The following is a 129473-nucleotide window of genomic DNA, read 5'->3' as shown; positions in this document are numbered from 1 at the left end:
CAAGCTCCAGAGTGATAGAACATAGCTTACCCCTTTTGTTTTTCCTGTTGGTCGTCCAAATGTCGTAATAAGCACACATTTCACAATAAAACTGCAGCGAGTTGCTCCCCAGCCACAGCGCATTGCTCCCTGACCATAGCTAGTTGCTGCCTGTTCACAGCACGTTGCTCTCCGACCACAGCGAACTGAGCCTAGCGGCGTTTAGTAAACACGGTCGGTAAAAAAAAAAGTTGGTGGTTTGCAGGTCGGGTCAGATTCAGGTGGTTGATTAATGCATATTTGCGTGAGTTGGGCGGTTTGGATTGGCTCTCACTGGCCAGCGGCCGCAGCGCAGCAGAAGCCTCTGTGTGTGTGTGTGTGTGTTTGTGTGTGAGCGAGCGAACGTATGGGGGGCTGACTGGCTGGGAATGAGAGATGCTTTGCTGAAACACGGTGCAAAGCACAACGTTAGAGATCTTTTATGTAATTACGAGAAGTGTAAGCGAGGAAAAAGATATCACCTGCAATAGTCTCACGCCAGTGTGAGCACCAGAATGTTGACTGCAGCTCATTTAATGGCCACAGATGGCACTAATGAGAAGGAATTTCTGATCCCTACAAATAGAACCTTTAAATCCCAAGGTAACATTTTGTCATATTGTTAGTTCCACCAAAAGTCCAAACCCCCCCCGAAATATTCTGTTTATTATCACATAAGACAATGAATAGCAGAAAATCCTCACAACTGAGAGGCTGGAACGAGGTAATGTTTGGCATTTTTCCTTAAAAAATGGCAATGAACCATTTAGTTAGTTATCTAAATGATTAATTTTCTGTTGATCATCTAATCAACTAAGCTTTTCAGCTTTTTGACTTCACCCAACTCAACGCCCTGAACGCTTTTAATAGAGATCAGTTTTAGAATAGAATATGAAATATTTTACCCTGCATGCACAACTGGAAAAGACATTTGACATTGATTTCAAAGTGAAAAGCCCTTTTGGAACTGGGTTATTTTGACATGAAAGACAGAGGTATTCAAGGCATTGCCAACAAGACGTGATTTTAATCAAAAATCAGCCCAATCATGTTCTGCAATCTGCCCAAACTCACATTTTCTTCAATAATAGCCATCCAGTTTGAACTGGCAGCACTATATTGTAATAGTCTATCACACAGTTTTGGTGCTGAACACGTGCTGTTCCCCCATCATTAGGAGTGCGGAGCAGATGTACTGTATCCTGCCTCAGTACGCAGCACCAGCAGCATATGAAGAATAATACAGCCGACGACGAGCCTCCAGTATCTAAATCCAGTTTATCTCAATAGCTGGGAGCATTGTTGACAAGCTGGCTGTTATCTACATATTTAAGGTAACATTTTATACTGACCTGACCATGTAAAAACTATTGATATTATATGTTTTATTGAGGGTGTTTAGCATAATTACCTGAAAATGTCTTATTGGGTTGGTTCCTCCTTATCTTCACTGCATCTTAACTGGATATTTTGTATACTCTTATTGCATCTTAACTGGATTACTCTCTAATTGCACATTAAGTAGATATTATGTTCACTCATTTGTAGTGTGACAGTTGTATTAGTCTGTGTTTGTATTTATTGTTGTAACAATGTTTATGATTCTCTCTTGGCTCACTTGTAATCTGAATGAGACTTTTTACTTAGTTAAATAAAGGAAGAATGCAAAGTCTCCTCTCTTATCCACGAGTTTGCTCTTGGTCTATTCAGTCACTTAGAAATTACATCACTGATAAAACTAATTAGGTTAAGTATGTTATTAAATCACATGGGCAAAAATTTAATGTTACTAACAGTCTATGATGTGATTTAATAGTGTATTGTTGATACTCTTTTATATTAAAAATGCTTTATCAAACTCTTTATTAAGTATTTTGTTTCTGGCATTTGTCATACAAGCAGAGGTGATGCTGAACGCCAGTGCATGAAATAAAGTAGAAATGTAACCTAGACAGTTAGTGGTTCTATCTGTAGAGGACAAGAATGTCAGAGGTCCACCTGACATGTACAAAGGTGAAGCAAAGCCACCAGCCAGTGACGCAACAGTGATGCAGTGTGCATTTGATTGTGATCGAAGCACGATTGTGATGGAAAGACCGCTACACACAGCAAGTACACACAAACAGAAATGCATGCAGACGCACACATTCACACACCCTGCTGACACCTCAGTGTGGCCACATTCTCACCTCAAATATTTCCATTCACTTGACTGTCAGGCCAGTGTTTCCACCAGCGGATGTTTTTTGAGGCCACTGTTTCTTTGAAAAGACACAGAGGGCCTAAACCAGGTAGGAGAAACCTACTTCAGCTATTTTAGACTAGGTCTTTTGTCAGATACCTAAAAATCGACAGCTTTCAAGCTGCAAGACTGCCTCTTCTTTGTTCTAAGCCAGTTTTCTGTTTGATCATAACATAAGGGCCACATTTTTATCTTATTTCATTCAGCATCTTTAGAAATCCTTATATAAATCAAGACCATATTGTTTATATATATGATACAGCTAATGATTATTGAAATATCTGCATCAGCATTAAGCCAGTAAGAATTCTGTATTGTTCTAACCGGCTAGAACAATGCAGGTTCCTCTTTCCTTATGTGAAAGTAAGACAATGAATCTATACACACAAAGTAAACACACACACACACACACACTCCAACAGGAAGAAGGAAGAGTGTGGGTGTTTGGGAGCAGCTGCATGGAGGAGCATCAGACCCAGCTTCCTCCTGGTGCAGCCAGCACCATCTCTCCTCCCTTCTCTTTTTTTTCACTCATTCCATCTACTTATTACCTTCATGACAATTTCTTCTTCTCTTCCTTTTATGTTTCTCTCTCTCTAACATAGACAGAAACATATTCAGTCAAAAATAGACCATCTTTGTCATAGCTTTTATCAGGCTCTTATCCGTTGGCAGAAATGATCTGCTTGTAGCAAGCATTGTGAAAACACGGTTGGTGCTTGTTGCAATGCAAACTGTGTGTGCATGTTGCTGTCCTCTTTTGTCAGAATGGTGACACATCAGCACATTACCACCTGAAAGCCCAACTGTTTCACAACACTTTCCTGTGCTGTGTTCTAATCGAGGGCTTTTTGGTAGCGTTCAAACTTGACTCCACTCTCACACCTGTGCGAGGTGAGGCTTGGATGACTCAAGGCACAGATGGACAGAGCAGATAAAGCTAGAAAATGAGCATAAGAGAGAGAGAGAGAGAGAGAGAGAGAGAGAGAGAGAGAGAGAGAGAGAGAGAGAGAGAGAGAGAGAGAGAGAGAGAGAGAGAGATGTTTTGGAAATTTAACTGTGACATATGCTCAATGCTGATTGCAGATGTTTCAGCTGTGATAGGTAAATCTTTGATTGTTGCGCAATCAACTTGGTAGTGGTTTGATTATATAAAAAAAATCATTCAAAACAGGATATACTGCATATGTCATTGAGTACGTTGATGCAAGATATTTTCACTCTGAATCAAGGCCGGTGGAATCTTCCTCTAACACAAGCCTACACAGGTGCAGGTACCAGAGCATCTTTGTGTTTCACTCTTTCGCTTTCCTTTCCAGTTTTCTGTTCTTACTCCTTAATTCTATCACCCAGTCCCATTCCAACCAGTACTCCACTGATTTTCTTCTCTCTTCCAGCCTACATACCTCCCCTCCATCCTCAGCCCCTCTTTCTGTCAGCAACACACCCCCGGTAAGTGGTTACTGTGATGAAGACACTCAGCAGTTATTTCTGTGTTTCCTGTGTATCATGTGGTGGTAGCTTGAGCTAGCTAGCATGGCTGACAACACACAGGCTCCCAGGTGCAGTGTGACAGTGTGGGCTGCCAGCCAGAAAGCCAGTGGGCCAGTTAGCAAGCCAACTAGGCCCTGCAGCACGTGCTGCCCTCCACCCCCACCCTTAACCCATCGCTATTCCCAGTGGAAAGGAGGAACAGGCTTGTGACATTTTCAGTATGGGAAAGAACACACGTCTGTGTATGTGTGAGCGTGTGCAAGCTTGCCTATATCATTTTTATTTTTTATGAAGGTATTGCTGCACCAAAGTAAACCGTTTGAGGAAATGTCTAAAAGTTTAAATGAGTCATTAACTTGTTCATGACTGAGTCATGGATGGGAGATTCTTTGGTTATGTGCAAATCTACTGCATCTGGGAATCAGCTTGTCTTTCTCCCACAGAATTCAGGGGTCATGATGCGCTGACGGCAAAGACCTCCAGTGAAACCAGCATGCAGGGGCACCAGGGTTCGCCCTCTCTCCCCCAGCTCACCCCCAGGCCGCAGATGCATCGACCCAGACAAGGCTGCACTTCTCTGGGCAGCACAGAGAGACTGCTGTGCTCCGGTTCCTGGAGCCCTGATGCTCTGATTGAGACCCTGCGCCCATGCAGGAACCAGAGGGAGGGGAAGGGAGAGCAAGGGAGGGGATGCAAACACATCTGGCATCTGCAAAACCCTGCACACAACTCCCACATATCATGAGAGCAATGTACAGACCATATAGAAAAGCGAGCTCTGTTTTCCCCTCTGCTATGACACATGCGGAGGATGATACACACACACACACACACACATCTAATTGTGTTCCTGTTACCTCTAAAATCTAGAAAAGTAATTATGTGAGGAGCAGGGCACGAAGGCACAAAAATCTCCAGCTGGCAGGACAGTAGGACAGCAACACCAGAATACACCACTCTCTGCTTTTGTTCTATTTATATAGCTCACCAAACAATGGTGTTGGTTGGTGTCTAAAAAACAAATTACTTAGCTGCCTATGGTAGCATCTACAAAGGAAATGGTATAAAACAATGCTACATTCAATGATGTATACATACATGGTACTGTATATAAATAAGGGAAGACCTATTGAAGCTGTTGAGGGGAAGATAAATGAAAAGCTGTGAGAGGAGGACACAATAGAGAGCATATCAGAGTGCAAGAAATTTGTGTGGGTGCACGTCTCTGCAAGGTGTCTTTTTGGTATGTTTGTTTCTTTGCGTGGGCGCTACCTTTTGCATTAGGCGGCAGTACAGGACGAAGTTTGAGGTAGTGGGTTGGGACGTAGTTTTATGTGTATGTCTGTGCGTGCGTGTGTGTGTGTACACGTGTGGGTAAGGGTGCAGAGTACTTTCTGATAAACAACCAGCACCTATCTCTGTTTCGGCTCGCTTTTAGAAAGTACCGCACGTTTTCATAAACCTGCTCTTCCGTCAAAATGACTGGGCAATGATTTTTCTTTATGAGCTTTAAACATTGGAGAATTTGACCAGGAGGAAAGGATGCTTGCAAGAGTATAATAGGATAAGATATCAAATGCATATACATGGTTGGTGTTACTTTAGTGTGCGCTACCTCCTCTCTTCAGGGTGACCGAGTATAGGCCAATGAGAGGCATAGCAGCAAGCTGGAGCAGTATGCTCTTAGTGGACAGCTGTGGGGCCATTAAAGGCCCATCTGCAGACAATAGGCTCTGTCTGAAGGGCACACACAGCCTGGTTCCTGTCCTGCTCTGCCTCACTGTGTTTGTGTATGGATGCGTATATGAGAGTACCATGCATTTCCATGCCCCATTTTTATCTCTTACAAAGGAATACACAGAAAACACACATTCGCTCATGCAGCTACCTCTAAAAGTCAGTCATTTTAACATGTCTGCGCTAAACTTGGTAATTTTCCACAGCAAATTTTGATCTTTTCCTACATATAATCACTCATAATTATGCTTTATGATAATGCCTTCTCTGTAATGTGGCAGAAATAAACAGAATCATGCCATGGTTCACTGAGGCAAGTCTTGTTGAAGTCAGACATCATCACAGATGGCGGAAAAACTGATTTCATTGTGTGATTAAAGCTTTCATGGCATCCTCTCTTCAAAAACCGAGGAAATGAAAATCACTTTATTAAAAGGTTATCTTCTCTCACGCACTCGACAAAACACAACAGCATGCAAAAATATAGGCGTGCGTTGGAAAAACAGCTAGCTGGCCCAACCACATACCACTCAGCGCGGTTCGATCAAGCAAGCCACAACTTCACATGCCCCAACACACACACACACGCACGCACGCACACACACTGCTCCTGCATGCAGACACATGCAAAAATATCTGTCCCAATACTAAAATAGGCCCTGAGAGGTTGCACCTGCACCTGTGCCCTGGTCCACACCTACACACAGGTGTCAGGATGTGACACATACACACAGACAGAGAAAGAAAGATAGAAGAGAGGGAGGGGAAAAAACGAGAGCGGGGTGAATCACACAACTGCGGTCGACCAAAAAGCTTTTTCTAGATATCATCTCTGTATTTTGGAGTGTAACCATAAGTGTGATTTTCATTTTTAAATAGACTTTCAGGTTGATGTGTTTAATTATAAAAAGTGATGCACACAATACTTATTCAGTAACTGCTGATTTCTAGATGATATGTAATTATATGATATACAAGAAGACTTTTATTCATAATCATGGGTTTAGGGTGAGTGAAAAGAGGGTTTAAGCAAAGTGTGTATCATACTGCAGACATAAGTGCCTTGAGTGTCTCATTATGCAACTCAGTATGAGTGGTCTCTCAATGTGTATGTGTGTGTCACAGTGACTCATACCCATTTGTGCCTTGACAGTCCCTTTTTTCAAATGAGGAAGAATTAGGGGGCAAATATTCTAAGCAGTGGCTTAAATATGCATGCATGAACACACACAAACACATGCATGGTACACAAACAAAAAGGTTGGAAGAACTTAATTTTATTATTTCCAAAGTTAGATGTTATGAAAATAAAGGCATAGCTCTATCTGTGTTAATATTCATTACTTGATTCAATGAAATCAAGATAGAGGAATAAGATTTCATCAAGTCGGTATTGTGTTTGCCTACTCCTATGCTACTGGTCATATTAAAAAAGCATTTGAAAAAAAAAGAATAATGCTATGTTAATGTTATTATCACAGTAAAGTTTTCACACGGTTTCTCAGTTATGTCACATTAAAAAGAGATGCAATGAAAAGCCCTTTACGTTCTTTGAGAGATGTCGCCACCCTGTGGAAGCTTACTGTTGCTGCAGTCCAACAGACTTTGCAGCCGCTGCACCACAAATTCAATTTGAATTCTATTTTATACCATTTTCCTTATTGTATTTTACTTTTCTTTGTCTTTTTTCAAAAAAACAAACAAAACAAAAACAAAACAAAACTAGTTTTAATGCCTTTTTATGTCTTCTGTAAAGAGCTTTGAATTGCTTTTGTGTTTAAAAGGTGCTATACATAGAAAGTTACTTCATTCCACAAGGATGCCTGAACAAACAATTCCCTGAGACTTAGTAGTAAATTTGTCTGAATTTGAATTTGATTAAATATTCTATTATGTAGGAAATACTGATAGACACAATATGAATTCCTAATTTAAAGACCCCCTCCAAAGATGTATATAAAATACTACTGAATAATACTGTGTCTGATATGGATTTTCCACAAAAAAGTTCAATTATCTTGTTAAAATCCTTAAAATGGCATCAACCCCTTCTGTCTAAATGTCTGAAATATATTTCATTTCATAAGTTCAACTGCTGGATACAAGATGTTTCCTACTTTACTGTCCATTCTCAGTGTTTGTGTATGGGAGGCTTCAAGTTTCCACATCACACTTTTTTAAGATGAATATTTGACCAGGATTGGCTTCCAAACTATTTGTGATGTCACAAATCATGCTCGTAGATTCACCCCTTAAAATTGGATTTTCAATGAGCACAAACTTTCCACTTTCAGCAGAAACAGCCTCCCAGTGTCAAACTCTGCATGTACATCATTCTGTACAGTCAAGCTCAAATATCCAACTGTAAGAACAAGAAGAAAAACATATTTTTCTGTGGAAAGGGACTTTAACAAGGGTATCACATTGTTTTAAAAATAATAAAAAAAAAGGTACATTAATGCCTTAAAGAATCCTCATCCGACATCTTCCTCACAGTTCATCCTTCTCATCTCCAATGGGACAAGAGACACCGGTGCCTTTGAGGCCACAGTAGCCTTTAGGTACCTTCTTCAGGTACTGCTGGTGATAGTCCTCAGCGTAGTAAAATTGCTGCCCCTCCAGAATCTCTGTGGTGATGGGACCATAGCCTTTTTGATCCAGCTCCTAGAGAGAAAATACACACACACACACACACACACACACACACACACAGACACACACACACACACACAGATACAGACACATACAGACAAAAAAACCCCAATTAATTTTTAACAATCATACAGAACACAAAACACCAAAGAACCCCCAATTCCCTGCCCTTCCTGTATAAACCCAATTAGAAAAAAGGGAGAAAAAAAAGAAAAAAAGGGAAAGAGGCCTTCTGGCTAACCAGAAATGATCACATCCCTATGGTGGCATCAGTAATGTGCCAATATACTCTAGGTAAGGCTACCAAATATTCACAAAGGTGTTGTATCCTTTTCTAAGTCTATATGTGATCTTTTCAAGAGGAATACAGCTGTTCATTTCCATCTATCAACGAGGAGAGGGGAATCAGATTTCCATGTCACTGTTAAGCATTCCCTGGCCACACATAAAGCGATTTCCATAAATTTAATTTGGGAATTAGTTGAAGATTTAGTTTGATTTATGGAGTTTCTGTGGGGTGAGGTACAGTTGATGGAGGAAATTATAGTGAACCAGTGTGTACCTGTTATTAATGGTAGCTGACAAACTGCCGTAACATAAATCTGACCAGAGCTGTTCATCAGTTGTATGTTCAGATCTGATTCCATTCTCGCTCTAGATTTGTGCAAACCTGGCTTTGGGCCCTCATCCAGTAGTAAGGAGGCTCAATGACCATGCAACAATGTTTGCCTAGAAATACTCACGCTTCGAACAGTATCAATCAATATGTTTATGTACACTGAATTCCCCAAGTACAAACTGTACTATTGCTACAGCCTCTACAATGATCTCCACATTGATCCTAGGAGTTTTGTTTTATTTAAATTGGACTATTTTTGTCTGTGAATTTGTACGCAGCGAAATGACAATGACAATGAGTTTAAAGCCTCCTATCCTTAAAGGGGAGCTCCACTGATTTTAGACATCAAAGTCTGTTTACAGATCTTGGGAAGCACAACTGCATATGTGAAAAGAGTTATATAGAGCCTTTTGTGGCTCCAGGGACCTGCACATAATCTGAGAAATTTGGTTGTGGCGTTTTGGTTGTGGTTGAGCTTGAGAATTAAAAAAATCTGGGAGTGTACAGTTAGAAAGAAACAAAGAAACCAGACCTCTGAAGCCCTGCTCTCATCTCTGCTTGAGGCTAGTGGTTCAAAGCTACATTAGCTGCTACTAACAAAACACACCCAAGTCTCCAACAAACTGTTTGTTGCATTGTGGGTAATCTAGGCCCCAGTTTTGACAAGGGAGAACCAATATCTTGGGTTCTACTGCATCGATTTTGAGACTTTTTTTTACTGTTCGTCATCTATCCAACAGCGTTATAGGAGTGCAATGCTAAATCGGTGGAGTACTCTTTTAGGTTGAGTCAATGTTCAAGGTTATAATCCCTAAAACAGACTTTTCTGTGAGGAAACTATTCCTAGCTTGCAGCATCTTCATGTGTTCATATCCTGCAGCTTGTTCCCCTCACCACAGGCATGACACACATTCAGCGCTACTTTCTCAGATTGCAGTAACTTCTTCAAAATGAACACGCCTGTTAAATGGCTGTTTTATTCTGCAGTGTATTGGATCTGAACTTTCAATACCTCTCACTAATACAGTAAAGAGTTTCTGCTCCTCGACTAGAAAGCAGGGTTATTGAGTGACAGAAGAAAGGAACATCTATTTCTTTTTGTACTGCAGCTTGCCTCTGTGGCTCTCTCTGTGGGACAAAGCATCAAAGAGTATCCGCTCTCTTTGAGAACTCCTGAAGACACTTTCACACTTACACTTTTCTAAACACCATGAGAGAAGGCTTCAAACACACTAAAAAAGCGCACAAATTCACAAACACACACACACTAAACACCTCTGACAGATATATCAAAGGTATACCTGCTGTGCTGAGTGGTTTTCTCTATCTAATAATACAAGCGCTCAGTCCTCTCTAGATCAGTGCTCTTGAGAGCTGACAAAACAACAAGTTCGAGGCACAGCGGGACTATCTGTGGGCAACAAGTAGCTTGAATGTAGTTCACTACACCTCAGCACAGCACAGCACCGAGGAGCTTTGCTTTGTGGAGGCGTCAATTGGCACGGTTCAACAACCACCATGAAACAGAGGCTGTGTATTCAATCCTGGCTCAACCTGTTCTTATCAGCTCCTGCGATATAGGCTGTTTCTCTGCATGACACTGTCATGGACACCACTGGAGTATTTAAGGAAAGGGGACTTCATTCTTCTTAAGGGGTAAATATATATTTTGAGTATCAAACGATCACCCAATGGAGGCAGGTTTCCAAGGAAGGAAAAAAAGTATGAAAATGTCTATCAAAACTTCTCAAACCACTCTCAATTCACTTCCTTCAAAGTATTTTTTGGGCATATTTTCGCCTTTATTTGATGCAGTCAAGAGTGACAGGAAATGTGGGCAGAAAGAAAAGGGTTATGTCATGCAACCAAGGTCCTCGACCAGGCTCGAATGGAATGTTGCAATAACATCAGCATCATCTTCCATCATTCAACATCATCTGGAACTACTTCTCCACTGTTGAACCGTGTGCACTCTATGTTCCAAAATATGTCTAATACTCAGGCACTGTAGAGTTCATGAACAGGAAAAATGTTCCGAGATGGAGTTTGAGGACAAAAATATACAAATATGGGTGACAAATTACTAGGAAAGATCAACATAAAGTCTTAGTAAGATGTCCATGTGCAGCTATAGAATGCTGGAGGGATGGAAAACCATTCTTCCAACATATTAGCGCTGTCTAACATGTTGGTCCAAAATTTTACCATTCAGCGACCCCTTGTGCCCTGCGTGAAAGTATCTCATCTTCTACACTCATTTAATTATGTTTTTCATTTATTTTGTCACCCATCAGTCCATGTGACTATTTATTAAGAACTTTCCTATTCTTTACATTAGTTTTTTGATTGACAAATGTGCAAGTTCTGTTGTTGATTGACAAATCTTCATGTCAAAAAGAGAGATTTGCTTTTCCACTTTGAAAAAACAACAACCAAAAAAAGCCAAGCCAAAAAAAAGAGAAACAGGCTCCAAGTCTGGCTAAGGATCTTTTGCTCTTGCTGTAACCGAGCTTACTAATGAAAATAAATTATGTTGACCAGGACAGAACAATTCCCCAGCTGTTCTTCTACTAACTTGCGCATTTGTGTGGGAGACAATGAACATAAAAAAAGATCTGTGTATAATCTCTAAAAAAGGAAATAATGTCAGTGAAGGGCAGCATGTTATAGGTAATGTATAGTTTTGTCCACATGGAGGCAGTGTGGTACTTGATGTGTGTATGTGTGTGTGCTGGAGGTGATGCAGTGGAGTCCGTAAATCAAAGCTCTGCACCCCACAGAGAGGCTGAGGCAGCAGCTGACCTCTAAGTCCTCAGTGGCTGCTGCTACAATACGAGGGCTCTAATCTCCCTGGAGGAAGGACCCAGCGTTCACAAACCAAACTACAGCGCAACACAGCCCTCAGTACAGAATATCAGCCTGACAAGCATGGACATATTTACATTTTAAATGCCCTGTCTGACACAGAGGAACCCATTTTTCTCTTCTTACATCCAACAGCACTCTAGTAAACCAGCCGACACAAGCATAGAGCTTTGTACATCATGGCCTAATTAATCAGTCATCACCACCAAACCACAGTAGTAGCGAAGCCTTCGGGGCAGAGGATGCTTCATGTAAGGAGAACACAATGTCCAAGAAAAGGTCTGTTATTCCGAGCAGACATACACCCCCACCCTGACACCCCCGCACCACTCCCGCGCTCTACATCCAGCCCTCTACAGCAGTCACAACACGGCGGCCATTTTAGATCTATAAATCAGAATGCATGGCGTCACGCCACTGTGTATAACCTTATGTGGCTTCACTCTCTCTCTCACTGCAGCAGCAGCGGCAGAGGAATGGAGGGAAGAAATAAAGAGAGAAGGACGTGGAGGGTAAAAACAGCAAAAATGGAGGAGGGAAAATTCGAGAGAGAAAGCGCAAACTAGATGTTCTCAAGTTGAGCATTTTCATGCTGTTCATGATGTTCAGATGATGGCTACATGGAGGGAGAGAATGTGTGTGTGCAAGTAGGCTATACATTTGTGTATGTGTGTGTGTGTGTATGTGTGTGAGGAGTGAAACAGAAATACAGAACATTTTAGGAACAGATCAGTGTATGTGTGCGTATTTACATGGGGACGTAAATCTGTCACATTACAGGGACTCACCTTCAATTTGGAAACAAAAAGCTTGCATCCACAACGTAGAAAATTAATATTTGGGGTTAAGACTTGTTTTTTGGTTAAGGTTAGGGGGTTAGGTACATACTGGTAGTGGTTAACATTAGGTTAAATTGACAGGGAATTCATTTAAGTCAATGCAATGTCCTCCGAAATGACAAAAACAAGTAATGTGTGTGTGTGTGTGTGTCCAGGGCTGAGCTCACTCAGCCCAGTCAGCCTTTCCTTTCTTCACGCCTGTCGGAAAGACTCCCCTGTCAAAGACATGGCTGAACGGGTGCATTTCTCTCTCTCTCTCTCTCTCTCTCTCTCCATCTCCCTCCATTGCTGATTCTCTCTCTCTCTCTCCCTCTCTCTCCCTCTCTCTCTCTCCCTCTCTCTCCCATGTGAGCACAGACCACAGCTTCGTGCTACCAAGTCCTCCCTGCTCTCCAGCCAAGCGAGAGAGCCCCTCTCGCCATCACCATCGCCAGAGAGTCGGCCCCGGGACACAAATAGGACGTGACATCCCGAGAGAGGGTGGAGGTGGAGGAGGAAGAGGAGGAGGAGGAGGAAAATGTACTCTCTTCTCTTATCCTACCCCACTGTCTTGTCTCTCTCTGTCGTTTTCCCTCAGAAGGCCTACGGCTGCGGAGTGGTGGGGAAGAGACGCGCATTGACATAGAGTTTGTGACACCCGATGACTCATGGTGAAGACATTTGAAGAGGGACGTGACCTCAATTCTGTGATTTATGTAATCATCCCTTAGTCCACTCCAGTTACTGGTGTGGTTATTGCTATTTACCATTTCTCGGGCTCCTCATCTCCATCGTTTTATTTGTTTTTCCTGGTGTCATTGTCTCAGTCTTGATCTCAAATTCAAATTTTCATTATTGGCATTAAATACTTCATTGGCAAAGCATATTTTAACAAGTTTACAATGTAAGTGTAGTAGTCCAGTATTGAGATCTTTTACATTTTAAGTAAAAGTAGCAATACCTCAATGAAAAATGCAAGATAAAAATACTAGTAAAGGTTGTGCATTTATAGTTTTATTTTAGTAGTAATAGCAGAAAAGGTCAGCAGAAAAAAAGTACTCATTAGGTAGAAGAATGACCCCTGCCAATGCTGTTCATACTGTTGGGTATAGTTTGGTCTATAATAAATAAAACTGCATTATATTTTATTTTATATTTTCTTATATATAAAACACAACCGACTTGAGTCTGCATACCTGAACATCTTAAACATGTAAATACAATTTTTGAGTTTTGTCGACAGGAAAGCTGCTCCGTGGTACAACTCTGGTAGTAGATAGACTGTGGCTCTGCCTGAAAACACACGAAATAGACTGACATGATACTTATCGACTTGTCCGCGGCACCGCGCTTGCCCTCAATGACCTCGGGGAGAGACACAGAACGGGAGTGATGGAGAGAGGACGAAAGAGAAAGACAGACAGGGAAGGGAAAAAAAAAAAGAGATGCGGAAATGGTGCAGAGACACGCAGGGAAAGATGGAGTGAAGGAAAGGAGGAGAAGAGCATGGGAGATTATCGTGAGGCTGAGGGAATGAAAACAGACTCTAGTGAGATGGTGAAAAAAAAATAACAACATATAAACACAATAGCCTGAAAAAGAGACAGAGAAGATACTGAAAGCTTGTTCTGTGAGGTTCTGGGAAAAGCCGTACATGTAAAACATTCATGTACATCACTGTGTCTATAAATGTGTGCGAGCTAAAGGATGTGTATTCCCTCTGTGTGTCTGATTTTTTTTTTCCTGCCCTGCTCTGTTCATCTCTCTTTCTCTCTCTCAGTGCGGGTCAGGCATCCATTTTAGCTGAGCTCTAATCTTCAGCAAGCGCTCCTACATTTTGTGAGCGAGGAAGCCAACACTCCTACATTTTGAGAGGGAGAGAGGATGCACACGCACTTCAGTCTCGGAGCGAGGCGGCACGCGCTCCTACGTCTTTTTTTTTTTTTTTTCCATGGCAGACAACAAGTAGCTCAACATCTGAAGAACGAAAACGCAGGAGATCAGTCCTGCATTTCTGAGAAAAAAGTGATCGCCTCTCATTAACATTTCAGCTGCACTGTACTCAACAACATCTCACTGACTGGATTACTTTCTGGCAAATAAAAAAAAGTTATTCCTGAACCATATATCACTAACAATTTGTCCATTTTTATCTTAGCCAATAATGTCTCGTAGCTACATGGGCAAGATGTCTAGTTGCTATCAGAACACAGCAGAAATATTTTAAGATTTAAGACTTAATGTAAAAGGAAAGACAATCTATAATATGCGAGAGCTGGGGAATAGTTGGAAGCATAAATTTGACTTTTGAAGACTTTCCAGAATGGGAGATGTGGAAAACCAAACTGAGCTTGTGTGACTATAAGCCCGCTAAGGAAACCTGCTGATGCTGTGCCCCGTTTTAATAACCCTCGAGCTTCTCCTCAAGACTTCTAGCCCCAAACGACCCCCACCCCCTTTTTTTTTTTCCAGCCATCTTCCGAAACCCCCTGTCCCCCCCACCCCCCATCTTTCAAGCTCATTAAGTTAGGATGCCTTATCAGAGGGCACACTCACCCCTCCAAGGCCCTACACACATGTATGTGCACGTACACACACAATATCCATGCTGGCTTGATAAAACCTATTGTTCATACATGCACACACACACACACACACACACGCACACACACACATATATATAGAACCCCCGTTCTTCCATTTTCCTCTCCAAACCCTAACCCAACTCTGAAACCCCCCCATCACCACCACCCCAGTCTCTCCTCCTAATCAACTCTTCCCATCCCTCCTCTCCTCTCTCTCCCAACTCACCCCCCCCCTCACCCAGCTCTGGGGAGACGTTTTAGCAGAGAGGGAGGGATGGAGTGAGAGAGAAGGGGAATGAGAGAGAGAGAGAGAGAGAGACCGAGAGAGAGAGAGAGAGAGACGGGGGAGACAGAGGGAGAGAAAGAGATGCACTCCTCCTCTCTGCTCTGCTGCCACAGCGGCTTGGCTACAGAAGCCTTTGATGTTCTGCAAATTTCAAATTTCATTATAGAGAACCCCCTTCTCCTCTCCCCTCTCCCTGCTCCCTCCCTCTCTTCCCCCTCTCTGCTCTCGCGCTTAAACAAGCTTTTCTGCCTCACTCCCCCCCCGCCCCCCCCAGTGCTGAAGTTAAGAAACTGAAAGCCCTGCAGAAGAGACTCTTCGTATGGGTTAATTATTTATTGGGCTGTGTGTGTATGTGCCAAATGTATGTCTGTGTGTGTGTGTGTGTGTCTGTACGTACATGCGAGTGTGTGTGAGTCATGGGCTGGCAGTGGGGTGGAATCTGGATTTTGTGATGCCTGTCTTATCTCTGGTCGTCTTAGATCGCCTCCACCCACTCTCTCTTGTCACTCTACTGAACATGCACTCACTTCACCCGATAGAGAGCATTGGCCTTTTAGAATAAAACGCGCGCACACACACACACAAACACACACACACACAATCACACATGCACAGAAGGACACACACTGCAAGCCCTTCCTCTGTAGAGATGCCATTTTCAAACCGGGTGTTGTTGAGACTCAGCATCAATGCGGCAAAGGCAACCATTTCAGGGCAGGAAGCTGCCATTTTGGTTCAGAGTGTGTCAGCTGCTTTGAGAAGATATGTGTCCCAGTGGCCCTCAGATGAAACTGGGGTGCCACTGAAGTGGTTGACAGATCGGTGGTGTCAGCAGCGTAGGTGGAGAGAGAGAAGGAGGGAAGACTGGGTGCTGTTTCTCCTCTTGATCTTTGGAAACATGGTTTGTGAGTATCTGCTGTGAACTGGGTTAAAGTTCTGGTGGAGGTGACAAGACAATATGCTCGATATAACATTAACATTAACCTGTTGAATATGGGTTTTGCTAGTTTTCTTAAATTACAGGTCTATGGCATAGTCATCACATTTCTTAATATAGCTGTCATATATTGTTATTTACAGAAGAATTTAGGCTACTCAGAAATCCAATTAACTGTCATGTGTGGCACTATAATGTTCTTGGACAGTTTTATCATCCAAAAAAAAAAAAAAAAAAATCGAAAGTAGGACAGCACTCCACTTAAATTGTTTATTCATGCATTGCACGGACTTGATTTTTGCCTTTGAGGATTCAGCACCCATCTATACAAACTGAGTTTGAGCGTGTTGTTTTATGATCTAATCTTGAACAGCTTTATGAAATGTCCATTAAAACGCTTTAACGAAATTTGAATATATTCAAGTTTTGCTTGTATGTCCAAAACTTTTCACCACAGAGAAAATGTCTGTATATGAATGCATAGAGAGGAATGTCAGTGTTACAGGCAGGGATATAACAATCATATTGATAAGAAATTTAATTTTTAGTGCTGTTAAAAATGAGGGTTTTGTTGTTCATATCGTGCTTCTTTTTCTTTTCACAGAACAATCATACATGAAGGTCCATTTAGTAGCTGTTCTAGAGCTTTCACTCATGATGTGATCAAATCTGAGTGTGTGTGTATGGCTTATAAACCTGGGTGTTGTGTGCATCATGTGTGGGGTCACAGTCAGTTGATAGTCAAAGGGTGGGGTCACCATCAGCTGATAGCCTGTCAGTCTTAGCCCTCTGTTCTGATTGCCTTCCTCTTTTTCTTTTCCCGCTTTCCTCCCCCCCGTTCCTGGTCCCAGCTGCCACTCCTCTCTCACCTCTGACCCCAGCCCAAGGCCAAGGTCGGGAGGTTGTCGTCATGGCAACATGACAGCCCTGTGGCCTGTGACTGCTGACCCCAGAAGCCCTAAGTAACCATGACGATCATATTTGCTCCCCTCTGCCCCCTGCCAGCTTGTCCATGAATACCATTTAGAGAGAGAGAGGAGAGACGAACAAACCAAACTGATGGAGGATCAACGGATAGATGGACTGATGGACGGACGGACAGATGGACGGAAAGAACAAAAGGTGGGCGCGTGTGCCGCTGAAAAGAGGAGATTTAGAAATGAGATTTAATGACCTATTGACCCTCTTCCGCTCTTTCAGTTTGAGGGCCATAGAGAAAGACGCTGTCACTGAGTGGATGTAACTAAACAGCGTCCAACTCTAAGAGGTCACCACTCCAGAGACTGGCTTTTAATTATTATTCAAATAAATGGGAAAACTCCACGCCACAGCTTATCCGTGCACAACGGCCGAAAAGGTATATTATAACAATGTTGTTCAATATGATAATTCTAATTTTGTTTCTGACATGATGGAATCAAATACACAAACATCGGCATGACTTTATTTTTTTAATAGGGATGATGTGTGTGAGGAAAATTATGAAAACTGTTAATTTTTCAACACTTTTTCCACAGCTGGTAGTCCTTTACTTCACACATGGTTTGGTTATAAGTAACACCTCACTTGAGTCATATGTCATAATGAAACCCTCTGATGTGTGCATGTGAGTATTATACCTGCTGAAAGGCCAGTTTGCTCTTCAATGCAAGCTCCTGTTGAGCAGGGCTGGATGTGTAAATGGCTGAACGATATTGAGTACCACGGTCATTCTGCTGCCTCATACCTGCGTAAACACACACAGAAAGGAAAATAAGACACTCTGCAAATAAGCGTAAGTACCACAATCATCACAGACACAATGCCATTTGCATGTTAAAGGTTTTCACAATTATGTCATCATCCCGCATCTTGAATTCATGAAGCCAAATGAATTCAAAGATCAGAGCAGATTCGGGCTTCCATTAGGGGGGCCTGCGGTGTGTAGGTGTATGGGGCCTCGTGTAGGTGGGTGTATTTTCTTCTTCTTTGTCATGTGGCACTGTCAAAATTTTCATCAGCTTTACATCAGTGTATTTGGAGGAGGCCCAGGCCAAGAGTAACTTGATTAGCAGGACAAATTGCTGCAATCACATGTTTGCTTTTCAGAGGCTACAATCCTGAGCAGCTTTAGCATCCATGGACCCTTCCATTGCAGGCTTCTATCTTACTCTCTCTCCCACTCAGCCTTTGTTTCTTCTCTTTGCCGTACAGCATCATTCCTGTTTTCATTTATCCCTCGAAACCCTTGTTCTTCTTAGTCTTTGGCCTTTTGGTGACATCAGTGGAGGAGCTGATTGTTCTCATCTCAGCATACGCTGACCTCAAGCATTTTAGTCATGTAACAGTTTTATGATTTGTGTTGTGGCAGACATTTCTTCCCATTTCTCTATTATTTAAAATTCTATAGACACAACAATAACATATTAGCACCTTAAAACGTTGACAGGGCTAACGTTACACATCCATCAGACGGGGAGCACCATAAGCGTTCAGTTGGCGTGTTTGTGTCCATCTGACAAATTTGAGTCCAATATTCACTTTCCTTTTAGCTCTACTTTGGTCTCCACCAACTTTTGAGGTAAATATCTGGATCTTTGCCTGCTAAATGTTCCACCATGTTCACTAGTCGCTAACCTTGACAAAGTCGGTGCTGGGCAGATAGCGTACAGACAGTTTGGTGAGTATGAACCAAAACATGGAAATTGCAAACTATTATAACCAAAACAATGAGCTGAGAGGTGCTAAAAAAAAAGCTCCAAACACCTGTGGGGAACCACAGAGTGAAGCAATACTTCTCTATGGGTTTGTCATTACAAGAACCCCTTTCATATAAACATAGTGATTTGTTCCATTGGTCATATAAAACATTGGTTAGGGCAACTTTAAATGACTAAAACAGTGTCTCTCTGAATTGCAATGTGTGGTTAGGGTAGTCAGTTTGAGCGATGAAAGTGTGCATTGTGCTCCTACCATAAAGAAAAATGTCAAGTCTATTGATAAAAAGTCAAGATGACAACCTTGGATTATTTATTTATTTATTTTTTAAATAAACGAATTAGATGTGGCCACTGTCATGCAACTGTTACTTTGCCAAACATGTAGTGCTTTTCCCCACAGGATTTTTTCCAGTTGTCCATGTGAGCTTTAAAATGTTTTACATGTTGTTTAACAACATGACATACACCTGTTAATTTCCTGTCAGATAGCTTTCTATTTACATTGTGGGAGGAAACTGATTCCCACTGAATGTGCTGACAAGCTGCAGCCATGAGATGCTGACATCTTCTTGACACGGTGATCTGCGTATCTTGTTCTCTTTAGATTAAATGTTACCTTACATCATAGAGTGTCAGAACCTATCTGTAACACAGTCTGTTTAGATATAATGGCTATAAGTATTAATCTGGTCTTCATTCAAATCAGAGCAGACAAGCAGACGTCGCCTGCGCTCCGACACACACTGAATAAACTCACTATAACTAATGTTGCTGCCTTAGAGAATTTGCTTCACTGAAAATTTCTTCACCATATTAAATGCTTGTGTTGTTCAAATATGAATTTAAGTGTGTTGTCGAGATTTTCCTGTTAAAATTATAGGTCTCAGTACAAAGCTTATATTTTCTTTTCTTTTTTTCTGTCAAAAATGCAATCCAAAAATTACATTTGATATCTACTGTAACAGCCCCAAGTAAAGCTAATGGACATCTCTAATACTTAAAGTGATTGACACAGTTAGCCTTAGAGAGAAAAACAAAGAGACGTGTACCTCCCTCTTTACCGATAAACTTTTAGTAGTTTACAGTCAAAATGTTCTGTATGAGGAATCATAAGAAAACTGATACATATATTATAATATTTAGGTATTGATTCTGTTTGGTTGGCCATGTTCTCCACAACTCAATGGCTGTTTTTTCTCTTTCCTTTCATTTTAACCTCCCTAAACAACTTTTTCACCTTCATCAAGTGATCTTAACTACAGCGCACTTGAGAGTCTTTGGGGCTTTTTGGTGCTATTTGCTAATGCCAGGATGGCAACATGCTCACAATGACAATGCTAATATGCAGAATAATGTTTACCATTTTCGATTATTTCAGTTTAGCATGTTAGCATGCAAACATTTGCTAACTAGCACTAAACACAAGGTGCAGTTGAGTCTGATGAGAATTTCATCGGTCCGAGATCCAACATCATTCGGCCCAGACCAAAGTGGTAGACCGACCTACAGAACGACATTGTCATCCCTGGAGTCATGCTGCTAGTGGATTGGCAGATTTTATATTCTACTTCTTCATAAACATGTATTTTCTAATTCTACTTCTTTCCATCTTTTTGTCTTCACTGCACCATATACCACCCAGTCCACTATTCCATTTGTCTCCCTCTGTACCTCTCTACCCTCCATATCTGCAGTGCTGGATGTTGGCCATCTTGCCCCCAGTGCTGTTGTTCAGTGGCGAGGCTAATGGTGGCCCCTCCATCAAAGGCCACCGAGCCACTCTGCCATTGGCTGTCCACCAGAGCCTTTACTCAGATTGGTTGGCTGGCAGAGGTCTTGTAGCTTTGCTGTTCCCTCTGACCTTCCCTGCTAACCCTGAGGTTCTGACCAGCCCAACCACACACACCTACACATGCACACGCACACGCACACACACAAACAGCTGCATATGGGTAAGATCATGTATGGACAAAATATGCATACTAATTATGTGAGAACAACCCGATATATATATGAAACTACAGGTTTGACTTCTGTAATTTTATTACTGTAAACTATTCATCTTCAACCTCACAGATTGATATTCAATGTATATTACAAAAGAGTAAAGACAGCAAAGGTTTTTCATCACAAAGAAATGGTTGAAGATCTGGAATATCAGAGAAAAGTCAAGAGACAAACACCCTTGAGTGGTAATTGTCTTTGTGTTGGAAGCAGTCATTAAGATTCATCACATCTTCAGAGATCCATCCACCATCAAAAGAGGAGTTACTCCCCAATCAAAATATGAACGCCATCCAAAACATCAGCCTATCTTTTGATTATACTATCTCCAGATCCATCCCCATAAGCACTGAGCCCTCAAAAAACTACAACAGCAACAAATACCACCCAAAAAAAAACTGGTTCTTCCCTCCTGCCTCCACCGTCTCTCTCTCTTGCTCTCTCCATTTTTAACAGCCCCCTTCGTTATTTTCTCCATCCATCAAAGGCAGCAGTAATTATTAATGAGAGCCTCCCTGTTCTCTCTGCATTATGCATGAGAGCCATGCTTCTGAAAGCAGAGGGTAATGGGGGGTGGACAGAAGGGGAGGGGCTATGGGTCACACACTTGTACACACACATACACACACACTGCCTCTTGGGGTCACTGACCTACGCCCACAAAGCCAAAAATATTAATTAATCACCCCCCCCCCCCCCCCCTCCAAATAAGAAAATTTAAAAGTAGCCCCCTTTAACACTTGAGAGACAAATGGAAGCAAAAATCAGACAAATAGGAGGGTGGTAGGGTATCTCAAGTCTCAGAGGGAGTAGCTACTGCTTCCAACCGACATTCATGCACAAACCTGCGTACACAACTGTACACGCATACACTTTTTTGCTTGTTGTGTTTAAACCCGCTGAGATTTCTTGCAACTCTGTAAAATCTCTTCCAGTGTTTACCCTTGCACGCAAAAAAACAACAAAAAAAAAAAAACAACATCTCTGCTCAGTTTGTCCCTGCTGGCTGTTGGGGATAAAAGCCTACCATTTCTCCCACTTCCAACTTCACCTTCTCTTCTTCCTTTTGCAATTCGCACTCCTTCAGTTTTCTTCTATGGCTCTTTTCTTATCCTTTATTCCCCCCCTCGCTTATTTCCTTCCAACATATTCACCCCACTTTAACACATGTGCATGTTTGTTTGTGTGCTTGCGTGTGCTGCAAGGGAGGTAAGAGAAGCGGAGGGGATTCGCACAGCCTAACCAGCCTTGCGATTTTCAGTCATAGGCAAAAGAAGGAGATAAAACAGTAAGAAGGTAATAAGATTAAAGGGGATGCTGGCTACTATGAAAAACTGGTAAGTAGGGAGGGCAGCAGGTAGAGACGGTGGGAGAAATTACAAGCCTGCAAAGAGTGAGGGCACTGTACTGATACTGTGTCACACTTTAAATGTGTCCCTTTCCACCTGCCCCTCAACAGAACCGGTGGCCTGACGCAGGAGTCTTTTGACACAGCGATCCTTCATCCGTTAACAACTCTAAGAGCTGAGATTAACCTCACCTTTTCACCTCTTCATGTACTGTACCTTCTTCCTCTCTGTCTCTTTCAACCATCACTACCTCTGTATTTCATAAGCCACTCAAATAGATGTAAAACAAGAGATTGCAAATGAGGCAAAAAAAACCAACAACATTTAATTAAAGAGAGACAAAAGAATAACAAACATTTCAGCAGTCAAGCTATCGTCAGTGTCCGCAATTAAGAAATGTTTTTGCATAATTGGTGACTTTTTGCATCCTTCTGAGCATGGAGGGAAAACATTTGAAGTGAATTCGGAGTGATTGCACTTGGCAGTGCATACAATTAGACTGCAGCAGAGTGAGCACTTATAAACAATCTAATGTAGTTTCTTTCTTCTTCTTTTACCTCTTTATTTATTGCCCAAACCTGAATTCCCCTCTGTTCTCATTTAGTGCAATATTTACTTCACCCACTTCAGGTCTAGAGACAGAGCCATAACCCTGCCCTGTGCCCACGCAGAAACATCAACAGGAATTATTTGGTGTTTTTCATACTGATGGAGTCTGACCAGCTCTTGTCATTTCTATAACTATCCTGTCAAAAAAGTGCATTATAAATAAAAAACAAAAAATAGGTATAATGGCTGATAATTACAGTCTTCCCTCTGTGTGTGTGTGTGAGATAGTACTCAGGGTTGTGCCGTGCCCTGCAGTCCTGTTACGACTGTGTGCATGCCAGCACAGCCCTCTCCTCCTCTCCTCTCTCAGCTGCTATTTTTGCCCTGTTCTTATGTAAGCCGCTCCTGACGCGCTGGAGACAGAGGCAGAGTACGGAGTTGGGATGGTGAGAGCATCCCCAGTGGACACACACATACACTCGCTTGCACGTGCAAACACATGCGCACACACACACACATACACATACTATATATACACTAAGGGGAGTGAATATGTGACATATGCAAACATACAGAGCAAAACAGAAAGCGATGCTCTGCTGGCTGTCAGAAGGAGACGCCACACATTTGGAGGCAAACTTAAACCATCAGCGAAACTGCGTGTGCCTCGGTAACAGTACTGTGCATGTGTGCGCATGAATCTAAAAGGTGCACATGCACATCATGTAGATTACTGCGGTAACTACTGTCATCTATTTTAAAAATCTGTTTTATCTCTCTCCTTAGGTTTTTTTTTTTTTTCTACTGGAGCACTGCTCTCTAACATGATCACTTCATGGTTCTGGGCATGCTGTCAGAGCACTGTGACTCTGGCCCTTACGCTGTTTATTTTTAGCCGCATCTAAATCTAACAAGTAGAGCTTGTTCTTCTGTTGTACTCAAATGAGTCCAGATAAGAGCATGAGTTAAATTCTCTAATATTTAAATCTGTGACATCTTACGATAAAGCTTGGCTGAGAAAAAAAATGATATCACAGGCTCTACTCTAGGTAGCGTTCTAGTCAGCAAATAATGTATCATCTCTATCATAAGTTTCTATCATGACTAACACACGGCTTTGGGAACAGAGTGTTCGATTTCTATCAAATTTACATGTTACATAATCTTTAAAACATTAAGTAAACAGAAATATCATCCGATAATCATTGCTCCAAATTTAATAACAATACCATTTTACTATAACTTGTTCTGAGTTTAGTCTGGAGCCAGTTACACTTCCCTGCAGGCAATATATTTGTAGGAAAGTACTGATTTTTTTTTTTTTTTTTTTTTTTTTTAGTGTTGCACATTTTATTTCAGAGCAAAAATATTTAAATACGGTTCATCTGATTTTGTCTGAAGTCAACTCAATTCTCCAACAGTCAAACAATTTTGACAACCTGAAATTAAGGCGACAAATATTTTGACTGTGTGCAAATGTGCCTTTCTGTGTGTTAGCTGTTTTTTTTAACCTATCAGTCATCATTATGCAAAGCACTAATGCTGAGGTCTTTGACTCTTACTCTCAACATTTAAAAATAAGGTTGGGATCAATTTTTTTTTTCTTTTAAATTGTAACCATCTTTGTTTTTATTCTCCTTTCCTTACCCCTTCTTTTTCCTGACCTGCTTTTTGTATTATATTTCTTATGTCAGTTTTAGTCAAGTTCTCATTTACAAGAGTCTATTTTTTTCTACAAAAGGTGCACAGAATTGCTCAAAAAATGCTGTGTAACGAAAGTAAGCAGACTTGTTTTAAGACTTTAGTTATAAAACATAACATAATCAAACGGACACACAGACCTCCACCCCCACGCTTTGCGCACACGTGCCACGCAATCTCCATAAATTAGGGCTGTCAGCGTGTGTGAGGGTGTAATAACTGACACCTGGTAATGAGCACACCATTCTCAGCCAACCAGGAGATAGGGAAAGGGTTAGGTTGGAAGTGTGGGGGGTGGCAGGGGTCACAGGTCAGGGGTCAAGGTCGCCTCCTGTGGGGTTTGGCTTTAGATGGCAGGGGCACCCCTAAATTGAGGGATGTGGTGACACAGGGGGTACCCCAACAGGGAATTGGCGTGTGTCGCAGCCAGCTGGGGTGAAGATATTATATAAAAGGAATATTCATGCTCATTTCAATTGTCAGAAAGTAACTGCCACCAGCATGACTTAGCAGATGCAAGACTGCTTAATTTGGTCTATTTTGTGTTTTGACCTTTTCCATGCTAAATTATATCCAGACTGTGATGTCTGGTACCTAGAGTATGTTACCTTTAACACACATATACACACACACTACACAGCACAGATTACAAATACTGTAAAATGTTTTTCTTGTAGTAAGGTGACAAAATAAAAAGTTTAAATTCATAAAAAAATGGCCACCATCTCAGAATTTTTTCAGTTGCCCTGTAATATTTTTTTCTAATCATGTGACTCCACCAAAGTCTACCTACAAGGGTGAGCATGCATGTACGTGCAGGCGTTATCAAATGAGGGCAGCCGCGTCGGCCATCTTAGCTGTGCATTTGTATTTCTGTGTCTATCGGCATATGCCTGTGACGCCTGTTCACTGACGCAGCATCAGCAGCCCACACCATAAATACTGCATGGCCTCAAAAATAGAGAGGATAAGAGGGAATGAGGGAAGAGGAAGGAAAGGAGAGATGAGGAGGAAACAAAGAGGAGGGGAAAAGCCTCGGTTGTTAAGATGAAGGGCGGTGGAGGGGAGGAGGGGGAACGGCGGAAGAGATGGGAGAGCAGGGATGAGGGGGAAGGGAGGATGAGGAGCAGGGAAGAGAGAGTGACTAAGAGATAAAAGAGGAGTCAGTGGATGTGAATGTGTTTGTGTGATGGGCAGATGGCCTCGGGGAGCGGTCGACTCATTGCGCTGCTCTGCGGATGTGCTGACGGGCTCCGGGCCGTTTGCTCAATCACTCGCTCGCCCCTCCGCTCCGCTCACTGCAAAGAGGACAGGGGTTGGGGGTGCAGGTGAGATGGGTGAGGTGGTGAAGGGTGGGAGGAGAAAGAGGAGACAGGAGGAGAGCGGGAAACTGGGAAAGAATGTGGAAAAAAATGGATGAGGGAAAGAAGTGGAGGGTTGGATGTGCTGCCAGAGAAAGGAAGCATATGAAAACATTCAAAAAGAGAGAAGAGGAACGGCGATGACCTTATGTTTGGATAGGTTAAGGAGTAAAAAGGGTGCTAGAAGAACAAAATAGTGGCCAGATAAGATGTTCCTATCCTCCGCTGGGAGCTAGGGGGACGAGGGAGATGAGGAGTGGATCAGGGCCTATGGACTTCTGTAACAAGGAAGTATTCAATGAACCAACTGACATGCCATCGGTGCAGCTGTGTGTACCCTCTGCACGTACAGTACGTGTGTGTTATGCCTATTCGCATGCACACACAAATGGAGTAAAGCTGTGTATGAGTAGGCATAATGAGCACTTGTGCATAATGTGAAGTGAACAGTATGCTTGTGTATGGAAATGTGTGCGCAATTGATCTGCAGTGTGTGAAAGAATAGCAAGATATGTTTCCATCTGAACAGTGATCATTCCACAGTAAATACATCAAATCATGTTTTTAACCCCCCATGATGAAACAGAGCTGCTGTTGCCCTCTGACATGCAGATGCCACTTCGACTGCTGAGAGTTTGTCTGTGCTTCAGCATTTCCATGCACTCACATGTGAAGATGCGTTATTGAAGAGTTGTCATAACGCAGACATAAGAAACTTATAATGTGTGAGCGTGTTGAATGGGGGGTCTTTATGCAACATCCCAGGGAAGCCAACAGATTGAGACTAGTGTTGCTGAATATGGAAAGAGGGCACACAGCAAAGGCTGCTGGGAGTTTCTGATTGGCTGCTAATGTTGCTATCCAGGCCGGGATTGGTGGAGCTGACGCAGCCCGACATCACGTTGTCGGGACTAAACCCTTTTGAACTGAGGCAAAGCAGAGAGGCACAGATCTCAAAACACGCACACACGCACACACACACACACACACACACATACACACTTGCAGATACATACACACATTAAAAAGAAGTACTGCATGCAACTGAATATGCATCCATACATGATAGCTCCACATGTCCTCCAACATAGTGTGTATATAAACCAGGATGGGCTCTGTGTTGATATCTATCAGGAGAAATCGGAATTCATAATGTTCCTGGGCTGGTCTCCATATGCGATGATCTCCAGTGAGTATCTGCAGTTAAAAGGGAAAGTGTAAAACTTCCTTAATTTCACCATTCTCTTTTAAGCCCAGCTCTAAGGTGGACAGAATAAATTGGAGCTTAAGCACGCGTGAAGGCACAGCCAGCGGGCCCCTTTCCACCACTCCACGCCACATTTGTCAAATCAGAGGAATTTCTGCTACACGTGAACCCAGAATCAGTGAAGAGAGAGACGGCAGGAATTCACATTAAAGTCACGTGCAACGAGTTACACTCCCAGAAAAAAAAAAAAAAAAAAGTACATTTGAGTTTGTGGTTATTTTGGAATATGTCGCCTGGTTTTAACTGTGACAAAAAAAAAAAAAAAGAAACAACTAGCGGAGTGCATAGACAATAAGCTGCATGCTATTAATAAAACATGAGATGAGACAAGGCAGTGAGTCAGGGGAAATGCATGACTACTCTTTTGGCCTCACTGCCTTTGCCCCGTGGCGTGTCGGCTCGACTCTGCCTGTGCCTTTGCCCGTAGTAATACGTGTCTCTGCCCTTGGCTACGGTGAACAGGAGAAGAATCTCTTCCGATTGGGATGATGTGGGTCTCGGATGATCCTCAATACTCAATAGTTTTTCCCTCCCTGCCTCTTTTTTTGTAAAGCCACCTCTGGCTGAACAGGTGAAGTGAAATGTGAAGAATATGTGAAAACACTCAGGTAGAGCTGGTCTGTCAGCTTATGCGTGTATTTCGTTCGGTGGTTGTGGTAGATGCCGAACAAAGCTGACATTTATAGTGTATTTAGGTCACACAGCGTATGAGAGAGCAATCATGACAGATGCAAAAGACATGACAGAACTGATGTGAGCAACGTCACTGTGTGTGTGTGTGTGTGTGTGTGTGTGTGCAAGCCGGTTTTTAAGACTGAAGGACGGGCCTATGAATCTTTGATCCACCTCTTCCAACTTGTCATGCCCCTCCCTACATTCAATATGAGTGAACAGAGTACCTCTTTGCCTGTCCTTTCTCTCTCATGCCCTGTTCCTTGTTCATCTCCCCCCCATCACACACACACACACACACACACCCACACACACACACACACACACACACACCCTGTGCCCTCCTGGTGCATTAATGTTCTTACATCACCTCCTCCAGTGAGCAGAAAAAACAAGAGAGCAAGAGACTCTAAGAGATGGAGGGATAGAGAGATGGGTCATGGGGGATGGGGTCCTTGTCAACATTGGGGGGAAGTTGAGAGATGAGTGGGAAGAGACATGTCATTAAAGAGGAGAGGTGAGGAGACCAGGATCCAAACTCAGTGAGAGACGAACAAGGTCGAAACATGGATTGGCATCCAAACTGAGTCAAAAAGTATTTGTAAATGACCCTTTAAAGCATCTGAATTAATTAGTTGAAATGTAAAAAAATAAATAAAGTTTTAGAAAATTCACAAGTTTCCTATGATTGACAACTTCAGAATTGCCCTTGAGGCATTAAATACACCCATGAAATGCACCAAGCACAATAAAACAAAAATTCACCCACATGATTTTACCCAGAACAAAAATTGCATCAGTTAGAAGCCCACAAATGACAAAAGGCTGGTTTACATTGGACAAAGAACATGTCATGCACATGTTCCAACAAAGAGGGTTCTTTTTTTGCAGTTGGGGCTTGAACATGCACCACACTGGTGTGTCTCTCCATGGATGGCTGGATCTCAGACACATTAACACTGTCTGGCGTTGACTTACACCCATGAGACCTCCCCCACCACAACGCACACACAGGCACACGTCTGGGCATCATCCTTCTGCTCTAATACACCCTGTGCCCCTCGGGATGGGTCTTATTTGAGGGCGACTTTTGGATTTGCGTGGTTGTGCATGTGTTTGTGTGTGTGTGTGTGTGTTGCTACCTTGTGTAGGATCGTGGCTCTCCCAAAAGCGTTTCAGCAGTTTCTCAAGGCTGATGTCTTTAGGAGAGAAGACCACCCTGACCACCTCGGTGTGTCCTGTCAGACCTGAAGAAGAAACAAATGCATGAATTCAAGTATGACATTTTTAACATGACGTCTGCTTGACTCACTGCTCCCTCTCCCCCCTGATTTCTAAATCTCATCAGAAATGCTACCATGTTAGATACAACACTAAAATCAACACAATGATGTCTACATGTCTTGTCAAGTGGTAAAAAATACCTGTTGAAAATTGCACAGGAGAGCTTATGAATCTCATGGTTAGGTGTACATGTGAGTGCCACAGGTAGCCATGCAGGTTCAATGCATAGAGGGCTATGTTATTGCTTATGGCTGTATGGGACGGGAAAAAAAGGTAGAGATAGAGATAGAAATAGAGACAGAAATAGGGGGAGAGAGAGAGCAGTAAAGGTTGCAGCTTATGGTGTAAGTTACCAAAAGCACACAGACGCTCGCTCTTGTCTGCAGCTGCCAGGACCCCAAAGCTTCAACAAGCTGCCTGCAGGCATTCTCAAGCTGGGGGCTGCTTTAGGTCTCACATGAAGGTACAGACACACACACACACACACACATTTACAGCAGAGATGGCATACTCACACAATCATCGCACACATATACCTACGCTAAATGTAAATACAGAGGTGTTAGGTTAGGACTGTAGGTGTGAGTCATTTAGTTCTCTTCTTTACATATTACAGACACGTACACAAGTGTACACACACATATAGTATATAGACACACACACACAAAAAACTAGATGCATCAGGTGCATTTCAGACAATACAAGAAGCGCTGCCAATTTCATGCCTCTGGCCTGAGACCCACTTTCTGTCTCTAAATGACACTCAGCACGCCCAAAGGATCATCTCATGCCAAATGAACATGACTTCAAGAACGGACATGCTTTTCACTCGATATTAGTACGTTTTTGCTGGAGCTTTTCTTTGTGGTAAAATAACAATATACAGTTAAAAATGACATACTATACTTAGTTAATATTACAATTAATGTATGTCTACCTTTTGCACTATGTACATTCACAAGCACTCCATATAGGACTGCATATAATTTGCTGTGGACAGGCAGTGAGCTGGGGTGTAGCTACTCAGCTGAGGTTAGCAGTCATGGTGCAGGGACGTCAACAAGAATGGTAAAGAGCAGTAAAAACAGAACGTACAAATGCAGCAAGAGGAGCTGTTGAGACCTGTTGCAAAAAGGTGAACATGCACCATGATTTTCCACGCTTGTCCGATCTGAAGGGGGTCGGGGTTGGAGGCAAAGGCTGAGAAGTGATGCTGACCAGGACCACTAATGCTGTTACAGATTGGTGTTTTGCTGAAGGACCCTTCAGCAGGGTGAATGGGCATCTGGGTGAGGATGACCTCCCAAATCATCATGCTGCCCTTTTTTTGTTTAATTGTTCTCTGCTGTTGAATGCAGTAAAAAAGTGACTTCAGGTGGTGAAATGAAATGAATTACCTCATACTTCCCTGTACGCTTTAAGCTTGGCTTCACTAACAATAGAATGGATAGATTTAGCAAGAATGTCCTCACCAGATACACAACAGCAACATACACACAGAACGATCTATGTTTCAACACTTTCCTGACTCTTTCCCTAATTACTGTCCTCTGTAAGTAGAAAATGCAGAAGAGGCATGACATTATTACACTGTCACAAAAGTCACAAAGTACACTGTAGTCCCATCCCATCTTGTACCAGCAGTCAATACTGTTTTCTTTAATTTAAAGCAATCTATTGTGATAATTTCCAGCTCTATATTTTTAATCTGGGACTCCACTGGAGTAGCTTTGCATGATTCACAGTTAAAAAAAACTCCTTATTTTTCTTATGCCGCCCCTTCATCCAGCCCCTCAGTCCAGCCTCTGTCTCTTAACAGGCAGTCTTAGCTCCTGTCTTTTTAAGGCCCCCCTCCTGATGAGCCTACTCTGTTCTGACTGGCCAGCCTCCCAGAAGCCTGCCGAGGGACAGCCGTATCAGAGTCGTGTTAAGTTACCGTTGATGAAAACCCAACATTTCCAGTTTTACTGCCTCATATTAAAAGTTTTTAAATGACTAACTGACGGGAGAAATTAAATGTGTTCTTCACCGAATTAGCAGAGTAGTTGACATAACAACACATGGACATATTTGGAGCTCTTTGTTCAGTGGATCAGTTAGAAATAATGAAGGGAGGAATAGCACAAGCAGAAACAACCACAGTTATGATGATGTTTGATGAAGAGCTGCAGACGACCAGCACACCTCCAGCAGGTAAACTACTTATTTTACTTTGCCATGCTGTGTAATGGAAAAATACTCACAGCGTGCCAGCTACACTTGAGTCATGGCTCAGTGTGACTACCCCCAAAACAATGGAAAAATGCCATAATGTTAGCAGAGCGTAGCAGTGAACTTGCGTGCAGATGACCATATAACGAAATCCATCACACGCTGACGTCGGCTCCACCTGAAAGTAGAAAAATCTGTTGGAAGCCGAGTGTCCAGAACAGTTTGAAGCCTAAGCTTTTTGCTCACAGAGATTATTTCTACGTATGCTTACATCATTATCATTAATATGAACATCCAACACTGTTACATTATATATATGACTGAAAATAACAAAAAGCATAATAGGTCCCCTTTAAGCAATTTTAGTTGCCTAAACTCAATTTAATCTTAGAGGTGGCAGATCAAAAAAAACTGACAGAAGTCATTTTTGGAACAGTCATATGAGTTGTTTTGGAAGACACTGACAACCTCAGCAACTTATTTTGTCATTTAGGCATGAGGACTTTCAAGTTTACAGCAAAAAGTTTACAGCATCAAGCCTTAATTCTGTTCTGTACACGTGTACATCCATTTGTAAAACGGACTGGACTGAATTAATCAAAATTAAGTACACTTATCAATTATAACATCTACTTCTCTACGTTTCTCCACTGTCTGTATGTGTCTGTCCTCCCAAGACAAATTTGACTGCACCTCAACCACTCCTATTTCTGTCCGTCAGACCATCTCACCTATCTGCCTGTCCTTCCATCCTTCCCTGGCTCTGCTGACAGTTCCATCAGCCCCTTCTTTCTGTCTGTCTGTCTGTCCAGCTGTCTGTCCTGCCCTGGCTGTGTTGACAGCTCCTCGGTCTCATGCCGTCGCAGTGTTCTGCTCCGTCATGGCCACTGGAGCGACGCCTGCACTCTCTCAGCCGATGGACAGACAACCATTCTTTCTCACACGTTTTTTTCTCAAATTTTCCTCCCTGTCAAAAGTTTATTTTACCCATTCCCTCACTTGCTGCAGCTCTCAATCTCTCTTTTTCTGTCATCTGTCTCAATCTCCATCTTCCTCCATAGCTGACCATCTTGTTGCTGGGGAGCAGAGGGAGAGAGAGAGACTGAGAGAAGCAGATAGGAAACATACAATCCCTTGAAGGGCTCTGCTCAGAAAGTCTGCCAGCCAAGCCCAAAGCGTCTTTCCCCTCCTCTCCATGTCCCCCCATGCTGTGCCTGCACCTAGACTCCATGCCTGCCTGCAATGATGTACCCTCAGAAATGGAGATGCCTCAAACTAACATCTCACGACTCCTAAAACACAAGAGAGGCACACAAGAGTAAAACAGAGCTAGACATCTTCATTTAAATTATATATCAATGCCCTACATGAATCTATTTGAATCTTGTGATGAGGAAAATGAAAAGAAGCAAATTCCGATGGGTAGCCAAAGATTTTCAAGGGATTTGATAGCAAATACACAGAATTTAAGCTTGTATCTCCAGCATCATGTTTGCCAAATCATAGTCTCAGGGAGAGAAGCCCATTTATGGCGCTTCATAAACAGTAACCTCTGTTGAAAAACGCCGCAGTACAGCACAGTACAGAGCCCAATCCTTACAAGTAGGTCATGGGGGGGTGGGGACGGGGGGTGCAGCCCATCTGGAGCAGTGCATTCTGAGTAGTTGACTGCAGATGAAGGGAAGGCGGGCGAGAGGATGTGAGAGCTGTACTTAAAAACACCCTTTCCAACTCTGTTTCTTTTTCCCTCTGCATTTTTTGGTCTCTCAAACCCTGACTGATCTTACAGTGAAATGTACTGCCAACCCTCTTCACCCCCTCACATGAAGGGACCATGACTGATTAATATATACCAAAGTGTAGAAGGTATGCATACATGAAAATGTTCAAATACACAGACACACACGCACACACACACACGGTGCAGCATATATCACCTGTGCAAACCTCGTGATAGGAGGGGTTGGGTGTAAAGCCGCCTGCGTAGCCCACCTGTGTGGAGAAGACTCCTGAAAGCCTCCAGAAAAGTCTCTCAGCTCCCCAGAAGCAGCCCATACCTGGACATATACACACACATCATTAGTGCTTTTGTACCACCTACAGAGAGGCCAACATTTTACCAAAACGTGTCAATGACCACATACTGGTAACTGATTTTTAAAGAAGTGTGATTGTGCGGTCTCACCAAACATGATGGTCTCCATGCCTTCTGGGAATGGCTCCACAGTGGGATTCCCATTAACCGCATGTTTGTCTGTGAAGGGAAGCAGTGTGCAAATGTGAAATCAAATCAAAACACTGTGTTTCAACATTACAAATTACAGCATGCAAGCAAAGAGGCCCATTAGCGGCTTCAACTAGGCCTCATAGGTCTGCACTTCGTTACAGGCTGACCCAGGCCAGTGGATCAGAGCCAGAGGCTTCTGTGCTGGAAGACATTTAAGAGATTACACGGCTTTGACCGCCACTCTATCCCTGCTGTCCTCTCTTCAATGCCCACAATTAAACATGGTGAAGCACTTATTTTCTGATCTCGCTCTTGAGTATTTGGTGATGGGCTTGGTATCATCAGGTGTCCAGAAAGTAAACCAATGGTGACATTGTTGCTTTGTGTATAACCCCACAAGCAGGGGAAGGGCTTGAAAGTAGACCCAATGCTGTCCTATTCTTCACCGTGTTAAAAATGCCATATAGGTGAAACAAACTGACGTGTGTGTGTGTGTGTGTGTGTGTGTGTGTGTGTGTGTGTGTGTGTGTGTGTGCGTGTGTGTGTGTGTTGGGGGGGGGGCATCCTAGTGCCAACTGTGCTGCATGGAATTAGAGTGCTAAAAAGGAAGTCAGTGTGTGTGTGTGTGTATGCGGGTGTGTGTGTGTCCGTGTAACCCACAGATGTGTGAGGAGGATTAGGGTTTAAGAAGACTGAGGTGACTTAGCGTGCAAATCTCCACTAAGCAAGGCTGGTTTGTACTGCAACCACTAATATTAGTCTAGAGATAAACAGGCCACAGGGTACACTATGAGCTTAGGCACACACCAATAATGGATGCTTGCTTGGAGTTCAATGTGCGATTGCTCTCTGGCCGCTCAGAGTTGAGATATGTGACATTGACCTGAATGCAAACAATCTCTAATCTGACACAAACATTATAGTTAATTTCCTAGATGTTCTTTTACTGTGACAACTGTTACCTGCAGTTTATTTCAGATTGAGTGTTTACTGTAAGGCCAGCGAGTAAAACTGAAAAACAGTTTTGCCATGTCTGGTCCTTAAAGATTAATAAGTGTTGTGAAGAATATAGGAAGCAAAAGAAGCACCGCAGCACTTGAGCTGATAACGCCTGTCTTGGTGTGCCACCTTAAGGGCACTTCTTGACATTAGACAGAAATTGTTTGGGTTTTTTTTTTTGAAATAACAGATTGTAGAAGCATAAAGAACTCCTAAAATGTCACACAGGCCTGGCTGCCCTCAGGCAGTCCCTTCCTGCCCTCCTGTTGTGCGACAGTTCTGTCTTTTAGCAGCAGGTTGTTTGGCACTGCCAGGTCATGTTCACGGGCACAGTCAGCTGCAATCAAAGTATATCTGTGTCAGTGACTTGTACTAGCTAAATATTCTCAGTCCACAGGGGTGACTTAAGGTGGTGGGAGTACAGGAGAAATCTTCATCTTCCCTTTGTGAATTTGTTTCAGCTCTATCTTCTGCACACTCTGACCCTCTTGTCCTCCTGTTTCTGGCCACAGCGATAAAAAGTACTGAAATCGCTAAATGACTGAGATAAAGAAAATGAGAGAGTGAGAGAGAGACAAGTGTGTGATAGAGGAGGAGGAGTAGGAGGAGGAGAGATCAGCCTGCCAAAACAATAAAAGGAGTAAATAGCCAGTAAGAAGCAACAGATGAGGGTAGCAGAAAGGCAGTGAAGGATTCTTTGGCTTTCAGACCACCATGCCTTTGGGCGCTATATAAAAAGACCAAGCACTTCATCCAAGAAAGAACACACAGAAAACAAACAAGCAAACAAATAAACAAACAAAAAAAGAGGTAAAAATGAAGACAGCCAAAAAACACGCCGACACAGCACTGTCCAGAGAAGCTAACTGCGAGCCAAACCTCCCCACCCTCTCGTCTCTCTCTCAGCTGCTCTCCATCTTCACTTCACACTCTCTTCCTTGCACACCTTTCCCATCATCCCTCACTCTCTTCTTACAAACACAGGCACACCCGCCTGCACGCACACAAACACGCAATCGCTCGCACAATCAATCGCACACCAACCTCTGCTGTGGGTATTTCTCCCATGGAGCAGCTGGCAGAGGTCCAGGCAGTGCCAGGCTGGCTCCTTTCACTCTGCCTAGCCCAGCAGTCCCCCCTGCCAGCCCAGCGCCCACCCCCCATTCTGCCAGAATTACCCCACCTAACACACACACACACACACACATACACACACACAAACACACACACACACACACACATACACACACACAGGCACTGAGAAAGAACTGGCTGAATACCCTCACTACGCTGCCTGACTACGCCAGCAAAAGAAAGAACAGAGGACGACAAAAAACAAGCAGGGAGGGTGACTGACTGAGCTTACAAAAGAAGAAAACAGGCTGAATATGGGGGAAGGATTCATGAAAAGGATTTTTTCCAACTTGGATGAGATATGGGCGTAATTTCTTTTGTGCGCTTTTGTTTTCGAGGATATCTGAAAAGCGCAGTGCAGACTATACAGTGCAGCAGGACTGAAGCGGAATACTTTGGTCACCTTTTGTTGCTTTTAGCATGGTGGTTGGAGGCGGCTGGACCAGAACCAAAACATCGGACCCGGTGCCCTGCCAGTCTTATGGCAGGTCTTGTGCTTGTATCATGGTTACCATCAGTCAAGGGCACAACAATCTATCTGTTGCTTAGCGGATAATAAACATCCAGTTTGACTTGTTTCGGTGGGCATTTAGTCTTTGTTACCCTCCGGTTCTACCCGTGGCCCCGTGTTTCTCACCCGTAAAACCGAAGTCCAAGCGCTGCTGCCCCCTCACGCAGAGACACGGGAGAGGTACTATCCCCGGATGCCAAAATTGGTGACGGAAAGGTCGATTTCCAGGCTGCTCTGTTTGTTTCCTTCCAAAAATCCATTCTCTCTCTTTCCCTCTTCCCTCCCTCTCGCTATTCCTGTTTCTAGCTTCACACAGGTTGGCAGAGAGTCAGGCACGAGTCGTCGGAGGAGGCTGATGCTTTATACTGGTGCCAACTACCCTCTGCTGTATGGGAGGATGGGTAGGGGCGAGAAAGAGTGGGGCAAAGGAGGGGAGGGGAGGAAACAGGCAAGGCTGGTGGGAGGTGGTCCATTTTTAAGAACAGTAAGAGGTAAGTAGAGGAAACAATGGGGCCATGACCTTAAAACAATTAACCCAACTTGGTATTATGACACTGTGTTTTACATATATTTAAAACTGTTAAGGTGGGGGAAACTGTCTAGACTCTAGGGAGTACAACTTTCAAGCCATCCATGCATTCCATACATTCTGTATCCTAGCAACGGAAACACTGTTACCATGGAGAGGACTGCCTACTATAGCACTGGCTCCATTATCTGCTTCCAGCAAGATGGAGGCATATCCTGTTGGGGCCTGCTCAAATATCCTCACTCAAAAGCTGATTTGAGGGGGAAAGGAGGGGAGCAGCATCCACCTGGTCAGCACAAATACATAACTGCATCTTCTTTTTATCTACACAGTGAATGAAAACTGTAAAAGAACAAATTAATCCATTGATTTTCCACACCACTTATACTTTTCAGTGTCAGGGAGAGCTATCCCAGCATGCATTGGACGAGAGGCAGGATGCAGCCAGGACATGTTTCCAATTGGAGAGCTAACACACAAACAAAACAAACGCATTCACATCTACAGGAAAACAGAGTCTCCAATTCACAGGGACGACAGGCAAACTCCTCATTTCGGGGTCACGTCTGAACATAAGACATCCCTGCAATAAGGCAGCCATCCTAATCACTGAGCCACAGCGCGGCCCATGAGCAAATCTCTCTCATTTATTTATCTACTGTTTGTGCACTTCATTTGCATGCTTTCTCGCTTTCTTCCCCTCTGTGCTCATTGCAAAAGCCAAAAAAAAAAAAAGCAAGGGCATCTGGAGACAGCAAGAGATGAGAAAACAACAAAGAAATAATGCCAGAAATATATCTTCGCCATGAACCCGCTTTTAAGAGTTATAGTGAAGCATGTAACAGAGATTGATTCTGGTCAGCTGACCTCCCCCATCCTGTTTGGAAGAAATATTGGCAGTCTATCCTGCACTGCCTCAAAATAATAGCTACTGTGCCCCTACCATGTAGCAATCTGCCACTGGATCATTCTCGCCAAGGTCACAGAGTACATTATACAGACTGGAGAGAGGGAGGAGACGGAGAGGACGCTGGGACGTCTGAACAAGAACAAGGAGCTTCTTTAAAAAGAGGCTGGAGGGCCAAAAGCAACTTTCAAAATTAGTGATCTTCATTGTAGAGCGGGGACAAACGTGTGCATGCACCTACACACACAAGGCTGGGACAGCGCAGGGCATATGTGGAGACAGTCCTTGCAGTTCCTAAATTACTCATGCTTACTGGGCCACACCGACAAACACAGAAGCATGCTATTCCAATACACAACACACACATACACAAACTAGAACAACCCTGTCCCCACCTAAGCTGCCCCCCACGGTGAAAGGGGAGGAACAGATTTCTGCCATGCGGCGTCTCCGAGCTGCTCTGACAGACGGAGCAGGAACTTACGACGGGGCGGAGCCTTCATGCGCATAATGCCCAGATGGGCCTCTGGACGCTGCCGCAATGCTTCCCCCTATGAACTCACACCCAGCTCCCACAATGCATTTTGTGGATGCTCTAGTCTTGAGCAGGTGATGACTGGGAGCACCAGGTTCAAATCGCACCATGTTTCTCCTTTATCGCATGCTCCTACGAGCCCTCCTGTCCCAAAATAGTATGATGAAAAACCGAATGAAAGGATAGGACAAGGTGAGATGAGAGAGATGAGAGAGGTTTGACTCAGATATAATGTGCCACACAGAAGGAGTGGATGATATTATCAGATAAACAAAGAGGGAGCAATATAAAGTGTTTCTGCAAAATTATTACGGACAATAACATCTTCACTCCAGACTACCAGCTAAAGCATTTTAATAACAGCAGCAACGTCATATTTTCTGTGAGTGCCAGCATGTCTCTGACGGTGCTGAGAACTTGATCCCAACAGATTTGTTTTATCCTGGTTTAATCATCAGCTATTTGTAACACAATCCCACCATACATCCCAACAGGCTTCTGCTGACACTTCAGATTTTGCTGCGGACTCAAAAGATTTCATTACTGTTCACAAACTAAATCTCTAAACAGCAAACAGGCTAAGAAGTATTACAGCAAATTTACTTTGGGGCGTACTTGTTTTTAAAAGGTTAAAAAGGTGTGCTAGATTATATTCACATTGCCAGAACTCAAATGGAGGAAATCATCATTAATAAGGCAGGTAAAAATATGAAACATGTATGCATAAAGCCTATTTTATCCAAGATTTATCGCAACAAAGTCTGGTAATAGCCAACCTTTCTTTTTTTTTTTAAAAATATTCTAAGACAGAAACACATCCATCAACTACAAACACAAAAAAGGTGCTGGCGGTTGTCAGAGTTAATGTACTTCATCGACTATTGCTTGCTTAGTCTGACTTTTCTACATCAAGACTCACAAAACCCTCACAAATGTTACAGCATTCTACTAATAACTTTGAAAAATGTTCACTTTTTGGGCTTCTTCAGCTTTCACTACAAGTAATCTTGCAACGAAAGTTTGCGAGACAGTTTGATACTGTGATAATCATGTCAGTCAATATGAAATTATGTTTCTGTTGTGTTATCTGTCAGCCCTGGAATAACTGACGGACAGGTTAACTACATGTTTGGATTGGTAAAAACTCAAGAGCCGTGTCAAGATGACTGTTGGTGAAAGATTCTCAATTTATGTCAAGTACATTCAAGTAAATACTTCAAAGCCCAGACAACTCGTGTTTCCCTGAACCCTGTAATTTCTTAAAATGAAGTTTTGCCCCTTTTGTTGTATCCTGCGGAAGGGAAACACTAGAAAAGTTCAAACCTGTGGTCAAAAGAGCCATATTCTGTTTTCTCTAATATTTATACTGAAAAAAGTTACTTTAAACTTAAATTAAACTAACAGACACTTTGCTGGAGGAGCAGATGAATGTGCCTTCAAACCACAAAATCAGTTATGTAGGCCTTATAGCCTACAGATGTTTTGGGAGAAAACACAACATCTGCAACTCTTCTCTCCAGCTGTCATTTCAATGCCATTATATCAACTGTCACTTTAATCAAACACTATGTCTTAAGAAACCAGTATTCACATGTATAGCATTTTAAAATATACTTCCGGCCATTTCTCTAATCCTGGTTGGACAGGATGCGGTTATTCTCTTATTCTCTGTCAATATTTAACATGTTCTGTCACTTCTAACTCAACCACGTGGGCAGTTTACCAGGTGTCATCCCGTGGCGGTTCTATCATTTTGAATACAGCTTGTCACCTCGTTATTTACCTGCCACGACCATTTTCTCCTCTCTTCCTCTCAGAGCGCGGTCTCTGCTTGGCAGCTGATCTGCCATATCTGAGTCAGCAACAGCGAGCGACACACAAACTAGAAGCAGCCAAACGGTCTGTGTTTGTGTTTTGGACAACAACAACAACAACTGTGAAAACGGCCAAGTCTTCCGGGATGCCTCCATAGCGCCACGCTGTTGCGTTTTACAACGGGGACGGCAGCTAGAGGGAGGGGCGGAGAGACGGCGGCGGCGGCGAAAACGCCATCAATATGAATATTCATCGTGCGTGGGCAACGTCGTGCACTGCATATTAACTAGTCAAGGGGTTAATATGACTTTGGCACAAAAGCCTACACTGCACCGTGTGCGGGAACGAAATTAAATTTAAATAAATATCCACACCGTTCGGCATGCAAATGAGCTCTCGCCAAGAATTATCAGCGCTCATTCTGTGGGAGATGCTTCTATCAGGTTTGAGTATTGGATGTATTGGCTGGGTAGGTTTCCCTTTGTGGTACATTTTACATCAAGGAATGCGTGTGTTTGGGGTTAATCTGTATGAGTAACAGCCTGTTAAAAGCCTATAAATGTCTCCAGTCCTGCATCCCATATTATAGGCTACAAATATTATAAAGCATCTGTAGAGGAGTCATGTCCAGAGACAGTGTAAGTGCTATCTGACACTCAGTAGTGACCATAAGATGTTTTTAAATAGCATTACCACTATACCCCAATAAAAAAAAAAGGTATGGAGAGACTGACTTGTCCCTACTGGCCATTTCCATAAGTGATTTAAAACACATCAATCTGGTGATTATACCACTGAATGTGCATTTTAATATGATGGTGATGGAGTAGAGTAAAATAGTGTGGAAGGTTTATCATGTTCGGAGATGCTCTCTATATTGTACTCTTTACAAATGGCGATTGGGTTGGTTGGGTCATAACTGTTGACAAATGGCAAAGTCATATAACTTCATCATTTTAATAAATAATATATTTGCCTTCAGGTTACCTGCTCAACAACAGTAAGGTCATTTTTACTGTAGTTTCAAAGTTCTGAATTGCAGAAAGGCGAAAGTTCCGCATTGCAGTCCAAAGTCTTCAAGCAAGTCCAAAGTCTTCAAGCAAGTTATATTAATCATCTGGATAACACTGAATGTCAATGTGGATGTGTTTCAGTCATCCAAAAAAATCCACACACAAAAAATTGAGAGAGAGAGAGAGAGAGAGAGAGAAGAGTAGAGTTGAAACGAACAGTTGATCGACAGAAAATTAATCTGCAACGATTTTGACAATCGATTAATCATCTAAGTACTTTTTCAAGCAAGTTACAGCCTATCATCCATGGGAGGATTGTCTGTTTTATATCATTGTAAACTGAATATCTTTGGGTTTAGGACTGTTGGTCTCCCTAAATGAGACATTTTGAGATGTTGCAGTGGATTCTGCGAAACTCTGATGGATATTTTTCACTATTTTCTATCTAACATGCATAAAACATATCTCCAATGTACCCTCTCTCTCTGCTCTCACATCTTATGTCTGATTCTCCACTGTAACCCATCAAATAAAGGCAAAATACCCAAAAGATAATCTTAAAAAAGTCACTAAGAGTCACAGGCCTGGACTGCTCGGGTCACACTGAGAAGAAGATTTTACCGCTTTCTGATTTTATTTTTCTACCACAGCCTGATGTGATAGTAATGAGGGTGATTATTTATGTGTAGGAGCTTAAAGCATCCTTGTGTATGCTCTGAACCAGCCAATCTACAAGTAACAAAGAATTCAGGGCATTGTTCCTATATACTGCATGCCAGAATAACACACCCTGCTGCAATCCCCCTTTTCCTCTCTCTCACTCTCTTCCTCATTCTCTCTCTCTCTTATCTGCTGGGGAAATGAAGCTCAATCACCTGCGGAGGAGCTGAGGGCGGCACAGGGGACTTTGCAATGCAAATGCCAGGTAATTACCCGAAAGCTAGGAGAGTGGAAGCACAGATGAAAATAGAGCAGGCACAGAGAGAGAGAGAGAGAGAGAGAGAGAGGGTGAGGGGTGGGTGGGGGGGAGATGGACCGAACACTGGGTTCACATGCCTGTTGATGTGGGATGATTGGGGTGTTTTGGGGGTGTGTGGGGATGTAGGAAGAGGTACGGGGAAAGGGGAGGAGGGGTCGAAAAGTTGATGAGAACTGCAGGGATGGATGGTAACCACATACCTACTGTCTATCCGCACCTGTGTATGCACATGCACGTGCGCATTCCTCCAACTAATGATCAATAAATTTATGATTTTCCTGAAACACACTGGAAGAAGTATCTACTTTTAATTCAGAAGAATATCTGCGATGAATAAAACCAGTTTTTTGGATGAGTGAAGCAGCAGTTTGTGATGTGTGTGTGTGTGTGTGTGTGTACACTTGCATGCATAAGTGTTTGCGCCTGGGTGCTCCTGTGCACGTAAGCATGTGTGTGTATATGAGCCTGAGTGCACCAGTGTGTGCTGCATGCTCTCTAATGGGCACTTGTAGTGTATATGTGTGTGTGTGTGTGTGTGTGTGTGTGTGTGTGTGTGTGTGTGTGTGTGTGTGTGTGTGTGTGTGTGTGTGTGTGTTTGGTTTGTGTATTGCACCGGAGGATTTAGTGAGTATGCCAGCTTGCAGCTGTTTGATTGTCAGTGAGTGAGAGTGAAGAGATGTGCAGATGTGAGTGAGTATCAAAGAGATTATGAAATGACCTGGAATTAAACACTGCAGTGGATTTTAACTGAGAATCGTGGCACGTTAAGCCCTCTGTTTGACTGAGAGATGGTTGGAAAACTGTATGTTACACACAAATTTATTTAATAAGGAAAATGTGTATTTGTAATTCAACATGGACTCCAGCATTGTGTATGTTTGTTTGATTGTTTGTGGAAGATATTACCAAGCAATAGTGTGACTCACAAGCAGTTTGCACCTCGACTCAATAGCTGCGTCTGATTAACATCTGAACAGAACAGGAGCCAGCCAACCAGAAAACTGTTTTGGCGATTTAGTGTAATTGTGGCTTTGCTAAAGTCTCACTTTGCCTAATTAGAATAATAAATCATGCCGCCTCGTTGTTTTCAAAGGGCCCTCCATCGTCTCGCTGAAGCAGGTGGGATTGTAGGATGGTGTGAAAAAACAAAGGGTTTGATTGCTCGGCTGAAGCTACAGTCAGTTAAAAGCAGTGTGGCACTCTCTGGGGATTCATATTCAAAACTAAGCCGAATCAATTCATAGACCGGAGTGGGAAAAGCCAACTTGACAAATTTTGATTCATACCCTGGCCCATGCTTGACTTCACTTGACATAAATCACTTGGCTCATTGGAAAATGGAGAGAAGAGATGGAGGTTTGTTTAAATGACATGAAAGGCTGAGGGGAGATTGTGCCGTGGTACCTTTCCAAGATGGTTGTTGCGTCTTTCAGTTGCTTTCTTCAGGAAAGTAAATTAAACACATTCTGCTGAGGCCATAATATGTTAACTTGCTCTCTGTCCATTTCTTTCTTAGTACACTGAACTTTACTGACATGAAGGACAAAATCAATGGCAGGAACATTAACAGTGATGGTAAAAAAAAAAAAAATCCATTGAACCACATACAATAATGCCCATTACTAATGACATCAATGTCTGAAACAAAATGTATGTACAATTTAATAATCGAAAAGTAGACTGAGTGGCAGCACAACAGAAAATATTGTAGAAGAAAATGCTGATATGTAATATACTGTATGCACAGCTGCCCTTTTATTAAAAATATTTTCAGCCTATTCTGTTTATGTGAACATGACAATTGAATGTGAAATTCTGTAAATGGTGCTCTTTCAACTGTGAGAACTTGGCACAGTTAAAGGAGGAAGTGCATCTTTGTCTCAACCTTTCTTCCTGTTCAACAGTGATTACAAACTGCACGCACTCTTGTTTGGGCAGTCATGTCTTTATGTGTATTCCTCTCATTTGACGGTCACTGAGTCTATACTCGGTCGGGATGTGCCTCTGCTTCTGAAGAGATAGTCTGCCAAGTCGTAGTCTCTCTTTAGAGCCATGTAGCATTTTGTTTTATTGTGAGTTTTGGATTTGTTATTTCAGTGGTTCAAATAATTAGATTTAATTTGTTCAGTGATTTCAGTTAAATGTTTGTATTGTAAGCGGTGCTTAGGTTGTAAATCTGTAGAGCTCATGCAAATTAAAGGGTTTTATACAGTATTGCAGAGTGTTAGAGACTAGATTTGAAGTTTAATAGTTTTTTAATCATGACAAGGAAGAGGAGCTCTGCTCAATATGAATTGTTTGGGTTTCTCTTGAACCCTTACCTGCATCCTTCACACTGTATTATATTGAATCTCTGTTGGATGTTTGTCACTTTAATAAAATGTAACATATACAGTACTTAAAATTACATGCTCTTAATTGTACTTCAAATGTTTGTTTTTACTTGTTTTGTCTATTTTAGTAAAATGTCTTATATTTTCTTTAGGAGCATTCTCTTTCAGATCAAGTTTTTTTCTACACAGAAACAGTAGCAGGCAGAAGTAGAAGAAGTATTCAGATAATTTACTGTGGTAAAAGTAGCAATACCACACTATCAAAATACTCCATTACATATTAAAGTCCTGCATTTAATATTTTACTCAAGTTAAACCACAGAAGTACTGGCAACAAAATGTAAAAGTACTCATGCAAAATTACCCCGTCAATGGTGTCGTATTATATTATTGTATCATTATTCATAATGCAATTGCATTAATGTAAGTAATTTCTTGTAACATCTTAATCTGCAAATTAACTGTAGCTGTCAAGTGAAGGTAGTAATTGCCGTGGAGTAAAAGTACAAAATCACATAAAATCGAAGTACCTCAAAATTGTACAATACTTGAGTAAATGTACTTAGTTTCTACCAACGACAGCAGGTTGTATTCACTGTATGTACTGTGTATGGGGCTTATAATGGGATCCTGTTACACTGCTTCTTTGACAGAAATATTTATTTCCACTTGTCACAATTGTTACACAATAATAGTTTTATACATATATACTTTTTAAAGACCAGATTCTTTCCCCAAAGCTGATTTTTTAGTAATTGGCAAAATAACCTCTTTCTGACTTTGCACTTTTATCTCTCATCATTTCTCCTTTGCTTGTTAGTTGTTTTATGTTTTAAATTTCAGAATGGCAGGTACCAATTTTTATATCACATGACACTATATACTAATAGAGTACTGGAAGAAAGAGATAGAAATAGATAGACAAACAGAGAAAGCAAGAGGTGAATCGGGCGAGCTGAGTGCAGCTATATAACGCCAGTCCACTTCCTCTCCCTCGCACTCTGGCGCTCTACCCGTGCTAAGAGTGGCTGGGCTAAGCCACTCTTGCCCTACATACAGCCTAAACAGCAGATTACTGACTGTCCCTCTAATCCCATGCACCAGGGCATGTGCCACTGTCACCATGCACCAACCATCCAATCACCCTGCAGCCACCGTCACAGTGCCTGCTGTTCTGCTAGCTGTGCAACCCCCAACCCCAATCACTAACATCTTCCCTGTTTCTGTTTTTGGTCAGTCATTTCGGATTTTCGGTTTTATTTCTATCCGAATAAAGCACGCTGGAAGAAGAGATATCGAAATACTTCATTCCACTCGCATCTCTTTCTACCTCTCTCTCTCTCTCTCTCTCTCTTGCTGTCTTCCCTAGCAACACCCTGTTCCATCCTCTCCCAGTGCCCCCCACCCTCTCCCAGTTTTAACCTCCTCATGACCACCTGGCATGGGATAGCTTCCTCCAGTCCCTCAGCCTCACCTAAACCACCAGGCCTGAGATTAGGGTTAATCTGGACCTTGTGTCATCCTGTATCTATCCACCACCCCCACAGCCCATTCTTCCCTCCCTCCCTTCCTCCCTCCTCTTTACCAAAGAGGCTTTGGTTTAAAATCCTTTATTGTGAACCCCCGCTCCCCTTGCAGTGTCTTTCTGCCTGCTGTCAACTGCAACTTTTCCTCCCGCACCATATCCTTAGCCAATCCTTAAACAGATACTGGTAGAACCTGTCCCCAAGCTATGTTGGTATAGAGATGTGAACATTTTTTTTCACAATCTTTCTCTTTAGAATAAATTTAGAATTAGGCAAAGACTGCTCAATTTTGCACATGCACTATGCTCAAATGAAATGCTTGCTTGTGCACATGTGTCGTGTGAGCATGCAGTAATACAGGACTATACTTAGCAAGCGTGCATACAGTATGAGGACTTGCCGTAATGGAGTGCGTGCAATGGTGTAATGGTGTATGTGCATGTTTTGTACACGTCCGTGGTTGTTTGAGAGTGCTTGTTCAATTCGTATGGACAAGAGATTTAGATGAGAGTCTAGAGAATTCATCCTCCACTCTGCTGTTCCAATCACCCAACCCCCAGTGCATTTCGCCAGCCGTGCTCTCCCGGTCCTCTCACCCTGAGGACAAAGTGAAGGCATGGAGGCCCGAGTTGGATGAAGAGAATCCACAATGGTGCAGAGAGCAAAGATGCGTAGAGAATGAAGACAAAAAAAGGGGAAAAGATACAGTGCTAAAACCCCTTTTCATTTTTTTGTCTCCTGAAATAAATGGCAAATTCTCCCTCAAGCAAAGTCTCTTTTCTTGAGTTGAAAAGCCAGGAAAAAAGCACTTGGCGGACAGAATCCGGTAGAATGGAGCGTGAGGCAGCGAGAGATGTAGGCCAGCAATAGTGTCTTATCGTGAGGGGCAGAGAGAGAGGCCCTTGAGCATGAGAACCTGCCTGAGTTGGATGCTGTAATGAGCAAATCCCACGGAGGATCCGTTGAAATGATCACAAGATGCTTAGTTTATAATGTTAATGTCAAATTCCTTGTGTAATCATAATCAGCCAATTTGTTGAGCACAGTTTAATTTGTTCCTATTAGATAGATAGTATGCTTAGTTATCAAACATTTGAATACATGTAATATAATGATTATTTATCGAGTTCACTCATACGATTCCCACCCAGCCGTAGGTTCCTCATGCCTCCAAGAGACACATAAACACACATGCACATAATCACAACTTGATGACATTATTGTTTATTTAGCAGACCATAATGCACAGATGTAGGAGGGGCTGCTAAAGATCTTCTAAATGGATTAGGAATATGGAATCCCGGTACGTTGAGTAAAAATGAGCGGTGAGATGCGAGAGTGACTGGTAGAGCAAGACTGATTAAAGAGGAGAGAGAGCGACAGAACATGCTGAGAAAGGAAAAAGTCGAGAGAGTGAGGGGAGAAACGAAGAATGTTCAAAGTGATCGTGCGAGAGTGCAAAATGTCCACAGAGAGCAAGAAAGAAGAAGAGAGCGAGCGATGTAGTTAATGGATGTAAATTAATTGCTGTCATGTGGATTCTGATCCCAATAAATCAGGGTCAGTGTGGTCTCCGGTGCCATCTCTGCATGGCTGGGAAAAAGGCAGGAGGGCGCTTTGATCTGATAGACGCACACTCACACACTCCTATACGTGTATACACAAACACAAAAACACACACGCATACTGCTATTCACTTTTAGAGGCATGTGAATCTCCAACGTTTTGGATAAGTCTTTTTTTAAAAGATTTTTTTTTGCATTTTTGTCTTTATGGCCAGCTGATAATATACAGGAAATAAGGAAGGAGAGAGAGAGGAGGCTGATATCAAACAAAGGTGCACAACTGGAATCGAACTAGGGACGTTGCAGCCACATGACAGCGCACTTCAACATTTGGTTTCCAGGACGCCTCTGAATAGGAGTCTTTTGTGAGAAATGTGATAATCCCTCTGCAGTTCTTGAAGGAGAGCAGAAGGAACTTTAATAGAGTGCACATACGGACGTACAGTGTATATCTACTAATTACAGCTAAACATATCAGTTAAAGTAAAATTTGTGGAGCCACATAAACTTGTGTTATACACAAAATAATGTGTAAATAAATGTACAGTAAATTTTTTTTTTTCAAAAAGTCACTGCAGCACACTCGCAACACTTGCTGCTGTATCCACAGTGCCGTAAGATCGCCTTCATCGTGAGGAGCGTTTTAAAAATGCACCTCAAGTCCAAACAGAAGGCTGGATGCCAACTAGTGCAGACCTAACTGGGTTATAAATGCAATATGGTCCAATGAATTAGCCATGCTTATTACTGAAAATTACCACTGTGCTTTCTGCTTAACTAGGCTGCAAAATTGATTTACCTTCTTTCCCCAGTCTATGACCATCACAAAGACATCCTGTTATTATGAGGGCTGTGAGTATTATTGTATGTGTTAATCAGAAAATACGTGAACCATGTATTTTAATTACAAATCATACAAGGGCAATTTTAAAAACAAAAGCCTTTGAAAAAAAAAATGCTCATAACGCGTTGCCCACACATTAAAAGAAGCCGCCATGCTGCAACAACACCAAACCATCATTCCAAAAAATAAAAAAATCAACCTTTGCACATTATTGTCAATGCTGATGTTAACATTTCCATATTTTTTAGAACACATTTCATTCATTCACTTAACAGTACAGTATGCCCCATATTATATACACCGTGTTTTCTTTGATACTGTATGCCCCAAAGCAAATCACTCATGTTCAAACAATAATATCTGAACATGAGAGAAATGGTGCAAAATGGGAAGTAGGTCACATAGCAATTTATTTGACAAAAAGGGATGGGGGTGGGGAACTGGGGCATGGTGTATGCAGAGGCAGCAGCAAAAGGGAAGGTTTTTGGGAACCTAGATCAGATAGTGTGTGTGTGTGTGTGTGTTCGCGAGTGTTTGAGCATCGTGCGTGCATATGTTTAAACATGTTGGGCCTGGAAGTAAAGTTACACGCTGCGCAAGACTCGTTCAAGAACTGCTTGGTCAGTATGAAATTGAAAAAAAAAAATTGTCGGCTCGCTGACAAACATGATCACGTTCACATGCATCTTTTGGTATCTATTAAATATTACAAACTGCACACACACAAACACACACACTCATCAGAGGCTCCATTGCCCACTCTAGTGAAATTGAAACTGATATTCCGGTCACTGGACCATATCAGCACATCTGACACAGAGTGTCACCAGCATTGATCAGCTGTCAATGAACTGCCCAGCTACCCCCCATCCCTTTGCCAAACCAAACACACATGCACATATATTTGAGCTGTGTGTATCACCACTGATATTTACAGAGCAAATACCAAAAATCCACATAACCTACTGTAAATACATGTATTCCCCTGCACAGACACCCACACACGCACGTAAGCTCTCTGGCTTCCTCCTGATCCTGTTTAAATCCCGTCATCACTGAACATCACAGCTGTATGATTTGCAAGTGCATGAAGGCCATATACCTCAGTATTCCCCCCTGACCCACAGCGCTAAATGCTACAGCTTATCCAGCTATACAGTGCTGATGCATTCACTCCCTTCATTTGTCTTCAGGTTCACATTCCTCCAGGTCAGAGGAATGTGTCAATTCTGTATATATATATATATATACACACACACACATAGTGAGAGAAAAAAAAAAAAACTTTCAATAAAAATGCTTAGTGGTGATTTACATAAAAATAAATTCCAATGATAGGTGATGAATTACAAAATTTGAAATTAAAAAAATGTAAATAATGTTCAGCAGTTTTCCTGGAATAAACATGAAGTGGGGATTTTATACTGGAATTTATACTGATCAGTTTCACTCACATGCAGGGAACATTTCTGTGTTATACACTTCAATTCTGCAATAAACACTCCTGCGGCATTGCAAAGTAGAACTCTCTCATCCAAAAAAAAAAAAAAAAGAATTTAAAAAACTTCTACGTGTACTCTTTCTTGTTACATCGGGATAATTTAAAAATGACTAAATTAATCTATAAAAATTAAAATAGAACATCAGTGATACAGATTGGTGTATTTCATATGCCACCTAAATATATTCTTAAAAAAACAAATCAACCCGTGGAGTATCACGTTTATGTGGCCCTATTTACATATTGAAAGACTATCTAGTGTGCATACTCTCAACACAATCTAGACAATCTGCACAGACTGCGCTGAGGATCTGTAAAGCCACATTAACACATGAGAGAGGCTCTGAAGCACCAGTCTTTTCTAATGACTCGATAATCCGACCCAAATGCTGCCTGCTTGCTAATCTCTCCATCAGATTACCAAACTAGGGACGAGCACTGTCTACAGTATTTGTCTCGGCCTGTCTCTCTGTCTTCCTGCCTGTCTGTCTCTCCGTCTCCAGCTTGTCTCTTTGTATAACCGCTTGCTTCTTTCCCTTGTATTTCTCTGTATGATAAAAATTCTTTGCTTGCCTCTCTGTGATCTTCCTGGCTGTCTGCTGGTAGGGTTGCATGCCTGTTCGCCCCGCTCTCATCCTCACATGTACATTTTTTTTTTAAAATGGAGGACGGGGTAGTGGGACATCAAAATGTAGTCACAAATCTCCTTCCTCTCTTCATGCCAACATGCATGAGGGTAAACATGCATAAACATACACACATGTACAGTATGCTTGTAATTTATGGCTCGTAATTTATACCCATAAATACTAAAGTTCCAGGCTTCTCCCAGAAATAATCCAAAACAAATGTATTTGACACAAATAGCAAAGAAATGAAGTGTATTCCACAAAAAAGAAATAAAGGAAAAGGGAATTCATTTTAATTTGTGCCTCCATTCTTCACTCATATTCTCTCTTAAAATCCATCACTCTATCTCTCAGAAGTGGAAGGCCAAGCTGTCATTCCACCCCAAAGCTTTGGTGCACTGATATTGTGAATTTCATGTAAACAGATCTAAACTAATGTCCTATTTGTCACACATCAACCATGTCTGATTGTATATATTTACTATAAAACAGTGCCGCTGTTTTTCTGCCTGCGAGGCCCTACAAAATGTCTGTTTGATTTTACAGAAATCACTCTATGTCTGCCTCTATGTGTGTGTTCTGTTTGCATGTGTATGCATGAGTTTGTGTGTGTGTGTGTGTGTGTGTGACTGGACTGAGCCGCATTTCTGTCTTACATACTGTAGCTCAAACTGCTGTTGACAGTCTGCAAAAACTTTTGACATTTAGCTTTTCACAAAATAACACTCGACACAACTAATACTAACTGAACATGTCTCTGAATTATCCCTATATACCTGGCAGGTTTGTGCAGATTTAGTGACAGACTAGAGGCAGATCGTATTTTCCATGAAAAATAATATATCAAATTCTAGGACATTTTATCCCATCAAGGTATGTAATTCTGTGTGATACTGAAATAGATATTTTACGCTTTCACCAAAATGGAGATCAAAGGGTGTGAAGTAAATGTGTGTCAGATCGCTACCGGGCAGAAATGCAGCCGTTTAGCCTGCGCGGTTTTTGGTAATGCCTGGCAAATGTCGCACTATACCAGCAGTGACTGAAAACCAGATGGTTCAAACTTTCAGCATAATTTGTATCTGCACATTACAGATAAACAGTACAGAAAATCATAATAATCAAGTTGTACAGAATATAGACAACAGTGTTACTAATGTGTATTTTAATCACCTCAAAAGCCAATGTATTTACCCTAAAATGTATTTTTGAATGTTCATTATCATAAAACATTTACTGCACAATTTTTCACACACTTCAGGTAAAATATATTTAAAATACTGAAGAGGAGATTGTTTCATTTCAAAGCAAAATGTAATTTTTGTAACTGCTACATGAAGGATGCAACTAAAACTGAAAGCAAATGTAAGCAAAAATTTCTGTGGGATCAGTCAAAACACGTACACATAAAAAAATATACTCATACAAAAAGGGATCTCTTCCTGCATAGATATAACAGTTCTGGATGTCGACGCATTTCGAAATAATGAGAAAGGTTAGGAGCAGGGACATCGGGACGAGCTAAGTGGTGAAGTGAGGCATGAGACGGGAAAGAGCAATGGAGGGCTGGAGGGAGCGAGAGATGGAAAAGGAGGGGAGAAAAAAAAAAGAAAAAAAGAGGTGAGGTTGGCCCTGGTAGATTCAGCGCTGTTAGTGGACGAGTCTGTGTGTGTGTGTGTGTGTGTGTGTGTGTGTGTGTGTGTGTGTGTGCATGTGCGCGTGTTTGTGTGTGTATGAGAGGAGGAAGGGGAAGAGAAGGGGAGGGGGTGTTACTGCGGCTGTCCATTTCCCGGGATCAGCTGATGGCCGCGGATGATGGAGCAGAGAGGGGTCAAGGGTCAAAGCCTTGCATTGTCAGCCTGGCCCTGCTCTCCCGTGGGGTTCCCTCCCCTCTCACGGCGCCCTCCTCCATCCATCCATCCATCCATCCATCCCCCGCTGCCTCCTCTGCACATTTACATACATGTATCAACACTGTGCGTCGCCGTGGCTCGCCGGGGCGAGAGGATGCACCGTACGCATTACTGGCTGGCTACCACTGCAGTCTGCGCTGCTGCAGCCGATGCATTCACTGCAAAGCCATATTTGTAAGCATTTCATATTGTGTTCAGGCACTGGTGCATGATACATTAGTGCATCTGCATGAAATGTCCTTGTGAATGTGTTTTATATGTGAATGAATGTATGTGTGTGTCGAGTCTACGTGCACATCTGTGTGTATCTGTGTGTGTGTGTGTGTATGTGTGTGTGTGTGCAGGACAAGACAGGGCCTCCCACCCCCCCCTCCCCCCCAGTATTAGGCCTACCCTCCTCACCCCTCACACCCCCCCCCCCCTCCCATTCCCACCCCCACCACACACACACCTCCCCCACTTTGCCTGTGTAATCCCTGCCAGCTGGCCCCGTTGGCTAATCCCTCTGCACTGATCAGCTGGGCCACGCATCCAGTACGGGACAGGACAGGGACAGGGGCAGATAGGGGCGGGACGATCTGTGTGTGTGTGTGTGTGTGTGTGTGTGTCTGCATGTGTGTGTGTATGTGTATGCGTGAGTGTGTGTGTGTGAGTGTGTGAGGTGGGGGGTGGTGTCGACCAGAAAGCATAAATTGAAGCCCGTGCCTTCGCCGCGGCGCAGTGTGTCTGTGTGTGAGCCAGTTGCCTGTTCCTCCTCGTCCGTCCATCCCTTATCTCTCTCCTTCTCCTCCTTCTCCCTTGGATCCTTATACATATATACCTACTCGGCTTATATATGTATATTTTACATCTTGGGCTTTTTCCGTCTTCCTTTTTGGTTTTGTCTTGAGCATATCCAAATGGATTTTTCTAATGGAGGTGACTGGGTAGAATTTAGCTGAGTTTTTTTTTTTTTTTTTCCTGCTACCCTCTCTCCTATTTCCCCTGACTGCATGCGTGACACCTGCCTGCCTGCCTCCCGTCCCTCCAGCCCCTTGCCCGCCATCCCACCACCACCCCCCGTGTGCCTGCTCCCCTGCTCTTCCCAACCCACAAGGACCTTCACAGGATGGAGCTGCGCAGTCACAGCTACAACTACAGCAACAACAATAACAAAACCAGGACCAAGGAGGACCTGAAGGAGGAAATACTCTGCAGCTCCTCTGCTATTTTTTTTTACCTTTTCTTTAGAGAGGAAGGATATATTTGATCTGAGAAAAACCCCATTCTGCCTGTGCTACAGTAATATTCTATAGCTAAAATAGAAAAGGAAGTAAGCGCAGTGATTAAAAGTTTAAAAAGAAAAGGGATTTTAAATGTAACATGCAGTTTTTCTGGATGTGAGAGTCTTGCGTAATAGCAAAGAAGCTAAATTCTTCCTCTTACGTTTTTGCTTTGTGTCATACATCAGTTTTTACCCTTTATGAAATTATTAATTTGTGCATGTATGAATCAGAAGATGGAGACTGTTGTTATTTAGATCCTGTTCTCCAGTCTGTACATGGCTATAGTTACATGCGCAGAGTGCACAGAGAGAGAGAGAGAGAACAGTAGAGAAGAGATGGAGAGTAGAAGGGAGGGAGGGAGGGATGGAGGGAGGGAGGGAGTGTAAGGGGGAGATAACGACACAGCTTTACCAACTGTAATGAAGAACTGCTTGGTCTGGTTAAACCGTACCAAGCTCTTAACCAGGATCAGCGGAGGCAGTGCTATGGCGAGGATAAGGCATAGCGGCGCATCGCAGTGTGTACTCATAAATATCTAGTCGCCATCCTTTGTTTTGCTCTGAGGGGGAAGATGGTCTGCAGGAATGGTAGCAATCAGGTAGCTGGGCTGCTGCTCTCTTTATGGTGCAACAAAGGTAGCTTTGCTTGCTCGCTCTATTTCACTCCCTGTTTCTCTGTGTTCTCCTCTCTCTGTGGTGCTTTTTAATGATGTGCTGTATGTAGTATGTGTATATAGAGAATGCCTTAATGGTGTGAATGCTGCTTTGACGATCACTAGATGAATTTTTTTTTTTTTTTTTTTTTTTTCACATTTTGTTGCTGGTAACCCTCTCTAACACATCCACAAATGCATGCATGCATTTATACACTCTGGGCTGTTTAAACAGAAGAATCACAATGTCTTCGGCTTTCTATCATGTGTGTTATTTCTGTATTGTCTGTATTAGAAACCTGTTTTCATTGCAAAGAGAGCATGCATGTCGGTGTGGGATTAGCATGCACTTTGACGTGTGAAAGGACCGCATAGCTGCCTCTGAGTCCACAGGGAGGAGAGATCACAGGTGAGGAAAGAGGAAAGTCAAACAGGGATGGACTGACGAAAAAAACTAAACAGGATGCACTTGTGAGACTCTGGGGGTGACAGCGATTAAGAATAGTGTACATGGTGAAAATTGAAGTGCAACAACAGTTTAAATGGTTTGGAACAAAGGAGGGAAAGTGATGCTGAAAGCAGGGTAAGTGACAGAGGAGGACAAGATATGAAAAGGAGCTGAGAACGTTTTGGAAGTTTGGGTTTGAGCTCTTTGTGTTCACAGTGGACCTTGATTTAATTTCAATACAATTAAGGCACGCGGTGAATGCCAAGAGAGAAGCCACAGTCTTCGCTCACCTGAGAAACCAGCACATAGCTGCTACAGGACAGTAGAGTGGCACTGATAACTACAGATAGATGCGCGCGTTCGCTACAATCCTATGAGATTAACAAGCACTGACATCAGTAGTGATAGAGAAGCTGGAGAATAAGCATTAGGCAAAGAGGTTACAGAGAAGTGACCTAAGACAGTTAATGCAACCGAGAGAGATTTAAGAGGGGTATTACTGAGACATACAGAAAACATAGCAGAGATAAATACACCATAATCTCTGGGCACCAGTCTAACTAATACGCTGGTTTCCATAATGTCAGAACAGACAGAGCCGTAGGCAGCCTACCAGTGTCGGTCCTGTGGCCAAATGGACAGAGGGATCACACCAGGGGGACTTGCCATGTGGTGACAGAGGGCCACTTCAAAGGTCTGTGTGTTTACGCATGAGCGTACACTTGCCCTATCCGAGAGCAACATGGAAAAACAGGGTGAGAATGCTATATGAGCATGATGTGCTGCTGTAAGAGAATTATTGTTTTTTTTTTTTACTCATTTCTGCCATTAAGGCCCATCATAAAAGGCAGGAATCATTCTCATGCATGCTGATTTATTTTATTTATTATTCTCTAAATATATTTCCACGATCATCCATACTCCATGTGAATACGGCTTTGTACTTCATTTGAAATTACAGTCTTTTTGTTTGTGAATTTCAATATCACACCTTTGTTTGTGTTTCTGTTATGCAAAAAGTCTCAATAAAGAAGTCATTTCATGGATTACATTTCTATTTGTGCTATCTAGTATTTTTCTTTTTCAAAGTAAAAAGGCCCAAAGCACATTAAGCAATTTAAATAATGAACTTAGTTTCTACTCCTACAATCACAGAGCTACATCACATGATTCAAGCTGTAGGTTGATAGAGATGTGAGTTGACCTACATCTCAGATGACGGAGGCGGTATATGCAACAAAAAAAAAAGAAATTGTGGATTTCTGCACAGATTCCTTTCGATCTATTTTATTTACTGCTGTAGCTGTAAATGTAGAACGATTTAAGGCTAGTCACGTCAAAATATGACTCAATATAGGAGGAATGGACAACCATCACAAAAAAAAAACATGCAACATAGTTCAGTGTAAATTTTAGGCAAGTAAGATTAAGATTATAATAACACACAAATAAAAAAGGCATTTTATAGAATACAGCTCCATCTATAGTAGTCCTATGCTTCTTTATGTTTCAATATACCAGCGGATGACATTTCATTATTGCCTGTCACCTCCACACAATTAGAGCGTGCAGAGGGCAAGTGTGCCACATATGTTGAAACAGAGGTCATCAACTGTTTTCAGGCCCCTACGCCTGTCTACACATTATGCATGTGCAAAACTCTCAATAGAATTGGGACACTAAGAGAAATGAAGGGGGTGATACTCAATAAGTCAACAGTGCGGGACCCCTGGCGATGGAGAGCAGGTGACCGCATATAGGCCCCCTCACGTGATAAAAACATTCATCATCATGACATATTCTTATTTCTAAATAACCTTTTTTTTTTTTTTTTTTTTTTTTTTTTTTTTTTTTTTTTTAGCTCCTACTGCTTTCAGTTATGATGCAAAATAATGCTGACAAATTGGTGACAGGTGTGGAATTATAGACCTACAGTGTGATGGACATTTTTCATTTTTACTTGAAAATAAAATTTGAAACAATTACTTATTTTTTCATCTTATATTGAAACAAAAACACATTGTGACACACGGGTAACCTATTATGGTCTTCAGTGCAAATTAAATGTGATAAAGTGACTAAAACTGGCATTTGACATTTTTTTAAAGTAAAAATAAAGCATTCCAGGCATATTATCTAATATTGCAAGTTTTTCAGTGCATATATATATATACATACATATATATACATATTGCATTTAAGAGGAACGCTTCCCGAAACAAAACGCACGAAAGGAGAGAAGAAATCTAATTTAGTCATGTAAATAGAGGTCGGGTTGGCGACATGGTGAAGCGTCACTAATGGAAGAAAGAGATGGATGCCTTATGATAATGAGGGGAAAATAAAGCAGAACCATGACCTTGCAGTGCAATATGAACACACAGACACCACGCATTTAATGCGTGGCTCTTTGACTGAACAATACTTTCTATATCAGACAATATTTTAAGTATTTTTCATTATGTGGTTACAGAAATGCAGAGCCACATAGTCAAATATTTGAAATATATAACCTCTTAAATGAGTTCATGCAAAAGATATTTGATTTTTGTCGTTTTGTCTTATTTAATATGTATACATATATGTAAAATTTTGTCCGAATTAGAGCTTATTGAAGTCAGGAAAGGAGATTTATTACTGATGATAATTCGAGTTGCTCGTATGCACAGTATTTAGTGAACAGTATCGAGATTCTGCACATGAAAAAAAGCAAGTAGACTTCCACCAACACACACATACACACACCGCTGTCATCATAACAGTGAGGAATTTCTCCTCTCACCACTGCAGGGCAACTTATTTTGTTTCTCCATCTCCTCTATGCATTCAGCTTCATGCGCGCTCTGAGATGTGAGTGTTCACCTCCTCCCCTCCTCTTCTTCGCCCTTAACCCCCTTCACCACCACCACCACCTCCTCCTCCTCCTCCTCCTCCTCCACTTTCTCCCCATGGTCCCCTTTCCCTTTCTTCCTCTCCTCCATCGTCTCACTGGTTGTGTCTGCCTCTCTTTTATGGCCGTTCATTTGCATCCCAGTAGGGGCTAAAAGGCGTCCCCGGAGACGCGCAGATAAGGGTCACAGGAGATCCCCTCGGGGCAGCGTGTTTTCCACGCACCCACAACGCAGACACGACACGTGCCGTCGACCCCCCCTCTTTCGGCACACACACACACACACACACACACACACACACACACACACACACACACACACACACACACACACACAGCTATCCTTATTAGGACATTGCATTGACTTCCATTCATTGTGGACGGCCTAACCCAAACTCTATGCCTAACCTTAGCCGAACCTCATTAAAGGAAACTTCTGTATTTTTCAACCTGGACCCTTTTTGTATCTAACTTAGATGACTAATGGGAACAACTTTAAAAAAAAAAAATTGGTCCAGTTTTGAGCGAGAGCGCTCCAGCTGGCGCCGAAAAACCGGCTGCAATGTAATCCTTTGGGGCAATTGCGCCTCGTCAATGTACGTCCACTAACAGTGCTTGCTTTTGCCACTTACAGGTTCAGATTTTATTATAAGTGTCTTACAACATTATGGAAAGGACCATAAAAGGAAATAAAACAGGTTTTTTTGTTTTGTTTTTATTACCTTTTGCTTGATCCAGTCTTTGTTATTGTGTCTAACCAAGTCTAGCTCAAGAAGTCTCTTCTGAAATCACGAGAGTTGAGTTGTCAAAATCAGCTATCAGCTAGCCATTGCAGAGTTGGAGGGAGGAGTGCCAGGAGGAGTTTGTTGTGTTGGAGTACAGAAAGCATTGCTTAGTGTTATCTGAAAGACTTACAAAATCATGGCTAAATATTTAGCTGATTTTGACAACTCAACTCTCGCGATATTTCAGAGTGAGACTTTTGAGAGAGACTTGGTTAGACACAATAATAAACAGACCGGATCAAGCAAAAGGTGAAGAAAAATGTGTTATTTCTCTGCATGGTCCTTTCCATAATGATGTCAGACACTTATAATAACATTCTGAGCCTGTCAGTGGTAAAAACAAGCCTTTTTAGTGGTCAGATAGGCTTCATTGCAGCTCGTTGACCAATTTCAAAAATGGTTGTCCCCATTAGTCACTTAGACATAAAAAGATGGGAAAATAGGGTCCAGGTTGAAAAATTACCGATGTTTCCCATTAACCAGGACCTTAGAAATGATGTTTTGCCTCATTAGGACTGGGCTTTGGTCCCTATAGGACTACTGGCCCTGACAAGGTCGCTGTTTATAGAGGAAAAGGTCCCAATAAGGTAACACAAATTGCACACACACACGCACACACATGACCCTGCACTTCAGTCCCTAAAAGCTGCAAGTGATACTCTCCCAATTTCCTCTTGCATCATTTCCCCTGCTAAACCACTAGTTCATGAAAGTTTGTACACTAACTATAGCCCATCACTTGTTAAAGTTTTGCAAATATAAACAAATGAAATAGTTAACCTGGCCTTATTTTGTTTTCTCATTAAACTATCACTACGCATCTTTGAGTATCCTAAAAATGCCCAATAGTCCTAAATAAAATGTAGGCCCCTGTTATTATGTTTCATACTATTATTGTATGAGGCTGTGACTGTGGGCTAGGCAGCTATTTGAGTTCTTCAGTTTTAGTGCTTTAAAAGGAAGTGTATATGTGGCAATGTGCAATCATTATTTGGACCTTATTACCTAATAATACAAATTTATGAAACTACTGCTTTGGTTAATGCTTCTGATAGGCCTAGCCAACAAAATTTTGTGTGAATTTAAGTATGAAGGGTATCGGTCTACATTATTTCGTCTGGTCTTTATGTAGGGTATCACAGTTAGGCTACATTTGGAGGCCAGTGTTTGACAATAAGGTAAAAAGAAAGCATTTCTGTCTTTCTCAGTCAATTATAGTTAAAAATCATATTTTAATTGTTTGCAAACCAATGTAAAGCTGCAAATAACAGAAAAGATCTTTACCTATTGTTTTGTGTCAGTCTTTGTTTAAAAAGACTAGTGTGGAAGAAAGGTGGTTTAAATGTCGGTGGTGGGCCTACAAAATAGGCTTGCTTTTGTGGCTCAGGCAAAATCTCAAATGTAGTAGCCAAATTTCATCAGTCTTGCTGCTGGTGGTGTGTTAGTAGGCTATATTCTGTAGCCTTTAGGCCACATAAATCCATCCAATCTCTTTTTTCCAATATGATAATTTCATTTGGACCACATAGCACTAGCCATAAACTATATATTTTTTTAATTAAACAGTTATATTTAACCGTCGGTACTAACAAGAGGCCAAAATAGACATTATAATCAGAATATACGGAAGGCCTTGAATGCTGAAACATCCGGCTGAAGAACCTGTTAGGATCATAGACTGTATGGTCAGGATGGTAAAGAACGTCAGTGAATAATACTGATGCTGTGTCGCCCTCTTGTGGCCACTACGTTCAATACAACCGCACAGACGAGGGGAGAAAATGGCGGATTGCAGATCATTTTTCCACAGCATGAACACAGGTAGGCCTATACGACAAAAGATCACATTTTTCTCAACTTTTAAATCAAACGCAACAATGTCAAACAATATATTTCATTCACATTCCTTACATCACATCGTTAATGTCTTTGCTTACCTTTCAAGCACCTGGAATCAGTCCTGACACAAATTAGACTGTTAATAAGGGATCTTTATAAACCTATACCCATTCATTCCTTATGTAAAATTATTTTAGAGGGATATTGTACAGTGTACGACCACAAAAACATACAAAAAGTAAATAAAATACAACATAGTAAAACCATGTAGCATGTCAGGTATATTGATGTTCCACCTGCTGTGATTAAAAGGGTACAACACAAGGTAGGCCTACAGCTGGCCACCCCACGTGACTCAAGAAAAACAAATAGCTAATGATGAAAAAAAGCCACACATCACTTTGTGGAGCATCTTTATTATGCCACAAATAAAAGCCAGTAGTTCTGAAAGAGGACCTTGCGTTTTTTTTCTGTTTTTTTTTTTTTTTTTTTTTTTTTACTCACCAACAATGACATTCTGAAAATGGTGGAAGCTGATTGTGATATTATAGTTATGGTTGGCTGAGCAGTCAGAAACGGTAAGATGCATGTGGAGGACAAGGCGGGTTTGGAAAGTAGAGAGGTAAGAAATGCAGGGTACAGTGGTGAAAATTGAGGTCAGAATGGGGAGCGGACGGGTTGAGTATGAAAGGTTAGCAGAAAAAAAAACCAAAACATTCATTCATATACCCTTGTGGGAAAAAGAAAAACAGATGAAAAGAATGCACAGACACGCTGCATGACAAAACTGCTTTACAGTCAAACAAGGGGAATGCACACCAGTTCTGCTTAATATACCACATTTATTACTTTTGAACTGATTAATAGAAAGAGTGGGGGCAAGGCCACTCGCATCACTGTCTTTAGAAAAACGGAGAAAGGAGAAAAAAAAAAACAAAAACAAAAAACAAGAAAGCAGCCCATAGCAACAATGAATTAATTTGTCCAAGGGAAAGAAAAAGAGGGTAAATAAAGTCCAATGAAGACTGTTAACAGAGGGCCCCAAATTTTTTTTTAGACCATGAAATTATACACTGAGCAAAGCTCATCAACTTAACATTTCTTCTGCTTTCAAACTCTTGACCCCCTTCCTTACTCTTCCTCTCCAGATCCTCCACACCCTACCTTCCCCACACACTCCGTCCAACACATCCGAAAACAAAATAGAGGGCCATTTTGAACATCTGCAGTCCTCTCAAACAAAAACATGGCAAGCATGTACGAAACAGATTCTGGAGTGAGCGTAGTTGACACCTGCCTACGATGAAAATCCACTGAGGAGGAAACTCCACTGGGTCCTGGTTGAAGATGTGAGCATCCTCAGAAGACAGGTGAGGGTGTGGGGGGGGGGGGGGGAGTTAACAAAGAAAATGAGACAAACAGACCATTCTTGACTTTGGGAGATTATTATAAGCCAACACTACAAATTTCTATTGGATTTGTGTGTTTGTGTGAGAATTACAGACTTGCTCATGGACCATAAAAACAGAGGATGATCCTTTCGTTTAAAAAAGGAAAAAGCAGCATACAAGGGAAAAAAAAAGCATATGTAGTGGAATGGGGTGGGGCAAAAAAAGATTTCACCTAAGGATGCTATGCATTTAGTTGTAGTCCTATGGATAATCGTTTCCTTTTCTTTTTTACTACAAGTTCGAAGTAAGTCTTTAAAGTCAAAAGAAATCAAAAGAGTCTTCATTTAATTTTTTGTCCTTGGTTAATTCTTCACCCCTATTAGAATTTCTTAGAGATCTGGATGTAATGACGTAATGGGGTGGACAGGGCTTTAGCGGGGGGCCATTGCAGTCTTTTGACCAAAGCACCAACTGTTACTTGACTCGTCCTTGGCGCTCCTAGAACACAAAGAGACAGCGAATTAGACATAATACAAAATAAAACTGTCAAAATATTTGCATATTACAGCTGACCTAGATAACGCCAGGTTTTCCTGGTTTATTCATTCAAGCAGCCAAAAGTGCACAAGTCCTGACAGCACTTTTTAAATACATTTAATGCGTTATATAAAGGGCAACTCTTGCCCAACTCCAAATGGAAACTCAAACAGATGTAGGTTTTGGATATAAATGCTTGATTTCTCAAGAACAAATAAACAACTCTTCATGAGAACACATATCAAGCTCCGGGTGTATATGAATAATTTCAGTCAGCAATCTCTCCATCAAGTATTAAAATAACAAGATCAAATAACGCTGATGAGGAAAGTTACCTGAAGCCTGTAATGACTCCTGTTGCTTGGGTTGCTGGGATATGGCTCACTGCCTTGGACCTCCACCTGTCATACATAGAAGAGTGAAAACTGAGCGCATTTGGAACAATTTCAGATTTAAACCAACAAACGCAATATGCTCAAAATAATTTGTATAAATTTGACAAAAAAAGTTATATATATAGAAACCAGTACACATTTTGGTGCAGCAGTAAGATTTTGATGAAGAGTATGCCAACTTCACATTCACCACAGCAAGTCATGATCAAAAGCTAAAATGCAGACTGTCTATAGACATCAGATATTGGATTTAGGTAGAGTCAAACATCTCACATGTCAAATCTAAAAACCTCCTCTTACATAATGTTTACCGATGATCAAAAACTGCCTTTAATATACTTTCTAAACAATGCATGCAATGGAAAAAGTTATTCAGGTTATTTTAAAATATACTAATATCAAAAAGTTTGTATTTGGTCCATCATTTTACTGCTGTCATAACATGTTCACTAGTTATCCAGTGGTTTGACTTGCATTAAATGAAAGATGGCACTTAAGATTGAGAATTCAATCGCTTTGGAAAACTGAAAATTGTGAGGCTTGCTTCAGTTTGACACATATTAACCCCTAAAATGTGATGAAAAAATCACAACATATCACATTTCTAAATTAATATCCAAAAATACTGTAAGTTTAACAATTGAATTATTACAATATTTAAACAAATGATACCTTAAATTGCTGTCTAGTTATAGTTGCTCCAAGGTTGTTATACTTGTTTATGTATAGATGTTCTGCTTGCTCTCCAGTGTTAGGAAGCAAGCAGCAGATAAACCCAATATTCCCAAATCGATAATCATAAATTACATGTTTCATGGATCCTGGACATCTTGCATTTGTTTCATGTTCATGTGCACTAAACAGTAAAATTTAAGCGGCACTTTTTAACAAGAGATACAAATTCCTTTTAAGGCATACCTCAAATGAGATACAGTGAAGTCAATATAGAAGAACAATTCTGGGATAAACCTACTAAAATCACAACACACTGGATAATAAATATACATCTACAGGAAAAAAAACAAACAAACAAGTGTGCTCTCCATATAATAGCAAGTAGGCAAAGAATGGCAATTTACCTAAAAGGTGAATGGCTGCTGTGTTATGGTTCAAAGCCAATATTATGCTGTCTTGGCTTACTTCTACATTAATTTGCCCCTCTAAAAAGGTAAAGAGGCAACAAAATGTGTGTGCAGGACATCAATGCCCCCAGTATTAAACCTTTCCAAAATTAGAAAGAAATGCAAACTACATTATGTGCACTGCAACACATATTTGCTCTATTTTTGTTCCTTATGTTGATGCCAAAAGTTCAAAACAGCTAAACAGATTTCATCCAATACTTTCCAGTGAGTAAAGACATATGGTATGAAAAATTACAGTGCAACTGTTGGGACAGCCTTTTCAGGAGGAATCTATTCCTATCAAAATGAAACAACTAAAACACAATATAAACCAATTAATTCAATTTTCAAATACATTCTCATGTAATCCCCTGAATATTTCAAAAGCTTTTCATGTCATAATATGAACTCTGAGTGAATGCCACCAAGTAAAACATTTCCCGGTGTTCACTGTTCTATTTTAAAAGCATGGCAATACATAAAAACAACAGGTAGGAAACAAAACACCACAGTAAAAAACTGGAGAAAGAAAAGTCACAAAATATCCTACGGTGCATTGAGATTCAATTCAGCTGTAAATCCTCAAGACAATTGTATTCCTTTGTAATGCAAAAAGCAGCGTTGTACATGCACGCGCATCCAAACCGGTTTCATACACTGCACTTTTTTCTACATAAGTTAAAAGCAGAGCACCTGGTTTAAATGAATCTTTTATCTTTTGTTTTATCTGTTACTTTATTCAGCAATAACTCTGTTACCTTTTTCACACACTCTTCCTCCTCCTGACGCTTCTCGTAGTGAGAAAAGTCATCGAAGATGGAAGTGGTGTGTTTATATCCAGCGATGATCTTTAGCACCTGTCTGGCCTTGTCCAGTGGCACCTCTTGTGTGTCCCGAGAGTTGGTCACTGGCTTGTTTTCGTTGTTCTCCAGTCGAATGTGTCTCAGCTGACTGTTGGGAACGTCCTTTACAAAGATCCAGCGCACATCAAAACGACCCTTCCACTTGTCCTGCGACCACACGCCAGCAGACGTGTTATAGTCCACGGGCGAGCGCATCTCTGCTACGCCACAGAAGTGCCCACTTCCATTTACACTGAACAGAAGATAAAGCGGCCCTTTGCCACCCAACGAACGGTACGCCGCATCAAGCCTCTTGTTGCCATGCTCCGTGCTGCACCAGATGTTATACTTGATGGAGCGGTGGATGTCATCCTCTGAGTAGCTCTTGATGATAAACACCCGGCCCTGCTTGGGATTCCAGTCAAAGTCCTTGGGGTTATAATTGTTGACCATACGCAACTTCTCTAAGACTGGGTGAGGCTCAGAAGGGACTCCAGGAACCACGCCCACACCAGAGGAGGTGGGAGGCGACTGGCCTGTACCACTCCCACTGGCATCCCCAAATCCATTGGCCCGATTCCGTGGAGGGACCCAGCGAGTAGGTTGAGAGGGTTGCTGTTGTTGGCTTGGGGGAGGAGGAGGACCCTGGGAGAGAGGAGACTGGGGCATCTGAGCCATACCTGGCTGTCCACCGGGTGGAAGCTGATGCTGCCCCATCTGGGAAACAGGGGGTACCAGCTGTCCATTGCTGAGGGGCATTTGTGGGTTCCCTGCAGCGGTAGCTCCGGTCTGTGGGGAAGCCTGATTGGGTGGCTGCCCATTGCTGGGAATAGAGGGCACCTGCTGAGGGGTGGCAGCTTTAGGCATGGTACCCTTGTTGTCCCAAGTGCCGATGTCCATGTTGTGTTTAATGGGCGGAGGAGGCAAATTGGCACCGGCCATGCCACCCTTGGTTTTCAGCTTCGGTTGAGGCTTGGCTGGCTTGCTGGCAATATCTGCCCAGGAGGCAGGTTTGGCAGGGGCAATTGAGACAGGAGGCATGCTAGGGGGTCCTACAGATGATACAGGGCCAAGGGGACCCCCACCAGGTAAGCCAGAACCAACCACTTTAGGAGCCATGTCCCCATTTCCACCAGGAGCAGTACCACCGATCTTAAGCCCTGCCATGCCCTGGTCAAGGCTGTTCATACCAGGTGCCTTGTTAAGGGGCTCGTTGGCAGCAGGTGCAAATGGGGACTGTCCATCGATCATGGCACCTCCAAGTGAGCTGGGAGCATAGGCATAGCTGCTGCTGTAGCCTGAGCTCTGCGGTGTCCCCGACTGTCCCTGAGAGCTGCTATTACCCCATGCTGAGAAGTCGATGCCACTGGGGAAGAAGTTGAAGCCGTGCTGACCCAGGAAAGGGTTGCTCCCCAGGGGGCCTGGCTGGCCAAACATAGCGTCCGGGAGGTAGTGGGGCTCCCCGTTGCTCAGCTGTCCATAGGAGGCCAGGTAAGGCATAGGAGGGTCCCCACCTGTGGACCATGCTGCCTCGTTTAGGGAGTAGGAAAATCCTATGGAGGGGCTGTAGTAGCTGGGCATGTACGAGTCCGACATGGCCGTATAGGCATTGCTCTAAATAGAAAAAGAATTTGTTTTAGTCACAAGTTGTAAAAAAAAGAACATTCTTTGCAACAACACACTCAGACTTAATTGATAACAATATATCAGCTTCTGTTTGATATGTATATACCTTGTTCTTGTAGATCCAATAAGTCAGACCAAAACAAGAGATGAGCAAAGTTATTAAATTACTGTAATTATATAGCAAAGATTCACCACACAGAAAGCATCTATAAGAATCTACCATTCTTAGTATCCCTCTGATCAGGACATGCATAGCACTGAACTATACATTAAGAAAAAAAGTGTAACAGTCTCTTGAACAAAAGGAAAATACAGGCCCCATTCATTTCATCTAAAGTCCACTTCAAACTATGTGTCTGTTACTAAACAAGGGGGACTCCCATTTACCACAGTAAAGAGAAATATAATCCAAGGCCACTGAAAGCAAGATAATCAACAAAAGCTCTCAATCCAGCTGAAAATCCTTAAGGCCCTCTTGTATTTCTTTGTAATACAAAAAGCAAAGATGTGCACAAATACAAACAGGCCTTAAGGCCACTGGAACAAAACAGTTTAAGTATGCCTATTTATCTCCTGATACAGAAATGTCTTGTTAAATAGTTACCAAAAAATTCACAACAACAAATCTCTTCATAGAAATCATCTGATATTAACTTCAAAACTTACATTCAATGTTCAGAAAAGAGATTTTTTTTAAACTATTCAACAGAATAGTGATTCTCTGCATCTTTATGCATATACACATATGTATATACACAATATCCAGCTTACAATCACCTAGATAAATCTACATCTCAAAAGTGTCATACAATAATACATTAGCCTGTGTGTCAAAGGTGGCAGGTAATACATTAAATGTATGGTTGTGATGCTCTGAGCCAAACTACAATGATCTGTATCACAATCAAAGAATTTACAAATTGACCCAGGCCATCAGGTCATCATTATTTTAGACTCCAACATGTGCTACTAGTACATATTTTAGGAATTAAGCTACTTTTTTTCTAAATGTACTTACAATGATTGTACAATACACATATACAATATAATAATAATCAACATACTCATCACATAAAAAGTCCACTAATGAAACGCAGATGGAAGTTACCAACTTGTTGATTACATCTATGAATTACACTTCAATCATTAGAGATATGTAAATGAAAAGATTTATAATTCACTAAGAGAAAAAACTAACTTGAGGATACTCATTCATTGATACATTATAGTAAAAGTGATTAAACTAAAAAGCAGATCCTGTGGGCAAACACTGGTCGATAAAGCTTACCTGTCTGGCCTGAGTATTCAGGTAAGGCTCAAACTCATCGTCATTCAAAGTATCCTTTTGGGTCACAGCTCCGTTTTGCACTGAAAAGAAAAACAACACTGATGTAAACAGAGCATACAGATCTTTGTGAGACGTGAGTGACGAGACACATTATCTGCTAATTTCACATCAGCGCCTATTACATAACAATACCACTCCTTGCAATTATTGTGTCACCAGAAAAAAAAACATTAAACTGAGCACAATAAGACATCACATAACAGCTTAATATGCTTCAGATTACACAGCATAGCCTTGCACAATGAGATGAATCAGCCACTGAGAAGAATCAAATGCACTTGGCACTGGTTGCATATTGGCACGATATAACACTAAAGACATTCAGACTCCCTCGTGAAAACAGACAAAATAAAATTACAGATAGGTTATGATATTGGTGATACTTCCAGAGTAGATTAAATATATGTTAAATGCTGGTGAACCAGTGTTCAGTGCCTTGCATTCAGAAGTTTAGTGTTCTCTGTTACAGCTGACTGAGTTGGATGAGCTTTTCAGGACATGGAAAAGTGAAATAAAAACAAACTGGTTGTTAAAAACATATTGCCTAACATTACAGTCTGAACAGCATGATGACGGGAAAGCACAAGGCCGGTTTGGATACAGGAAAAGCATGTCGGAAGACGTGTCATTTTGGGTTAACTTAGCAACCACATAGCTAGCGTGCTAGCTGCATGCAGTGCGCAGCGTCTCCATGTTAACGAGCGCCAAGAGTCCTTTCAACATGACGGACTTGGCTAACATTAGCCGACTGGCCAGCGTGCTAGGTTGGCACCTGTAGCAATAATGTTTCACAGTGACCGATATCAAGTGAGAGGGAGTAATAAGACTTCACTCTCGCACCTGTCATCGCAATAAAAAGCGGTGCAAGTAAACCAGGAAAAGGATGCTGATGTGTATCATGTTGCCATTTAACGTTAGCTAGCCAAGAGTTAGCTAGTTAGTTGTGTGAACCTACGACTGCCGTTGCGGGGATGTAAAGGAGACTGAGTGTGTGAACGATTGAGAACACTCTTGTTGAACATAATGTCGTGTTGTGTTTCATTGAGGAGTTATGTTTAATGCAAAAAAAAACATGTCCAGCTAACAGGCAGGCCTGAGATTAGCCATCATATCCGCGCACGCAAGATTTTCAACGCGCACCGCACGTAAAAAAGATCCGCATTCACTCAACCCAAGACGATCATGTTAAGACAATATTTGTTCTTACCTTTATTTGTTTGGCCTTTCGGTCTCTGGATTGGGTCCAGGTGATTCATGAAGGTTTGATTTATGAGAAGAGAGGAAGGGGAAAAAATAGATGAAGAGATATATTTTCAGCAGTCAGTTCCTTTAGCAGGTGGTCAGGCCTACTGCACTACTGAGCCACAGCCGCTGCCTCTGAGCTAAGCTATCCTCGCTAGCCGTCGCGATGCTGAGAAATTTGGCCCTCGTAAATGTTCAGAAAATACCTCTCTTTACCTGTTCAAGAAGGCTGCTGGCTGACATGTCTTTTCCCCCCCGGAGCCTGTGTAACTGTATATACTCCTAAATAAAAGCGGCAGGGTGCAGAATTTGTCTAGCTATTGAAGAGTTTCAGCCAAGCGCCCCTATCTCTCTACAGAGCTTGGTTTCTACACAATGGCGGGCTGCAGTTTGCTTGACAGACTCCTCAACATGGCTGGGCGGCCCTCGACTACCCACGATGGCATTTATTTACAGCAGACACGCGCCCCCCAGTGGCGCGGAGGAGCTAGTTTTAACCATGACCATGGACATAAAGCACTACCTGCTATAACACTTAAAGTATGTCAATGAAAAACAAACAGCTAATGGAAAGGGGTCCTTAAATGTTTTATGCCATAAAAAGGGTCTATATTCATTACAGTTTAATTTAAAATGAGGTTAAATATTAAATAGCCTAACAAATAGAAGAGTAACCTATCAAAAAGCTAACATTTTCTGATGAACTTGATATTTTCAAAGTCCCCCCCACTGAAAGATATGTTTTTCTTCTTGTTCCTACAGTTGAATGTTTTAGCTTCACTGTGCTTCACTGTCTGAGTTTGACACTTGCTTCTTATTTTACATTAATCTGTAGAAAGTGGAAAGTTTCTCTGTGCTCACTAAAATATGATGATTTATGATTTGTACAAGTGTGATGTGGAAACTTGAAGCCTCCAGTGCACATACATAGAATGAACTTTACAGTGAAGTAGGAGACATCTTGTGTTTAGCAGGAAAACTTTAGAAATTGAAAATATTTGCATATTTATAGATTCTGGAATTTTTAATGAGGGGGAAGGAAGAGATGTAATTTAAGGATTTTAACAAGATACTTAAAAAATTTCTGTAAAAAGTTTTTTTGAAAAAACATATCAGTCACAAATTATTATTTAAAGTGGAGTATTTTATATACATCTTAAAACATGTCTGGAGGGGATCTTTAACATCTTCAAACAGACCGTCAATTCTCAGCCTGGACGATGGGCCCCCACTAAGGGTAGCAATAAGAATTGGTGGTTTGTGGGAAATAAACATTTCTCCAATGAAAATGAATTGTTTTCTTATTGGACTTCCAGTCCTTCTCTAAATTATACATTTTAAAAGAGTATTTATAAACAAACTGGTAAGCGCCACCCTATGCATGCCTATGGGAGGGGGCCAAGCAAAGCCAAGTGGGCAATGCTTAACTTTAAAAGATAACTGCTGCTCTAGACCAGTGGTTCCCAACCTTTTCAGCTTGTGACCAGTGGTGGAAGAAGTATCAATGCAGCAATGTAAAAACTACTCAAAAGGGAAACTTTGGGATTTTTCAACCTGGACCGAATTTTCCCATCATTTTGTGTCTTATTGACTAATGGGGACAACAATTTTTGAAACTGGTCCCATACTGAGCAAGAGTGCTTCAGGCAGCGGCCACGAAACAGGCTGCAATGTAATCCTTTGGGGCAGTTGCGCCCCATCAATGTACATCCACTAAAAGTTCTTGTTTCTGCCACTGACAGGCCCAGATTGTTATTATATGTGTCTGACAACTTTATGGAGACTTCAAAGAGAAGTCTCGCTCTGAAATCTCACGAGAGTTGAGTTGTTGCAGGAAGATATTCATCCATGGCTTTGAAAATCTTTTAGATGAAACTAAGCTTCGCTTTCTGTATTCCAACACAACAAACTCTTTCTGGCTCTTCTCTCTCCAACTGTCACTCATGTTTCCACCATTGTCTTCTTGCAACAATTCACCTCTCACATAATTTTGTCAGACACAATCTGCCCAACAAGCCTGTCAGTGGCAAAAACAAGCACTTTTAGTGGACATACATTGATGGGGTGCAGTTGCCCCAAAGGATTACACTGTAGCCCATTTGACAGCTGCCGACTGAACTGTTCTGATACTGGACCAATTTTTCCAAACCATCTCAGTTGGGTTTAGGTCAGGTGATTATGGAGGCCATGTGAGCTGATGCAGCTCCCCATCACTCTCCTTCTTGGTCAAATAGCCCTTTCATAGCCTAGAGGTGTGTTTTGGGTCATTATCCTATTGAAAAACAAATGATGGTCCCAATAAGTGTAAACCAGATGGGATGGTGTGTCACTGCAGAATGCCGGGGTAGCCATGCTGGTTAAGTATGCCATGAATTCTGAATAAATTGCCAACACTATTGCCAGAAAAGTCCCCCCATACGATCACACCTCCACGCTTCACAGTGGGTGGCAACTGCACTTGAAGAAACTTTCAAAGTTCTTGAAATTTTACAGATTGACTGATCTTTATGTCTTAAAGTAATGATGGACTGTCGTTTCTCTTTACTTAGTTGAGTGGTTGTTGCCATAACATGGATTACTATAGCAGCTGAATAGGGCTATTTGCTGTATACCAACACCCTAAGCACAATAAAACTGATGGTCTCAAACGCATTAATAAGGCAAAAATTCCACTAATTAACTTTTGACAAGGCACACCTGTTAATTGAAAACCATTCCAGGTGATGACCTCATGAAGCTGGTTAAGATACTGCCAATGGTGTGCAAAGCTGTCATCAGGGCAAACAGTGGCTACTTTTAGGAATATTATATATGAAAGATATTATGGTTTGTTTAACACTTTTGATTACAATATAATTCCATTTGTGTTATTTCATAGTTTTGATGTCTTTCGTATTGTTCTACAATGTAGAAAATAGTAAAAAAATAAAGAAAAACCCTTGAATGAGTAGATGTGTCAAAACTTTATTGGTACTGTAAATTGTATGAATTATTTATTTAATCTGCCTCTTCTCTCAATCTCTGTTGAGTACAGATTCAAACAATTTTAGAAGATAATAGCATGCTACTCAATTTAACAATTCAGAAATCTTTAAATCCTATTGCAATGGGATAGACTGAATGTTTCATAGACTGAACTTATTAACTGATGGTAAATAACTTTTTTTCCCATCCTTTTCAGTTTGTTCTGCGTCAATGAGACATTACAAATCACAGGAGTCTACAAACTCTAATGGGGAAAATAGAAGATGAAAAGATCTTAAGAAATATAAAACAATTTTGAATACCACAACAGAAAAGCATTTCCCATTGGACAAAGAACAACTATTTGAGACAGCATGTTGGTCTTTCCTTTTTTTGAAAAAACCTTTATTACCCACTAGAGGGTTCACAGAATAACAATCTCTTTTCAGGGACGCTCTAAAAAAAAAAATGAGCATTACTTGCCATTTCATACCCCTGCCACAAGGTGGACTCCTGTAGTCACTGTCATGAAGTTGTTGAAGTTGTGATTTAAGCAAGGCAGTGAGGTCATAAGCAACCTCTGTGTGGATGTGCAATTATCACACATGACCACTCGGGACAATTTCTTATTTAGCTCTCTGTGAATCACACTAAATGGTATTCTACACACTAACATACACATTAAAGATACTTCATCAGCAGATCCCTTCATGATTGTTATATTTTGGTTTACATGCTATTCATTTGTGAAGTACTCTTGTTGATCTGTATCTAACCAAGCTCTGGCGATTCAGACAGTAATTAGAAGTGTCTCTATACTATATGATCTCAGTTTGTGAGTCATCTTTTATAAACTCACCAAGCCTATACCTACCTACTCATTCAAAAGCCATTGCAAACATCAAAATAGAATACATTAGATTATTTGAGTCTCGTTTATTTTGGATCCTGACACTTTTGTGTGGTTCTGTAAGCAGGCATTCATTTCCCTTAATAGTCTTTAGATAGCCTTTTTCATTTGAGAATTCTGACGCTTATCAACACTTAAAATGCCCGTATATTTTAATAAGGTCATGATATACACTCACCGAGCGTTTTATTAGGAGCACCTGTGCAATCTAATGCGATCCAATACAACAGCTCTGCCATAAATTCTACTTTTACATTGGTGATAATTCTACTTGATGTTTACTATTGAGGTCATAGTGGGTGGTGGTGGTGGTGGTATACTGGAGTGCACTATATTGAAAAGGGTTCCTAATATTTTGCCCCCTCATGTATGTTAATGGGGTGGACAAAATATAAACATTACATGAGGGGGGCAAAATATTAGGAGCACTTTTCCATATCATGTACTCCAGTACACCGCAACCACCCACTACGACCTCAATGATAAAGTAGAATTATAACCTTTCTGACAATGTCAACAAAAACTGAAAATGTATAAGCTTCGTAAAAGTAGAATTTATGGCAGAGCCGTTGTATTGGATTGCATTAGATTGCATGTTTTCCTAATAAAGTGCTCAGTGAGTGTATATGGAGCAATGTTATAACTGTATTCAACAATATTGCTTTACCTTTCTCATAGCTCCCCTAACCTGCTTTTGCTAACAGCTGACATCATGTAGGGCACTTATCGTTTTTCAGGGCCAAGGGTTGGTCAGATGGTATGTGACTAAATTGCACCTAAGAACACAGGACACAGGGCCAGGAATAACCCCACCCTCGGAGTCACACAAACACACACTCTCACACATCAAGGGGTGAACAAGGGAGCAGGGCATAGTGTAGATCACAAGCCTTATTTTAAATTCATGTACAAAACTAAAAAAAAAATATGTTGAGTGATGGTACAAGATATATATACAATGGATAGCAGTGTGTGTGCGTGTGAAAGGACGTACAGTCGACTGTTACCAGTGTATGAATAACACAGACAAATAGGGATGGCAAACCAGTAGCAGTGACAAGACATTTGACTTGTGAAACATGCCTAGGACAGTAGCATGGCATGCATGTATCATATTCCTCCTTTCAACTCTCAATCATTTTTGGGTGCTTGACTTTTTTTCCCAGGGGCTTGTTGACTGGTGTGGATTGGACAGGTGGCATAGCATGGAGAAGAGTTGGCCATCTACCAGCCAATAAAAATAGCTGTGGTCTCCATGATGTCACCGGTGAGTAAATCATAACTCCTGACTGCAGAGGAGCAAATAAAATGGGAGAAAGAAAAGAGGGGTCTTTAGAGTATAATGATTCTCTCTACCTGTCTGTTTTATCAAACTAGTCTCACAGTGCTTTTTGACTTTTCACTCAAAATCTATATCAGTTTACTGCATGAGTGCTATTTTGGCACGTCTGCATGTTCAGAGGCATCTAAATATCTACAACAACAAGATGTAGATAGACCAAACAACGAAAGACCATGTCCCCCACTCCAACCACCAATAACACTGCCATCTTCAGCCGGTCACACCGGCTACAGTTGCCAGAGGGGGTGTACAAACTAAATCTGGAGTCTGATCTCACTCCCATACCTGGCATTCTGAAGCCACAACACCATGCTGCCGATGTGGAACCTGATCAGTCGTAAATCTTCCCTGTTTGACCACGTGACACACCAAATTTGTGATTATGCCCTGCATCCACCCTCCGCATCTCTATCCCACCACCCGCTGCCACCCATAGTGCCCTGCAGCCCCCTCTGGCAAATAAAGCAGAAATGTCAGGCAGGAAGGCGACAATCCCACAAGCCCAGATTTGTGTTTCTGTGTGCATCATTCATGTGTTTGTGTTTGTGTTCCTTTGGCTGTATATCTGTGTGTGGTCATACGCATATGTGTGAATTTGTGATTGTGTGTGCATAACTCCAGTGACCCAGTGGCGGTGTGGCGGCAGGGTACCCTCAGTAATAGGATGTTAGGAATGTAGCACTTGTAAGCCTCTCCAAGGATGCTGTTAATTCACATTCTGTCCGTTTCAGAGGGTTAGCCTTTAATAAACAGTGAGCATTGAATGTGTTTACCTGTGCAGAGGCTCTGTGTGTACAGTGTATGTGTGTGTGTGAGTGTAGATGCCTTGCATCACCTAAAACTACAACATTCATAATCCACACAGTGCAATATTAACAGTTGTTTTAATTTCTAAGCAATATTTAAAGGACCAACCCACTGTTTTTGCATGTTTTACAAAATTTACTTCAAATAGTACAATACAAATACTAGTGACGACCTTGCAAAGCGTACCATAAGTTGTTATATTACTTAAAATGCCACATTTGCCAGACAGCTGCATATATTCACTTCAGCATTGTATGAAAATTCATTTGCATAGTCTTCAAACCATTTTGATGAATGTAATCCAACAGCAAAAGTTCATCCAGTCTATTTTTTGGCCTAAAGTGTCTTGTTTTAAGGTGGCAATGCTGTTTCAAGGCAGGATGATCATTAACACAACATGGATGTCATGAAAAAGATAATGTACAGGTGACTGTCAAATTATGTAAATATACCAATCACAAAGACTTTTTAAAAATGTCAGTATGTTTAAATATGAGAACACTTGTGCCCAAACACCTCAGAAATTGCGTGATATATTTTGAAAATTATAATGCTTTTTTGGGACTACAGAAATGCTGAATAAATTATAAACTTTGAGAAATAATTTTCTTGATGATCAATGCATTTAAGACCCTTATAACTCTACAAACAATGCTTTAAGTAGCACTCTCAAACAACTGTAACACAACTTTGAAAAAAACAACTAAAGCCACAGAGGTTTAAGGTGACCTCAGTCAAAAGTCTCTCCAAGCTGGCTTATGTGCTACCATGATCTGAAGCCAATGGTTTCCCAGACAGCAACTTTAAAAAACAACTTCTGCACACAAGATTCGGCACACTCTATTTAATTTGATGTACACAAGCTTTCAGTTATAGACCTTCTTCAGGCATACAAGGCAAAACGTAGTAAAAATGCTGTATCTATCTATAAACCTAGGCCTCAGTTAACTTTGGAAAAAGACTACAGTAATGCTAAGTGTAAATTGTATCTAATAAATGGGCTAAGTTGTGCAAAAAACAGTATAATTTTTAAAATCATTAATATATTTCTAGATTTCTATATTTGAGCCTCTGGATTCCCGGGGTCCTGGTGGTCTGTGAGGACAATGAGGGAGTTGTTTTAGGAAGAAAATAGCTGCACACTTGCACATTCTATCACAGAGGATTTATCACCAACATTTGTGTAGAAGGATGAATGAGCCAGACCTGTCCATATGTGGCCCTTTGTGTGTGTGTGTGTGTGTGTGCCAGTGTTTCCGATGACACTCAGTGATGATTTTGAACAGCTGAGATGAGTTTGTGTGGAACTGGACAACGGGGCAGCTGTACATCTCTGTCTTGGACGTATATACACACACACACACAGACACACATACACATTGAGGCATATAAACAACAGTGGAATCCTAAGGTCCGACCCCCTTGGGACCAAGCCAGACTGAGACCTTAATAAAGGCCTTGTTGTTTCAGGAGGTAGCTTAAATGGTTTCGGGTTCATAACTCAACAAGCCCAACTTTACAGTTCACCACCATAAGCTTACTGGTCACATTGTGCTGATTTGCTTATACATATTTGACTCTTCATGTAGTTCTTACATTGTTGACGACAATTTAACTGGTCGTGTATAGGGTTGATAAATGTACATGTGTGCAGTTTTGTCTTTAATGTACACAGGTATTTCTAGCATAGAGTATAAACTATTAATGGTGGTGTTGCAATGTGAATAGTGGTCTAAATAAAACCAGGTTGCCATTACTTCCTCAACTGGCCTGCAACACCTCAGCCAATGGGAGACTTTGCCTGGTCAGACCTCTTTTGAGAGGGGCGGGGCTTAGATGTGCTGCAGGGTCACAAGGAGTGATGTAACCTATGTTTATTTTCAGCATATACACGTAAATGTAGACACGCAGACACCTCCACACACACTTGCACAGTGACACACACACACACACACACACACACAAGAGGAGCTGTAGACCCTTGCACATACTGTTCTTTACATGCAAACATTTTAACATGCAGATTTTAGCATCCAACTGAGTTAGTTTTGGGCTCCGGTTGGATTTCAGCCATGTGTTTGCAAGCTGGTTGTTTCTCTTGCCCTGTTCCTAGTTTGGTCAGTTGATGACAAATGTTGTCACACACATATTCACACACGTGCACAGACACACACAAATGACAAAAAGGGATGACTCTTCCAAGTGGAAAACAGAGTGATTAAATAGAGAAAAGGTGTATGTACCACAAGGGGAGACAAGTGGGAGGGAGAGACAGAGACAGAAAGAGGGACAGAGACACAGAGAGAAATTTAGTCATGGCCATTAATACTAATAGTGGCCTCTCTTCCCTTCCGTCAGCTGCAGCTGTTGATCACGCTGGTGTAACAGTGAGCTTTCTAGCATTGCATCACTCTCTTTCTCCCTGACTACAGTGTTGCCCTGCATTACCCTGCATGTCTATGGATCTATGAGGCTATGAGGGTAATAGGCTGATATATTATTAGTGTTCTAATAATGTGAAAAAGTGAATGCTAGGTGATTTAAATCTATACAAAAATGTTTTACAAACTGTCCTTCTCTGTTGATGCCCTCCTGTGGCTATGTTCAATATGATGATGAACAATATGTAGTATTATATTGCAGCGCCATGCTGTAAAGTCCGTGATGCAAGACCAGGGCAAAGTGCGAAGTTACTGTTACATATCCACTTAGCCACTGCTATTTAAGAGCATGTTCGATTCATTAGCATGCCAATAACCTGCCACAAGTTATTCATACTATGTGTGATGTATGCAGAGCGAGATGTTGGTCATGTTCTCCATCTAGAGAACGCAGCAGAGGGACGAAGTAACTTCCCGAGGAGCTCGTCCACTAGCATACATCAGAGACATTCCACCTCATCTGACACTCGTCCATGGAATTCTGCAAATTTTCCACACTATTCTCCCAGGCATTCTGAAGTGCCTGTCAAAAAGACTGGCATGCCCAAACATCAGGCACCTGTAAACTCTTAAAACAAGAGAAATAGACAACACTTTTTTGGAGAGTGTATCTAACTTGTCATTTACCAGGTTGAATGATTTCAGGATGCATTTTTAGTCTTTTTGTGCACGGATGCATGATGGGCTGCTCTGTAATTGTCTACATTCGTATAATTGTGTTTGTGTGTGTGAAAATATCTTTTTATTTGCACTGCTGATAGGTGATAATTTGCCATAGATTTGTGCAGAGTCCCTTTCTCCTCTATGTCAGTGTAACCAGTGTATGCAACCTATAGTTGACACCTATGTGTCATTCTGGGAACTCACTAAATACTTCAGATGACTTGAAGGTTTACTTGGCAACCAATGGCTGTTTTAAGACCATGGATACAGTTTCAGCTTGGACTGAGCACAAAGTTTTCAAGTATCCACAGGACATGGAAAGAAATAAAAAGTCACTGAATCGCATGTATCATGTGCCCATTGTCGTGCTGGTCATAAAGCTCCATGACTTCATCCAAATCTATTTGTGTAACTGGATGACATTATATTTAACCTTTATTTTACACTAGGATGAAAAAATGGTGGACCCATAATTAGCAACAGGATATCTCCAGCTTTTCTAGAAAGCACCTTTTGTCTATTTTTTCTTTTTTTTAATCTTTGAATTGAGTTATGGAAATTTTGAATTGCCAGACTTTTTGACATGATCCACACCTATATGTTTTGACAGAAATCATACCCAGTCAAGTTTTAGGGGTTAGGGTTAGGGTTAAACTTTTAACAAATTAAATTAATTATTAATAATCATTAATCTGCTTTAGCTGTGATTTGTGTTGTGGTGGTAATGGGAGTGTTGGCGGTGATGTGGGGGGTGGTGGAGGGCTAGTAAAGGTGGGAGGGGTTGACACAGAGATGTACAGGACAGGACACCCTCATGCTTGCTCCATAACCCTCGCCACATTTTGCTGCCGCAGCTGTTGTGGCGCACACAGGGAGGACTGGAGTTACTATGTTCAGTCTGGAACAGGCGTTTTCTCACTGAACAGCGACCACCGAGCCCGTTTCTCTCCAGCAGAAGAAAAAACGGAATGTTGTCACTCTTTTTCTCAGGAAGGTCGGTTTCCACAGAATAGTGAAGACACGCTCATCTACCATGAGCTGTTTGGATGTTATGTACCCAGCCTATGGACATTACGCACCGTACGCACCGACTGCTCCTGCTTTCATCAGTAGCTTACAGGTAGGAATCGAGGAAATATTTAACATTTCCGGTGATATCTCTTATTATTTCCATTGTAGTAGGGGCAGATGGGGGTCGATGAGGTGAGGAACAACTATCAGGGTAGTTTATGCAGCTTGTGCGTAAAGGCAAATAATCCGATGTTAAAATCGTTAAAATGTTTTTTTTTGTGTGTTTTCGAGCTGTAGTCATTTACATATATATATACATATATATTTGTAATGCTGCTATTTGTATGTCTTAACAAGCGCAGAAGTCCTTCTTGAACCCACAAAACTCATGTCTTTCACGCACGCACGCACATGCCAGTGCTGCTACACACAAAGAAAAACATTATGTCAAAATGTATCATAGACAGCTCCAGAACTATCCTCTGCAACACCTGTCTTAACCCTCTCCCTGCTCCTCCCCTCCTCCTCCCCCTCCCCCCCTCTCCCTCCCTGGCAGGCTCCCACTGGTCTGACCAGCACTTCTCCTCACTGCCGGGATTTTATGGACACTCCCAGGGGTCCTGAGGGGATGTCTGGGGGCCCAGGCACCGGAGGATCAACCTCCTCTTCTTCTTCGTCTGCATCTTCTTCTTCCTCTTACACGCCTGCAGCTTCACGGCCAGAGGATGGCCCCAAGGAGAAGCAGGAGGCCCCTGAGGCAGAGTACCTGACATCTCGCTGTGTCCTCTTCACCTACTACCAAGGAGACATCAGCAGTGTGGTTGATGAGCACTTCTCGAGGGCCCTCAGCTCCTACATGGATGGAGAGGGCAAACGGCGGGCATCAGACCAACAGGGCACAGGTATACCACACATATTTGTTTACAAAAAGTATTTGCACAAACACAAGAGCTCACCTGCCTTTGTGACGCAGCTGTTCATGTCCATAATTATTGTGTTTGTCTGTGCAAACTGGACTCTAATAGAGAGCTTAAACACAACAATAAATTGAGTTTCTACATCATGTGATGTAATGATAGATACAAATTTTATAAACTATGCCCAGTGTGAACATGAGAGAACAACCACCAAATTAAAATTCAATAATGATCCTATATGAATGTCATTGCATCAGTAAAGCTGTCTGATGTTTACAATGAAATGTATGTCATGAAGCGTTGCACAGCCTGAAAAAGTTGGGTTGAGTTTAGCTGCACCACATCCCTGCAGTTTCATAATGTCCTTTTATTTATGTGAGTACAGGTGCCACAGTTGTCTGTGTGGCATCTTACGCTTGCTTTTAGGGCCACACAGGGTGAGTTCTGCAGAGCACAGCAGAGTGCCAGACAGGTGATGTGATCAGGAGACAGGAATGAGGGGCTTCTTGTTGGAACTGTTGTCCCTTGAGAGGTCAGGTTGTAGGGGTCAGAGGTCATGAAGGTCAGGAGCTGTTGGCTGACAAAAGGGATTTCTTTGACTCAAGACAGAGGGCATTCACAATCAAGCATGGTTAGATATTTTTTTTATGTTTGGGAGCGAAAAACCAGTAATCCATAAATGATCATAGCATCATCTTTGTGCTATGCCAACTACATACACTATGGAATTGAAATGAGTCATAATAAAAGTTTTGTTAGTTTCCTTAGAAGCAAAAAAAGGAAAGATATTCCATATAACTCTGAAAAACTTCAAATTATGTTTAAAGTTATTATTATGATTATTATTTATTTTAAGTTTAAGTAATGTTTATTTTTTGTTTGTTTTGTTTTTGCTTTCATTTTTATTGCACCAGAATGCAAAGTGAAAAAAGTTGTCATTTGCAGATCTTCTGAAGACACTGATGTTATATTCTACCAGCAGCCTGCAGATGTCCCTTGGATATCCATGTAGGGCCTATAGCCTCTACTCTGTCTCACTGCTGTCACTGTTAGTCTCTTTCCTAGTTCAGTCGGACGTCTTCATTTCGGCACTAACACACACTTCCTGCCTCACAACAGATGCTATGTTTATACATGGCCGTAAGCGCACAGCCTCGCCGGCATATCCCCTTCAAACGTCTCTGCGGCTGCCATTCTGACTCTCGCTCCAGCTCTTGCCCCACAATGGTTGTTCAGTCACTTGCCTGCCTGCTGGTCAGATTTATATATGCTGTGGTCTGTGTGATATGGGCAGAGGGAAACATTACCTCTCAGGGTGCTGCATGGTGTCTCTTTTCAGAGGAATATCTAAATATAAAAGTATACTGCTAAAAACATATAATGGCTCGCTGACATTCTGTCAAGGGCGAGGAGAAGGGGGAGCAAAAAAAACAACAGGTGGGGGTGCAGGAGATCGAGAGGGGCGGTGGGTGCTAGCACAGGGCCAGAATTGCGTGTCTGTGTGTGTGTGTGTGTGCGCCTGTGTGTGCACATGAGTGTGTTGTAAGACTTTCAGAAGTACTGGGCTGACATGAGAGTGAGAGATGTCACCACAGTAAGTGATTTAAGGCTCTATGAGCCTTGGGCTCCCTCCAGGTCAGAGCGTCTGCCTTATATAGAATTCAGGCATATAGGGACGTCTCTCTTTCTACCTTTCTCTCTGTCACTCTCTTTCTCTCTCTCTCTCTCCCTCTGTCTGCTAGAATGTGGTTGTGTTTATTTCTGTGTCTTGTTGGGGCTAGGGCTGTGTGACAGTATGATCCAATGGGGAAGATATCTGGGCAAGAGGGTGTAGCAGTCATGTGAGTGACATCTACGTTTTAGCACGGGTTACTCCTCTTGCACAGCTCTAGCCTTTCCATTTGTCTCTATAAATCAAGTGATTCACTACACAGTTGTGCAACGGTTCGTGACTTCGCCTAAATGTGATGGTTGTTTACCCTCCCACCCCCCCCCCCACCCCCCTCTACCTCCCTCACCATTAGATACCACCTCACCTAGCAGTCGACGAAGTTTCCCTCCATCCTTCTGGGACAGCAATTACACCTCGTCTCAGAGCCGCTCCCACTGTGAGACGGGAGTGCCTTCCTATTCCATGGACCCATACGCGTCAGGGCTACACCCGGGCCTGGCACACCCACATGCTCATCCTCACCCACACGCTCATCCTCACTCCCACCCTCACCCGCCAGAGAGTTGGGGATACCCTCAGGCCCAGGCTTATGGCCCCCCAAGGCCTCTCCATGAACTGTATTCTCCCTCGGCTTTGGAGCCCCACTACGGGCCCCTGCTCATGCCTACGGTGCGGCCACCTCACCTGCCTACTTTGCCAAGCCACTATGAAGTGAGCAAGCTAGAGCCCACTGCCTCCTGGCCCAGCCTGCTTCCCCCAGGGGATGTCAGCCAGACGCTGGCCCTAAACATGGATGCAGGTACCCACTCACTCAACCATATCAAGCTTTTGCAAATAATGTGTGGATAGTACAAATCTTCCTTTATTTACAGTTTATTTATAATCAGTCCAGATAAAAATCATAAACTGTAACAAAATGCACTCATACATCTGTGTACAGAAACATAAATTGGAAGTCCAGAACACTTTCCCCCCTGTACTGTACATTTATGTTTCAAGTTGAATATGATGAGAACAGACTCAAATTTCTGCAGTCTACCGATTTGGCTTTTTTCCTCTATTAATTGCCTGAATAGACACTCCCACATGTGCTCACACTCACACATAACACATCATAATCATCATAGAGGTGCTCTTTTTTCCCTCTCTAAAACAGGATGTTTGGCAAAAGTAGGTTCCATGACAACCTGTGTTCTGTTGTTCACCGTTGTCCTCCTCATTGTTTCCTTGTCCCTTTTTCTCAGGCCTCCAGCAGCACAAGAAAGGCAAGGAGCTGTACTGGTTCTAACGAGCCCTTCAGTCACATTGACCAGCCATTACCAGATCCAATTAGTCCCTGGACCTGCTCCGCTATTGAAGCACCGTATCCCTTTATCCCCCCACACACTCCATCCCCATCTATCCACCCCCTTCTCTCTCTGCTTCTGGCCACCCCTGCCAGTATACAGCCTTGCTCCAGGTCGACGTGTGTGCACCATGGAGATAAAGCAGAGAGAGAGAGAAAGAGAGAGAGACAGAGTGTCACTGTCCATAATCTGTGCTGTTGCTCTCTCTTTCTCATCTCCTTCACTATGTCTCTCGTCCACTCGCTCTCCTGTCGCTGCCGGTGCAGCACAGACCTTGGCAAGGTGTGAGCCATGGTGACCTGTTTGGACTGGGAAAGACAGGATCACAACAGACTTTTGCAGAGGACAGAGAAATAGAGGGACGAATGGAGGGAAAGAGGGATAAATAGCGGCAAGCAGGGATTCCCTCCAATGTCCCTGGTTATCTCTGTCTCATGCCTTTTGTGTGGTACTGTGGTTGTCATCATCCACTTATCTGCAGTTCACAAAAGCAACATGCAGCGGTAAACAGGGGCAGCAATCATGGCGGTTTATGCTTAGTGACTGTCATCATGACGCCTTTTTTGGTTGTTATTATATTATTTTGCTCTCTGAAATAAAGTGTTTCTATTTATTGGTGTTTATGTGCATTTCTAAAATGTTTGGTTAGGCCAGTGCTTCTGAAATGATTGTGGTTCAGTTTATTGTGTTTTCTAAAGAGAGGCGATGGAGATGACCATACCACGTGTTTTTGGTGGCGTTTCTGATCTTTTTATGAAGGAATCTTTTGTGGAGAAAGAAGACCATTTCTCAAAAAAACATATCAGAATTTTTTTCAGTTAAACATCTGAATAGACTCAAAGATTGTGTTCTTTGAATTTGATGATGTTCCATTTTAGTTCTTTAATTCTCTGTGTCATTCTTAGATATTTTGAATTTGGTCTTTCTAAATGATTATGGGATGTTTCTTGTGTGTCATTTCACATTTTTTGTGTCCAAGAAGATTGTGATGTCAATAAATATTTTTATGGTAAAAAATTTCACATCACTTACATGTGTACTTTGCATGTTATTAAAAATTGTATCTGAGCTACAGTCATTTTAAATACATTGTAATTATAGCTGGATGGAGAGAGATAAATACTTCCAGAAAAAAAATACTAGTATTGGCTTGAAGAAACTTTAAAACCTCAGTATTGGGCTTCATGGAGAATACAGGCTTGATGGAGGCTTTCTTTACCACTTTGAGATCAATTTCTGATTTTACACACTGATATACAGAGTGTGTTGATATTTTAGTAGCTTTTTGAGTCCTAGAGACAGTAGCACAGCCAGATGTGGTCAAGGTTACACTGTATTTAAAAGGCCTTCCATTTGAATTCCTGCTCGCATTCACACTTTGTCACCTATAAAGTGGGAATGAGTGGTGAATGCCAGCAATGTGTAACCACAGAAGAAGCCAGCCATCCCAGCTATGCACCAAATGTTACTATGTTATTGATCCGATAATCAGATTATGCGCTAAGGTATGCCAGTCTGGGCCACTGTCACAATTTAGCGGCTGTTATGTGTGACCCCCACTAGAGAGCAGCCAACTATGTGATTGGCTCTAAGCTGAGGAAACATGTAGAGTAATGAAATTAGAAGAGTTTACCAGGGATAGCATTCCTCTCAGTTCCCCATGCCAAGCATCTTACTGCCTTTTCACACTTGTATTGTCACTGGGCCTGAGGGTTTCCTTTTCACACTGGATCCTCCAGGATGTACACCATAGTTTGTAAGCACCCATGGCTATTGTCATATTATATTAATTAGATTTCAATGAACCCTACATGACATTAAAAATAGCCATGTATACCGCCATATATTGTTTTTATAAAGAAAACTCCAAAAAAACAAAATTAATTAGATTTGACTTGTTACATAAATTTTTATAAGTGGCACCAAAACAATTACTGCAGATTTATTGTATGAGAAGTATAGAATTAAATAAGTGTGGGAGCTTTATGTACCAATGAACAGAAGTACTGTATAGGCAAAGCCTATGGAAATGCTGCCCTCTCCTGCTGTGTTCATAACAATGCAATGGTAATAAAAAAGAAAAAAAAGAAAAAAAAAAGAAAGTCTTTATTTTTTGTTGTCGATTATCATCATTATTGTGTAAAATGTTTCCCCATAAATAACACTGTTATGAATTTAAATAGAAATTGAAGCTGGGTTTCTCCAAAGTCTTTTACTCCACCATGACCACTTGTGATAAAAATCAACATACGTCTGTGAGAGGAATAGTTTAAAACCAAATCCACAAACATCTGACCAGTATTATCACGTAGTACAGGAGTTGCAGTTATCAGATAATGATGGCAGTATGGGTTTATTAATAGGCAGTATGTATTCCTCTCAAAACAACAATGGCCTTGGTTACGTAACTATTAGATCAAATGAGTGCTGTAAGTGAGACCTTGGAAATGTGTGTGTGGCTTCGTGGCAGCCAGGGAGCAAAATTTGGAAAACTGTTTCATTGTTAAAATTACAATTTGACTTTGACAAAAAGCAGTTTTAGAAAAACCCTCATTGATTCCCCCATGTACTGTACTGTACCTGGGGAGACATCAACATATGGACGTGAGCATTATTAGTACATGACATTATCCATACTCAGTGCATGTAGTGTCTATGCACTGAGTCACCATTAACAGTAAGACAAACCTTAAGCTGACCCACATTCAACCTCAAAGATAGTGAGTCATTCGACTGGTCATTGTTTCCATGTTAAAAACATAAACTGTGTATTGTCATTATGATGAAATCTTTGTGGAATTTTTTCAGTTCAACATCTGAATAGACTCAAAGATTGTGTTCTTTGAATTTGATGATGTTCCATTTTGGTTCTTTATTTCTCTGTGTCATTCTTAGATATTTTGAATTTGGTCTTTCTAAATGATTATGAGATGTTTCTTGTGAGTCATTTCACATTTTTGTGTTCAAGAAGATTGTGATGTCAATAAATATTTTCATGGTAAATTTCCACATCTCTTACATGTGTACTTTGCACGTTATTAAAAGTTATATCTGAGCTACATCATTTAAAAGAAATTTTAAGTATAGCTGGATGGAGAGAGATAAATATTTCCAGAAAAAATACTAGTATTGGCTTGAAGAAACTTTAAAACCTCAGTATTGGGCTTCATGGAGAATACAGGCTTGATGGAGGCTTTCTTTGCCACTTTGAGATCAATCTCTGATTTTACACACTGATATACAGAGTGTGTTGATATTTTAGTAGCTTTTTGAGTCCTAGAGACAGTAGCACAGCCAGTTGTGGTCAAGGTTACACTGTATTTAAAAGGCCTTCCATTTGAATTCTTGCTCGCATTCACACTTTGTCACCTATAAAATAGGAACGAGTGGTGAATGCCAGCAATGTGTAACCAGAGAAGAAGCCAGCCATCCCAGCTATGCACCAAATGTTACTATGTTATTGATCCGATAATCAGATTATGCGCTAAGGTATGCCAGTCTGGGCCACTGTCACAATTTAGCGGATGTTATGTGTGACCCCCACTAGAGAGCAGCCAACTATGTGATTGGCTCTAAGCTGAGGAAACATGTAGAGTAATGAAATTAGAAGAGTTTACCAGGGATAGCATTCCTCTCAGTTCCCCATGCCAAGCATCTTACTGCCTTTTCACAGTAATATTGTCACTGGGCCTGAGGGTTTCCTTTTCACACTGGATCCTCCAGGATGTAACCATAGTTTGTATGCACCCTCGGCTATTGTCGAATTATATTCATTAGATTTCAATAAACCCAACATGACATTAATAATAGCCATGTTTACATGTTTACAACAGATTTATTGTATGAGAGGCATAAAATTAAATAAGTGTGGGAGCTTTATGTACCAATGAAGGACAGAAGTACTTTATAGGCAAAGCCTATGGAAATGCTGCCCTCTCCTGCTGTGTTCATAACAAAACAATGTTAACAAAAAAACAAAACAAAACAACTTATTTTTTTGTCAATTATCAGCACTATCACCATTATTATGTACAACGTTTCCCCATGAATAACACTTTTATGAATTTAAATAGAAATTGAAGCTGGGTTTCTCCAAAGTCTTTTACTCCACTATGGCCACTTGTGATAAAAATCAACATACGTCTGTGAGAGGAATAGTTTAAAATCAAATCCACAAACATCTGATCAGTATTAGTAGTAGTATAGTAGTTGCAGTTATCAGATAATGATGGCAGTATGGGTTTATTAATAGGCAGTATGCATTCCTCCCAAAACAACTGCAAATAGCTTTTGTACCTGGAGAGACATTGATATAAGGATGTGAGCATAATTAGTACGTGACATTATCCATACTCAGTGTATATGGTGTTCATGCGCTGAGTCACCATTAACAGTAAGACAAACCTTACGCTGACCAACACTCAACCTCAAAGATAGTGGGTCATATGACTGGTCATTGGTGGAAGTCATATGATAGATTACAAGATACAAATTCACATTCAAAACTATTTGTCTGTTTATTTTCTTGGTCCTAACAAGGTGTCTAAACAAAAAAAGAAATAAAGAATAATTTTCAGAAATATAAAAATTGCATTTACTATAGCTGAATTAAATGTGATCCATATCTTTAAATGTGCCTTTACTGATGATATGAATCTATACTATGTATTGTCATTATGAAGGAATCTTTTGTGGATTTCTCAAAAAATATATCAGAATTTTTTCAGTTCAACATCTGAACAGACTCAAAGATTGTGTTCTTCGAATTTGATGATGTTCCATTGTAGTTCTTTATTTGTGTCATTCTTAGATATTTTGAATTTGGTCTTTCTAAATGATTATGGGATGTTGTAATGTGTTGTCATTTCACATTTTTTGTGTCCAAGAGGATTGTGATGTCAATAAATATTTTTATGGTAAATGGTAAATAGACCGAATGAGTACTTTAAGTGAGACCTTGGAAATGTGTGTGTGGCTTCCTGGCAGCTGGGGAGCAACATTTGGAAAAAAATACTCTCACCAGGGACCAATTTCACCCTATCAGGGTCTATTGCCCTCAACAACACAGCTCCCAGTTTCACCAGGGACACTCAAACCCTTCAACATTGATATGATGACGATTCTCGGAGGGGCATGCTTTATGTGTTCACAAATTTCCAATTGCAGTACACACCTATTGAGTTAAAACATTACAAAAGACCACATACAGATTCAACTGTGTCCATGTAACTTACAAATACAGAATCACTTAGTTTCAGGGTAAAACTTGAGCTTGATAGACAAAAAAGAAAAGAAAAACATGCATAGAGCTGTTGGTCAACTGCTCTGTTTTTTTAAAATTGTGTTTTGTATTCAGCAACAAACTGATGAGTAACTGATCAACTGATCATGCCCTCATTACATTGACAGAGCAATATGTTTCCCAAAAGAAGGGGATCATATGAACTACTCATAATGCATAACTCACCCATTTGCTATTTCAATGTAAGTCATAAGTGTAGTCAGCTATATAAAAGCGACTATCTGACACAGCCCTGCATTACCTACAGGTGGTTTAACCTCAACCTTCACTGCACACACCGACATAGACACAGGTAAGCAACAGCACAGACAGACACACATAGACAAGCCCCCACACACTTCCTATATTTCAGGTGTATTATTGCAAAGAAGAAACAAAGTCATAAAAATCAGAAACAGTTTCATGGTGAAAAACAGATTAAAAGAAACCAGGAAATAGAGATAAGAGAGATTATACAAGTGGTAGAGTGAATGTGACATCCAATGTTTCCTGCAAGTCACACAGGATTTCTGTGCTCGTTGTTCTTGTGTGTCGGTCAGGATGAAGCTGCTGCTGGTTGCTGCTGCTGTTCTGGCTGTTGCCAGCTGTGCCAGCATCTCTCCGGAGGACCTGGAGTTCCACGACTGGAAACTCAAGTTTGGTGAGACACTAAAGACTCTTATCAGACTAATTTCTTTTATTGAGGTCTGTTGTCAAATACAGCAGGTGTTGGTTGGTTTTCTGTGAAGATACTGCCTGTAAAGCCTCAATTTGAAGAGTAATGTGTGCTTATTTACATATACGGTAATCAAACATCTAAATGTATAAAGTAAAGGGATTTTTATCTGACTAAATGTTAGACTGTATACCAGCTAATAAGGGGAATCTCTTAACTGGAAATTTATTTCAACGATTAATTATTTATCACTGATAGTTTTCCTTTTTTAAATTATGTTGTGCTCTGATTGGCAGAAAAGTCCTACAACTCTTCATCAGAGGAGGCTCACCGCAGGCAGATCTGGCTCAACAACCGCGGACTGGTGCTGGAGCACAACATCATGGCTGATCAGGGCATCAAGTCTTACCGCCTTGGCATGACCTACTTTGCTGACATGGTATGAAGAGAAAAACAGAAATGTGCCTGACACTGTTTAGTAAATTTATATGTTAAAAGTGTATCACAGGGGTATTCAATTAAAATTCAAAGAGGTCCAGCTGGAGAAAAGTTCCTCAAGTAAGGGTCCGGAACATCATAATGTGTAACTTGTGTTATGATTCACTGCCATATATAGTGAAGTAGTCTAGTAGTTGTATTAACGTCTGTTAGCAAGAGAGCAACCCACAAAGAAAGTACAATTCAATAATATTTCAACAATATTTATTCTCAATTTTCACATGGAACTGGAGGAATTATAAATACTAAGTACAAATAAATGTTCTTTTCTCATTTCAAGTAAAATAGGGGCTGCATTCAAAAATAAAATACATAACAGAGAGCTTTCGAAAAATGTGCATCTTAAAATAAAGTGCTTAATTTTAGAATTTTTTTTTTCTTTTTTAAACCTCATTTCACATTTTAACAGTCTCAACAAATTGGAATAGGTTCTGATTGAACAAGGTGAGCTGTTGACCAAGGCTGAGGCTCTCAAAACGTCAACAAAAAGTTAACCAAAGTAGACACATGCATACATAGATATTTGATTGATTTTTTCACAAAACTCTTCTTTTTGTTTTCCCTCAAGTACGGTTTCAGCACTCTTGCTCTCCTTGACAACCCTTCCGTTAGTAAATGTTTTTTTTGTGTTGACCCGAAATCCAAGCAATTTTAAGGGGACGTCGTTAGCACATTGTTGGGCAGTGAATGAATATGTTAGGATTCTGGTGGATCGATCATATTGGGCTCTTGGATCGTTTATTTTCTGTGCCCTCAGATCGGATTTGAGCGGGTATGTTTGCTCGAAAGGTTTGTGCTTCGTCTCGTAGTGACGCCTCACATCGCTGCTGTTAATAATCGTCTCGGAACATATGAGACATACGGGTTTGAACTGATGAATGAACATGTAAGAGCCTGTGCACTCTTGATTAAAAGCTCTGTTTTCGCTGTCCACTCTTCTCTTTTTAGAGTACGCCATGTGAGAGTCCGTTTTCTCTTACACCATTACTTTGCCGACCGTTGTCTCTTTGGTCTCGACTTTTCGCTCTGCGTGTGTCTCACTAATTCGAGTCGCAAGACTGTATCGCAATGTTTATAGGACTGCACAGATTTGATTGGCTGAGTAGCATCACGTGCGATGATTTACGACGCATGCAATTGGTCTGTGAGTTTCCTGGGCAGGTAAATCAATTCCGTAAAGGCTAGAAAAGCTGCGCCGGTTAAAATAGAAACACTCCGTCAAATTTCACTAATTCTAAATAATTTATCGGTTACACGTCCAGGCCTGGATAGGATGGAATCTGGGTCTGGACCCGGAGTTAGTGGCCTCGGGTGTATCAGCTTAAATCAGAAGAAAAGCAAAAGTGTTTGTCATTTGGTTGCAATTAGATTGTGAGGATAAAGTGAATGACATTGTGGATGAAGACCCTAACAAGTGTTCCTCCTCACCAGGAAAACGAAGAGTACAAACTGATTTACAAGGGCTGTCTGGGCCTCTTCAATGCCTCTGTGCCTCGCAGTGGCTCTGACTTCATCAAGCTGCCGGAGGGAGCTGATCTGCCCGACTCTGTTGACTGGAGGGACAAGGGATATGTCACCGAGGTCAAGAATCAGAAGAACTGCGGCTCCTGCTGGGCCTTCAGTGCAGTATGTAAAACTTTACTCATTATCCTCTCCTGCAGTGATGCAAGAAACTGTATACAAATGTTTTCTTTTTACAAATTCACTTATCCCTCTTCCAGACTGGCTCGCTGGAGGGTCAGATCTTCAAGAAGACAGGGAAGCTGGTGTCTCTCAGCGAGCAGCAGTTGGTTGACTGCTCCAGGGACTATGGCAACATGGGCTGTAGTGGAGGCTGGATGCACGATGCCTTCAGGTACATCAAAGAGAACGGAGGACTAGACACAGAGGACTCCTACCCTTATGAGGCCAAGGTAAACAGAAATGATTTTGTTGATTTTATCTGGATGTAAGACATAGTCTTTAAAACAGCCATTTTCCATGATCATGATAAGAAGCAGTGTGTAGAGACAATGTGAAGGTACGCTGAAAGAAAGGAGTGATCTTTCTTATTGTGCAAATTAAATCCTTCAGAAGGTGTTCAAGGTGTGTTGAATTTATGGTACTCCGTGTGAGAGATTTACAACACTGCCATCTAGTGGATACACAAAGACATAAACCCTGAGGCAGTCCTTCAATACAAAGCATACAATAACCATTTCATGGACAGAAATCTCTAAAGTTCAATCTTTTGAGAATGTAATAGGCAGAAAATGTTCTCTGTGGACATTTAATCACCATTTCCATTATGTGTCCTTGGTAAATATTCTCTCTCAAATAGGATGGAAAGTGCCGTTACGACCCTGCTAAGATTGGTGCCAACTGCACAGGCTACGTTAATGTGAAAAGCAATGATGAAGATGCCCTGAGGAGTGCTGTGGCCACCATTGGTCCTGTGTCAGTTGCCATCGATGCTTCTCAGCCATCCTTCCAGCTCTATAAATCAGGTGAACAGTTTTATTTTGCCCTTTATCGAAAATATTCTTATCAAATACAAAAAAAGAGTATTTTTTAACCTAACCTACTGTCTAATCTGTGTGTGTGTTTCTAGGAGTGTATGATGAGCCACACTGCCAAAGCTCAGCGTTGAACCACGCTGTGCTGGCTGTAGGTTATGGCACTGAAAACGGATTGGACTACTGGCTGGTCAAGAACAGGTAATGTTGCTCATATTTTAAATTGTGGGTTGCTCTCTTGCTAACTGTCAGCAAGAGGTGTCACATTGCAAACCGTCAAATCAGTTGCAGTTTTCACAGAAAGCTTTAGAAGCATTTTATTCATAACTGCCAAAATGAAGTGAAAAATCAGGATGCTGTCAACTTCTTAAATCAAGCATGAATGTGAACTGCTACAATTAATTTACTTCTATCAGTGTACACATCATTATGTCTCTACATACTAAGTAGTATTATGATCATAATCATGTTTTACATATAGCAGCTAAATATTGTTGGTAATTTGTGTGTTTCTCTAGCTGGGGTCTAGAATGGGGAGACAAAGGATACATCAAGATGTCCAGGAAGAAACAGAATCAGTGTGGCATGGGTAGTTACGCCATTTATCCCCAGGTCTGAACAAGTAGGAAGAAACTCAAAAGTCCTCCTTCTGTCTGTCCGTTATGACCATGGAAATACTTTTTCAACAAGTTTAACTTTTGTGTGTCTGCACAGCTTTACCTTTACCTACCATTGATTGGTTGTTGTTCATGTTTATTGGATGTACAGGTCCAGGTCTTTTCTCAGAGAGAAAGGTCCTTAGAAGTTGGTAGCTGTGGTGTACTTTTAATAGGTGCATAGAATAGGTGTGACCTGTTTTGATTATACTGATTAACTTCACTCATCAAGGTTAAGTTATTGCCCTAACATTGTTTCCATGTGTACCAACTGTGATTAGTATAAATTTGCAATACCCACACCAAATGTATGTAAAATAATCCTACAATGAAATTCTTCTTGCTTTCCACAGTAATTTGTAATGCGTACAGGTTTTGCATGTAATCCAACTAAACAGCAGTACTTAACTCATTATTCTTACATCTTTATTGAACCTTGGGCGGTGGAAGGTTGCTTCACTCATCTGTAATCCATAAAGTCTGCTACAAATAAATTCACAATGCTTGAAATGATTTTGTTCATTTGTCATTTGCTATTCAGCTTTACTGTATTTAATTTTACTGCGTGCAATGAAGATGAAATAAATTCAGTACACCAATCTAAGTTTGCTTAGTCAGAGAGCATAGAAACAGATAATGTTGTATTCTTTATCTGGCTTTAGATGTTTTATAATTTGCTGGGAAATAAAAGGAAAAACCTTTAACTTTGCTAATAAGTCATCAGTGTCATCAGATTACTGTTCTCTTTTTCCCATGCCTAGGGTGACATCTGTTTTAATCATACACAGTAGTTGCCCTGATGGAATTAATGAAGTCACATTGATCTGAAGGAGGCTGAGGGATCCAGGGAGGAGTGAGAAAAAGACAGGAAGCATGGCAGGATGATACATTCGTGAATATTGATTTTGTTAAGAAAAGAAAACATTTAAAACTGCCTTACTTATCAAAGTTTTTAGCAGAATCTACACCTTAAATTCTGTTTTCCAGTGACTGACTCAACATATTCAGCAGTTGAGTGTCATTTTTGGCTGTATTTTGTGTTAAAAAAAGCACTTTATTGTGTCACTAGATGGCAGCACTTGACTGCTGATGATTATCTCAGCAGTTTGGGGTGCAGTGCTCTGGCTTGAGTCATCCACAGTGCTGGTTCAAAGTCAAATGTATTCCTTCGATTCTTATGGTCACGTCCTTGTAATTATTCCACTTTTGGATAAGTAACACACAAGCAGTAAAAACAAACATCCACACATCCATGCAAACACACTGACACTGCATCTCTATACACCAACGAACCCATTGCACTGTAATTTCACACACACCATACACTAAATGTCTGCTTAATCAACAATGTCACCACACAATAGTAGTACATTGGCTGTTGGGTTGGTGTGGAGGAAAATGTCAGTCAGCCGTGTCACCCATCATAGCGAGCAAACAGTCTCTCCTATGGGCATACAGACGGGGCCACGTTTCTGCACCGATGTGTTATCCACTTACCATCAGTGTGTGTGCATGTGTGTAGTTCCCAGCATGTGTGTGTGTGTTTGTTGGGGAAAAAGGTATCTGGTCGACTGGTTTGTCATGGTAATGGGGAACATGTGATTGTGACAGACAGGAGTTCTGGATGACCACACACAGTATTGATACATGCACACACACAGTGGCCTAATGCACACAGAAAAAGAGAGACAGCACATGTGAACAAGAGCTGAACCTTATGAAAAATGGCTTAAATGACTTTATAAATACTTTATAATTCTAAAATGAACCCACAGAGGAGACCAATAATCTTTACTTCTATCTTTCTCTTTTTAATATTTCCTTCCTGATCTTTATCCCTTTTTTTTCCACTCATCTAATCTCTCCACCTTCCTTCAGCCAGCTGCATTTTTTTTTGGACAGGGCTCCTGGCTGCAGTCTGAGAGAGGCGAGTCAAGCAAACCTTTTGAAAAAAACAGCTTTGACAAGGCCAATTACACCCAGACAAAGCACTTTGTATGTTATTGTGTTATGGATTCATGCTTGATTGACTGAATGGGTTCTAATGAGGCTGGGGAACAATGTGTAGGAAAGGTAGAAGCACACCTTCGTTCTCCCTAATGGATTAATTCACCCACGCACCATACGTACACAAACATGCAGGTACAAACACTCTTGGTGGTGTAGACTATACAGTGCAAAGGTGTGCAGCATGCATACAGTGTATACAGTAAAGATACATACACACACAGAAATCAACACTAATGCAAACAGCCCTCTTTCTCAGATTACAGCTACATAAAATGTGTACTGTGTGTGTCAGCAAATGTGGGCAGTGGGTGGCAGATGAAGAGGAGATATAATAGCAAAAAGGTAACTTGCTGTATTGCCTTTGCAGATGCCCCTATGTGAAAGCTTCACTCACACTGGTATCCCTTTATAGTATCACTTCACTAGAGTTGGATATAGCAACAGATGGATTGGTTAAGCCTACAGCAGTGATAAAAAAAAGTCCTGTGGTTTTTCTTGTTGCTTGAATAACTGATGTTATACAGGTGATGATAATGTGCACTGGGCTTGTGTATGTTTGTGGTAGTTTGAAGAGGTCAGCTGATAAGAGATTTTTGAAGCTGATACTGATATCAATATTTGAGAGATATGGACTGATATTAATTTTTTAACATAGACAAATACATTTTATGGGCATTTCTTAAATTTGGTTGTATATGTAGGCCAGCATATATGATGATACATATAAGATAAATTGTTCAAGCTCTAGTAGTTTGTATCTGTATCACAGACACCAATACATATTGAGACTGTAGCTGGGAAGTCACATATTGGACTCTGCTATCTAAATCCATGGAGAGTGGCGGAGTGAGCAGATGGACTGCACCTTGTAGAAAGTGTGGGTGGTAAAGGCTGCATATCCCTGTATCTGTGATTGTGAATGCTCTTTTTGGTGCCAGCATGTGTGTTGGCGTGTGTGTGTGTGTTCATGTAGGTGCATTGCTGTGCCTCCTTCTTCTGGGCACCAGATAGCAGACCAACACTGAATCAACAGTGAATCAATGTCAATGCATCAACGAAACTATCATTGAATCAATGTTGAAATTTAGAGTTGCAATACACGACATTCAGCCATTAGATGTCATGCTATAGCACCAACATCTCAGACCAAAACAAATGTGTTGTTTACTCAATAAAGTTTGAAAAAAAAGAAAGCCATCAATTCACGAAACTCAGATCAAACTGTTAGACTAGGCAGTGCTGATCAAATATGGATCAAGATTCTGTTAGTGCATTGCCCTCATATGTCTCCAGAAACATATTTTAGTGTACTGTTCAGCTGTAATTTGAGAAAGTGTTTGACACGGCCACCATCTCGGAAATGGATGTGGAGGACATAGAGGGACTCACATGCACTAACATGCACACGTGGCCAGTGCAGTTACCAAAACAAAGAACAGAGAAGCTCAGATAACAACACATACTGAGGGAGTGTGACTTCATTCACTGCTCAGGTCACCATTACTCCTCTATATTCTTACATGGCAAATAGTTGTTTGGTAGCATCCAGTGAGGCTCAATGTCATTTACTGGACCTTTAACATCGATTTTTCATCAGGTTTGCATTTCAACAATGAAAAATAGATCAAGATGGACACAAAATCAATGTTAGGTCAACTTAAATTCAGTCGCTGATTTAACATCGAATCAACATTGAAACAATATCAAAACAATCCTACTTTTATAGATATAGATATATATTAGGCATGTCATAAAATATTGATACATTAGATATCAATTGGCACTTTATAGAGAAAGTTTTGAGGCATATTAAAGTGACAATAAATAGGTAAGTAGGTAAACTTTATTTATAAAGCACCTTTCAAAGCCAGTTACAAGGTGCTTTACAATGCAAAAAATTGAGAGAAAAATAAAATGGAATAAAAATAAATAAATAAGAAGTTTAATAACACATAATATCAATAAAAAAACAATAAAAGCATGAAAACTGCACAGAAGTCAGATACAACAATAAAAACAGTGAAAGCAACACAGAGAGTAATCAGACAATACGAGATGAAGTGCTTACGAAATAGGTGAGTTTTTAAGAGCTTCTTAAAACTATTGACTGACTGCATTTTTTTATTACTAGTGGAAGACAGTTCCAGAGGGTGAGGGCCAAAACCGTGAAAGCACGGTCACCCTTGGTCTTAAGCCTAGATTTTGGGACAGCCAGAAGGCAGTGATCAGTAGACCTCAGTGATCTCACCGTGGTCAGGGGACACAATAATTCAGAGATATACAGTGGGGCCAGCCCGTGTAGTGTTTTATAGGCAATTAAAAGAATTTTAAAATCAATTCTTCATTCTATTGGTAGCCAATGTAGGTTGGCCAACACTGGTGTGATGTGTGCCCTACGCTGTGTATTAATTAGCAGTTTGGCAGCCGCATTTTGGACCAAATGGAGGTGAGACAGAAGATCGACTCAGGGTTGTGATCAGTGAATTGCAATAATCAAGACAGGAGGATACAAAAGCATGAATTATTTTTTCCAGATCTTGATAGGATAATATGGCTTTGATTTTTGCAATGTTTCTTAGATGGAAGAAACAGCCTAACTTCTTGCTGCAACTTATTTCTTTTTGCAGTGTAATGCTCTGATTACACAGGCAACATAACAGTTTGCTGCACAGGTACTGCACTCCACTACAAATGGCAGATCCAAAGCTCGGTCAGTTTTGAGGAAAGGGAAAATAAATTTGTGGTCCTTCTTTGGATTTCTTACAAGAGTGGTCAAAATGTCAAAACAAAAATATTCTGTTATTGTTAGGGTATTCTCCACGTTTTTGTTGCTTTCCAGCCAGAGTATCCTCTTTTCAAATTTGTCAGTGTATCAATGTGTGATAGAGGCATTGATGATATGCTTAATAGGTAAAGATCAGCTCTTATCATTGACCACAATGTTAAAAAGCCTTTCTGTCATCTTCTGACACATCTTCACACCTCCTGTTGCCAGCCAACTGCATGAATATAAAGAATTATGAAACAGAAGTACATAAACAATGTCTGTGAAAAGTCTGTACATGTTCTCAGGTATTTACAACAGACAGATATTATCCTTGTTCTTTTTAATTTACCACATAAGGTACTCTGGCTTTCATACAATGGATCTAAATGCAATAACAACAACAAATAATGGCTTTAGAATGTACTGCTTGTATATATGTAGTCAACATTGCCTTTGCAATGAATTATTATTATTATGTATACCATAGTATCCTCCCATGCTGTGTGAAGGTCTTACTCAAAAGAAACACAGAGCTGATGACAAGAACACCAGTACTTTGGAAAAAGTCATATATAATTTTATTTTACAAAGGCATGTAGATGAGAGCTGGTTAAGTAAGCACAGTTAAAAATGTGATACCCTGCATTGACCCTTACACCTTGTACACAATTTGAAACTCTTTCGGTGGCAACAGACCATCAGAAGCTGTCATTATTTACAAGTTTTTGTTGCTCCTATTGCATGTTGGATAACATGATGTATTGTTTCCTCTGGACTGGCAGCCTCTAGAGCAGCGGAGGAGGTGGGAGCACCACTGCAGGAAGACGAGGTGGACACAGCAGCTGCACTGGGCATGAGCTTTACAATCTAAAAAAAAACTAGTATTCTTCACACTGAGTTAGATTTAAGTTACATAACACAATTAATAAGAATAATTATATATAATAAAATAAAGAACCTAACCTGTGTCATGTCCACTGCCTCTCTTGATGGAGGATAGATGCCTGCTGTCCTGAGGCTGGCCATTATGTTTCCGTCTGCGGCAGCCTTCTCATGGGCGTACTTCAGCACTGAGGAGAAATGCTTCTTGCCAGTAACCATGTCTTCTCTCACCAGGCCCATGTGACTGGCCAGGGTGCTGAACACAGCCTTCAGGGGGTTGAATATGCTGATGCCCAGCGGCTGAAGCATGTGAGTCGTGTGTGTGGGGGGGGGGGGGGGTCGCAGAATCTCAATTTGTTAGCACTGCAAATGTCAACGACATGGCAGCTACAGTGTGTTTCATGCTGGTCCATTAACCAAGGGGTGTTCTTGGGGGTGTGTTTAGTAAAATGGTCCAGCCATTTTGTGAAGAGATCGGTGGTCATATAACCCTTCACCGAATATACATACAGGCTGCTGCTTGGACCATCCAAGGCATACGCTACAATGGGGAGGCAGCAGGGATAAATTATGAAGATAATTAAGAAAGGGACATTTGTACCAGCTGCACTGACAGCTAAATGCACAGTAATGTGCTCTCTAGTGGTTGTCTGCTGACGGTACACATGTCTCTTGCCTCTCTGGCATCACCTTCTCCTTCAACTTGGGCTTATCTCTAAACCCAGTTTTGTTGCAGCTGTGACTCTTGATGATGTTCCCATACAAGCTGAAAAACCTCTCTATTGCCTCAGGTGTGGCAGCAAGGACCCTAGCCCAATCAAGGGAGTCCGGTGTCTGGGTGGTCAGCTCTTGGTGGCGGGCTTTAAAGTGGGCCTACCAGTTGTCACCGGCCTTTCTCCAGATACACCAGAGTCTTCCGGCTGCTGTCCTTTATGACTTCCAAAGCAAGGCACTTAATGATGGTTCTTGTCAATGGAAATCCATGGTCTGCCATCCATACAATATAATTAACCAGGGCAAGTGTAACTTTGGTACATGGTATTATTGGGAGACTTTCCTTATACTTTCCCCTGCTTTGACTTCCGCTACTACCATTTCTAAAGTCTCCTTCCTGTATTTCTGCCTTTTCCCCGACATTCTTCCCTACCAAAAGAAAACATGAATCCAAGTTATTTCTGTAACTTATTGTTGTTAAATCTGATATTTATAGATTTTATGTAAGTAAGTAAGTAGAACTTTATTTATATAGTACCTTTTTTAACGCAGGTTACAAATGCTTTACGTTGACATTGGCACACAAAGAAAAGAGGACAAGAAAATGATAAAAGACACATTCAAGAACACATACAGACATCACACACATACAAAGACAGCAAGCATACAGTCATCACCCAGAGCACACACTTGAATTTATTGAATGCAATAGGAAAGTTATTCTATGTTTTCAAGTGTTTTTTGAAACAGTCAACAGACTCAGCTGATCTGATGGAAGCAGGGAGATTGGTCCGAAGTCTGGGTGCCAGGGAAGCAAAAGTACAGTTGCCTTTGGTTTTTAGTTTGGCACGTGGTATGGCCAAGAGGTTTTGGTTGGAAGACCTAAGTGACCGCTCAGTAGTATAAGGGCTTAGTTGCCCCGATATGTAGGCAGGAGCTAAACAGTGTAAGGCCTTATAAGTGATTAAAAGAACCTTTAGTTGATCCTGAGCTTCACTGGCAGTCAGTGCAGTGAGGCTAAAAGATAAGTGATGTGAGATCTTCAGGATCTCGGACCACCGAGCCCCGGTTTGTTATTCAGGTTAAAGTGGGAAGAACCAGGGGGTCTGTCGGTCAGTTAAGTGAAATGAAGCCTGCAGAAGAAACACCGGGACCATCATGGTGAAACAGTCCGTGGAGGAGTTGCCGTGTTCAGCTGCACAGATAGGAAATCTGTCGGCTGACAGGTTGTATCACTCTGTTTGAAAATACCTTTTCCTCTCATCTTTTTGGTTTATAACAGCAGTTGGCAACCAGCATATTAGGTACATTATAGTCACCCTACGTTTCGTACTGTGGACCAAAGATTAAATCCTATACATTAATCCTGTCCGTATAATAAACTCAAAAAGACGAAAACACTGCTGCTCCACCCACTTGGCATGTTCATTAAAGTTATAATGCTGAGTCCAAAAACTCTAGCTACATTCAACTGTCACACCCATCCCCCGCCTTTCTTCCCTCCTTCTCCCTGTCAGATTGAGAGCAGGATTTCAGAGCAGTCTTCCAGTGGAAATATCTTCGTAAATCCCATAACTTTGGCCAAATCTTACATTCAAAATCTCATTTTAGTAGGAATTTTCGTCACAAATCCATTGACACAGGTTTGAAAGTGGTCTGACTTATAGTTTAGATGTCAGACATCTCAGTTTGGCACAAAGTCCATGCCTAGAGATTGCCTCCCCATTGGTTTACATTGTAAGGTGCGATGTGGCACTCCAACTTTCAGGGCTTATAATATCTAAACCGTTTGAGTTATTACAAAGTTTTTAATAACTTTTGTTCATCACAGTGTGATAAGTATTCAAGTTTGAAGCCGATACCATTAACACCCTAGGAGGAGATAGCATTTGATCAGGGTCCAAAATTGGCGCAAAGTCGTACTTTGATGAGCATATTGCGGACTTCCTGTTGGATTTAGGTCAGGGGTGTCGCATATGATTTGTAGGTCTCGATGAGTGGAATAATTGAGTTTTGGCTCGATCTCTCTACAACATTCCTACGGGCCGTGGTGGCCATATTAGATACATAGGTGGCGCTCTCGAGCACAGTTTGGCACTTTGGGGGTTAATTTTGACATTTTATCAAATTTTTGACCAGACCTGATGTGTGTGCCAAATTTGGTGAGTTTTTGAGCATGTTTAGGGGGTCAAATTTAGGGTTGAAGTGGCGTAATAATAAAGAAAGAAGAAGAAGAAGAAGAAGAAGAAGAAAGAAACAAACACACAAAATACAACAGGGTCTTCGCCCCTTTGGGGCTCAGGCCCTAATAACACCAAACTTCATACAAAGTTTGTATATGTACTGAAAGTATATAGACCATATTTAGTTAAATTGCAGACTTCCTGTTGGATTTAGGTCAGGGGTGTCACATATGATTTGTAGGTCTTGATGAGACGAATAATTGAGTTTTGGCTCGATCTCTCTACAACATTCCTACGGGCCGTGGTGGCCATATTAGATACATAGGTGGCGCTCTCGAGCACAGTTTGGCACTTTGGGGGTTAATTTTGACATTTTATCAAATTTTTGACCAGACCTGATGTGTGTGTTGAAGTGGCGGTAGGGTTGAAGTGGCGTAATAATAAAGAAAGAAGAAGAAGAAGAAGAAGAAGAAGAAAGAAACAAACACACAAAATACAACAGGGTCTTCGCCCCTTTGGGGCTCAGGCCCTAATAACACCAAACTTCATACAAAGTTTGTATATGTACTGAAAGTATATAGACCATATTTAGTTAAATTGCAGACTTCCTGTTGGATTTAGGTCAGGGGTGTCACATATGATTTGTAGGTCTTGATGAGACGAATAATTGAGTTTTGGCTCGATCTCTCTACAACATTCCTACGGGCCGTGGTGGCCATATTAGATACATAGGTGGCGCTCTCGAGCACAGTTTGGCACTTTGGGGGTTAATTTTGACATTTTATCAAATTTTTGACCAGACCTGATGTGTGTGCCAAATTTGGTGAGTTTTTGAGCATGTTTAGGGGGTCAAATTTAGGGTTGAAGTGGCGTAATAATAAAGAAAGAAGAAGAAGAAGAAGAAGAAGAAGAAAGAAACAAACACACAAAATACAACAGGGTCTTCGCCCCTTTGGGGCTCAGGCCCTAATAACACCAAACTTCATACAAAGTTTGTATATGTACTGAAAGTATATAGACCATATTTAGTTAAATTGCAGACTTCCTGTTGGATTTAGGTCAGGGGTGTCACATATGATTTGTAGGTCTTGATGAGACGAATAATTGAGTTTTGGCTCGATCTCTCTACAACATTCCTACGGGCCGTGGTGGCCATATTAGATACATAGGTGGCGCTCTCGAGCACAGTTTGGCACTTTGGGGGTTAATTTTGACATTTTATCAAATTTTTGACCAGACCTGATGTGTGCGCCAAATTTGGTGAGTTTTTGAGCATGTTTAGGGGGTCAAATTAAGGGTTGAAGTGGCGTAATAATAAAGAAAGAAAGAAGAAGAAGAAGAAGAAAGAAACAAACGCACAAAATACAATAGGGTCTTCACCCCTTTAGAGCTCAGGCCCTAATTATGAGAAGTGTAAGTAAGGAAAAATACCTGCAATAGTTTGGCGCTGCGAACATGCATGCGAGCACCAGGATGTTGACTGCATCTCACTTTATGGCCACCAGTGTCACTAATGAAAAGGAGTTTGATTGTTACAAATAGAACCTTTAATGTTTAATGTTGTTTATTCATTCATTTTTCAGACCCACAACTACCCGCTCCACACCAAGATACTCACTCTAAAAAATAAGTTTCCTTCAGCCACACTCCTTATTGGCAGTGAGTTCAATGAGACCCTAGTTAGACAGATCTCCCCCAAAAAGTACAACAAATAACTTATATTTAGTAATTAATATTTTTTGTAGTTGCCTGTCATTAATAGATTCATTCAGATTTGTACATCCAAACTCATCTGACTCATTTACATAGTTCAAGGCTGAATTATCTCAGAAATTTCTCATTGATCTCTGGCCTATCTCTGGTTCTCTGGCACCCTCCTCATGCTTATATCAATAAAAATCAATAAAAAGCAATATCTCTCCTGCTCCTCCAACAGACCATGCTGAAATTGATCTTGTTCTATTCAATGCAAAATCCAGTGAACAAAGAATTCCAGGATATTGGAAACTTAATTATTCTTTCCTTCAACAATCCATTGTTTAGGCATTTAGGATATTATAAATAGCTTCAAAAACAGGAATAGCTCCTCTATTTCAAAGTGGGAATTGTTTAAATTTGGGAAACCACTTCCTAATGATGAAGATAAAATAAAATTGTATTCTTTACAAGAGGAGCTGAATATGCTTTATATTGAATATATACTGCTGAATATATATTTTATACTGATGAGAAAACAATCTTGGCTTTTATTTCTATTTTTTATCAAAAATTATATACTTCTTCTTTTGACCCTCAATCTTGCAGGTCCGTCTTTGATAAAGTCTGCTCATTTATTCCTAAAATAACTCAAGAAAGTATTGAACTATGTGAAAGTCCTTTAACTATTGATGAACTTGATGCTGTTATCAAGAAATCCACCTCCAACAAAAGCCCTGAACTTGATGGTTTTCCATTTGAATTTGGGAAGACATAAAAGATATGATTTTTGCTGTCTTTAAGGAATGTATTGAGAACGGAGAACTAGCTGAATCAATGAAACAAATCCTCATTGCTCTAACCCTAAGCTAAACAAAGATAGTTTATATTTAGATAATTGGCAACCAATATCATTATTAAATTCAGATTATAAATTGTTTGCTTCACTTAACGTTAAAGACTGAAACCCTGTCCGAACAAAATTACACCAACATTACACCAACTCAATCTGGGTTTATGAAGGACAGACTCACAAATAATAATATTAATTTAATCCTAGATATATTAGATTATTCTGATTTAATGAACTAAGAAGCAGTTATACTCTTTTTAGATTTTTACAAAGCCTTCTACACTGTGGAACACCCATTCATAAGTGAAGCTTTAATTCATTCCAGCTTTGGTGAAAATTTCAGAAAGATGGTTCACACTCCCTACAAAAATATCAATAGCAGTGTCTCTTTAGTTAATGGTACTTCACCATGTTTTGATGTTGGGGTATAAGACAGGGGTGCCCGATATCCCCGATTTCATTTTTAATTGCTGCCAAACTTATTAACATAAACTGTACATTACACAGATGTTGAAGGTATAAAAATGGGAGACAATAGCTTAATAATTAGTCAACTAGCTGATGACACCTGTCTCTTTTTAAAGAATGAAGATCAAGTGCTGGTCATACTGGAAGAATTTTCTAAGGCTTCAAGTCTCACAATTAATGAGAGTAAAGGTGAAATTTTAACAGTACATAATTCTGATAAGATGTCAATAAGTGGTATAGAGGTAAAAAAAAAAAAAAAATCAGTTTGATATCTTGGTATCTTAACAGATAAGTCAGCATCTAAGTATCTAGCAACTTCTCACCCAAGATAGAAAAAGCAAAAAAAAATCTTTAACTGTTGGTTACAAAGAGACCTTACCATATAAGGCTGTGTACTGCTGTCAGAAGCAGAAGGTATCTCAAGAATATGTGTCTTGATCCAAAGACTTGCAGCCATTGATTCTCTCCCATTTAAATTCATATGGTAAACAAAACTGAGTATGTTCAAAGGAAAACCTGTATTAGAAGCTACTCTGAAGGGCTTTAATGCATTAGATTTTCAAACAATCAATCAAATTCAATCAGATTCATTGGGTTAAATAATGTTTGTCTAAAAATAATAGTCAATGGTTTTATATCCCTAATTTATTATTTGATAAGTGTGGTGGCCTAAGATTTCTCTTGTCATGTAATTACAAATGTGATAAAGTGCCCCTCAAACTTGCCAGTTTTCAGCACTTGAAGCTTAAATGATTGCTTTCAAGTGTAATTTTTCTCCACATTCATGTATAATATGGAACAATCAGCATGTACTGTTCAGAAACAAGTCCAGATACATAAAAGAATGGATTGATAAGGGTGTAGTCTTTGTTTTAGATGTACTCACTGATATAGGCAACCTCTACAGATATGAAGACTTTGTTCAGAATAAGGGTATGAATATCTCTCAAAAGCAATATAACAGTGTAATATTCCTAATATATCACCAAAGCTGCTGTTCCTCATAAAAAGTGCATGGTTATATGGCCTTTTGAGTGGAGAAATTCCCAAGCTCTTATTTGGTGGGAAAGATTGTGTGTGTAATCATCGTCATATAAGTAAAAAACTGACCTCAGATCAGAGTTATTTTCCCAAATTGACCGTTATGGAAACTAACTTTTCCAGAAATCTCAACAGAGAAAGTTTGGTCAGACCCCAATAAATTCCTCATTCCAAATAAAATAAAATAAATTCACATGAAAGTATTACATGGATACAGTACTACCCTTGCAATAAATTATTGCATACATTTAAAGTAGATATTTCTCCAGTATGCTCTTCTTGTAAAACTGAAACTGAATCTATTTCTCACTTATTCTATGAACATACTTACTCTCAAGAGATCTGGGTTGAATTTGCTCTGTTGATTTATCAAAGCTTCAGCAAATATCACATCCATAAGGCTAGAGTGCTTCAGATCACACCTAATATCCATCTTTTCTGTATTGAACTACAACATGTCTTTGACTCTGTTTCCAAGATAACAGTGAACAAAAAAAAAATCCTCTGAAATAATTGGGAAGTTACTCTGTAATAAAAATAAATAATTTGCATAATACATATTTAAGTTTACATCTCCCTCATATAGTATGATGTTGTTTGTATTGATTTTTGTTTTATTCTCTTTCCTTTTCTTTTCTTAATATGTTTAGTATCGAATATATATGAAAGAAAAAATTATAATTTCTCAGTGTAACAATATGAAAGATATTTCTATGTACAGTACACTGTAACATTTGAAATATTCAATAAATTAAAAAAAAAACACAGAAAAAAAGGTACCAGACTGGCTTGGCCCATGGATCTATTAGAGCTGGCGCCCATTCAGTCCAATAAGAATTGCTGCACCAAAAAAGTTTCTAGAGGCAGCATAAGCCACGAAAAGCAACCTTTGCTCAGGTGGGAGTTCCGCATTTTAATGCTGAATATCTATCTTAAAATATTGCATTTTCCACTGAGAATAAAAGGGATGGCAGGTATTTTTTTGTTTTGTTTACACAGCAAGAAAGTGACGTGAAAGCACATGCCTGATGAACAGGCCTTCTGCGCCTACTGGGCTTCATCAACATTGGCTCACTGAAATAAATGGGTGAGAACAGCCTCCTAAACCTACTAGTAGGCTGGTAGGCCCCTACTTAACTCACTTATACTCAACATAAAATTAATAATAGCCATGTTTACTACCATATATTGTTGTCTTTTATGAAGAACCCCCCCCCCCCCCCCCCCCCCAAAACAAAACAAAATAGATTTGACTTGTTAAAATAAATTTGTATAAGAGGCATCAAAACAAGTAGTGCAGATTTATTGTATGAGAGGCATAAAATTAAATAAGTGTGGAGGCTTTATTTACCAATGAACAGAAGTACTTTATAGGCTAAGCCTATGGAAATACTGCCCTCTCCTGCTGCATTCATTACAATGCAATGGTAGGAAGAAAAAACAACAACTTTGTTTTGTAATCATCATTATTATTATGTAAAAAGTTTCCCAATAAATAACACTTTTATGAGTTTAAATAGAAATTGGAGCAGGGTTTCTCATAAGTATTTTAATCCACTATGACAAGTTGTGATAAAAATCAACATATGTCTGTGAGAGGAATAGTTTAAAACCAAATCCACAAACATCTGACCAGTATTATCACTTACTATAGGGGGTGCAGTTATGAGATAATGATAGCAGTATGGGTTTATCAATGGGCAGTGTGTATTCCTCTCAAAACAACAGCAAATAGCTTGTGTTTGCCTCGGTTACCTAACCATTAGATCAAATGAGTACTGTAAGTGAGACCTTGGAAATGTGTAGCTTCATGGCAACTTGGGAGCAAAATTTAGAAAACTGTTAAGGTGTAAAAATTACAATTTGACTTTGACAAATAGTAGTTTTGGAGAAGCCTGCATTGATTCACCCATGTACTGTACTGTACCTGGAGAGACATCAATATAAGGATGTGAGCATTAATTATTAGTACATGACATTATCCATACTCAGTGCATGTGGTGTCTATGCACTGAGTCACCATTAGCATCAAGACAAACTGTAAGCTGACCCACATTCAGCCTCAAAGATGGTGGGTCATATGACTGGTCATTGGTGGAAGTCATATGATAGATTACAAGATATAAATTCACATTCAAAACTATTTGTCTGTTTATGTTCTTGATCCTAACAAGGCGTCTAAAGAAAAAAAAACTAATTAAGAATAATTTTCAGAAATATGAAAATTGCATTTACCATAGCTGAATTAAATGTGATCCTAATCTTTAAATTTGCCTTTACTGATCATATGAATCTATACTATGTATTGTCATTATGAAGGAATCTTTTATGGAGAAAGAGGAACATTTCTCAAAAAATATATCTGATTTTTTTCAGTTCAACATTTGAACAGACTCAAAAATCATGTTCTTTCAGTTTGATGATGTTCCATTTTAGTTCTTTATTTCTCAGCTTCATTCTTAGATATTTTGAATTTGGTCTTTCTAAATGATTATGGGATGTTTCTTGTGTCATTTCAAATTTTTGGGAATGAGTGGTGAATGCCAGCAATGTGTAACCAAAGAAGAAGCCAGCCATCCCAGCTATGCATCAAATGTTACTATGTTATTGATCCGATAATCAGATTATTGCTAAGGTATGCCAGTCTGGGCCACTGTCACAGTTTAGCGACTGTTATGTGTGACCCCCACTAGAGAGCAGCCAACTATGTGATTGGCTCTAAGCTGAGAAAACATGTAGAGTAATGAAATTAGAAGAGTTTACCAGGGATAGCATTCCTCTCAGTTCCCCATGCCAAGCATCTTACTGCCTTTTCACAGTAATATTGTCACTGGGCCTGAGGGTTTCCTTTTCACACTGGATCCTCCAGGATGTACACCAAAGTTTGTATGCACCCACGGCTATTGTCACATTATATTAATTAGATGTCAATAAACCCAACATGACATTAATAATAGCCACCATATAATATTGTTTTTTATTGATTTATTGTATGAGATGCATAAAATTAAATAAGTGTTGAAGCTTTATGTACCAATGAACAGAAGTACTTTATAGGTGAAGTCCATGGAAATGCTGCCCTCTTCTGCTGTGTTCATAATAATGCAATGGTAGCCAAAAAAACAACCGCTGGCAATTATTATCATTATTATTATGTAAAAAGTTTCCCCATGAATAACATTTTCTTTAGGAATAATTTAAAATCAAATCAACAAACATTTCAGATAGTTAATGTGTCATTGCACATGATGACATGCACATTTCAAACAGTTATGTGCAAGCTGAAAGAGACATAAAAACAATGACATGCAAAACAAAACTTGTGGCACACGATGTGGAAGTGTCGAAATACAAAAAAACCCTTTTTTCCCCTGTGTAGTTAGTCAGTTTCAATTTTGCCTCTGTAGAATCACACAACGTGTCAGCCTCCACAAAAATATACACACTAACCATCCAAGACATGCAGCAGCAGATCTGATAACATAACTACAAAGTCGATCATCAATGTTTAGCCTAAGGTGTTCTAGTACCAGGTACACTTATGAACAACCTTGTGCTCAAACATGGTGTTTGTTATGGCCAATCCATGGCTAGCACATAAGTCCATTTCCCACATGAGCTTTGAAGTCCCCCAGCACAACTATGGCATCGCTGGGCCGTGCCCCCTCCAGGGCCTCACCCAGAGACTCCAAGAAGGCCAGATACTCCAAACCACTGTTCAGCGTATAAACACAACAGTCAGAGTGTTTCTCCCAGCAACACCAGTTGCAAGGAGGTGACCTTCTTGTTCCGTGGGGAGAACTCCAACACTGCAGCGCTCTCATATCCCCACACCCGCCCTGCGCCTCTCACCCTGGGCAACTAGTCGGTACCGCTCCACCTCCCACACTAGCTCTGGCTCCTTCCCCACCAGGGACGTGACGTTCCACATCCTGAGAACTAGTTTGCAATGCCCTGGATCAGCACATCCAGGTCCCTGCCCCTGCCCCTTCCCACTGCCCGTTTGGCAAAGCTACGACCCCAGTTTTATCCCTGCAGGTGGTGGGTTGACAGGGCGGTGAGCTCCCCTCTCAGGCCAGGCTCCAGAAGGGTGCCTTGGTCTCCCTCTTCCGAGAGAGGTTCCCACACACCTGAAATGTCACTTCATTGAGGTCTATGAATCGTTCTTGGTCTGGACCCTCACCTGGGACCAATTTGCCTTGGGGGACCCTATCAGACAAAGTGATAAGGTGATGATTCTTGGAGGGGCATGCTTTATGTGTTCACAAATTGTCAACACACACCAGTACACACCTATTGAGTTAAAAACATTATCATTCAATTTCAGGTTGAAACTTGAGCTTGATGGACAAAAAATAAGCAGAAAAGCATGCATAGAGCTGTTGGTCAACTATTCTGTGTTTTGTATTCAGCAACAAACTGTTGAGTAACTGATCATGTCCTCATTACATAGACAGAGCAATATGTTTCCCAAAAGAATAACATCATATGAACTATTCATAATGCAAAACTTACCCATTTCCTATTCCAGCAACTATCTGACACAGCCCTGCAATACCTACAGGTGGTTTAACCTCAACCTTCACCACACACACCGACATAGATGCAGGTAAGCCACAACAACATAGACAGACACACACACTTCCTGTATTGCAGGTGTATTATTGCAAAGAGGAACAGAGAGTCATAAAGATGTGAGAGAGTTTCAGATTCAGATTCAAAGAAACTGGGAGAAATAGATGATACAAGTGGTAGAGTGCATGTGACATCCAATGTCATCACAGAAAATGTATGTGAAAGTAAGCCAAACTGAAAGACTTCAGTATACCTTAACCTGTGTGTTACCTACAAGTCACACAGGATTTCTGCGCTCTTTGTTCTTGTGTTTCAGTCAGGATGAAGCTGCTGCTGGTTGCTGCTGCTGTTCTGGCTGTTGCCAGCTGTGCCAGCATCTCTCTGGAGGACCTGGAGTTCCACGACTGGAAACTCAAGTTTGGTGAGACACAAAAGACTCTTATCAGACTAATTTCTTTTATTGAGGTCTGTTGTCAAATACAGCAGGTGTTGGTTGGTTTTCTGTGAAGATGCTGCCTGTAAGGCCTCAATTTGAAGAGTAATGTGTGCTTAATTACATATATGGTAATCACACATCTAAATGTATAAAGTAAAGGGATTTTTATCTGACTAAATGTTAGACAGCTGATAGCCAGCTAATAAGGGGAAATTTATTTCAGCGATTAATTATTTATAATTGATAATTTTCCTTTTTCTTTTTTAAATTGATTTGTGCTGATTGGCAGGAAAGTCCTACAACTCGCCATCAGAGGAGGCTCACCGCAGGCAGATCTGGCTCATCAACCGCAGACTAGTGCTGGAGCACAACATCATGGCTGATCAGGGCAACAAGACCTACCGCCTTGGCATGACCTACTTTGCTGACGTGGTATGAAGAAAAAAACAGAAATGTGCCTGACACTGTTTATCAAATTCATGTCCTATATGTGTATCAGCTTAAAACAGAAGAAAAGCAAAAGTATTTGTTAGGATAAAGTGAGTGAAATGTTGGATGAAGACCCTAACAAGTGTTCCTCCTCACCAGGAAAATGAAGAGTACAAACTGATTTTCAAGGATTGTCTGGGCTTCTTCAACACCTCTGTGCCTCGCAGCGGCTCTGCCTTCCTCAGGCTGCCTGAGGGAGCTGATCTGCCCGACTCTGTTGACTGGAGGGACAAGGGATATGTCACCGAGGTCAAGAATCAGAAGAACTGCGGCTCCTGCTGGGCCTTCAGTGCAGTATGTACAACTTTACTCATTATCCTCTCCTGCAGTGATGCAAGAAACTGTATACAAATGTTTTCTTTTTACAAATTCACTTATCCCTCTTCCAGACTGGCTCGCTGGAGGGTCAGATCTTCAAGAAGACAGGGAAGCTGGTGTCTCTCAGCGAGCAGCAGTTGGTTGACTGCTCCAGGGACTATGGCAACAAAGGCTGTGGTGGAGGCCGGGCTGTACGTGCCTTAGACTACATCATACACAACGGAGGACTAGACACAGAGGACTCCTACCCTTATGAGGCCAAGGTAAACAGAAATGATTTTGTTGATTTTATCTGGATGTAAGACATAGTCTTTAAAACAGCCATTTTCCATTATCATGATAAAAAAAAGCAGTGTTTAGAGACAATGTGAAGGTACACTGAAAGAAAGGAGTGGTCTTTCTTATTGTGCAAATTAAATCCTTCAGAAGGTGTTCAAGGGGTGTGAAAATTATGGTCCTCCATGTGAGAGATGTACAACACTGTCATCTAGTGGATACTCAAAGACATAAACCCTGAAGCAGTCCTTCAATACAAAGCATACAATAACCATTTCATGGACAGAAATCTCTAAAGTTCAATCTTTTGAGAATGTAATAGGCAGAAAATGTTCTCTGTGGACATTTAATCACCATTTCCATTATGTGTCTTTGGTAAATATTCTCTCTCAAATAGGATGGAGAGTGCCGTTACAACCCTGCCAATATTGGTGCCAACTGCACAGGCTACGTTAAAATGCAGGGTGAGGACGCCCTTAAAAAGGCTGTGGCCACCATTGGACCTGTGTCAATAAGAATGGATGTTTGTCATAAATCCTTCCAGCTCTATGAATCAGGTGAACAGTTTTATTTTGCCTTTTATTGAAAATATTCTCATCAAATGCAAAAATAAATGGGTAAGAGTGTTTGTTTGTTTTTTAAACCTAACCTCCTGTCTGATCTATGTGTGTGTTTCTAGGAGTGTATGATGAGCCACACTGCCAAAGCTCAGTGTTGAACCACGCTATGCTGGCTGTAGGTTATGGCACTGAAAACGGATTGGACTACTGGCTGGTCAAGAACAGGTAAGGTTGCTCATATTTTAAATTGTGGGTTGCTCTCTTGCTAACTGTCAGCAAGAGGTGTCACATTGGAAACCATGAAAGCTTTAGCAGCATTTTATTTATAGCTGCCAAAATGAAGTGAAACTCAGTCAGGATGCTGTCAACTTCTTAAATCAAACATCAATGTGAACTGCTACCATTAATTTACTTCTATAAGCGTACACATCATTATGTCTCTACATACTAAGTAGCATTATGATCATGATCCTGTTTTGCATATAGCGGCTAAATATTGTTGATAATTTGTGTGTCTCTGTAGTTGGGGTCTACATTGGGGAGAAAAGGGATACATCAAGATGTCCAGGAACAAAGACAACCAGTGCGGCATTGCTAATGAGGTCCTCTACCCCCTGGTCTGAACAAGAAGGAAGAAACTCAAAAGTCCTTCTTCCTTCTTTCTAGTATTTCTATGGAAATGCTATTTCAACAAGTTTAACTTTTTTGCACAGATTTACCTTTACCTACCATTGATTGGTTGTTGTTCATGTTTATTGGATGTACAGGTCCAGGACTTTTCTCAGAGAGGAGGAGAACAGTGACACTTAATTTACTTTAATTTCATGAGAGTAATGGGAAAAAAATCCTTCTGTTGTTCCTGTGGTGCACTTTAATAGAATAATAGAACCTTTTTTAAATGATACTGATTAACTTCACTCATCAAGGTTAAGTTATTGCACTAACATTGTTTCCATGTGTACCAACTGTGATTAGTACAAATTTGCAATACCCACACCAAATGTGTCTAAAATAATCCTATAATGAAATTCTTCTTTCTTTCCACAGTAATTTGTAATGCTTACAGGTTTTGCATGTAATCCAACTAAACAGCAGTACTTAACTCATTATTCTTACATCTTTATTGAACCTTGGGCGGTGGAAGGTTGCTTCACTCATCTGTAATCCATAAAGTCTGCTACGAATAAATTCACAATGCTTGAAATGATTTTGTTCATTTCTCATGGGCTATTCAGCTTAACTGTATTTAATTTTACTGCACGCAATGAAGATGAAATAATTCAGTACACCAATCTAAGTTTGCTTAGTCAGAGAGCATAGTAACAGATAATGTTACATTCTTTATCTGGCTTTAGATGTTTTATAATTTGCTGAGAAATAAAAGGAAAAAACTTAAACTTTGCTAATAAAAGTCATTGGTGAAAAGATTATTGTTCCTTTTTCTCCCATGCGGTGGGTGACATCTGTTTTAATCATACTCAATAGTTGCCCTGATGTAATTAATTAAATCACATTAAGTGCTTGTAATTTGCCCATTCTAAATGTCACATTAGGTCTGGTTGTGATAATATTTGAAGGGAGGTGGAGAAACACTGAGGCAGAGATACAGAAAGGGGTGAGGTGGGGGGCATTTTAGGGATTTAATCATCTTGTGTGACAAAATGTGACCTTGACATCTCACTTTTTCCTCCCTCAGCTGAAGCAGCAGCGGAGAGAACTGTCGTGTGGAAGCAAATAGGCACAGTCTAAGTAATTGAAAGAGAGATTTAAATTATCTTTTGTCAGGCGAGTCTCGTAAGAGCAGACCTGTAAAAAAAAAAAAACATCTCTGCCATTTTTTCGTCGCTGCAGTATGACAGTATTCAGCCAATTAGACCTGAATGATTGTTATCCCGTGACGTTATCATCATCATCCCTTTTATTTTTTCGGGAGTATGAAGGAGGACATTAGAAAGTGGGAAAGCAAACGATGAAAAAGCTCCCAGACGGAGACAAAGGGAGACAGAAGGAGGGTGCGTAAGAGGTGAGACAAATTAATTGGTTTTGCTAAATCCTCCTCAAACAGCAGAAGCCAATGTGGTTCCACAAAAGGCCATTACCGGTAATCAATTTAAATCTGTTTTACCCTTCCCAAGGAAACCAATTAGGCAATTTAATTTGGCTTTTTTGATTCACAGCATAACCACAGCTCAGGACAGGACGTCAAATTCACATCCTGCAGAGAGGGACAAGTGAAAACACTGGGAGGTGTTGCTGGAACAAACAGAGCTATTGATCTGAAGGAGGCTGAGGGATCCAGGGAAGAGTGAGAAAAAGACAGGAAGCATGGCAAGATGATACATTTGTGAATATGGGTTTTGTTAAGAAAAGAAAACATTTGAAACTGCCTTACTAATCAAAGTTTTTAATCCGCTCCTTAAATTCTGTTTTCCAGTGACTGTGACTCGACATATTTAGCAGTTGAGCATCATTTTTGGCTGTATTTTGTGTTAAAAAAAAACAACGCTTTATTGTGTCACTAGATGGCAGCACTTGACTGCTGATGATTATCTCAGCAGTTTGGGGCGCAGTGCTATGGCTTGAGTCATCCAAAGTGCTGGTTCAAAGTCAAATGTATTCCTTTGATTCTTATGGTCATGTGTCCTTGTAATGCATCCACTTTTGGATAAGTAACACACACGCAGTACAAACAAACATCCACACATCCATGCAAACACACTGACACTGCATCTCTATACACCAATGAACCCATTGCACTGTAACAACGCACACGGCATACACTAAAGGTCTGCTTAATCAACGTCACCACACAATTTCAGTACATTGGCTGTTGGGTTGTTGGAGGATAGTGTCAGTCAGCCGTGTCACCCATCATAGCGAGCAAACAGTCTCTCCTATGGGGATACAGACGGGCCACGTTTCTGCACCGATGTGTTATCCACTTACCATCAGTGTGTGTGCATGTGTGTAGTTCCTGGCGTGTGTGTGTGTTTGTAAGGGGAAAAGGGATGTCGACTGGTTTGTCATGGTAATGGGGAACATGTGTGATTGTGACAGACAGGAGTTCTGGATGACCTCACACAGTATTGATACATGCACACACACAGTGGCCTAATGCACACAGAAATAGAGAGACAGCACATGTGAACAAGAGCTGAGCCTTATGAAAAATAGCTTAAATGACTTCATAAATACTTTATAATTCTAAAATGAACCCACAGAGGAGACCAATAATCTATACTTCTATCTTTCTCTTTTTAATATTTCCTTCCTGATCTTTATCCCTTTTTCTTTTCCTCCCCACTAATCTCTCCATCCTGCTTCAGCCAGCTGCATTTCTTGGACAGGGCTCCTGGCTGCGGTCTGAGAGAGGCAAGTGAAGCAAACCGTTTGAGAAAAACAGCTCTGGCAAGGCCAATTACACCCAGACAAAGCACTTTGCATGTTATTGTGTTAGGGATTCATGCTTGATTGACTGAATGGGTTCTAATGAGGCTGGGGAACGACGTGCAGGAAAGGAAGAAACACTCCTTCGTTCTCCCTGATGGATTGATTCACCCACGCACCAAACGTACACAAACACATGCAGATACAAACACACTTGGTGGTGTAGATTGTACAATGCTAAGGTGTGCAGCAAGCATACAGTGTATAGAGTGAAGATACATACACGCACAGAAATCAACACTAATGCAAACAGCCCTCTTTCTCAGTTTACAGCTACATAAAGTGTGTACTGTGTGTGTCAGTGAGTGTGTGCAGTGGGTGGCAGATGAAGAGGAGATATAATAGTGGAAAGGTAACTTGCTGTATTGCCTCTGCAGATGCTCCTATGTGAAAGCTTCACTCGCACTGGCATCCCTTTATAGTATCACTTCACTAGGTAGAGTTGGATATAGCAACAGATGGATTGGTAAAGCCTACAGCAGTGATAAAAAAAAAATGTCAGCCGTTATTCTTGCTGGGCCTGTATAACAGATGTTAGTTTCATTTCTATGATGTGTTGTGTGCTGGGCTTCGTCTCCACTAAGTTTCACATCTTTGAAGTTTTTTTTTTTTTTGTTCTCTGCCTGAGCAGAACGAAAGTTGAAACAGATATTACTAGCCACAGGCTAATGAAAATAATAAATGCCAGCTATGATGTTCGCAAGATCACTGTCAATGAAATACAAATTGAAAATGAAATTAGCTAGCAACCCAGGTCCAGTCTATCAACTTTAAAAGGCAGGTATGAGCTGCATGTATGTAAGTTGCAGAACAGCAGACAAAGAACACAAATTGCAAATCCTAAATTGGTAAAATATGCCTCTATATGATGTAGCTTTTAGATGTTTACATCATGAATCATTTGTAAACAAGCCAGACATTTAACTAGTACCATTATTCATCTATATTATAATGCTAATTTCATTTGAGTTGCTCCAGCCCCCTCACTGGGATACTTGAGGGACTCAGAGTTCCCCCTGAAGAATATTTCCTGTGGTTTTCTCCTTCTTTACCCTCCTCTTATTTGTCCTGCTTTTGCAACTCCCCCTCCACCTGCTCATCTCACATCTCCTCCACCTCCCTCCCATTCATCATTTCTTGTTGCCCCTCCTTTCCCTCTCAGCTCTCTCCTCTAACTCGTCCATCTCCCCTGCCGTACCGAGGTCAGGGTGAGAGGTCAATTGCCTGGGTGCACCACAGAGCCTGTTCTTGAAGGACTAGTCATGTATCTGCGCTTCGTCTTATCTCTGTGTTTTATATCGCCTGACAACTATTTCCCACAGGAGATGGCCTTACTTTCACTTGAAGTAACCTGCTCCATGCACATATATGTGTGTGTGTGCGTGAGTTTTCGTGCATGCATGTCTATGTGTTTGCATGTGTGTATGCGTGGGTGGATGCTACTCTGTGTACTCTAGGCCTTTGCCGGCCCCTTTTGCCCAGCCTTGTTTATTTGCCCTGTTATCTTTCCTCTTCTCCAGCTCTCTTCCTTGCTTGACCTTTTTCTCTCTCTGCCTTCCCTCCTCCATCGATAGCCAGAGCTAATAAGGCAATTAAAGCCTAATTAAAGGAGTCTTCAGAGAGAGGGAAGGTCTCAGGCAACTTCATGAGGGTAAGGGAGCAGCATGTTTACTTGTCTCTCTTGCAAGCTCTCACTCGTTCTCTCCTGACCAACACAACAAAGTAAAAAAAAAAAAAAAAAAGCACTGATATAATGAAAGGCCTGAGGAACTGTAAACACAATCCCATCATGATTTTTAGAAAAGTCTTCAGTTTATTTCTGTATTTTTAGCTGTATCAAGGAATGGGTAGCACAAGGTTACTAGCTAATTTGTTCAGCTTCAAGTGTATTTATCCAACCAGTGTCAGCCTACTCATTGTTGTCAAATTTGCCAGCATAGATCAAAGGGCCCTGTGCAGCATGTCAGCCAGGTTACCTCTGCTTGGCACTCTGAATCAAAGTCACGGATTAAGGGGAAGTGGATGGGGGTAGGGTGGGGGTGGGGGAGGGGGTTCAAGGCCATGTGACAGACAATCATCCTCTCTTTGGGATGTGAGCTGCTTGTCACAAAGGTCCGCAGTGGATCTATGTTGTTTTTCCACATATATCCCAAAGTCTCTCTTAACATCCCGATGCAGACGATCACTGTGTGCACTTGTAGTCTGAAACAAAATCTTTACCCCTGATTTAGAAGGCACTTACAATGCATTAGCCTTGTGGTAATTACTAGAAACTCAATTAGAAGAAACCGCTGAAGACCAAGACCAAACTGGAGGGCTTAAGCTGCAACGCTGGTAAATGGATTTGGAGTTAATTTAGTGAGTCAGAGGGTGAAACAGCCATCAGTGATGTTTTAAGCCGCAGCAAGCAACCTGAGCGCTCAGGGCTCTGCACCATAGGCTGATTTCCTCTGTAGTCTGCTCTCAATTGGCATACAGCTTCACTTTGGTTTGAGTGTTACAATTAAATTGCTGTGGGGATTTGTTTATCCTACACGCGCATTTCTGCCCGCATGCACACACCCTTGTATGTACGTGCATGTGAAAAAACCCTTCATTCAACATTTCTTTATTGATATATTATTTCTAAGTGATGTTTTCACAAGTGTAGATGTTAACGTCTATGCCCCAGGACCTGTTCAGAGTGGAATAGTGTTTTATTCATGGATCTTTGTATGTTCTCCAGCATGCCTCGGGGCATTTTATGACCTTAAGCAGTGCCTGCCTGTTTCCAGTGAATATCTTTATTTACCTTCTCCAGCATTCATGTTCTTTTGTATGTTTCTGGAGTTTGAAGAGGTCAGCTGAGATTTTTGAGGCTGATACTGATATCAATATTTGACTGATTTTTTAACATAGACAAATACATTTTATGGGCATTTCTTAAATTTGGTTGTGCATGTAGGCCAACCTATATGATGGCCGATAATACTGGCAATGCTGGTGTATCAGCCAAGTTATAGTAGTTTATACCTGTACCACAGACACCTATACATATTGGGACTGTAGCTGGGAAGCTGTATCACATATTGGTCTCTGCTATCTAAATCCATGGAGAGTGGCAGAGTGAGCAGATGGACTGCACCTTGTAGAAAGTGTGGGTGGTAAAGGCTGCATGTCCCTGTATGTGTGATTGTGAATGCTCCTGTTGATGCCAGCATGTGTGTTGGCGTGTGTGTGTTCATGTAGGTGCTACAGCAGGATCTTGGCTTTTGCCTTGGAGTAAATTTCTGTGTGTGTGTGTGTGTGTGTGTGTGTGTGTGTGTTGTGGGCTGGTGAGTGGGTGTGCATCGTGAGAGCACTGCTGTGCCTCCTTCTTCTGGGGACCAGATGGTAATGGAGTCAGTCGCTCCACCCAACACTCCCTGACATCATCTCTCCAAGACAAAGGAAGAAGGAGAAAGAGAATTTCACAGTGTTGTAATTTTATACAAAACTATTGACCGATTTCAGTGAAGTCTCAGGAATCACCTATGACCAACTATAACTTTCTTTCAGGTATATTTGGATTGTTTACCTACAGACACTGTTGAGGCCCAGGGATCATCTGACATGGTCCATATTCTTATGCAGGTCAGTCGAATTCATCAGACCAAAATCAAAACTTAAGGCATCAAGTACCACAGCATTATTTAACTTTCAGCGGTGGAGGAAGTGCTTGGATCCTTTACTGACTTACATTCAAGTAGCAATACCACTGTGTAAAAATACTTTGGTATTTGTACAGTGAGAATCTGGCATTTGAATTTTTTTTGTCTAAAAGTAGTAAGTAAAAGTATACAATAGTGTTGAAATTCAATCGAATGGGAAAGTGGTCTTAGACTTTTGGACCCTACTGTATAGTATCAGCATTCACCAAAAGTAATAAAAGTATTATTGAACTTTTTATATTTTATTGTATGTTATATAGGGTGGCTGTGGCTCAGGAGGTAGAGCGGGTTGTCCACTTATCAGAAAATTGGTGGTTTGATCCCAGCTCCTCCAGTCCGCATGTCGAAGTGTCCTTGGGCAAGACACTGAACCCCAAATTGCTCCCAATGGTAGCACCAACAGTGGGTGAGTGTGTGTGTGTGTGTGTGTGTGTATGTGTGTGTGTGAATGTGCAGTAGATTAGATCCTGATGAGCAGGTTGGCACCTTACATGGCAGCCTCTGCCATAAGCGTATGAATGTGTGTGTAAATGGGTGAATGTTGACATGAATTGTAAAAAGTTCTTTTAGTGGTCAGAAGGCTAAAAAGGTGCTATATAAGTGCAGTCCATTTACCATTTACCATTATTGAATTATCATAGGCCTTTGAAGTAGTATGAAATGGAAACAGTCAAGTACAGTACATGAAAATTGCACTTGAATAAACATTATTTGAGTAAATGTATTTAGCTCCTTTGCACTGGTTGTTTTGTTCCTTCCAAAAGGGAAATTGATTCAAAGAGAATAATAACAATGGATGGAGGGTAAAGCTCAATGTCTGTATTCATTTGAACAAAGCACATTTGATAATTCTGCCAGACCTGATCAGGTTTGTACGGTTGCCAACAAGGGCAAACGAGCTGTGACTTAACTTAAAACATATGCAAACAGACAAAACACAAGAAAATTAAGAAAATATCTTCATCAATTTGACAACACGTGCAGCATTTAACAACATTTTGCTTATGAGTTATTGATGTGTTCATCACTCTTAAGTGTCCTCTGGAAAGTGCTGTTGTCATTTCTGTAATGTGTTGTGTTCTGGTATTTACAGCGTGTTTCCTAAATGCTGTGCATGTGTTGGCAAATTGATGAGGATGTTTTCTTAAGTTGTACGGCGTTTGCCCTTGTCAGCCACTGTAGGTTTGAGCCAAATATCTTGAATTAGGTTAGATTCTGTATTGTACTGTTTCTTGTAGTCCCTGCATTAGTAATTAATTATAGATTAGAGTAGATTTCTTTTTCTAAATGCAATTAGATTTTTTGACTAACAGTTAGATTTTAGATTTAAACTAAAAAGAAAAGCAGTATGTCTGAGAAAACATTTTAAGGAGATGAATGTTCACAACACATGCTGAAATAAAGACAAAGACCAAGATAAGTCGGGACCAAGCAAGCATGCAGGACTGCCTTACCAGCATCAGTGATAGCAATTATTTCACTATTCAACAACATGCACAGGGGGAGCTAATCATAAGCCACACTAAGCTGATGCTGCCGTGTGATGTACACATACTACTACATATGTGATACTGTGGAGACAATATGCTGATTGACAACACAGGAGCATTATGTGTTTGTGTCTCAGCAACATGATGGATCAATGAATCAGAGCATATAGGCTTGAGCCTACTCATGCTTACTTTAGGTTGACGCAGTGATGATTACATGTGATTCATTTGTAGAGGTAGAGAGCAATAATTATTTATAGAAATGATTGTTTCAATTAGCCAGGCCATAACCACCTGTGTAATTTGTTCTTAAAATGGTGTTAAAAAAACACAAAAGCTTTTTGGTTTCATTTGTATCAGTAAAATGAGACATACCATATATCTTGATTTAGTCTTCCAAAATCTAACCGAGTGAAAATGATACAGTAGCTTCAGTTTCCTCCCCTGTAGGCTGAATTCCTCCAATATTCCCAGAATCCCTCAGGTCCAAAATTATAACCAGTCTTCAGTGGATTGAGGCTCAGCTCATATATAAAGGTCATACGTGACTATTAATGAGTATCTTTGTTCCGGTCTCCGTCTCTGGAGCTTGCTAATTGAGCTAGCATCTCTTTCCCTACATCCCTTAGATGTACATGCCGATGCAAGGAGAGACAGCTGACACAAGTGTATCTTTTTCCACAATAAGCACTGCTGCTAACTGTGATGGTGTAGCTAAATGAGGCCTGTGATGGACGCCGTGCCAGACTGAAGCGTCCAAGCCCACCGCTTCCCCTTCTCTCGCCGCCTGGTGCGCACCCAAATGGTCAATCAACTGCTCACACAAAGGAGGAATTAGCATATTCCCTGGCACAAAATCACTCCCTTAATTGCAGCTGCATTGAGCCCGTGTTCTCCACACCTCCTCTACACTCTTTTTCTCTCTCTGTTTTTTTTTTGCGCTCTCCCCATCACCAGCCTCTCCAAGTGTTTTTTTTTTTCTGTTATTCTTTCACGTTTCACTTCATTCCTCCTCCAATCATTCAGTCTTCATCAGACGGCTATTGTGTGAGCTCAGGGGGAGAAAGCAGAGAGAGAAAGATGGGGGTTGGGAATGTGTTTGGCATGCTGTACTATAGGAACAAGGTTGTCAGTCTCAAATGATGCTCTCATAATCAGCACATTGGAGCTGGGCTGCTGCACAGAATGACAATATCAGCCTGATGTTATGTACATTTTCTGTGGTCTCCCTTTTGGCCTGTCAATCTTTCTTTATCTCTCTGTGTTTGTGCTGCCTCTCAGTGCTTCCTTTCCATCCAGACATTTTTGTTTTGTTTCTTTTAGTTTCTCTATCCTTGCTGCGTTTCCTGGCATGCTTTACTGTTCTTGTGCAAATTTCCTTCTGCTTGCATTTTGCTTTGCCTCCAGTGTTTCATCTCCATCTTTCGCTCCTGTTTACTTTTTGCTCCTGCTCGTCACCCCCCTCCCTCAGTTTACCCATTTCCTCCTTTACCTTTTTGTCTCGAGCTCTTTTATTGTGTTAATTACAGGCAGCAAGAGTGAGGTGGAACATAAAAGGATTCTTTAATACTAGTTTTGTTTTCTTGAGTGGCTGACTCTGTTAATATTATACCTGTCTGTGCTCTAAACACCATTTGAATGTTGTCTGTCTGCGCCTCCACTGATCTCTTTCACCACACACATCTTCCTCCACTAATAATATGCTCAGAACAGTAGCACAGTGAGCTACAAAACCTAGTTATGATTATACTCTGAGTCAACCCTTCAGTCACACTGTCACCGCCTCTACCAACTATCATCTCTCAAAGTCTCCTCACCTAGACCTCCTCCTGTACTGTCATATTCATGTGAATCTTCTCTCATACTATCATGCTTGTATATCTGCCTCCTAACTCTGTTATCATCGCCAGGCTCACACACCTATCTCTGCTAACACTGTCATAGCTTTATCTCTCCTACCGTACACTGCCACAGTTGTGGTGTGTATGTCTGCTTGTGTTGTAGCTTGTAGTTTGTCTCCCAGCACTGCTGTTGTGGTTACAGTGTTTATTCTGCCAGTCAAAGATGTGGCGGAGACAGCATCAGTCATCCTTGTGTTGTGGAGAGAAGCTGAGGGGAGAAAGAGAGAGAGAGAGAGAGAGAGACAGAGAGAGGAATGAGAGATTTCAGACTGTAAAGAGTCCCACATGGTTTACACAGTTGTGCGTCTGAGATAAGCTGGGGTCTTGACTGCTGTTATGCAGAATTTCCATACAGTTGGAATACTTGTAACGTGACGTACTGAGGGGAGCCTGTGATGCAGGCACAGCTCGAGTGGTTTCACATCTAATAGGAACACCATTTAAGGTTCATCTGCAGGCTCTGCATCTTACCAGTTTACTGAGAAGGCTTCTACTTTTATAATTTATTCCTTAAATAAATTAATTATTCCTTTAAATATTAATATAATAAAACCAAAAAAATAAAACAAATCTGTGAATTTTTGTGTATTTGTTTAATTGGATCTCTTTTAGCTCAAGGCTAATCTCCAAGAGTCTATCTTAAAATCACAATAAGAACATTTTGAGAATATTATTGGCCTTTTGGCCTATACTGTGTCCACATTCTCAGCAGTAAGTCAGACTCGTCAGTGGGTGTTGGGCTCCACCAGAGTTGTCCCTTTTCACTGATTCTATTTGTGATTTTCATGGACAGAATCTAAAGGGGACGAGAGTGTCCGGTTTGGGGATCTGCTTTTTGCAGATGATATGGTTCTATTGGCTTCAGCACCTCCAGTAGGAACTGGAACGGTTTGCAGCTGAATGTGAAGTGGTCGCAATGAGAGTCAGCACCTCCAAATCTGCCATGGTGCTCTGCCAGGGAAAGGTGGACTGCTCCCTCTGGGTTGGGATTTAGTTGCTGCCCCAAGTGAAGGAGCTCAAATATCTCAGGTTCTTATTCACTGATGAGGGTAAAATGGAGTGTGAGACTGACAGGCAGATCGGTGCAGCATCAGCAGTAATGTGGGCGTTATACCGGACCGGTGTGGTGAAGAAAGAGCCAGAAGGCAAAGCTCTCAATCTACCAGTCAGTCTACATCCCAACCCTCACCTATGGTCACAAGCTTTGGGTAGTGACTGAAAGAATGAGATTGTGGAAACAAGTGTTCGAAATGAATTTCCTCTGAAGAGTGTCTGGGCTCAGCCTTAGAGATAGGGTGAGGAGCTTGGGCATCTGGGGGGAGCTCAGAGCAGAGCCGTTGCTCCTTTGCATCTAAAGGAGCCAGCTGAGGTGGTTTGGGCACCTGGTTAGGATGCCTCCTCCTGGAGGTGTTCCAGGCATGTCCAACTGGTAGGAGACACTGGGGCAGACCCAGAACATGCTGGAGGGACTACATATCTCCTCTGGCTTGGGAACGCCTTGAGATCCCCCAGGAGAAGCTGGAGGGTGTTGCTGGGGTGAAGGATGTCTGGGTTTCCTTACTCAGTCTGATGCCACCGCAACCTGGTACCAGATAAGCAGCGGAAAATGGTCTGTATTTATATTGGCCTACAGCACACATACACTATGCACATGCATACGTACCATATACACATACTGAATCACACTCACACATTCAGTTAGATGTAATCATACATAGTTAAATACACAGTATGTGCACATACACACTTCATATACACAAACCATATACATATACTATATATCTAAACTAACGTACACATTCTGACAGCACAATGATTTAAGTATGTTGACAGCCACAATAAGAACTTACAGTCCACAGTTCATCAATTATATTAGACCATATTTAAACACATTATTGCATTGAATTCCATTGTTTAATTGCCCTGTAAATAATTGGTCCACTTGCCCTTTGCTGTTTTTGTCCTTGGTAATACATAATGATCTTCGTTCCTTACATTGACTTATAGAAGAAACAGATTTAGGGGTTGTTGATTTGGTTAAAATCTTTTTTCACAGTACTTTACATGTAATTTTATATGACAATATCAGTACATATTATATATTTAATTTTCTGGAAAATCATTTGAGAGACTGTTTGTGGTTAAAATAACTAGACAGAAATGTCTGTTTTTGGTTAATCAAGTAAATTAAACTCTTCAAAGTAATCACGGTACATCACGTTGATGCCAAAATCCAATATTGCCATACCGTTCTGCTCATTGATTTGCAACATTGCTCAAAGACAATACAGTCAGAGATATTAAAGGGATAGCTATAATGGTATGGCAAAATCTCAAATATATACAAAAATGTATATAATTTCAAGGTATCTATTGTTATATTGTCCCAACCTTGAGAAGAATGTGTGTAGAATTGGAAAATTTTAGACTCTAACTCCTCCCATGTGACAAATCTGACCAAAGAGTTATCAGTCAGTCATTAGCCCTGATGCAGGACAAGTCCTGATGTTAGATTACTATCCAAATGAAGCACCCAATTCATCTTTCAGAGTTTGGTGTTCGGAGACGATAAATGACTGAACCTTTTTAAATACAATAAATTTCATGCAACTGAATGCTTCCATTTAAATGATGGGTATCGAATGAAGTATTCTACTGGTATCAGTATCACTTTAAGGGTACAGGTATTGGTACTGGTATTGTAATTTTTAAACGATACCCAGCCCTAGTTCAGAATGCACATCAATGTCAAGCATTTGTAAAATAACAAAAATATAGCACTATATAAATATATTGTAAATATATTGCATTCAATTAAACTCAATACAACCCATTTAAAATCCAAAGTGGCACAAAATTTCTTCTTCACTCAACAGGATCTGCTCCGCTGCATTGTGCTCAGTGCTGCCACTGATGGCTGAAAGAAATACTGCACCATATTATGCTCTTAGAGTATGAAGTACTGTTGATCAGCTCGTAGAAATGACATGTTTGCATCATAAATATGTCTGAAACATTTTGAATAAGCAATCCCATGTAAAATCTTTAATTTGAGCATCTGCATTACACTTAAGACATAAAATCCCTTAACTAATTAAGTGCATTGTATTGAATTATATTATTATTGTGATATCATCAGGAATGCTAAATTACTCTGTCTTAATTTTAATATCTTAAACCCCCTTTACCCTGTTTGTAATCACTTGGATGAGCTCATAAATATTTGGTACCTTGGGTGAATATGAATATGATATCTCGATATATGATGATACTAGTTGGCTTATGGACACATATAAACATCCAATCCTGTGCAATTTGCTGTTTGTAGAAGCAGAGAAGGGGTTTCTGGCACAGCTTCACCTACTTCCAAGGTCCACGGAGAAGGGAAAAAAGTCTAAAAAGGTCAAAACTCCATCAACACTTGTAGCATATAGAACAACTTTATAGTTAGACCAAGGCGTTTCGGCTTGTGGCCTTCATCAGGGTCATCCAATTTGGCATTTGTAGAAGTGATGATAATACTGGTGTGTGGTATTGGTGTTTTAAATCATTTTCAAAGCTCCCCTTCAAGCATGGTGACGGCAGTTTCTATGTCTTCATTCATCCACTGTCTCTTTGATCAATTCAAAGCTCAGAGAAATCCTACACCAATTACTCTAAAACTAACCTGTCACAAATTACTTTTGTTATTAGCATATAAAGTCTGTTATGATTCCAGTGCAATGCAACAGCATGGATAATTGAAACCTAAATATATTCTTCTCTTTGCCACGTAAAGAATAAGTAATTCCACATGTCTTTGCTCTTCCTTGTTCCCACTCACAGTTTAATAGTGTAATACAATGGTTTGGGAAAATGAGTATGAAAATAATTGTATAACAGCCGCAGGACATTTATGGTAGATGATGCAGGAAACATATCTCTGCTCGTTGTATTGTATAGATAATTGTACTGGAAATCACAGAGAGTTTCCTAAAATGATACAACAACAAACATACAACCATACTGAATGTGAAGTGAATTTATCCTCTTTTGTTTTCCACCTTCCCCAAATCTGCTTTTACAGTGCAAGCTTGTCCATAAATCTTGCAGATAAATCTTAATAAGCATGGCTCTCCGGTATTAACAGTGTTTAAACTGGAAGGCCTGCACAAATAGCCTCTTTATTAATAATGCTTGACAGGGTTTCTGGTTGGAAGCTAAAGGCTCATTAGAACACACTAACTAGTCCCTGGTAGCAGAGACGCATGGCTGCTGCTGGTCTCTAATAAAGGACAGACTAATTGGCTAATTACATTCACAGACAAAGCTCGTGAGTGCCTTGCTTTTGGACCTCATTTCAAAGGGCCAGTACTTAAAATGCATGGCATAAAACTGGGGTCACTCTTAAGGAGGCTTGCTGTATAATGAACACACAACCACACATTGATAAATTTGGGTGAACTGCGGCCATCGCACTCAGACATTAGCAGACTTTCACACACAAACATGCATAACCTATTGGCAAAAATGGTAGCAGTGACTTAACATCATGCAGCTCCTTAGGGAAAATGTCTTCATTAACATGTTTTGTTTCTAAACTCTTTCTTTAAGCAGTTTATTCACTGAATTTTTTCTAGAACTCAGAAGTTAAATATTGAAGATAAAAAGATAAAATAAAGTAATAATCCCACAAGACCCCCACCACCAGACAGGCCATAATAAAAGCAATGGTATCAGAGGGAAAAAAGGGGGGGTGGGGCTGCTACATTTGGTTATAATTTACACACATTAGTACATAGAAATTCAACTGTACATGTCTATACAGATGCACGTGTGCATATCTCAAATATATGTCTTCATCAACCCACAACAGACTGTGAAATATTTCCCATGTAGCTCCTAAAACCAGACCAGCATTTATCAAAGAGATGTGGTTTTCTTTTGAGATTGATTTTTTCTGATGCCATGTATGAGGACATTTCTTTAAGCCACATGGAGACAAGACAATCTGCACTTTTCCATAATAAAGGAACACATTCATTACCAGCAGTCATAGCCAGTTTGATAAACTGCACTTTGTTTCTTTTGTCAAGACGGATGTCAGATATGTCACCCAGTAAGGTTAGTTTAGGTGAACAAGGGATCTCAAACCCAGTAATCTCTTTAAGAATCTCCAATATTGAACGCTAGTACTGTTTAAATGTATTATATTTTCAGAACACGTGAATAAGGTTTGTTTCTAAACTCTTAATAGACTCAGACAATCTAACTGATTGTGAGAGAATTGCTCTGAATGAAAATGAATATGTGTGATGTGGGAGGGCATATATGTGGCATAATCAGTCTCTTTGTTCTCAGCCACTTCAAAAGTTGACAACCCATTTCGGGGAAATTTTACACTCTGCTCCAACTTTTGAAATAGGTCCCAGTTGTGTGCTAAATAAAGGAGAGATGGGAGAGCTGGAGGATGAAGATGAAGAGCTGGATAAAAAAGAATGGGGGAGAGAAAGAGGAGAGCATAGCTGACCCGACAGGAAGTCTTTGACAGGGACCCACACGGCAGGTAGCAGGGGTGCAGGACTCTGACACTGAAACTAAGCGCACAGTCATCCATCACCTTAGCAACTCTGCCTGTCAGTGCTGCAAGCCGAGGGACGATAAGGCAGTGCCGGGGCAGATGGGAAGGGACAATGAGGCCCGGAGTCCTCCACCAGAGGAACACGGTCGGAGACAGAGACAGGACAGCAGCCAGGATGTGCACTGACACTCACACGCGCACACACATACAAGTTAAAATAGGGGCTAAAGTGTGCGTTGACCGTTGGCCTTCTCTGTCCCTCTGTCCACTCTGCAGACCGGCTGTCTGGAGGAAGTAGATACAACACATCCATCATCTCACTCCGCCTGTCTCTGAGACCTCTAGCCAGGCTGCAGTAAAAGTGCATGTGTGTGTGTGTTTAAGCATGTGTGTGTTTGCATTTGGCAAGTGGTATATGGGCTTTTTCTGCCTCTATCCTCTGCATGTTTTCCATGACTAGCTACAGTTGTGTGGAGACAAAGAGAGGGCCAAGAGCGTGCATTTATTTGAGCTTATCTCTTTGTTGTCTTATTTACAACTGCTAACAAGTATTGGAGTGCACTAGAACATTTATATAAGCCCTGTTTACTTCTCAAGTCCTCACGAGGAAGGGAATGATTAACATTTCATCTGACAACATTGTCTTTAGTGTGGTTGTGTGAGTGTGTTTATGCTTGCGCGTGTCGCAGCGTTACAGAAACATCATCGCACAACACAATCATGAAATGCTTCAAGCCAATCAATAACAATCAGAGTTATTCAGATATGGCCTGAGCTGTGAGCTCTTCTGAGCTTACTCTCTCTCGGTCTTAATTTCAAAATAACATCAAAATCACAATTAAGGCTGATTACCATCATCACCGGCTTGTTGTCATAGGATTAAGGGAACACAAACAAACCGTTAGCAGCCAGATTAACAAGTATGAGCAAATAACCAGGCTGCCATCATGGCATTATACTCAATTTAATAATTGCTTGCTGTCATAAAAAAGCCTATGAATTGCTGCTGTGGTCGAGTTCAAAGTCCCTCAGGAGCAGCTATTGTGGAATTATGGGTAAGCGTCAACAATTGTTTGAATGTTGTGCGACTTAACTGTTGCTGCCCTTTATATCAGCCACAGCTTGCCTGATGTCACTCTGTTTTTACAGTACAGTGTTTGAATAATTATATAAATTTTATATGCAATGAACAACGCAGTGCACAGAGCACAACTTTAATTTCCCACAATTACTCTTCTGTCAGATCTGTTTCATTGTGTCAGATTTGTGGGAGCAGACCACTTCATTTAATTTAGACACTGTAAGGCATAGTGCTTAGATTCAAATGGAGATTAAAACATAACTCAGTTTAGAGTCTCTGAGGGAAAAGGCAATCATCAGAGTATCTTGTATCTAGTTAAATTCCAAGGGAGGCAGATGCAGCGCAAACCATGATATTGATATTGCTCTGCGTTAGACCAACAGTCACATAATCTACAGTCAAAGATCACCTCTGTGGTGAATTCTCCAGATGCCACGAGACAAGATTAAACCACAGCTCATAACAATAGAGGCTTGACACAAAATGATGTCAGTGGCCACCAGATACAAAAGGAACATGCCGCCATGTCAGAGGAGGACAGCAAAGTAAAAAGGTTGTCATGATTCTTCCCTTAAATTTTGTTTTTATTTTCACCTTTGACAATATAATTAGAAAAAAGTTTTACTCAATAATTTGCTTCTTTATTGCATTGTCTTGACCACTGT

At 41.0% G+C, this 129473-nt stretch overlaps 5 protein-coding genes across 8 annotated transcripts; 3 read left to right on the top strand and 2 right to left on the bottom strand.

Annotated features, from left to right (window-relative positions):
• Positions 1–7812: 7812 nt before the first annotated feature.
• si:ch1073-358c10.1 (peptide methionine sulfoxide reductase MsrA 1) lies at positions 7813–58425 on the bottom strand. Of its 3 annotated transcripts, XM_042387908.1 has the most exons (7): positions 58288–58425; positions 55289–55402; positions 33536–33604; positions 33288–33407; positions 28998–29102; positions 17873–17979; positions 7813–8155 (listed from the first exon to the last, which is right to left on the bottom strand). In XM_042387908.1, exons 3-7 carry the CDS (start codon positions 33552–33554, stop codon positions 7982–7984), a joined length of 525 nt encoding a protein of 174 aa, XP_042243842.1. In that variant the 5' UTR covers positions 33555–33604; positions 55289–55402; positions 58288–58425; the 3' UTR covers positions 7813–7981. The 3 variants fall into 3 exon arrangements, with proteins under 3 accessions (XP_042243842.1, XP_042243843.1, XP_042243841.1); XM_042387909.1 differs by lacking the exon at positions 58288–58425 and having other exon boundaries at positions 55289–55631; XM_042387907.1 differs by lacking the exons at positions 55289–55402; positions 58288–58425 and adding an exon at positions 39976–40216.
• A 2586-nt stretch (positions 58426–61011) lies between these two features.
• ythdf2 (YTH N(6)-methyladenosine RNA binding protein 2) lies at positions 61012–69125 on the bottom strand. The gene is made up of 6 exons (XM_042387906.1): positions 68911–69125; positions 68660–68684; positions 67393–67472; positions 64395–66092; positions 62453–62518; positions 61012–62078 (listed from the first exon to the last, which is right to left on the bottom strand). Exons 1-6 carry the CDS (start codon positions 68935–68937, stop codon positions 62055–62057), a joined length of 1920 nt encoding a protein of 639 aa, XP_042243840.1. The 5' UTR covers positions 68938–69125; the 3' UTR covers positions 61012–62054.
• Positions 69126–73737: 4612 nt separating this feature from the next.
• vgll2b (vestigial-like family member 2b) lies at positions 73738–84817 on the top strand. Of its 2 annotated transcripts, XM_042388417.1 has the most exons (5): positions 73738–73835; positions 78812–78941; positions 79389–79734; positions 81774–82220; positions 82666–84817. In XM_042388417.1, the coding sequence occupies exons 2-5, from the start codon at positions 78855–78857 to the stop codon at positions 82707–82709; spliced, it is 924 nt and encodes a 307-aa protein (XP_042244351.1). In that variant the 5' UTR covers positions 73738–73835; positions 78812–78854; the 3' UTR covers positions 82710–84817. The 2 variants fall into 2 exon arrangements, with proteins under 2 accessions (XP_042244351.1, XP_042244350.1); XM_042388416.1 differs by lacking the exon at positions 73738–73835 and having other exon boundaries at positions 78643–78941.
• Positions 84818–90376: 5559 nt separating this feature from the next.
• Positions 90377–92886, top strand: LOC121880850 (procathepsin L-like). The gene is made up of 5 exons (XM_042388418.1): positions 90377–90848; positions 90944–91135; positions 91543–91708; positions 91813–91918; positions 92236–92886. The coding sequence occupies exons 1-5, from the start codon at positions 90609–90611 to the stop codon at positions 92333–92335; spliced, it is 804 nt and encodes a 267-aa protein (XP_042244352.1). The 5' UTR covers positions 90377–90608; the 3' UTR covers positions 92336–92886.
• Positions 92887–109850: 16964 nt separating this feature from the next.
• LOC121880848 (procathepsin L-like) lies at positions 109851–112452 on the top strand. The gene is made up of 7 exons (XM_042388415.1): positions 109851–109982; positions 110287–110429; positions 110586–110780; positions 110876–111067; positions 111478–111637; positions 111760–111865; positions 112164–112452. Exons 1-7 carry the CDS (start codon positions 109883–109885, stop codon positions 112261–112263), a joined length of 996 nt encoding a protein of 331 aa, XP_042244349.1. The 5' UTR covers positions 109851–109882; the 3' UTR covers positions 112264–112452.
• Positions 112453–129473: the final 17021 nt, after the last annotated feature.

Source organism: Thunnus maccoyii, chromosome 16, assembly GCF_910596095.1.
Source record: "Thunnus maccoyii chromosome 16, fThuMac1.1, whole genome shotgun sequence".
Taxonomy (NCBI): Eukaryota; Metazoa; Chordata; class Actinopteri; order Scombriformes; family Scombridae; genus Thunnus; species Thunnus maccoyii.
This window is presented reverse-complemented; position numbering and strand designations above follow the sequence as displayed.

Excerpts from the sequence above, each read along its gene's own strand:
- vgll2b (XM_042388417.1), top strand. The coding sequence starts at position 78,855 with ATGAGCTGTTTGGATGTTATGTACCCAGCCTATGGACATTACGCACCG. Across the intron at positions 78,942-79,388 it reads CTTTCATCAGTAGCTTACAG|GCTCCCACTGGTCTGACCAG; the intron begins GTAGGAATCGAG and ends CCTCCCTGGCAG. Across the intron at positions 79,735-81,773 it reads ATCAGACCAACAGGGCACAG|ATACCACCTCACCTAGCAGT; the intron begins GTATACCACACA and ends CCTCACCATTAG.
- si:ch1073-358c10.1 (XM_042387907.1), bottom strand. The coding sequence starts at position 40,162 with ATGGAGGCATCCCGGAAGACTTGGCCGTTTTCACAGTTGTTGTTGTTG. Across the intron at positions 33,605-39,975 it reads GGAGAAAATGGTCGTGGCAG|ACAAACATGCGGTTAATGGG; the intron begins GTAAATAACGAG and ends TTCCCTTCACAG. Across the intron at positions 17,980-28,997 it reads GAGCCACGATCCTACACAAG|GTATGAGGCAGCAGAATGAC; the intron begins GTAGCAACACAC and ends GTGTTTACGCAG.
- LOC121880850 (XM_042388418.1), top strand. The coding sequence starts at position 90,609 with ATGACATTGTGGATGAAGACCCTAACAAGTGTTCCTCCTCACCAGGAA. Across the intron at positions 91,136-91,542 it reads CCTACCCTTATGAGGCCAAG|GATGGAAAGTGCCGTTACGA; the intron begins GTAAACAGAAAT and ends TCTCTCAAATAG. Across the intron at positions 91,709-91,812 it reads CTTCCAGCTCTATAAATCAG|GAGTGTATGATGAGCCACAC; the intron begins GTGAACAGTTTT and ends GTGTGTTTCTAG.
- LOC121880848 (XM_042388415.1), top strand. The coding sequence starts at position 109,883 with ATGAAGCTGCTGCTGGTTGCTGCTGCTGTTCTGGCTGTTGCCAGCTGT. Across the intron at positions 110,781-110,875 it reads CCTGCTGGGCCTTCAGTGCA|ACTGGCTCGCTGGAGGGTCA; the intron begins GTATGTACAACT and ends TCCCTCTTCCAG. Across the intron at positions 111,068-111,477 it reads CCTACCCTTATGAGGCCAAG|GATGGAGAGTGCCGTTACAA; the intron begins GTAAACAGAAAT and ends TCTCTCAAATAG.
- ythdf2 (XM_042387906.1), bottom strand. The coding sequence starts at position 68,937 with ATGTCAGCCAGCAGCCTTCTTGAACAG. Across the intron at positions 66,093-67,392 it reads TGAATACTCAGGCCAGACAG|AGCAATGCCTATACGGCCAT; the intron begins GTAAGCTTTATC and ends TTTTCTATTTAG. Across the intron at positions 62,079-62,452 it reads GGAGTCATTACAGGCTTCAG|GAGCGCCAAGGACGAGTCAA; the intron begins GTAACTTTCCTC and ends TTTGTGTTCTAG.